This window comes from Macaca fascicularis, chromosome 19, assembly GCF_037993035.2.
Source record: "Macaca fascicularis isolate 582-1 chromosome 19, T2T-MFA8v1.1".
NCBI classification, from domain to species: Eukaryota; Metazoa; Chordata; class Mammalia; order Primates; family Cercopithecidae; genus Macaca; species Macaca fascicularis.
This window is the reverse complement of record NC_088393.1, coordinates 5,031,581-5,141,967: the sequence shown is the minus strand read 5'-3', so window position 1 is coordinate 5,141,967 and position 110,387 is coordinate 5,031,581. Positions and strand designations below refer to the sequence as shown.

Below are 110,387 nucleotides of genomic sequence, written 5' to 3'. Positions count from 1 at the left end.
TTCCACACCAATTTAATCTCAGAAGGAGAGGTGAGCAGAGAAGATTGGACTTTAGCCCAAGTTTGAAATTCTATTGAAGTAGATTGGATAATTAAGCCAGTAGTGTTTGTTGGGAAAAGTGTGGAGAAATAGAAAATTTGGGGACACAACTTTGGGCAAGTCATATCATTGCTAAATATTTCATTTTCCCTGTCTGAGCTATGAAGATGTTTTCAACCCCTTCTCTGACATTCTGGCATTTTTCATTGATTTACAGCGGTGGATCACAGTTAAGGGCATATGAACAAGCTCTTATCAGAGCTTATCAGAGCACATCAATAAGCTCTTTCAAAGTATTCCTAATAGCCTCATAAAAATCTTGGGAAGTGAGGTTAGGGTGTATATATTCTGAAATAACCCCCTGATTGACCTAGTCTATTACCTTTTTTTTTTTTTTTTGAGACAGAGTCTCGCTTTGTAGCCCAGGCTGGAGTGCAGTGGCGTGATCTCGGCTCACTGCAAGCTCCGCATCCCAGGTTCACGCCATTCTCCTGCCTCAGCCTCCCAAGTAGCTGGGACTACAGGTATCCACCACCACACCTGGCTAATTTTTGTATTTTTAGTAGAGACGGGGTTTCACTGTGTTAGCCAAGATGGTCTCGATCTCCTGACCTCGTGATCCGCCCGTTTTGGCCTCCCAAAGTGCTGGGATAACAGGCGTGAGCCACTGCGCCTGGCCTAGTCTACTACTTTCTTTTGAGGCTTTTGGAAACTTCCAGCAATCTTCTGCTTCAAAAAATCAACAAAATCTCTCAGCGATTTCAACACTTTTAAGTACCAAGCTTTTTAACTGTAGTCATTTTCTAGTTTCTCTTTTTTGATTCATTTAGTCATTCCAATTAATTATTTCCAATTCATTTTGTACATTTTTATCAATAACGGTTGATACAAAAATCCATATCAATAACCAGGTGTCAACCTGGGAAGTCTTCCTGGAAGAGGCGACACACCACACAGCGTCCTCTTTAGGTACAAAGGGTGGAGGAAAGACTCAGGAATAATGTAGAAGAGGGAAACGATGTTAGCAGAGTCTCATAGACAGCAAGGATTATGAATTATAGAAGAGGAAGAAAGAATAGTTGAGAAGAATCTATGGGGACTGGGAACGGCGGCTCACGCCTGTAATCCCAGCACTCTGGGAGGCTGAGACAGGCGGATCACGAGGTCAGAAGATCGAGACCATCCTGGCTAACATGGTGAAACCCCGTCTCTACTAAAAATACAAAAAAATTAGCCAGGCAAAGTGGCCGGCACCTGTAGTCCCAGCTACATTCTCCCAGAGGCAGGAGAATGGCATAAACCTGGGAGCTGGAGCTTGCAGTGAGCTGAGATTGTGCCACTGCACTCCAGCCTGGGCGACAGAGCAAGACTCCATCTCAAAAAAAAAAAAAAAAAGGAAAGAAAGAAAACAGAGACAGAGAGAGTTGATGGGGCCAAATTATGCAGGCTTTGTAAAATATGTTAGGAAGTCTGGAGTGTATCCTAAGGGTGGTAGGCCGAATTAAAACAGGGGACTGGTGTGATCTGAATTGCACTCTTTTTTTCTTTAGATGGAGTCTCACTCCATCGCCCACGCTGGAGTGCAGTGGTGCGATCTCTGCTCACCGCAGCCTCCGCCTCCCAGGTTCAAGCGATTCTCCTGCCTCAGCCTCCTGAGTAGCTAGGATTACAGGAGTGCGCCAACACGCCCAGCTAATTTGTGTGTGTATGTGTGTGTTTTGTTTTTTTTTTTTTTTTGTAGAAACGGGGTTTCACCATGTTGTCCAGGCTTGTCTTGAACTCCTGACCTCGTGATCCACCCGTCTCTGCCTCCCTCACTGCTGGGACTACAGGCGTGAGCCACTGCGCCCGACCCTGAATTGCATTCTAGAAGCATCTTTCTGGCCGCCATGCCAGGGCATGAAGCCAGACCTAGATGTCTCCATGTGTCACGTGGGCAACTGAATGGATGAACACAGGACAGAGAGAGAGGAAGAGAGGTGGCCAGGCACGGTGTCTCATACCTGTGATCCCAATACTTTGGGAGGCTAGGGGAGGAGAGGGTGGATCACCTGAGGTCAGGAGTTCGAGACCAGCGTGGCCAACGTGGCGAAACCCTGTCTCTACTAAAAATACAAAAATTAGCCGAGCGTGGTGGTGCTCGCCTGTAATCCCAGCTACTCGGGGGGCTGAGGCAGGAGAACCGCTTGAACTCGGGAGGCGGAGGTTGCAGTGAACCGAGATCACGCCACTGTACTCCAGCTTGGGCGACAAAGCAAGACTCCGTCTCAGAAAAAAAGCAAAAAAAAAAAAAAAAGAAAGAAGGGGAGGGAGCCTGAACACTTAGAGGAACTGGATTTAGATTTAGCTAAGATGAGCAAACAGGAATCTGGAGAATCGTAACCAGGCAGAGGCCCCTTCTACTTCCCAACCTCCCTGGCCAGGTTTAAACTAAGCGCCTTTCCCAAGACGTTAGGGTCACCTCCGGGACTCCAGAGGGCGCTGAACCTGCTACGGCCCCTCTAGGCTCCCCCCGCTCAACTCACTGACAGAGGCGGTGTCTCCCGCGGCAGACAACGTGCACGTGCGCTCTCCAGCCGGCAGAGGGCGCGCGTGCGCAGACGGGGCCGGGGGCGCGCGCGGGGGCCGGCACCGGAAGCGTGCGGTTGCCATGTAATATCCTGGCCGCGCGGGCGCGCGAGCGGCTGAGGCGGCGCCGGGGCGGGCGCGGAGCTGGCAAGCGGCTGGCGGAGGCGGCGCCGACGGGGGCTGCTGAGGCGCGCAGAGGGTCGGCGGCGCCCGGGAGCCTGTCGCTGGCGCGGTCCGGGCGGGAGGCTCGGCGGCAGGCGGCAGCATGTCGGTGGCGGGGCTGAAGAAGCAGTTCTACAAGGCGAGCCAGGTGAGCTCAGGCCCAGGCAGGGGCCGAGTCCTGGGCCCCAGGCTGCCCGGATGAGGGGGCCAGGCCCGACCTGGCTCGGGAGGGGGCCGGAGGGACCGAGGTAGGGACGTTGGTGCGTGTCCCCCGCCGGGTGGGAAGAGCAAGGCACGGACGGGGGCGATGAGGTGGCTCAGGCCCTGCCCGCCATGCGGGCTCCAGAAGCGGGGACAGAACCCCTGGGAGGAGGGGAGAGGCACCCAGGGGCTGCCCAGGGACGCGGACCTCACCCCTCCTCCCCTCCCCTGCAAAGGCGGGGTGCGGGGAGAGAAGGGGAAGAGAGGAGTCCCGAGGCTGTCGACACAGGATTCTTGCCAGATAACCCAGAGCCAGGGAAAATTGCTTCTAGAGCAGTTCTGTTCAAAATCCTCCGGATGGGCAAGGTACAAAGTTGAAAAGGTAGAGGGAGAAGTCAGTTTCCCCTCTCTGCTCCTCGGGCAGCCAGCCCCGTCTCTCTCCCCAGAGACAGGGACTGTCATCGACTCCGTATGTCCCTTTCGTAAGATACGTGTGTGCCTTTCCTTTAAAAACACGTACACTGATAGCATTTGCCACAGAATCCTGTGTGCTGTGGTTTTCATTACTTGGAGGTCACACTGGAGCGAGATTTCTACCCCTCCGTCAGCACTGTTGACATCTGGGGCCGGATTGTTCTCCGTGGTGGGGCCATCCTGGACACTGCGGGGTGCTGAGCAGCGCCCTGGCCTCCACCCTCTCCAGGCCGGGAGCACCCCCAAGTCGTGACAACCAAAAATATCTTGAGACATCACCCTGTGTCCCCTGAGGAATAGAATCAATCTCCTTCCCTCTCTACTTTCCTTCCTTCCTTCCTCCTTTCCTCCCTCCCTGTCTCTCTCCCTTCCTTCCTTCTCTTCTTTCCTTCCTCCCTTCCTTCCCTGTCCCCCAGGACTACTGCACTAGACCATACTCCACACTTGTTGGATTTTTTTTTTTTTTTTTTTTGAGACGGAGTCACTCTCTGTCGGCCCAGCTGGAGTGCAATGGTGCAATCTCAGCTTACTGCAAGCTCCACCTCCTGGGTTCAAGCAATTCTCCTGCCTCAGCCTCCCTGGTAGCTGGAACTACAGGCATGTGCCACCGCACCCGGCTACTTTTTGTAATTTTAGCAGAGACAGGGTTTCTCCATTTGGCCCAGGCTGGTCTCGAACTCCTGGCCTCAAGTGATCCGCCTGCCTCGGCCTCCCAACGTGCTGGGATTACAGGTGTGAGCGACTGTGCTTGGCCTACTTGGATCTTTTTAATGGGTACATTGTATTTCATTCCATTAGGTGTACCATAATTTATTTAACCAGTTGTCAGTTGATAGATATTTCTGTTTACCGGAATTTTCTGCTACCATTACTACAATGAATAGCCAGTGAATATCTTTGCTCACCAGTGGGATTCGTTTTATAGGATGAATTCCCGGAAGTAGAATGTTGCATCCCAGCCTAAGTGCATTTGATTTGGACAGATAAAGGGTTTTTTGGAAAGTCCAGGACCCATTGCCCATGAATGTGGTGAAAGCTGTGGATCCACTCTCCGTAAAACTGGGCACACTTAAAATTTTCACTTTGCAACTTCAAATCTAGCAAGCCTCAAATTTGTCTGGGCACGGTGGCTCACACCTGTAATCCCAGCACTTTTGGGAGGCCGAGGTGGGAGAATCACTTGAAGCCAGGAGTTTGAGAGCAGCCTGGGCAACATGGCAAAACCCCATCTCTACTAACAGTACAAAAATTTTGTATTTTTGCCTGTAACCCCGGCTACTAAGGAGGCTGAGACAGGAGAATCTCTTGAATCCAGGAGGTAGAGGTTGCAGTGAGCCAAGATTGCGCCACTGCACTCCAGTCTGGGTGACAGAGCGAGACTCCGTCTTGGAAAAAAAAAAAAAAAAGCCTCAGATTGTTGAATCCTATTGGTCCATGCACTGCAGGGTGAGGTTGTGTGGAATTTGTGTGGATAGAGTCCACCGAGGAATGAGCAATGATGTGTTTTTTTTTTTTTTTTTTTGAGATGGAGTCACTCTGTCGCTCAGGCTGGAGTGCAGTGGAGCAATCTTGGCTCACTGGAAGCTCTGTCTCCCGGGTACACACAATTCTCCTGCCTCAGCCTCCCTTGTAGCTGGGACTACAGGTGCCGGCTACCACACCTGGCTAATTTTTTGTATTTTTAGTAGAGACGGGGTTTCACCATATTAGCTAGGATGGTCTTGATCTCTTGACCTTGTGATCTGCCCGCCTCAGCCTCCAAAGTGCTGGGATTACAGGCAGGAGCCACTGCGCCCGGCCTGAGCAATGATCTTAGCAAATGCTTGGGCCGAGGTGGCAAACAGGGTTCTCTGCCCACAGTTTGGAGAGGCCCAGTGGGAGCAAAGAGAAACAAGTCCCCAGTAACACCCAGCTGGTACCTTTTGTCCCTGGAAAGAAAAAAGTAAGGACCCTGCCAGGTGCTGTGGTTCATGCCTGTAATCCCAGCACTTTGGAGGCTGAGGCAGGGGTTCCCTTGAGTTCAGGAGTTCAAGACCAGCCTGGGCAATATAGGGAGATCTCATCCCTACAAAATATCGAAAAGTTAGCCAGGTGTGGTGATGTGCACCTGTAGTCCCAGCTACTTGGGAGGCTGAGGGGGGAGGACCACTGGAGCCCAGCAGTGCAAGGCTACAGTGAACTATGATCGTGCTGCTGCACTCCAGCCTGGACAACAAAGTGAGACCCTGTCTCAAAAAATAAAGTAACAACCCTAGTGGTTGTCTAGGGATATAGATACTTAGGGTCTATCTCTAGACCCCAGGTGATGGTTAAACCCTGGAGAAAGATTTAATCCGGATGAATTTTAGGATTGTCGCTGAGAATAGCCCCACCCCCTTGCCCCAGCAGTTTGAAATCAGATGGCCTGGCCCTGGGTTAGACCTTGCCCAGCAGGCGTCAGACCCTCACCTGCGGATTAGAGCATCGTAGAGCGCTGCTTCCTAGCAGGAAAGATGTTCTCAGAGGTCTCAGAGGAATTCCTGGGCCACTTTGTTCCGTGCCATAGACAGGTTTCTGGAAGCCACCCCCTCCTCCACCCCCAGCGATCAGGGTCTGTGCCCATGTTGTCCTGAGCTGACACCCTCTTTGGAGGAACGAGCCAGGCCTCTCACGCCAGCCACCAGGACTTTGTCTCTCTCGAGGGAAGCAGGATGACCTGCATTCAGATCTGTGAATGGCGCCTTGAAGCCTGGAAAGCACAGTGTGGTGTTAGCTGGGCTTAGGATTGCCTGTTTCCACATCCTGAGGCCTAGTCCCAAAGCACGATGGCCACAGCCCACCGTCAGGGCTGTCGTCTTGGCCTCCTGGTCAATTCTGTCTCGAGTCATGCTCTTAGAAGTCGCCCTGACTGCGTTCCTTGCTCTTCTGCGATCATTGCCATGGTTCCCTCTGACATCTCAGCTGTTATCTGGACATATCCAACTATTTGTGTTTCTTTTTTTGTTTTTAGTATAATAACAACTCTTTCACCCTCTCCTGTGCCTGTTGAAAAGTGACATCTCTCGGGATGTCTCCTTACCTAGTGGTGTGAACATTTACTGCATTCTCACCATGTGAACGGGCGGTATGCTTTATACCAGTAGGTCTCAGCTGGTCTTGCTTATCCGGCCTAAGGGTAAAAACATTCCCCCTTTTACACAAAAGGATTTGGGGATGTTTATCTTTCTATAAAACAGGGTCACTTCTGTCTTCCAGGGGACATTGACAATGTCTGGGATCTTTTTGGTTGTCACAGCTTGGTGAGGTGCTGCTGGCTACTAGTAGGTAGAAGTCAGGGATGCTGCTCAACATCCTCCTGTGCCCAGGGCTCCCCACTGCCCCCCAAGAATTACCTGGCCCCAAATGTCAATAGTACCAAATTTGAGAAACCCTGCTTTAAGATTTTGAAAAAAAATGAGGATAATTATACCAAAACAAAGGAACAAAAAAATCCCCACTGAGCCATTCTTAAGATTTTCCTAGTTTGGCCGGGTGCGGTGGCTCACGCTTTTAATCCCAGCAGTTTGGGAGGCACTCCAGCCTGGGGGATGAGAGCCAGACTTCGTCTCCAAAAAAAAAAATAAAGTAAAAAATAAAATAAAGATTTTCCTAGTTTGTTAAACACAGATAGCCACATGCGTAGTTTGTTTTTTGTTTTTTGTTTTGTTTTGTTTTGTTTTTGAGACAGAGTTTCTCTCTTGTTGCCTAGGCTGGAGTACAATGGCACGATCTTGGCCCACTGCAACCTCCGCCTCCCCTGTTCAAGCAATTCTCCTGCCTCAGCCTCCCGAGTAGCTGGGATTGCAGGCATCCACCACCATGCTCGGCTAATTTTTTTTTATTTTTAGTAGAGACGGGGTTTCACCATGTTGGCCAGGCTGGTCTCAAACTCCTGACCTCAGGTGGTCTACCTGCCTCAGCCTCCCAAAGTGCTGAGATTACAGGCGTAAGCCATGGCGCCCCGCCCACAGGTAGATATTTACATAAAATTCAACATCCAGACCCCAAGGTCAAGCCTACCCCCAAGTCTTTAGAAACACTCACGTATCTTTCAGTGTCTGGGCCTCTTTTTTAGCGGGGAGCTAGGTCCATCATAAACGTTTTATGTGTATGTGTATACCGTTTATCATATATGTATTGTGACAACGTGTGTGTGTGTGTGTGTATATATATATATATATTTTTTTTTTTTTTGAGATGGAGTCTCGCTCTGTCGCCCAGGCTGGAGTGCAGTGGCACGATCTTGGCTCACTGCAACCAACCTCTGCCTCCCAGGTTCAAGCGATTCTCCTCCCTCAGCCTCCCGAATAGCTGGAATTACAGGCACACGCCACCATGCCCGGCTAAATTTTTGTTTTTTTGTGAGACGGAATCTCGCTCTGTAGCCCAGGCTAGAGTGCAGTGGCATGATCTCGGCCCACTGCAAGCTCTGCCTCCTAGGTTCACGCCATTCTCCTGCCTCAGCCTCCCAAGTAGCTGGGACTACAAGCGCCCGTAACCACGCCTGGCTAATTTTTTTTTTGTATTTTTAGTAAAGACGAGGTTTCACCATGTTGGTCAGGCTGGTGTTGAACTCCTGGACCTAGTGATCCGCCCGCCTCAGCCTCCCAAAGTGTTGGGATTACAGGCGTGAGCCAGCATGCCTGGCTTAAACAATTCGTATGTATATGTACACTGCTTATCACATACATGTATTGTGGCAACCATATGTATTAATAAGCCTTGAAAAGGTAAGCACCTGTATTTTCTCCTAATTAACAGTGTCAGTTTTGTCTGATATAGTCTCTATGGAATTTCCCTTATATTTGATGACAGAAACAAAGACTGAAAAATGGTTCACAGAGAAACACAGAACATATTACATGAATCTCAGAAGAACCATGTCTCCCGCTGTGTAGGGAACTATTTTAGAGGAAACACTTTCACTCCTGGCCCCAAATGCCACCATCCACTAATGTTCTTCAGTGTGAACCTTCCAACTGATCTTGAGGAACCTTTATCGCTCGGGCCTGGGGAGGTCAAGTCTGCAGGGAGCCTGATTATACCACTGCACTTCAGCCTGGGAGACAGAGCCAGACCCTGTCTCCCAAAAAAAAAAAACACCATTTACAGGGACTTAGAAAAGGGAGAGTTTCCAGTGCTACACACAATGGTTCTATACACAGCTTAAAGGTTTCCAGTTCTTTGCCAGAACTTGATCTGATAGTTGAGAGACACAGGCATCGGGGCTCCTGAAGGAGGTGCACACTCCCATCAGCGCTGTCAGCCGGGGACAGCGCAGACCCCGTCCTCATTCCTCCTCACTCCTCCGCTTGGCGATTGGGAGAGAGTGCTCATGGCATTGAGGGGATGGGGCCAGGGATGCTTGCCAAACATCCTACAATGCATAGGACAACTTCCCCCCGCTGCAAAGGAAGAATTCTCCAGCCCTATGTTAGTAGAGTTGAGCTTAAGAAACCCTGCTTTAAACCAGGCTCTAGACTTCCAAGGGTTCTCACAGTGCCCTTTCTAAATTGAGAAACAGAGGCCGGGAGGATCCGGGAGAGAGTGCTGGGAAAGATAAACTTACTTTCTAGCAGGCGAGGCTGTGTTGTTGGTTCCGAGTTTCTGATCTCATTGCTGGTAATGGTAAGAACCTTAGTGGATTCCAGGCTAGTTCATCTGCCTGCGAAACCTTTTGGGAACTTGTTCAAAATTGGTTTGGGCTTGAGTGGGCAGTTTGTGAGTTTTTACTTCTTATCATGAACTGGCCATAGACTGGTTGAAGGCCTGAGCTGGGGAAAGTTGAATCTTCTGGAAGAAAGCGGTAAAAGAAATAGCCATCCATCGTGGTCCCATCTCCCTGGTTCCCTTCTTTCTGCCTGTGTGACACCCACTCCCTCAAGAGCCTCCTGGCATCCGTTCGCAACTAAAATTGGGGGACTAAGGAGGGTTAAAGAACGCCACTAGTGAGAGCTGCTCTCAGAAGTTCCCTTGGTGTGCTGGGGGTTTGGGTGACGTTATTTCCAGGCCTAAGCTGCTAACTGGCTTCCTGATAAATCTTGTGGCCGGGCTGTGTGAGATTGAGAGTGTAACTAGGGATAGAGCTGGCAGCTGCCTGGAATGCTGGCTTTTTTTTTTTTTTTTTTTGGTGTGTGAAAGGAGGGAGAGGGTTTGAACGTTTGAACGGAAAGATTGCTTCAGACTGAGCTAGGAGGAACATTCACAAGTGTCACCTCCCGTAGCTTTGAAATCTGTCTGATGCTCCTTAGGCCCTGGGTTTGTGCCTAGGAGAAAAAGAGAGGCTGGGGGGTTGAGGGAGAACTGTCTGCTGGGGGATCCTGGGCCCCACCTATTGGGGGGCTGTAGGTCAGAGTAAGCAGTGTCTGGGACATGGCTGGTGTTTCAGAATGTCCACGATACTGCTTGTTCTGACCTATTTTTATTTTTATTTTATTTTATTTTTAAGACAGAGCCTAGCTCTGTCACCCAGGCTGGAGTACAGTGGCGCGATCTTGGCTCACCGCAACCTCCATCTCCTGGGTTCAAGCAATTATCCTGCCTTAGCCTCCTGAGTAGCTGGAATTACAGGCACATGCCACCACGCCCAACTCATTTTTGTATTTTTAGTAGAGACGGATTTCACATGTTGTTCAGGCTGGTCTCGAACTCCTGACCTCATGATCTACCTGCCTTGGCCTCCCAAAGTGCTGGGATTACAGGCGTAAGCCATTATGCTTGGCCTATTTTTATTTCTTTTTTAATTTTTTGTAGAGACAGAGTCTCACTAAGTTGCCTAGGCTGGAGGCTCCTTAAACCTCACCACTCCAGGTCTTGAACTCCTAGGCTCAAGTGATCCTATCTCCTCATTCTCTCAAAGTGCTGGGATTACAGGTGTGAGCCACCGTGCCCGGCCCTGACCTATTTTTAGTTTATTTATTGTGGTTTTTTTTGTTTTTTGTTTTTTGTTTTTTTTGAGACGGAGTCTCACACTGTTGCCCAGGCTGGAGTGCAGTGGCACAGTCTCAGCTCACTGTAACCTCTGCCTCCCGGGTTCAAGCAATTCTTTTGCCTCAGCCTCCCAAGTAGCTGGGATTACAAGCGCGTCACACCACATCCGGCTGATTTTTGTATCTTTAGTAGAGAAGGGGTATAACCGTGTTGACTAGGTTGGTCTCGAACTCCTGACCTCAGGTGGTGATCCTCCTGCCTCAACCTCTCAAAGTGCTGGGATTACAGGTGTGAGCCACCATGCCTGGGTTATTATGATTTTTTAAACATTTTATGTATTTGAGATGCAGTCTTGTTCTGTCTCCACTCCCAAGGTGGCGTGCAGTGGCACGATCTTGGCTTACTGCAACCTCTGCCGCCCAGTTCAAGCGATTCTTCTGCCCCAGCCTCCTGAGTAGCTGGGATTACAGGTGCCTGCCTAATTTTTGTATTTTTAGTAGAGACGGGGTTTTGCCTTGTTGGCCAGGCTGGTCTTGAACTCCTCAGGTGATCCGCCCTCCTTGGCCTCCCATTGTGCTGGGATTATGGGCGTGAGCCACCACGCCCAACCCTGACCTCTTTTTTAAAACCTCACTTTGTGGGGCCACTCTTGGTTTTCCTACCAAAGTGCTTGACTTGTTAAGCCATAAACATGGAATGATCTTTTTTTGTGTGTGTGTGACGGAGTCTTGCTCTGTCCCAGGCTGGAGTGCAGTGGGCCGATCTCAGGTCGCTGCAACCTCCGCCTCCTGGGTCCAAGCAGTTCTCCTGCCTCAGCCTCCTGAGTAGCTGGAATTATAGGTGTGCGCCACCACAGCTGGCCAATTTTTGTATTTTTAGTGGAGACGGGGTTTCATCATGTTGGCCAGGCTAGTGTTGAACTCCTGACCTTGTGATCCTCCTGCCTCAGCCTCCCAAAGTGTTGGGATTACAGGCGTGAGCCCCTGGGAATGATCTTAAGATACAAAAATATGGGGTTCATAACCCTTTAACCTTGGCACAGATAAAAACATATACCCTTGTGCTGGGAGTGACAGGTGATTCCGAGGCCCTTTTGTGTGGGCTGGTAAGGGGCGGTGTTGGTGATTCGGAGGCTGTGCCCGAGACAAGGCCGGTGAGTCCAGCAGCTGCAGGCTGACCTCCGGAAGCCCCGTCTCCCTCGGGGAGGTGCTGGCAACAGATGTAGGAACGGGCTTTGCTTTGTGATGTCCATGTATGATGGGAATGGGGTTAAGTCCACCCTTGCAGGAAACTCTGGTGACTGAGTCTGGAACATGCGGCATGTGCTGGTGTGTGCCTTGAGGCATTGGAGCCGGCGGTGTGGACCTTGGGCTCCCCCCAGGACGGGCAGGGCTCACTCTCCCCACTCCGCTGTGTTTCTGGCTTGCAGATGGGTGGAACCAGCAGCTGTGTGGAGGCCTGAGCTGTGTGCTGGCTGGGCTGTGTAGACACAGAGGTTTGAGACTGCCCTTCCCCGAAGGAAGCTGGAGGCTCCTTACACCCTGCTGCTCCTCAGGCCTGTCTGTGAAACCTGGCTCGCCTGGCCTGCAGGGTTGGCTGTTGGTGGTCACTGGGCACTTTGTAATCAAGCAGCATCCTGCGTTTTCCCGTCTAACAAACTCCGGTGTTTGCACCCGTGACTGCTGTACATCAGGCCCTGGAAATCAAGTCAAGGTCTGAAAGTTCGGCCAAAAGTTCATCTCTGACTCAGAATCCCGTGTTCACCAAAGACCCGTTGGGGCTCTGTGGGTGCCGATCACCCTGCTGATCTGGGTGTGTGTTAAAACCTAGCCCTGCAGTGCATAATTACATTCCGGGTGCCCCTAATAACAACCTGCGAGTGCAAGATGAGGTGTCTCACCTTATCCCGCTCAGCTGAAGACATTGGGGCCTGTCACATTTTGAGACCCCAGACCTATCAAGCACACAGAGAACGTGATACTGCTCACTCCGCCCCGGCTGCCCAGGGGTGGCCGCTGTCATGTGCGCAGTCCACCTGAGGTCTAAGCTGGCTGTTGGGCCCCTCAGGTGTCTCTGTGTGTTGCATTTTTTTCTCAGAGGAGAAATCTGCGGATTGGGGCCCGTCCTGCTCAGACCTGCCCGTGTCTCTGGTCCAGTGGACTTTGATCCAGGGGCCTAGGGTACAGCCAAGCCTTCACTGCTGCCTTGGCCCTTTTCCGCCTCTGTGATTGTCGCCAGTGTTTTGTAACTGATCTGATCTGGGGAAATGTCGTGTTGGAGTGTGCTGCCAACGTCCGCAGTAGGATTTCGGAGGCAGCTGCAGGTTTCGCCGCTGCCATGGGCATAGCTTAAAGGAGGAGCTCAGAGTGGCCTCCATGTTTCTCCTTTCCAAGCCCCTGAGGTCTCTAAGCTCCAGGAGGGTTGGATGGGGAAGCATTGCCCCGGGGTGGGGGTGGGGTGGGTGTCAGGAAGCTCAAGAGGCTCTGGAGGCATCTCAGCTGGACTTGAGCTCTCCAACTCTAATGGCTTTTTAATGTGTGAGCTGAAGTGTCAGGGGCGGTCTCTTCTGGTTCTTTTTCAAAGCTGTCCCCGGAGAGCGGAGAGCGTATGGAAGAATGTGGTGGCCAGGGCTACAGCGGGTTTCTCTCTCTCCCTTCTCTCCTGTCCTCTTCTTCCTCTCTCTCTCTCTCTCCCCCCTCTTCTTCCTCTCTCTCTCTGTTCTCACTCTTTCCTTGTCTTTCTCTCTGTCTCTCCCTTCTTTTGCCTTCTCACCCCTTCTTCCTCTCTCTCTCTCTCTTCTCCACGCCTTCTTCCTGTCTGTCTGTCTGCCTGCCTGTCTCTGTCTTTCTCTGTCTCTCGCCTTTTGCAGGGCTGGATTTGGCAAGCACTTTTTCTGAGCGCTGCAGCTTGGTGCATTTCTGCTCATTTCCTGTTAAGCAGTACCCAGGGCTCCCTGAACTCAGGCTCTGGGAGGACGGCCCTGTCTTCCTTTTCCTCTGCACTCCTAGAAAAACCTGCTGACCAGGCCCTGAGAGCGGGGTCATGGGGAGACTTCCTCACCACAGCAGGAAAATAGACCGACCGTTTCCTCCATTGGACCTGACTCAGCAGCGGCCCACTGACCGCCTGGGAGAGAGGGCTCCCGCCTGGCGGGCCGCAGTTCCACACGTGGGTAAGGGGACAAAGCACCCAGCAGGGGTCAGGCCGCGTGTCTGTAGGGGCGGTGGTCGTGGCAGATACCCAGGATCCAGACGGCCTCAGGCCAGCGAGGGCATGGGGTGAGTGGGCCCACTCCCCTCCCTGGGCCGGAAACGGGCGTATTCTCTGCCCTGGCCCGAGTGGACAGATCCCCACGTAGTTTCAGGCTGATGGGAGTGGTTATTCCATTGCCTTTGCCACTGGATTATGAGCCCATTGCCGTCAGAGCCAGGCATTTCTGCTCATTGCTGCATCCCTAGTGTTCGGTTTAATGGCTAGCCTGCCCCAGGAAGCCGGTAAATATCACATGGAAGGACGGATGGGCCACTGTGACCCCCACCCTACAGCGGATGGCTGTGTGTCAGGTTTATGTGAGCACGCCCTAGAGGAAGAGGAGAAGCATGTCCCCACCTGGCCTGGGGTACAGTTCAAGCTCTCAGCTGACTTTTGGGAGCTTCCGGAGCCCCTGCCTTGGTCCCAGCTTTAAATGCTACTCTTCCCCTGCATAGGAAACTCACACAGTCAATCCCTCCCGCCCATCCTGTGTGGGGCCCTGTGCTCTCCTGCCTCCTGTCCATGTCACTGGCCTCTTCTACCTCCCAACCCCACTCTCTCCCCACTTCCTGTCTGCCCTATAATGAATGCGTTTCTATCTCCCCTTATCCTTGGCATCTTCTGGGGCTGCATGTGGGAACTGAGTTCTCAGCCCTTGGAGAATCTGGCCTTGGAGTCCCCCACCCACACACCACACGCTGGTGTTTGTGTGAGGTGCTCTCCTCCTGTCGGATGGCAGCTCCTGAGGCTGGGTTGTGCCCGGGCATGTGTGATGGGCCATGTTCCGCTGGGCACTAGCCTGCTGATGAGGTCGCCAGAGACGCTCCCTGCAGAGGCTGAGCTGGGGGGCTCCTTCTCAGAGTGGGGGGCTGTCCTCCACGGGGCCCCTGCAGTGTCCCCGTGGTGGTGGCTCAGCAGCAGCCCTGGTCCGCCAGCCAGGCATCTGACCAGGCTGTGACAGAACACCAGGGGGGCAGGTGGCTGGCAAGGCCTCGGAGAACTCAGTTGGGAACAGGTCCAACTGCTCTGAAAAAATCAGCAGCTCGGAGAATGTTTCTTGTGGTTTAGGGTGTGTGTCCACCTCCAGGGCTGCAGCTGACAGTCACCTGAACTTGGCCAGGTCAGAGGGGCCTGACTGTGTCACAGGCAGTTTCTGACCCGGAGCCTGCCTGAGCAGGGTCCCGAGGAAGCCGAGCCCAGACGTCTGCTTCCCCCCTTGACTGAGGCCAGGCTGAAGTGTACCTGCTGCTGCCCGGCTGGGCCAGTCTGCTCAGAGTTGGTGGTTCCCTGGCTTGAATGCTTCCCCAAGCTAAACCATTCCCCCAGCCCTGTTTGCCAAGATTCTTAGGGCTTTCGCCATGGCTGGGCCTGGCTACTCGTTGTGCAGCTCCTTCCCTGGCCTCGGTGCCCAGGCGCTGCAGTGACTTCTCTCTGATTGCCACAGTCGGCCCTGCAGCTCCTCCCCATTCTTCCTGTGGACGGCCCCTTCTGTCTCTGAGCCTGCTGTCTCTTGTGCGTTCGCCACCTCTCTGTACCTGCCTTCTAAGCCTGCATCCCCTGTCCCGGCGTTCAGACGTGACACTCTCATGACTCGCAGACCACAGCATGCAGCTGGCTAGCGGTAATGCCCTGAACCGACAGCCAGGGTTCATCGCCTGTCCTTTAGCTTGAACCCATTGGTTGATTCGGCCTCTTTCCTCTTAAATTACTTTTATTTTATCACTTTTAAAATTTATTTTAAAGGGGATAGTGGTGTTTTCCTTGCTCAATAACAGTAACTGGAATAGGCCGGACACAATGGCTCATGCCTGTAATCGCAGCACTTTGGGAGGCCGAGTCAGGTGGATCACAAGGTCAGGAGTTTGAGACCAGCCTGGCCAATATGGTGAAAACCCCTCTCTACTAAAAATACAAAAGTTAGCTGGGCATGATGGCGTGTGGCTGTAGTCCCAGCTACTCAGGAGGCTGAGGCAGAAGAATTGCGTGAACCCAGGAGGCAGAGGTTGCAGTGAGCCGAGATCGCGCCAGTGCACTCCAGCCTGGCAACGGAGCGAGACTTCATCTCAAAAAAACAAAAACAAAACAAAATTCGCCGGGCGTGGTAGTGTGCATATCTGTAATCCCAGCTACTCGGGAGGCCGAGGCAGGGGAATCGCTAGAACCCTGGAGGTGAAGGTTGTAGTGAGCCGAGACAGCACCACTGCACTCCGTCTCAAAAACAAAACAAAACAAACAAAAAACCCACACAGTAAGTGGAATAACAAATACAACAGCAACAAAACAATGGAATAAAATCTTCCTGGATACCCCACCCCTGAGCCTGAGGTGTCCTTTCTTGTGAAAGAGCTGTTCAGGCTGGACGTGGTGATTCTTGCCTGTGATCCCAACACTTTGGGAGGCTGAGGCAGGAGGATTGCATTAGCCCAGTTGTTCAAGCTCAATTGGGCAATATGATGAAACCCCATCTGTACAAAAATTAAATTAGCCAGTCATAGTGGTGCACACCTGTAGCCCCAGCTACTTGGGAGGCTGAGGTGGGAGGATCACTTAAGTCCAGGAGTTCAAGGCTGCAGTGAGCTGTGATCGTGCCATCGCCCTCCAGCCTGGGCAACAGAGCAAGAACCTGCTTAAAAAAGAAAAAAAAATCTGTGCTATAGTAGTGCCCACCTAGAAGTTCCTTCTTGCCAGAATAAGAAATATGGAAGGGGAATTGCGGCAGTTGTGTTCTGACCACATGATTCGTGTGCCTTGTGCCTGTGTTAGCTGCCACACTGTGGGAAATGCCTCACAGAAGGCACGTTGCCTTTTCCCTTGGGGCCTGCTGCCATACCCTCTGCAGTCTCATCTCATAGGATCGAGGGATCCTGCACACTGGGATTCAAGCTCAGGAAAGAGGGCTGATGGCTTGGTAACAGCCAGGTCCTGAGTGCCTGGGGAAAGGCATGGAGGCTGGAGACCCTGCAGTCAGCATTCTTAGGGAGTTCCCAAGTATCTCTGGGCACGGTGGCTCACACCTGTAATCCTAGCTCTGAGGGAGGCAGAGGCAGGAGGAGCGCAGGAGGAGCGCTTGAGGCCGGGAGTTCGAGACCTGCCTGGGCAGTATAGCAAGACTGTGTTCTCCAGGAAAAAAAAAAAAAGGTAAAAAAAGAAATAAAAAGAGTTCCCAAACATCACCCAAGCAGTAATGCAAATATCTTCCTCCAGGACCCCCCCATCCAGCCCTGCCTGCTGGAAGCAGAACTGCTGACTGATTATTTTTCTGCTGTCACTTCGGGACTCTACCCCAGTATTAAGCAGAGACCCTTGTTCTCAGAAAGCCCCTGCGGAAGGAAGTTCTGGGAACTTTCTGCCCGCCCTCGCCGCAATCCCCTGCCACCCGCCTCTGTGGGATGAGGCCCCACGGCTGACTCAGGCAGGCATCCATCAGCCTAACAGCCTCACTCATCAGAGTCTCGATTGTTTGAAACAGACGGGCAGCCCTGGCCCTTCAAGACCAGCCTTTGTGGCTCAGAAGAGGGTAGCCCAGGGACCTGGATGGAATTTCTCCATCTGCCAGCCTTTACCCACCCCAGCATAAGATCGTCTTCATCCTCTCCTGAGGCCTCTGACGGTTTTCTCTGAGGTTGAGAATCACCGCTATTATTTTAGGAAGGAAGAACAACCCCCAGAACTGCAGAGCAAGTCTCTTGCTTCTTGCTTACTCTGGTCAAGTCAGTGTTCCACCCATGAGAAACCTTGGAGCTGCCGGCCCCCTGGCTGAGCATAGTGTGGGTGTCCAGGAGGTATGTACTGCCCACTGCAGAGGCCGACTCGGAGGCCGCTGGAACGCTGCCCTGTGGGTGGTTTTGCTCCCCCAGCTTTTACATTTTTATTTCATACTTGCAGAATCCTGTGTATTTTTCCAGTGTTCTCCCACGCCCAGCCTTCCCACAACAGCCTCCCCGGCTAGCCCCAGAGCACCCTGTGCCCGTCAGAAGAAGGCACTAGTGGGCCCCTCTGTTGAGTGGGGTCCTTGTGTCACCATCTAGACTGGCTGAGGGTTCCATAGTGGGCAGCTGCACAACCAGGGAGGGTCCTTGGGGCCCTGAGAGGGAGGGCAGGGGAAAGACCTTTGGTCCATCTGCTGCAATCACGTTTCTGGAGCCCAGGAGTCCACTCAGCTGTCAAGAGGAGCCGGTAGGGGGTCGCCGTCCTTCCAAGAAGGGTTGCTTCTTACTGCATTCAGAACACGTTCCCCGGGCCGCACGCTGGTCGGCACCAATATGTGGCACAGGACACCTCCCTTGTTCAGGCACCTCATAAAGGTTGTATCATAAAGGGTTTCAGATACAGAAAGACACCTAAGAATGACCAGTTGATGACCAGGTGCCCACCACGCCACCCAAATGAAGCCAGAGCAGGGCAGGCACACCTTTACTGCGCGTGGGGTCACTGCTCCAAAACGTGCGGGGTTGTGTGGCAGTCTACACGGCCTGTCAGCAGGATCATGTGCTTTCTTGCTTGGTTTCTTGTACCCTACTTTTTTTTTTTGAGATGGAGTTTCTTGTCACCCAAGGTGGAGTACAATGGAACGATCTCAGCTCACTGCAACCTCCCCCTCCCGGGCTCAAGCAATTCTCCTGCCTCAGACTCCCGAGTAGCTGGGATTACAGGCACCAACCACCACACCTGGATAATTTTCATATTTTTAGTAGAGACAGGGTTTTACCATGTTGGCCAGGCTGGTCTCGAACTCCTGAGCTCCATCGATCTGCGTGCCTCGGCCTCCCAAAGTGCTGGGATACAGGCATGAGCCACCGTACCTGGTGACCTGCTTTTTAGGCTGAGCACTGCTTGTGAGTACCATTCACACTGGCACACAAGGCTCTGCTCACATCCGCAGCTGTGTGGCTTTCCCTCGTGATTATTCCACAGCGTGTCTATCCATTCTCCGGCCAGTGGACATTTAGAGTCTCCAAGTTTCTGTATTTTCGCACAGCCTGGCAGTGAGCAGTCCTTTGCGACACATCTGAGAGCTTCTCCAGCGTGGTACCATACTTAATATGATCATGTACTGTAGTGCTTGATGACTGTGCCCGTGAATAGCCACTGCACTCCAGCCTGGACAACATAGCGAGACCCTGCCTTCAAAAAAAGAAAAATAGCCACATAGGTTTTCAACGGTCCTAGCCTGGAAAAAAACAGCCCGTTCAATTTGCATGACCCAAAGTCTTGGACCCGTGGCTAGCAATATCATGTGTTGCGCACTCGTAAAGTGTGTTATTTCAGCCCTCCTCCACTGTGCTGTATGTGCCTGGGGCCTTGGCCAGGAAGCCAAGTGGACGGGGAGGAGGCTCCCAGCTCAGGGTTAGCTCTGTGTGGTCCGGAGCGGGATGAACTGGGGTAGCTCCTGCGCCATCACTTCTGAGGACTCTGCTTCTGCCTGGCGCTCTCCTCACAGATGTAACATCCCTTCCAGCCTGTAAATTCCTCTGGAGTCCATGTTTTCAGTTTTGTTGTGCACAGTGAGGCCATGCTTACAGAAAGCACCTAGCACCCAGGCTCGTCACAGAGGGCAGCTCGGGCCAGGACGCACGAACCATCCCCATTCCTCACACGCTCCCCGTGCAAATTCACCTACTTGCTAAGATTTATTTGTAGCAGCCAGGCACAGTGGCTCACGCCTGTAATCCCAGCACTTTGGGAGGCCGAGGCGGGCAGATCACAAGGTCAGAAGATTGAGACCATCCTGGCTAACATGGTGAAACCCCATCTCTACTAAAAATACAAAAAAAAAAAAAAAAAAAAAAAAAAGGCCGGGCGCGGTGGCTCAAGCCTGTAATCCCAGCACTTTGGGAGGCTGAGACGGTGGATCACGAGGTCAGGAGATCGAGACCATCCTGGCTAACACGGTGAAACCCCGTCTCTACTAAAAATACAAAAAATTAGCCGGGCGAGGTGGCGGGCGCCTGTAGTCCCAGCTACTCAGGAGGCTGAGGCAGGAGAATGGCGTAAACCCGGGAGGCGGAGCTTGCAGTGAGCTGAGATCCGGCCACTGCACTCCAGCCCGGGCGACAGAGCAAGACTCCGTCTCAAAAAAAAAAAAAAAAAATTAGCTGGGCGTGGTGGTGGGTGCCTGTAGTCCCAGCTACTAGGGAGGCTGAGGCAGGAGAATGGCGTGAACCCAGGAGGCGAAACTGGCAGTGAGCCGAGATCGCGCCACTGCACTCCAGCCTGGGCAACAGAGCGAGACTCCATCTCAAAAAAAAAAAAATTTTTTTTTTTTTGTCACCCAGTGCGTATGTTCCTAGCCCAGGTCAAACAAAACCACACTGCCTTCTGCCGGCTCTTGCGCTGTGTTCTGGCATGGATTTGCAGGCTTTTTAGCGCCATGTTTCTCACATTTATGTGGATTTTGTTAGTGATTTCACTGTTGAGAACGGCCCCAGCATCATGCAGCAGCGCTATCTCGTGTTCTTCAGTGCGAGGAGACGGGGATGAGCCTCACAGAGAAACCATGTGTGAGAGCAGCTTGCTCAGGTAGGAGTGATAGCGCCGTGTCCTGGAGTTCAGTGTGGGTGAATCACGGTAGATATAGACTAAGGAAATACGCATAAAGACCAGGTGCAGCAGCTCACGCCTGTCACCCGGCACTTTGGAAGGCTGAGGCGGGAGGATCGCTTGAGCCTAGGAGTTCCAGACTAGCGTGGGCAACAAAGTGGAACCCTGTCTCTAGAAAAATACCAAAAAAAAAAGCTGGGTGTGGTGATGCATGCCTGTAGTCCCATCTACTTCGGAGACTGAGGCAGGAGGATTGCTTGAGCTTGGGAGGTCAAGGCTGCAGTGAGCCATGATCATGCCACTGCACTCCAGCCTGGGCGACTGAGCAAGACCTGGTCTCCAAAAAAAAAAAAAAAGGCCAGGCCCGGTGGCTCATGCCTGTAATCCCAGCATTTTGGGAGGCTAAGGCAGGTGGATCACTTGAGGTCAGGAGTTCGAGACCAGCCTGGCCTACGTGGTGAAACCCCTTCTCTACTAAAAATACGAAATTAGCCAGGCATGGTGGTATCATCGCAATTACTTGTAATCGCAATTACTCAGAAGACTGAGGCTGGAGACTCACTTGAACCCGGGAGGCAGAGGTTGCAGCGAGCCAAGATTGTGCCACTGCACTCCAGCCTGGGCGACAGAGTGAGACTCTGTCTCAAAAAGAAAAAAGAAAAAATGGAATGCACAGAACGGTTACGTAGTGATCATTTGGTGAACATGTTGTGACCAGAGGCTCACAGAAACCTAGCTGTGTGTTTCCCCTGTGAGCAGTGGCTCGGTACTGGCCAACTCTGTGCTTGAGGTAACTTTCTAGAACAGAGCTGCCACGAATAACGAGAAGTGACCAGCTCCTGTGGCAGGCAGGACAGCACTCCTCACAGCTGCCCCTCACCTCCACCCCTGGAACCATGGCTGTTCCCTCACATGGCAAAGGGGACTTTGCGGGTGGGACGAAGGGTAAAGACCTGGGGGTGGGAGGTTATCCTGGCTTATCCACGAGGGCCCAGTCCCATCAGAATGCCCTCAGAAAGCGGAGCACCTTCCCCGCTGTGGTCAGAGGGAGCTGAAACAAGAGAGAACAGAGGTAGCTGCTGAGGGGCCAGTGCCTGCTAGCTCTGACAATGGAGGGAGGAGGGGACTGTGAGCCAAGGGATGTGGGTGGCCTCTGGATGCTGGAAAAGGCAGGAAAGCCCCAGAACACCCAGAACAGAGTGCAGCTCATAGCATCTCAATCTTAGCCCGGGGAGATCCCTGTCAGGATCTAACTTAGTGAAGACTTTGTGTTGCTTTAGCGTGTTGTTGAAGACGTGTATGTGGCTCTAAGTCACTAGGTTTATGGCGATTTGTTATGGTGGCAACAAGAAACTCACACAGGTTCACACTGTCTTAAAGCCTTGTCCTGATTATGGTTTTCATCTCAATCCTTAAGAGGCATGTGGGGGGAGACAGAGAGAGGCAGGGGAAATGGAGAGAGGCAGGGGAGATGGAGAGAGGCAGGGGAGATGGAGAGAGGCAGGGGAGATGGAGAGAGGCAGGGGAGATGGAGAGAGGCAGGGGAGACGGAGAGAGGCAGGGGAGACGGAGAGAGGCAGGGGAAATGGAGAGAGGCAGGGGAAATGGAGAGAGGCAGGGGAAATGGAGAGAGGCAGGGGAGATGGAGAGAGGCAGGGGAGATGGAGAGAGGCAGGGGAGACGGAGAGAGGCAGGGGAGACGGAGAGAGGCAGGGGAAATGGAGAGAGGCAGGGGAGATGGAGAGAGGCAGGGGAAATGGAGAGAGGCAGGGGAAATGGAGAGAGGCAGGGGAAATGGAGAGAGGCAGGGGAAATGGAGAGAGGCAGGGGAGACAGCAAAAGGCAGGCAGACAGAGAGAGGCAGAGGGATCAGAGAGAGACAGGGAAGACAGACAGAGTCAGGGGGACAGAGGCAGGGGGACAGAGAGAGGCAGAGGGACAGAGGCAGGGGGACAGAGAGAGGCAGAGGGACAGAGGCAGGGGGACAGAGAGAGGCAGAGGAGGCCTGTGGAGAGAAAATTGTTTTGTCCTCTGTTAGCTCTCATCCCTGAAATCAACTGAAATCAAGAAAATAGGACCGGTTCACTTTGCTGTGTTGGCTTGAGGTGCCCTGCTAAGAGCTGGGGTTCCATCCAGCCTTCCTTGGCTGTGACGCTCTGTGGAGCTAATCTTCAGCTCCGCAGAAGTTGTTCCCTGGTCTCTGGAATCCCACCTTGGTGACTTAAAAGCTAGTGGACTGATAGGAAATTCAGTTCCTATAATTTAACTTGGATTTTGAAAACCGCCCACTCGTTCAGGTTTACACAGAACATGCTATTGCCTGTCTAAGCCTGAGGGCACCACGCACCCCGGAAACACCAGAGCAGATCATGTTCAAAACCACTGACTGTCCTGAAGACAGTTGACAGTTCCTGAGTTTGACGGCACGTTTTTTCCGATCCAGGAGCTGGAGCCCACACCAGATACCCACCCGTGATGCCCTCCCACATCTTCAAAACGGGCACTTCCGAACCTTGTCCTGGGCTTGTTTCCAAGCCAGCCTCACTGCTGCAGGCCCCGTGTCTCCCCTTCCTGCCTTTCCTCGTGTCGTGCCCCTCTCTCCTGCATACACCCAGATCCCACCCATCCTTCAAAGCCCACGGCCACAGCCACCTCCTTCCTGACTCACCCTGGCTCCCTCCCCGCTGGCCTCCTGTCTGTCATAAGGCCTTAGGTTCTTGTGTGTGTATGAGCCTGGGTTATACGTCTTTCCTTTTTCACTGTACCTGACACAGGTAAATACTCATTCAACCTGACTTGGACCTCAGTGATGGCTCCTGACCATGGCTTTGAAGGATAGTTAGAATTTGGATGTAGGAAGAAGCAAGGAAAGGAGGGAGAGTTTCTGGTGCAGGGAGAGAGCCCTGCCCTGGGCATCCCCTAGGCAGGTGTTGGAGGGAGGCCCCAGCAGCGTGGGTCTGCCTTGCTGTGTCCCTCCCCTCCATCCTGAGCCCAGGCAGCATCCATGGGGCCAGTCCTTCTAGGGGAGCGGAAGCCGCCCTGGGTGCTGGGAGGAGCCTGGCTAGCAGACTGTGATGGCAGGGTGGGAGAGATTTGAATATTCTTACTGCTCCTAGCTCAGGAAGTGGCAGCACTAGTCCCTTGTTCTCTGGGGCAATGACAACAGAGAAGCAAACCCTAGGGAGAAGGGCTGCGGGCCCGGGAGGCAGGGCTGCTTTCCCCCCAAAATACAAGTAAGCATAAGGCAGGGCTGCGGCATGCTTTGTGTTGGCGTCGCAGCAGCAGACATCCTGGCAGTGAGGGGTCACAGTCACGGCCACAGGCTCGCTCACGCACAGAGGCACGTTCTGGAAGGCAGGGAGAGCGTGGGTGTGCAGAGGTGGAGGAAGGGCGGGACATCCCCAGGGAAAGAGTTGTATTCACCACGGGCAAGGCGGGAAGTCAGGTGCTCAGGAGGTCAGGATGGGCAGCCGTGCCGTGTTGCCGGCTGGTAGGAAGACAGGAATGCAGGCTGATTGGGAAACAGGAGAAGGGGCACAGAGGCTGTGGCAGCTGCCTGGGGTGTGACACAGCAGCAGGTATGTGTCAGGGACGTGGGGAATTTTCTACCAACCTTCTTTAAGTCGAGTCATTTCTTTCTTGGTCCTTTGCTTCTTTATTTATTTTTTTTCCTTTGTTTGAGACAGTGTCTTGCTCTGTCACCCAGGCTGGAGTGCAGTGGTGCGATCTTGGCTCACAGCAACCTCCACCTGCTAGGTTCAAGAAATTCTCCTGCCTTAGCCTCCCAAGTAGCTGGGATTACAGACATGAGCCACCATGCCTGGGGTTTCACCATGTTGGCCAGGCTGACCTTGAACTCCCAATCTCAGGTGATCTGCTTCCTTGGTCTTCTAAAATGTTGGGATTACAGGCATGAGCCACCAAGCCCGGCAGTCCTTTGCTTCTTTCCTCCCGCCCTCGTCCCCCAATAGAACCTCAGAATTTGTGTCACGGCCATTGACAAATGTGTCCGGTGCCGTGAGTGTTTCGGAACCGGGACTTGACTCTGTGACTGATCTGGAGGCGCTCTGGGCGCAGCGTGAGAGTTCGTGCAGTCAGCCAGCTGTAGATGGTTTTTCCTGGTGTGTGTGGTCCTGTGAGTGCCTCACCAGGGTGCCCTGGAGATGGGTGTAACTCAGGGAAGGCGTGTTCCTTTTCTCCCTCTTCTTAAAGAAAGGCCTGCATGAAGCCTCTTGCTCCAGAAAAACTGGGCTCAGAGGTCATGTCACGGGGTGGAGGCGAAGTTCCTGGCCCCACACCCATCATTCCTCGGGACTCAGTTGCTCAGTGCACAGTAGCCTAGGATCGTAGGGTGGTATGTGGTTTCTAAAGCACATCCACGCCTGAGACAGTTGAGGAACCCAAGAGAGAGGGGTTTGCGTTCCTGCTCGGAGTCACTGCCCCGAATGGCAGAGCTGGAACCATATCCAGTCCTGGTGCCGCCCATCCAGGCACCCTCATCCCTCGTCAGCCTGCCTGCCTCGTGACCTCGTGGCACACCTTTGCTCTGATGTGTTACTGGCACACCTGAGCTCCCGAGGGCAGGGCCACTTCTTATTTGTTTGTTATCTCAACAAATAGTATTTATTATCTCAACATGTACTCAGTGACTGACTCCACCTGGATGCCAGGCCCTGTGCTGCCTCTGCTAGTCCTGTCCGCGTGCTCGGCTCTGCTGGCAGGAAGCTCGTGTTTGAGAACAGGGAACTTGGGATGGGTTGGTGACGAGAGCCTGTCCTGAGTGGTGTCCCTCCAAGGATGATGAGCCACAGCGGGGCAGAAGGGGCCCTGGGAAGCAGGCTGTACCCGCCAGCATCTCCCGGGCCTGGGACCCAAACACCAGTCTTCAGAGAGGAGAGGCTGCAGTCTTCTTGCTGCAGGGGAGATGGCGGGGGAACTCGGGCCATGTGCTTGCTTCCTCTGTGCTGAGGCCGTGGTCAGCAATCCTGAGATTCCCAGCCCGGGTTTCCACCACCGACGTCACTGTGTAAGGAGCAGGTGGTGCCTTTGAACGGCTGGGGGCACCCATGCACCAGAGCCAGTGCACGCGACCTGGCGATGGGCAGGGGTGGCCATTGCAAGGTGACAGCTGCTGGCACCTGACGCTCGTGGAGGGTCCCAGTGCACAGGCGCGGCTGGCTGTGTAGAGCTGCTGACCGCCTCTCACCACCACCTGCCCTGCCCCGTGCCGCCTGGGATGACTTCCAGCCTGGGTGCTTTTGGTAGCCACACCTCAGAAAACCAGCCTCTGTGACTGTGAGCCACCGTGGGCATGAGTCACCTGTCACCAGAGCCTGATGTCCCTGTGCAGGTGTGCCAGGTGGGCAGAGGAGACAGGTGAAGGCACATTCCTCAGAGCCTGCTCACAGCTCTGCCCACCGTGCATTGTGTAGAGAACCTTAGCACCCTCCTCCCTGCTGGCAGCCAGGCAGGGATTTAGGCGGTTTCTGTTTGGCCTCCGGTGCCTGCCTCTCCCATGTGCTATCCGCCCAGACCTCAGACCTGTCAGTGTTCTTGGGCATCCTCCTAGATAAGAAACTGCCCAACTGTGGGAACTGGGTCCCCAGGATGAGTCAGGATCAGCCTGCCTAGCTCACGTTTTATTCTTTCCAAGTTCTCCCAACCTTGCAGCTCTCTGGGGAGGGAGCCAGCTCGTCAGTATCAGCCCAGGTGAACTGTCCATGAGCCACAAAAAAGAAGGTGGTGGGAGGAGTATCATCTGGCTGCCTTCTGGGTCACTGCGGGGAGTTGCTGCCCCCAGAGCTTAGCCGCTATCAAGGGGTGGGATGCGGCAAGGACCCCCAAGAGGTTTCCTGGAGTCCTTCATTCTAGGGCGCTAAGCATTGGAGAGTGCTTCCTGTGTCTGAGACGGGACAGCAGGGGCCCCACAAGCAAGCAAGCAAGAGGATAGCAGGAGGGTGGGACGGGCGGGGTGGGCGGGGCAGCCTGGCAGCCATGGGGACCCATCTGGATGGACGACGGAGCCCTGGTGGCTAAGACCCAGCTTGGGAAGATCCAGGGAGGCACAGTGAAGGAGAAGGAACAGAGAGAGCAAAAGCTCTGAGGAGGGGTGGGGGAGCACCCAGGCAGATGGGGGTGTAAGATGAGGTGTGAAGGGGCAGGCGCACGAGAGATGAGGCATCAGTGGTGTGGTGGGAGAGGGTCAGGAGACCAGTGATGGGGATCAATCAGGAGGGCTTCCTGTGGGAGGCCTCTCATTAGTCCTTCAGAAGTGGAAGGGATCTTAGAGATAGTGAAGATGGTTTCTGTGTCTCAGGAAGGGCTCTGGGCTTTTGGGCCAGTCACCTCAGCTCTCAGGGAGTGAGGGAACTCACGGCCCCTCGTTGAGACCTGTGCACCTGCAGCCTCCCAGCGCTGTCACCATGCCCTGCGGCTCTCTCTCCAAGCCCCATTTCCAGTCTCTTCAAACTGCAGGGCTGTGCGTTGCCTCAGCTCTGCTGTTCAGAAAAGATCCATTTTTGCGAAAGTCTTGGCCAGGCGCGGTGGCTCAAGCCTGTAATCCCAGCACTTTGGGAGGCCGAGACGGGCAGATCATGAGGTCAGGAGATCGAGATCATCCTGGCTAACATGGTGAAACCCCGTCTCTACTAAAAAAAAAAAAAAAAAAAAAAAAAAAAAAAAATTAGCCAAGTGTGGTGGCGGGCGCCTGTAGTCCCAGCTTCTTGGGAGGCTGAGGCAGGAGAGTGGCGCAAACCCGGGAGGTGGCGGAGCTTGCAGTGAGCCGAGATCGCTCCACTGCACTCCAGCCTGGGCGACAGAGCAAGACTCCGTCTCAAAAAAAAAGAAAGAAAGCCTTATGGTTCCATTGCACGTGGGTGATGTCATCACACTTTGCCCCTTGGATGCAGATCCTCCACGCTGGGTGCTGCCCCCAGTGGGAACACCAGCCTGTGCTCAGTGCTGCAGAGCTGGTGTTTCCCCGCCAGGCGGAGTCTCAGGGGATTTAGCGCCTCATTTGTTTGTGGGTTGGCTTTTTCCTTTTATAAGTTTTCATCGGAAACTGATTTTACCAGTTGTATGTCACACGGCCCTCCTGCCTGGTCCCCAAGCTGAGAAATTACAATGCATGATGCACGAGGCTGATTTTCATGTAGATGTGTTCGCTTGGGCTAGAGTTCCGGGTGTGGCTTGGTCCTAGGAGAGGAGCCCCAAGCACTCACTGGCATCTCCATGTTTGGGTGAAACCCTGTGCACGGGCAAGGGCGGGAGCATGTGTCCCACATAGCTGAGCCCCCTGGTCAGCAGGCCTGTCCTCCCATCTCCTGGGAAGGTAGCATGAGCTCCTGGCTCCCACTCCACCTGCTCCCAGATTCCTCAGCCAGCCCTGGGGCTTTGCCCCTCCCCTTCCACCTGCCCGGACTGCATTCCAGGCACAGCCAGGGTTGGTGGGGCCTGCAGTGGGGATCCCTTGACCTCCCTAACCACCCCTGCCGTCTGGCCTTGGGCCAGGCTCATCCCTTCTAGGCCCTTAGCTGTCCTGTTTATCATGTGGAGACATCTGCCCAGAGGCGGCTGCTGGGCCTGTCTGGCTCTGTCCACTCCTCACGGGGTTGTCCTGGAGCTCTTTGGGGTCCTTCTCGCGCCACAGACAGTAGGTCCCAGCTTTCCACAGCAGAGGGCACCCCTCCTTCACCACGCATGGAGGGGTAGGTGGGTCTCTTAGGTGCCAGAGAGTAGCAGGTTGGGCTCAGTGCTGTTTCCTCCTGGGCAGACTGGTAGCGGTGATGGGAGCCCCAGGGCTGCTGGTCATTAGAGCCGAGCCCAGCTCACCACCCCGCCACCATGTGCTGGGAGAGTGTGTGACCCATGGCTTCTGCCAGATGGGCCGTGATGGAGCCCCCACCATTGGGCAGCGCTGGCCAGCCTGGGACCCATACGGCCGCCGGGCGCAGCCCGCAGCCTCCCCCACACCCATGTGGAGCTGGGCCAGGCAGGGTGCGTCCTCAGCAAGGGTTTCCAAGGACTGCTGAGTCACCTTGGGGAGGAGGCCCTTCCCTCAACCAGGGCCAAGGCACCTTCCCAGCCTTGTTGCAGCTGGAGCTGGATCTGCAAAGAAAGGCCCTGAGCGACCACCCGAGTCCACCTGACCCCTCACTCCCTGCTCCCAGCCTCGTGGTCAGATTCCGTAGCCCGCATCTCGGAGGCCTGTACCACAGCTCTGGGTCGTCTGGGAAGTGAAGGAGAGGCTGGGGTGTGGGACCCTGACCAAGAGCGTAACGTTCGTCGGTATCTCCTGAGTGCAAGGCACTGCCCAGGGTGTGGGGGCGATGAGAGGGCCAGTGAGGGCTGTCCCCAGGGCAACTTGATGTGGGGCGGGGAGTGGCCACGGGAGAGAGCAAGACGCAGCCCCATGCTCTGGGGACTGGCCTGCGACTTGGACTGAGGGGACAGACCCGGAGCCCCCATGCTCCCAAGCCCCTCACAGAAGAAACGCAGAGGTCGAGGCCCAGGGGCCAGGCCAGAGCCAAGGGGTCAGCACGGGAGAGGCCAGGCTGCAAGGCCGTGGCATGGGAAGGGCAGCATGTGGACCAGAGGCCGAGCCTCTCAATGCAGATGAGGGCCAGGAGGCCAGGGAGGAGGCTGTCCCGGGAGAAACGCTGATTGCCCCAGCTAGGGCGGACAGGTCAGGTTCGGGCTGGTGGAGGCCTTCTGGGATGCAGGCCCTGCACAGGGTTCCTTGGGGCTTAAAGTCAGCAGCCAGAGCTGGAGGCCTCATCAGAAAGGCAGTGTGGGCTGGACTCCCGCTGGTGACTTCGCTGTCAGCACAGGAGAGGTCCGTCTGGCCCTGGGGCTGCCCTCACAGAGCCTCCGGCCACCAGACCATCATAGATCAGGCCTGACTGTCCCCTTTGTCTCGGGGATGGTGACAGAGCTGCCCCGTGGCCATCACCACTTCGTCTGCGTGACTTCTTTCCGGTGGCTGATTTCCACTCTGCTTCCAGTTCCCCTGATGCGTCGGCCTCAGACTCTTGGATGGGGCCCCCAGGGCCCATCTGGAGGATTTATCTTGCCTAAGTTTTTTTCTCCCCCTCATTTTCATGTACCGGGCAAGAGAGCGGTGTCTGTGACTTCAAATGGTATTGGCTCGCTGCCGCACACACAGCAAAGCATTTATCTCTCTTTTGCCAACCTGAGAGTCCCTTCTCTAGCTCCAAGAGCCAGGAGCCAGGCAGGGCAGGGCCCAGACAACCTGAGAGATGGCGTGAATGGCCAGCACCACAGTTGGCAGAAATGCACTCCTGAGGCGATTTAGATTGTGGTGGCTGGGCCTGACCATGGCCCCCAGTGTCTGGCTCTCTTTCCCTACCATGGCACCTAGCCCCACCTCTGGCCAGGAAGTCTGCGGCAGGCCTGTCCCACAGGCTGGAGGCCATGGCGAACCCAGGCTCTCAGGGGGCCCTCTGTGGCCTGGTCTGAGGCAGAGCCCATTCTGGTTCCAGTCCAGAGCCAGTATCTCGGTTGCCAGCCCAGGCCCAAGGGACTGCCCCTTTGGCTAAGAGGATGCCTGGGGCTTCCAGAGCCACTGTCCTTTTGCTGCCAGAGCTTCGTTCCCAGAGGAGCCCCTGAACCACTACAGAGGTGGGTCTGTGGCTGTCCCCTGGTGCCCGATCTGGCCATGGTGGCGGCGTCTGGTTTGGGGTTTCCGTGGGAAAATGATTTCAGAAACTTTGTCCCGATTCATTGTTTTCAGTGCCCCCATTCCCAAAGACTGCTTTTTAAAAACCATTCAGCCTTGATGGACAGGAGAGGAGATCTCTGCTGAGAGGCTGCAGGCTTGAAGGACAGTGCAAATGCAGGGCTCTCAGAACTCCCAGATGCTGAGGGGAGCCCCGGCTGTCGGGACCCTTCCCTCCATGCATCACACACAGTGGGTGATGACCCAGTGGGCCCCGGGGCAGAGCCTCCCTCCATCTTCCCTTGGGCTGGGGAGTGGGTTTCTGCCATCTGACTCCTCACTGCCAGGCCATGAGGATCACCTGGCACCTGTGAGGGTCACTTGGCACCCGTGGTGTTCCTGTGGCCCCTCCCACTGCTCCTTTCCCTCCCGCTCCCGGCCTCGTCCCTGCACATGTTCAGGAATGACTACTACTGCTTTCCACCTGGGGATGCCCTGCAGGCTCCTGGACCAGGAGCCCCCGGCCACAACCCCACCCACGCCTGTGCTTACTGCCATGCGAAAGCTCAGAGCTGCTTGCAGCAGTGCAGCCCCTGTGGATAGGTGAGCTTTCATAGTCATCACACAAGGGCCTCAGGTCCGGAGAGTCCCCGTGCCACTGGGGCCACTGGAGGTTTCCAGCAAGGACAGACAGACACATCACCAAGCTAGGAGCCTGGGAGCACACATGGAAAAGGGGACACGAAGGCCAGTGGCTTCCTGTGCTGCCGGGCAGCAGGCCGCCTCCAGGCTGTGCGCGTCTTGGACTTTTTGACTCATGGGAAAGAAGCTGTGATGGACCTGAGGAGGTGGCCATGTGTGTTGGGCAATCAGGGAAGGGCATTGCAGTTGTAAAGGGATTTAGAGACACACGGATATGATACATCCTTATATCCTTTGCCTCTGCCCTCATCCCATGTCAGGGCTTTTTCTACGCTGCAGGGATCCTTGCGTCCCTCCCTGGGGCCTCCACCCCAACCCTGCATTCCAGTTGTTCTGCACACAGGTCTGATCAGGATTCTGCTGCTCCTGCAGGCCTTACCCTGACTTCGCCCCATTCCGTGGCCGACCAGGCCTTGAACACGGCTGCAGTGTTAGAACTGCGCCCACTGTGAGGAGGGGCTGAGCCCTCACCTCCTCCACGTCCCCTTCAGCTTTCTCCTCGTGGTGTCGGGCGCCGCGCACAGAGTACCTAGCATGGGGACTGTGAATAGTGGCTCTTGTTCCATGTGTCCTGCCTGCCCTGTCCCTGGTCCTGCAGGTGGCTGGGCCTGGACCCTTACTATGGTCCCCAGCTCCCCAACCCATGCCCTGTCCCAGAGCTGTTGTCCCCTAGTCCTGTAAATATATGGCCTTGGACAGGCACACAGTGTCACCCCTGTAGTCTTAGCACTTGGGAGGCTGAAGCAGGATTGCTTAAGGCCAAGAGTTCGAGACCAGCCTGGGCAACATAGTAAGACCCCTGCCTCTTTAAAAAAAAAAAAAAAAGATGAGGCTTTCTCACAGGTATTCGCTGTGGTTAACAGCTGTGCCCACCTGCCATTTCACCCTGTGTCTGGCACTGGGTGAGGCCCCTGTGGTCTGTGCGCTCACAGAGTCCGCTGAGGAAGACTGCAGGGAGGGATATGGAGGTGGCTCTGTGGCACAGTGTGGGCACCCCCACAGCACCACCAACGCCAATGGGCAGGTGGACACCAGCCAGAGACGCGCTTCCCAGCCGAGGGAGGACAGGTGACCTCTGCTGTGAACCTAGAAATTACCGAGCGCCCCAGCATGGCTGCCAGTGAGACCTGAGGACCCTGGGGCCGACCCCTCCGCAGGCAAATGTGGCGCATCCCTGCAGGCTGGGCCACAGCAGCCCTCCCCTGCCCTCCCCCATGCTGGCCTTCTCCTTTAAAAGAGAAAAAAAACACAACCCTGTTAATTCATCAGAGCAGATTGTCTGCTGGGGCACCAAGCCTGAGACGGGCGTTTGTATTCCGTGCCGTGTGGATCAGGTTTCGCGGCTGAGATGTTTAAATCAGCAGCCAGCTCCACTCGGCAGGATTCGGAATTTTCCTCCTGCTCCTGCCAAGAGGCCACCACAGCTGAGCCTGCCGGGCGCAGGGCAGCAGCCCACATCCCTCTGGGTAAAACCTGGGATTCTCCTGCCTGCGGCAGCCCTGCCCTGGCTCTCGGTCCACAGCATCTTCACAGTTCATTTCTGCGTTTTTCCACCATGTATTCTCTGTTCTTCTGTATGTCACATCCCTTGCTCCTCTCCAAAGAGAGCCAAAGGTCTAAACTCTAATGAATGCCAGGCTTCAAAGGAATAGCCCCCTTCTCCCAGGGGCACAGGAGTCCCATGCTCTGGGGCAAAACCCCTTCTTCGTGTCCAGCTCTGTCATTTCCCAGGCGCCTGGCTCACAGGTGACAAGTCAGGGTCAGGCAGAAAATGCATGAGGCGTGCAGGTGGTGGGTGCAGGTGGGATGCGTGAGCATGGAGTGGGCAGGTCTCCGCTGGGCGCCTCTGGGCAAAGATCTGAAAGACTACGAGCCAGTCTGGCCAAGCCCTGGGGAAGTGTCTGGCAGGCAACAGTGGGTTCCTTCCCAGAAGCCACTGCCAGGCTTGACTGAGCCGGGGCCTCTCCCATGGTGACTTCTCACCTGGCAGGGTTGGCCAAACATCACTTCCCCCTGCCCCAGGTGGGGACATGTCACAGCCTCTGTGGGAGGCCAGCATCTGAAGCAGGGGCAGAGTCTTCCCTCTTGGGCCTGGCCTATATTTGTTCCAGGACTGGTGAGAGGAGGCACTGGTGTCGCTCTGAGGATGGCAGCCCTTGTGGGGCCTGCGGCTCGTCACTTGGGGTTTGCAGCTGGTACTCTGACCCCGTCCAGGTGGGGCCCTTGGGGGAGTGGGGAGGGGTCCCCCACCCATCCTGCCACCCTGATACAGGCTCAGTCAGTGGAGGGTGGTCTTTGCAGTCTCCTTCGGCAGGGCTGGACTGCTGGGACCATGGCCTCGGTCTTCCCTCCCTACCGGCAGGGTCTCTGATGCAGGGGCATCGGGGCTGGGTGCCCCACAACAGGCAGCTCTTGCCGGGTAGATGGCACCAGGGTTAGGAACGCCCACTCCAGACAGCAAGCCCAGAGGCGCTCTCTGCTGAGCCTCCCTGTGGCGCCCAGCTCTGCCACAGACTCTCGGTCCCCTCCGTGCTCAGCAGTGCTGGTGCTGAGGCCGCAGTGAGTAGGGCTCTGACGGGCAGGAGCCCACGCTTGGTTTCCGCGCTTGCAGCTGGCGCTGCACTTGGCCTGGCTGCCTTGCTTTTCCCGTGTTTCCCTTGTGGCCATTCATCCCTGTGTCCATCTGTGCCGGTTTCTAGTTTGTGAGCCTTGGAGAGAAGGGACCTTACAGGGTCGTGTCCCCTGCCCAGTGCCTGGCCCGTGGGGGACTATCAGTCACCACAAGGGACTTAGCTGGAGCTGAGCAGAGGGACCTGGGTAGTTAGGACACAGCCTCCTGGGTGTCGGGTGCGAGGAGTCAGGTGGTTGTGGGGGTTCAAGAAGTCGTTCTGGGGCTCAGGAAGGCAGGGTCCTGGATTCCCAGGTGAGATGGGCAGGCGGGGCCAGAGCCAGAGGCCACCAGATGGGTCTTTGGTGCCATGGCGGGTCCCCAGCCCCTCCCCTCAGAGGCAGGATGTGGTCCCCGCCGGCAGGGCCTCTCCTCCTGCCCTATGTGAGGCAGGGGGCTGGGGAAGGGCCCTAACGGAGCCGCTCCCGCCAGCCTGCACACCAGGTCCTGCCTGGGCAGGTCATGGGGCCGGGGTGGCCTCAGCCCAGAAGATGTGGTTTCGCGGCCCGCTGGCTTCAGTTCTCCTCCCGGCTTCCCAGAAGAGTCCAGTCTCACATCAGCCACTCATTTCCCTCTCCGGCAGCCGCTGGCTCTGAGCACGCCCTCTCTCGCCACAATCACAAGAAGTGAAACTGTCCCAGGAAATAGAGTGGAACGCCCCAAAAACACCTAGGGAGGGCGGCTCCTTCCTCCTCCTGCCTTCAGCAGAAATGGAGGGCAGCCCCACTCTCCTGCCGTGCAAGGGCCATTTCCTGCCTTTCACCTGTGCCAGAGTCTAGCCCTCCCGCGGTGGGTGTGACGAGGGGGTTTTTAAGAAGCTTCCAAGGTGTTGTGTGGCTGAGTTGAGAACCACCAACTCACAGGCAGGGAAGGGACGGGTCAGAGGCGTGGGGCCTGGAGGTCGTGTGTTCACTGAATGCCCGGCGCACATGAAGGCAGGTGGACAGAAAGGGTCCCGATGCGTGGGTGAGGATAGTCCCGTGGTGTGGGGGCTTCCAGAGCCAAGCCTTGGAGGAGGGCCGGGAATTCCTTGGGAAAGGGGCGGCTGTCTTTTTGGGCAGGATGCCAGGACACAATACCAGCAGTGTACTCTGGGCAGGCTACCTTTTGCAGAGCTTGGGGTTGGGGGCATTTGCACTCGTGGTGCCCTGGGCTGTGACCTCCAGGCATGGGCTGGAGGGTACAGCAGGTGCCTGGCATGGGCAGAGCCCCAGGCTCAAGCTTCTCCCGCCCCCGCACTTCCTGCTCTTAGGTCCTGAACTCCTGACTGCCCTGCTGGACACCCCCCAGCCCCACACAGCCAACGCAATGTGGCACTGCAGGGACACTCATGACATCCCTTGGCGACATCTTGTGACAGCTCAGGGCAGGCAAGCACCAACCGGACCTGGAGAGCACCATGGTTGCCTGGTCCAGGGGTACAGGCCATGGCCCGTGTCAATAGTCACCAGCCCACGGCACACAACACCTTCCTCTCCTGCCCAGGCTGTGTGTGCACATCTTCACACAAGTGATCAGACCCGTGACGTTAAAGTTGCCGATGACTTCAGAGATGGCACACCCTGTGACACTTGGCCCCCAGAGGGCAGGGCCAAGCGTGTGACCTCAGGCAGCCTCCCTCTGGGAGCCTCCATTTCTGGCAGGGCCCGGCAGCCACTCGGCTCTTCATGAAGTGCTGTCTGCTGGGAAGGGCCTCACACTATCCCCCTCGCTCTGTTCGGCATCCCTTGGCGCCAGGCACACATGGAGTGCCTGGGGTGAAGAAAGCAGCGCCTGTGCACCGACAGCGGTGCTGGGGTTCAGGGGCTCCTGCTATGTTCCATGGGACATTTCAGGGCTATTCTTCGCATCCCAGGCGCTGTCAGAGGGAGTGGTTTGGGAGTTCAGTGCCTGCTTCTGCCTTCTCACTACACGAGGAAAGAGATGCTGTAAGTGCCTGTCATTGTCATCGCTTTCACTGTAGCTGAGAGCCATGAGGACTGAGGTGTGCCAGGCCTGTGTCGACTGCCTTGTGAAACTCAGTGTCCACATGGGGCAGGGGCCAGGCTGTCCCATCCTGAGACACGGGCACCAGAGCACAGGAGAGTGGTGGCCTCCCTGCCCAGCCGCCTGCACTTCTGCTCCTGTCGGCTCCTGCTGCCTCTCCCCACCGAGCTGGCAGGATTTTTTTTTTAAGTAGACCCCAAATACTCAAGGATGGGGGCAAATCCCCACATTGCTATCTGTGGGGATGTTTGTGTAGGCACTTCTGGAAGCAGTGTCTTCTGAGCCATGTGTTCCCAGGCTGAGGTTCTGGACTCCACCGTGGCCTAGATGGGGCCTACTGTGGCGGGGTCCCCAGTGGGCATGTGAGTGGCAGTCAGGACACACACAGGCGGGCAGGCTACCCCCACCCTCACCCTCCCTGTCCTGCAGGCCCGTCCTGCTCCACAGGCAGTGTGTGGCCCTGGGGTGCCCACGGCAGTGCCCGAGGTATGTGTCCTGATCACTTGGCCTACTGCCTCTGGCTGTGGATGCCATGTGGCTGGAAGGCCACCCAGGGCCTCCTGTGCTCTTCTTTCTCCTCCCCCTGGGCTCACAGCGTTTCACCTCTTCTGCCCTCTAGCTGGTCAGTGAGAAGGTCGGAGGGGCCGAGGGGACCAAGCTGGACGATGACTTCAAAGAGATGGAGAAGGTGAGGAATAAACTGCATGCTCTGTGTGGTGGCGGCGCTGCTGGGGCCTGACCTCTGCAGGGCATAGTGGAGGCGGCCAACGCTGATGGGCCTGGGTCTGGACTCCTGGGGCCCTGCAGGCGTGGAGAGCTGGGGTGGTGTGGGGGCCCCGTCAGCTGGACTTGACAGGCACCAGCTCTCTCCCCTGCCCTGGGCAGGCAGCTGTGGGGACATGGCTGAGCTGAAGACATGGAGAGGGGGTTGGGGGGTCCTGGTATGGGCTCCTACGGCAGGAGGTGGTGCAGCAGTGGGGGCCTTGTGTGCCTTGGGCCCTCAGTGGCTGTGGAGTCTTTTTTTTTTTTTTTTTTTTTTTTTGAGACGGAGTCTTGCTCTGTCGCCCAGGCTGGGGTGCAGTGGCCGGATCTCAGCTCACTGCAAGCTCCACCTCCCAGGTTTATTGCCATTCTCCTGCCTCAGCCTCCCGAGTAGCTGGGACTACAGGCACCCGCCACCTCGCCCGGCTAGTTTTTTGTATTTTTTAGTAGAGACGGGGTTTCACCGTGTTAGCCAGGATGGTCTCGATCTCCTGACCTTGTGATCCACCCGTCTCGGCCTCCCAAAGTGCTGGGATTACAGGCTTGAGCCACCGCACCCGGCCTGGCTGTGGAATCTTATATGCTGCTTCTCTCCACAGAAGGTGGATGTCACCAGCAAGGCGGTGACAGAAGTGCTGGCCAGGACCATCGAGTACCTGCAGCCCAACCCAGGTGGGTGCTCTAGCCACTGCCAGGGCCTGCCCCAGGCCCTCTGGCCTCTGTCAGTCAGAGGGAACGTAGGGGATGACAGAACCACCAGGCTCATGGGTGGCAGGCTTCAGGCACAGCTGGATTCAGGGGTGCAGAGACCATCCTTGGCGCCACATGCTGCCTTTCCACCTCAGCCAGCAGCTCAGTCCCCCTGTTGACTTCACTATCATGCCGACTGATTCCTCGAGGCTGTCCCAGCCTTAAACCCCTCTTCCAGCCAGCAGTCCTGGCAGGGAGCCTCTCCCTCAGCTCACTTGTGGGACCTATTTGTATTGGCCGCCCCCTCACCCAGTGCCCCTGGGATGGGTCTCCCTGGCCGAGAGACGGACCTTTCCCCAAGGAAAACCCAAACACTGGCTCCATAGGAGGCCAAGGACAGTGGGTAGACGCACACCCAGCAGCGTCCACTCAGGCCCTGCCAGGAGCAGGCAGCAGAAGGGACACGGCTCCTCACCACCCCCCACTGCATATCACTGCTGTGCCTCCTCCCTGGGACCCCCCAGATGAGAGGTATAGCCACATTCCAAGAGGAGCAGCCCTTGGAAGGAGGATGTGTTGCCCCCTGAGGAGCTTGGTCACCTCTCCACCCGCTGCCAGTTCCTTCGAGGCTAGCGGGGGAGCAGGGAAGGGACCCTCTAGGGATTCCACCGTGCTTTGTGTGGCCTGGACTGTCCACAGGCACGGGAGGCAAAGGTGGGGCAGGGGATGTGGGGGCTGCAGCCTGCCAGGGCGGAGGAGTGCAGGCCTCGCAGCCCACACCTACCTGGCCATCCTATCCCAGCCTCGCGGGCTAAGCTGACCATGCTCAACACGGTGTCCAAGATCCGGGGCCAGGTGAAGAACCCCGGCTACCCACAGTCGGAGGGGCTCCTGGGCGAGTGCATGATCCGCCACGGGAAGGAGCTGGGCGGCGAGTCCAACTTTGGTGAGTGGTGCTCTCTGGAAGCCACGCCCACCCTCCCTGGAGGCCACGCCTCAACACAGGCAGGGCAGGGCAGGTGCAGGTCCAGGTCCAGCCGATGGGGCCCCTTCCTGTAGCTCCAGACCTTCCCCAGCTCAAGCCAGCTGGTTCCCCAGAGTCTGGATGCGCCACCCCCGCCCCCCCCGCCAGCATCTATCCTTCCACCACCTTCAGCCTGTTAAGGGCAAACCTAGGCCCTTTTAGGAGCGTGGGGAGGGGGCTGGTTTAACATCCAGTATTGATTGGGATTTTAGGATCCTTTGTTTTGTTCTGAGTTCCAATTTCCAGGCCCTTGGCCTGGAGTGTGGGGGCTGTTAGAAGTTGGGATGGGGCTGAGTGCAGTGACTCATGCCTGTAATCCCAACACTCTGGGAGGCCAAGGCAGGTGGATCACCTGAGGTTGGGAATTCAAGACCAGCCTGACCAATATAGAGAAACCCCACCCTGCCTCTACTAAAAAAACATATATATATATATTAGCCGGGTGTGGTAGCGCATGCCTGTAACCCCAGCTACTCAGGAGGCTGAGGCAGGAGAATCACTTGAACCCAGGAGGTGGAGGTTGCAGTAGCCCAGATTGTACTATCGCACTCCAGCCTGGGCGACAAGAGCTAAACTCCATCTAAAAGAAAAAAAAAGGCTGGGCGCGGTGGCTCACACCTGTAATCCCAGAACTTTGGGAGGCCGAGGCGAGTGGATCACGAGGTCAGGAGTTGGAGCCCAGCCTGGTCAATATGGTGAAACCTCATCTCTACTAAAAATACAAAAATTAGCTGGGTGTGGTGGTGCACACCTGTAATCCCACCTACTCAGGAGGCTGAGACAGGAGAATCACTTGAACCTGGGAGGCAGAGGTTTGAGTGAGCAGAGATCGCGCCACTGCACTAAGTGGCGCGAGACTTCGTCTCAAAAAAAGACGTTGGAAAGGATCCGGGTGTGGTGGTGCACGCCTGTGGCCCCAGCTACTTGGGAGGCTGAGGTGCCAGCATGGCTTGAGCCCAGTTCGAGGCTGCAGTGAGCTGGGACAGCGCCACTGTGTTCCAGCCTGCGAAACCCTGTTTCAAAAACAAAGGCTGAGGAGTGTCTTAGTCCAGTGGTCTCAGGCCCGGCTTCTCCCCAGGCGACGCATTGCTGGATGCCGGCGAATCCATGAAGCGCCTGGCAGAGGTGAAGGACTCCCTGGACATAGAGGTCAAGCAAAACTTCATTGATCCCCTCCAGAACCTGTGTGAGAAAGACCTGAAGGAGATCCAGGTGCTGCTGCTGCGCCAGCCTGGGGCCTATCGCTTCCCCCTGCTGGATGGGGCAGCCCCATTCCTGCCACCCTTGGCACTGCCCTCTGGGTCGCGGGCAGGTGGGATCCCCAGTGGTGCATGGACAGTGGGTCAGGGCCATGCATCGGGCAGGTCTCTGGCCGCTGCTGGCCTGACCCATGTCCCCCACTATCTCCAGCACCACCTGAAGAAGCTGGAGGGCCGCCGCCTGGACTTTGACTACAAGAAGAAGCGGCAGGGCAAGATCCCTGATGAGGAGCTACGCCAGGCACTGGAGAAGTTCGAGGAGTCCAAGGAGGTGGCAGAAACCAGCATGCACAACCTCCTGGAGACCGACGTGAGTAGCTGGGGCTGCCACGTCCTGACAAGCCCCATGCCCTTGGGAGGCCGGAGGCGGCAGGGACCTGGCCTCTGCAGCAGGGGAGGTTGAGGGTACAGGCCCCAGTCCCCTGTCCCCTTTCGGCCCCCTTGCCGCCTGTGGCTTCACCTCGTGAGTCAGGGAAGGCACAGGACAGTGGTGCTGGCAGGAGCCCCTGAGCCCTGTTGTCCCCACAGATCGAGCAGGTGAGTCAGCTCTCGGCCCTGGTGGACGCACAGCTGGACTACCACCGGCAGGCCGTGCAGATCCTGGATGAGCTGGCCGAGAAGCTCAAGCGCAGGTGAGCCTGGGCTGCCATGGGCCTCTGCCAGCACGCGTGGGCAGCACACCTCACTCTGGGGTGAGCGCATGGCATGGCAGAGCAGCATCCTGGATTCTTCCTGGGGACCGAGTGGAATGGCCTGGGGGGCCACAAGGTTGGAGGAGGAGGAGCCCGGGCTGTGAGAACTCTGAGTCAACACACAGCCCTGCCCCAGATGCAGGCCCTGACGACTCCTAACCACGTGCCTGTTCCTTCCCTGGCTGCACTTTCTGCTGCCACAGGAACACCCAGGCTCCCTTCCCTGAACAGAGGCCAGACCTGCTTTGGGGGCCTAGGCATGTGTCGGGCACCAGCTGTGGTAGGGAATGGGGGTGGAGGTGGGGGGATGCGACTGGGGGCGTTGTAGGTAGAGGCCGTGGCAGGACCCAGCTGCTTGGCAGTCTCTGAGATGGCTCCAAGGTGGGGGTCCAGGCTGGAGGCCCTCTGGGTAGACATCCCAGTCTAGCTGTGTCCCAGGGTCCATGTGTCACGACCCCACTGACAGCCTCTTCCTGCAGTCCCAGGTTAGGTTACTAGGCAGCAGCATAAATACAAGGGTGGGGCTGCCTCAGCGGTGACACTCACGGGCTCGGGCCACTCACATCTCTCCCTTCACAGGATGCGGGAAGCTTCGTCACGCCCCAGGCGGGAGTATAAGCCCAAGCCCCGGGAGCCCTTTGACCTCGGAGAGCCTGAGCAGTCCAACGGGGGCTTCCCCTGCACCACAGCCCCCAAGATCGCAGGTAACCGGACATGGAGCCATCTTCTGGAGGCACATGCCAGCGGGTGGGAGTGGCCGAGGGCTGGCCTCGTCCTGGCTCTCTTGAGTGCCAGACCCCAGACCCCTGGCTGCAGCTCTCAGCCCTACTCCATCTGGACCACCAAGGCAGATGGGAAGGGCTGGTCCCGGTCCTCTGCAGAAGGGGCCCTGCCTGATGGTCTTAAGCCCACAACCTCCTCGTTTTGCTTGTTTTAGCTTCGTCGTCTTTCCGATCTTCCGACAAGCCCATCCGAACCCCTAGCCGGAGCATGCGTGAGTGTTCCCAGGCCTGCCTTGACCTCAGTGCTGCCTTCTCAGCCATTCGGGGAGGGTGTTTCTCCTCCTCCTCTGTCCTCTGTCCATCTCAAGCAGGGAGGAGCCAGGCTCAGACAGCAGCGGGGGGCACAGGCCCCACAGCCTGCGAGACGCCACCCCTCTGGGTCTCAGCCTCATTGTGTGAATGAGGGATTGCCAAAGGCACTAGCCCAGTTCTAGGCTATGTGGTGGCTGCAAGGGCTGAGGGCATCTGGTCATTTCTTGTCACCACAGCAGCACTGGGTGTCCCCAGCACCTCCCAGGAGTAGCTTTGGTGACCACTTACCAAGCTTCTCCCATTCTCCCTCCTGGGTGGCAGTAGAGGCCAGACCCCAGAAGAAATGGCAGGGGCAGGGGGTGGCCCAGGCAGGGTGGAGGGAGGCCTCTGCCCACCCACAGGCTCCAGGTCACAGCAGCTCTGAGACCCCAGACTGGGAGGGGTGAGGTGTAGCAGCCCCAGCCCTAGGCGCCATCCCCACAGCCTGCTTCCTTCCCCAGTGCCCCTGGACCAGCCAAGCTGCAAGGCGCTGTACGACTTCGAGCCGGAGAATGACGGGGAGCTGGGCTTCCGTGAGGGCGACGTCATCACACTGACCAACCAGATTGACGAGAACTGGTACGAGGGCATGCTGGACGGCCAGTCGGGCTTCTTTCCGCTCAGCTATGTGGAGGTGCTTGTGCCCCTGCCGCAGTGACTCGCCGGCGCCCCCGCCCCACCCCTCCGTCCACACTGGCTGGCACCCTTTGCTGGGTCTCCTGCATTCCACGGAGCCCCTGCTGCCAGGGCAGTGTCTGAGCCTGCTGGCGCCACTTGGGCCCCGGCCCTCGAGGTACTCCCTTAGCAGGGCCCCACACTTGGGTGAGGGGGTTTATCTGGGTGGGTGGGGATGCCTGTTTACACTAGCGCTGACCCCCAACCGTGACGGCTCCCTTCCCCACTCCATGGCGCCGGCCTCCTCCCCGCTCCCCAACTCCTCGCCCAGCTGGCCCAGGCGGGGCAACACTAAGGTGCTCTCAGAAACACTAATGTTCCTCCAGGGCAGCCCCCACCTCCATCCTGACCCCACAGGGGCCCGGCCCACTGCCTACCCTCGAGTCCCACAGCCTTAACGGGATGGGATCGAGCATCCCTGTGGGGTGGCTCAGAGACAGGACCCTGGTTTTAAATCCCCTCCCAGCCTGGTGCTGGCGATGGGCCCTGGCCCTTCTCCAGGGCCACTGCACTTCCGCCTCACACATGCACTCCTTCTCCCCAAGGCCAGGGCAGAGGGCCTCACCGCCTCCCCGGCCTGCTGTCAGCTTACAGCCTGGGGACAGAGGCCAGCTGGGATCTGCCAGAGGACAGAGAACATGGTCTCCTGCAGGGCCCTGCCTCCCAAGCCCCACCCTTACAAAGCCAAGTACCTTTTCAGCTTTTTAACTGCCCCCAGCCAGGCCCATGGAGGCCTGTGTCACTCTGGCACGAGCTGCCATCACCAGCCACCCACACACCCCCCCAGCACACCTTGCATGGGACCACAGCCCCAGCCGCAGCTGCGCTACCAAGGGCCAAGCACAAAGGCTCCAGTGAGCGAGTTCCAGTCCCTGGTGGCCAGGCCTCCCCTTGCCAAGCCACTGCCACCCCATCCTGTGGGAAGTGGCCCCGGCCATCTCCTCTAGACCAACACAGGCAGCCCCAGGGTCCCCAGACCCCTGCCCAGATCAGCAGGTCTGTAGCCCCAACATCTGCTTCCTGTTGCCCAATCCAAAATCGATGAAATGGGGGCTCCTCTGGGCTGGGCCACATTCACATTCCCCTCCCCCTGTGGCCCAGTGAAGCCTCTGGACCCCAGGCTCTGCCCTGCACCCCCCTCGTCAGAAGTACATGAGGGGCACAGACACCTGGCAGAGGTGAGCACACAGCCTTGGGCATGGTCCAGGGCAAACTGAAATGTACACCTGAATTTTGTAAACAGAAGTATTAAATGTCTTTCTACAGCCCCTTGCCTCATCTTGGTGCAGGGGTGGGCCTGCCACCCACCGCCTTCCCGAGGGGCAGGCTCCCCATGGCCACACACACCCCAGGAGGTCCCCCCGGCACCCCAGGTGCTCGAGGCAGGTGGGATAGGGCTTGAGGCTTTTGTGCCAGTTCCCAGGTGCAGGGGCTGAGGGGTGCCCTGGAGTTTAATGCCCTGCCCTGGAAGTGAGGAAGCTGGGGTGATGGTACCAGCCTGGGCACCCAGCCACCCTCACCCCAGCCTTGGGGAGACCAGCGTGGCTGGCTGCTGCTTCCATTTCTTTATTACCTGAGCCCATCCGGACCCTCCAGACAACTGGAGCCCACCCTGCCCTGGGAGGCTCAGCTCCCCTGCTTAAGGATGCCGCACACCTGCTCCAGAACGTGGCACAGGCTCTGGTCCTTGGGCGTCCTGCTGGCCAAGGAGATCTGAAACAAGGGGGCTGGGCCTCAGGCTGCACCCGGGGGTCCTAGCCAGCCCGGTACCTCACAGTCTACTGTCCAAGTCCAGCATCCTGAGTGACCCCCCCCCGAGACCAAGGCATAGGGCTGGGGTCCCGCAGCACAGCCTGCTGGTTGCCCAGTGGGGCGGTGTGTAACCGGAGGCCTGGCTCCTGGGGGCAGTGGTGCTGTGTGGAGGGGTGGGGCTTTCTTGCACGCCCCCGATCCTGCCCCCACCTCAGCCCCTCCCTGCCTGGGTCCCAGACACCCATGGGGATACCACAGCCTCCAGAGCTAGCCGAGAGCTGAGCAGAAGGAGCCCCTTTCTATGCCAGGTGGAGGGAGACCAGGAACTACTACCCTGAGACACTCAGGGGTGGCCAGGACCCTGGGCCCTCTGCAGGGGAAACACTCCCAAACCCGCTGCTGGGACCTCATCCAGCACTGCAGGAGCTTAAAGCTCCACAGTCCAATCAAACCTGGCCTGCACCCTGCTGGGGTGGCTGCGGGGTGACCAGGGTCAGGAGCACTCTGCCAGCTGGGCTGTCCCGGGCCGCTGAGGCCCACAGGGCTCACTGCTGCCACCTTTCAGGCTGCCCGGGGGCCCCTCCTGGAGCTTCGTTAGGAGGCCTGCAGGGACTTGGGGCTCACCTTAAGCTTGTCGAGGTAGGTGTGCTCCTGGCTCCAGGGTTCCTGGAGCCTCACGAGGTCAGGGGCACCCTTGTAGAACTCCACCAGCAGCATCTACAGGACAGGGGAGCATGGACTCCCAGACTCCCTCCCAGCCGGAGGTGCACCAGCCCCTCTCCTGGGGCTCCAGTCTCAGGCAGCCCCGAGACATGAGCCCAGTCACTAAGAAAGCAACCACAGAGATCGGGGAGGCAGCAGCGTTGCCCAGGTGGCTGCCACGAGAGGTCCACCTGGACCTGCACCTACTGAGCCCAGCTCTCCAGAACCACGCAGGCCTGACATGGCCCCCTGGTTCGGCCTCATCCCCAGCAGCGACACCTGTGAGGTCACAGGTTTGATGAACTAGTGTGGGTTTTGTTGGGTTTTTTCCTTGAGATGGAGTCTCACTCTGTGGCCCAGACAGGTACAGTGGTGCGATCTCGGCTCACTGCAACCTCCACCTCCCGGGGTCAAGCGATTCTCCTGCCTCAGCTTCCCAAGTAGCTGGGACTATAGGCACCCGCCACCACTCCTGGGCTAGTTTTTCTATCTTGGTAGAGACAGGGTTTCGCCATGTTGGCTAGACTAGTCTCTCCACCTCAGCCACCCAAAGTGCTGGGATTACAGCCGTGAGCCACTATGTCTGGCTTAGTTTAGTGTTTTTAAATGCACATTGAACACATAATTGTTAAGTGTTCATCCAGGTACCACCCAAAGTCCCTGGGGTTTCTCTACTGGACAGCCTGGCAGAAGAGGCCAGCGCCTTGGAGAATAGCAGGTGGGGAGGTGAGGGAGAGCAGAAGTTGGGGCCCTGGCAAGGGCCTGGGACTCTGTCCTGAGTGATGGAAGAAGCCCTGACCCAGGCCCCCAAGGCGCCACCAGCCATAGCTTCCCAAGCCCACCAGTGGGAAGCAGACCAGCCCATCTTGTGTGCCCAGCTGCGCACTGCCAGCCCCCGCCTGCCCACCCTGCAGCGAGCTCACCATCTCGTGAAGGATGTCATTGGTCAGGAAGCTGTCCTGGACGTAGGCCATCTCCACGTCCATGGGGATGCCATAGTCACTGGGCCTTTGCTGGCAGGGACACAGACCAGTCAGAGAAGCCTCACTAGCCCCCAGCCCATAGCAGCTGGGGACAACGGGTAGTGCCTGGGCTGGGAATGGGAGAGTGCACACCTCGGCCCAGCTCTGCACCGGGATCGGCACCTGGCGGTGGGACTAGGGAGGCGGGGTAGCATCTTCCCTCCGGGAGAGGCCCCGAAGAGAGCCAGCGCCCTGAAATGACTTCCCAGGGCTGACCTCTGACTTCAGGGCAGGCTTGGGGAGTGAAGCCAGGCTGGGTCAGGAAGGGAGCCCTCTTTGTGCCAAGCAGCCAGCTACCCATGGAGGTACCCTGCCCAAGCCCTCACCAAAGCCTCGGCAGGGCAGCAGTCATGTCCCCATTTCACAGACAGAGAAACTGGGGCCCCAACTCTCCAGTGGAGCCCGGAACCAGGGACCCCTGCCTAGTTGTGACCCAAATGCCCCAGTGTCCCTGGGCCCCCCAGGCTCTCCCAGCAGCCCCACCTACCTCGGGAGGAGGCATCACCCAGAAAGGTGAGATCTTGGACTCGGGGCCTGGGTTGCCAGAGTAGTAAGGGGCTGGCAGAGAAGAGGGAGAGAGGGGCTGGGCCTGGGAGGCTCGGCTGGCCCAGCATCCCCCCTCCTTGCTCCCCCCACCGCCCCATCCGGCATACAGCAGAGCAGGGCGAGGCAGGGCTGGAAGCCGTTGCTGGAGCCCTGCAGCCGCAGCTGGTAGTCCATCTGTGCATCGATGTCTTGCAGAGACGGCAGCGCCGGGCTGTGCGGGTGGCTGTGGTACCAGCCCACCAGGGACAGGCCCCGCAGGAACAGGCTCTGGTAGACCTGGGGACAGAGGCGCAGCTCAGGGGGCACAGGGACCTGAATGGCTCTAGTGAGCTCATGCAGCCAGCCAGCCCTGAATAAACTCCTGCTGTGTATCAGGCCTGGGGACACAGTGATGACCAAGACAGGCCCTGCCCCCATCACCACTGAGTCCAGTGGGAGCTGGAGAGACAGCCAACAAGTACATCTGTTAATATAAAAGGCGCACCCTGCCACAAAGCTGGGACATGGAAGTCGTTTTGTTAACTGCTGTAGCCCAGCTTACGGAATAATGGTCACCACACAGTAAGCACTCAACAAATAGTTAAAAATAGGCTGGGCGGGCCGGGCGCGGTGGCTCAAGCCTGTAATCCCAGCACTTTGGGAGGCCGAGGCGGGCGGATCACGAGGTCAGGAGATCGAGACCATCCTGGCTAACACGGTGAAACCCCGTCTCTACTAAAAATACAAAAAAAAAACTAGCCGGGCGCGGTGGCGGGCGCCTGTAGTCCCAGCTACTCAGGAGGCTGAGGCAGGAGAATGGCGTAAACCCGGGAGGCGGAGCTTGCAGTGAGCTGAGATCCGGCCACTGCACTCCAGCCTGGGTGACAGAGCAAGACTCCGTCTCAAAAAAAAAAAAAAAAAATAGGCTGGGCATGGTGGCTCACGCCTGTAACCCCAGCACTTTGGAAGGCTGAGGTAGGCAGATCACTTGAGGTCAGGAGTTTGAGACCAGCCTGGCAAACATGGAGAAACCCCTTCTCTACTAAAAATACAAAAATTAGCCAGGTGTGGTGGCACGTGTCTGTACTCCCAGCTACTGTGGAGGCTGAGGCAGGAGGATCTCTTGAACCTGGGCAGTTGGTGCTGCAGTGAGCCGTGATTACGCCACTGAAGTCCAGCCTGGGCAACAGAGCAAGATCGTGTCTCAAAAAAAGGAAAAGGCCGGACGCGGTGGCTCACGCCTGTAATCCCAGCACTTTGGGAGGCCGAGACGGGCGGATCACGAGGTCAGGAGATCGAGACCATCCTGGCTAACACAGTGAAACCCCATCTCTACTAAAAAATACAAAAAAACTAGCCGGGCGAGGTGGCGGGCGCCTGTAGTCCCAGCTACTCAAGAGGCTGAGGCAGGAGAATGGTGTAAACCTGGGAGGCGGAGCTTGCAGTGAGCCAACGCCACTGCACTCCAGCCTGGGTGACAAAGCGAGACTTCGTCTCAAAAAAAAAAAGAGAGAAAAAAAAAGAATAGCAGCTGGCACTTAAAGTAGCCTTGAATAGATGAGGCCTGGCACTGAGCATTCAATATTGGCAGCCCTTCACTTTTTATTTTTTTAGATATAGGGACTTGCTCTGTCACCCAGGCTGGAATGCAGTGGCACCATCTCAGCTCACTGCAGCCTCAACCTCCTGGACTCAGTCCATCCTCCTGCCTCAGCCTCTCAAATAGATGGAGCATACCACCATGCCTGGCTAATTTTTTTTATCTTTTGTAGAGACGGGGTCTTGCTGTGGCCCCAGGCTGGTGTCGAACTCCTGGGCTCCAGCAAACCTCCTGCCTCAGCCTCCCTAAGTGATGGGATGCCAGGTGTGAACGCCTGGATCCGATGACCTTTCATCGAAGCCACTCATTATACAGACAAGGAAACCAAGGCTCTGAGAGGGGAGGGGGCTGGCGAGGTTTCAGCACCAGGGCTAGGAGATCCAAAAGCAGTGCTCTTAGGCTGGGCGCGGTGGCTCACGCCTATAATCCCAGCACTTTGGGAGGCTGATGCAGGTGGATCACCAAAGGTCAGGAGTTCGAGACCAGCCTGGCTAACATGGTGATACCCTGTCTCAACTAAAAATACAAAAATTAGCTGGTCATGGTGGCGCACACCTGTAATCCTAGGTATTCAGGAGGCTGAAGCAGGAGAATCGCTTGAATCCAGAAGGTGGAGGTTGCAGTGAGCCAAGATCACACCCTACACTCCATCCTGGGCAACAGAGCGAGACTGTCTCAAGGAAAAAAAAAAAAAAAAGGCCGCGCGCAGTGGCTCACACCTTTAATCCCAGCACTTTGGGAGGCTGAGGTGGACAGATCACAAGGTCGAGAGATTGAGACCATCCTGGCCGGGAGCAGTGGCTCACACCTGTAATCCCAACACTTTGGGAGGCCAAGGTGGGTAGATCATGAGGTAAAGAGATCAAGACCATCCTGACCAACATGGTGAAACCCTGTCTCTACTAAAAATACAAAAAATTAGCCAAGTGTGGTGCCACGCGCCTGTAGTCCCAGCTACTTGGGAGGCTGAGGCAGGAGAATTGCCTGAGCCCAGGAGGTGCAGGTGGCAGTGAGCCGAGATCGCGCCACTGCACTCCAGCCTCAGTAACAGAGCAAGACTCCGTCTCAAACAACAAAACAACAAAAAAAAAGCAGTGTTCTTCACCCTTCACCGTGGGGTCCCAGGCTCAGAGGCAGGCATACTCACCTGCACACTTGCTGGGTGTTGACACTGCCAACCACTGGGCAGTTGCCAGGACAGCTATGTCCCTTCCCAACCCTCCCCAGAATGCCACCTCCCAGGCAGCCCCTCACCTCCTCTTCGATGGCAGCTGCAGTCTCTGCATCCCCAAGCCGACTCCGACAAGGGAAGGCTCTGAGCACCGTCAGCACTGTGGAGAGGGGCAGCTGTGACCCCGTGACCCCGGTCCCCCAACGCCCCCTGCCCACCTGGCCCTGGATACCCACTCTGGCTGTTGATGTCCCAGCGGCCCCCCAGGTAACCCACGACCTCACTCCGCGTCAGGTGGCTGTGGAAGTCCTGGGGAAGGGAGCAACAGCAGAAGACTGGCTCAGGCTGTGGCCCTGCCCCAATGCTGGAGCCAGCCTGTGCCCTCATTCTCCTTTTTTGAGACTTGAGTTTTGCTCTGTCACCCAGGTTGGAGGGCAGTGGCACGATCTCAGCTCACCACAAACTCCACCTCCCCAGTTCAAGCGATTCTCCTGTCTCAGCCTCCCAGGTAGCTGGGATTACAGGCATGCACCACCACGCCCAGCCAAGTTTTGTATGTTTAGTAGAGATGGGGTTTCAGTGTTGCTCAGGCTGGTCTCGAACTCCTGAGTTCAGGTGACCGGCTGCCTCAGCTTCCCAAAGTGCTGGGATTATAGGTGTGAGCCACCGCGCCTGGCCATGCACCCTCCTTCATGCATTTATTGAGCACCCACAGTGTACCAGTAGCAAACAAAGCAGACAAGGTCCCAGGTCTCATGGAGCTGATACGCAGGGGAGCCCTACCCGCTGCCCACTGACTGGGCTCCCCAGGCCCCTGCCCAGGCCTGGGAACCCCTTGCCCCTGGACAAGGTGGGCCACACACCAGCAGGAACAGCACGTTGCTGGAAACAGCCACATTGAACGGCTGGAACTTGTTGATGGCTGCAAAGGATGTTACTTCCACCAGGGTGTGGGGGTTCCTGTAGGGGCCAGGAGGGTCACATAGTCTCAGGAACCCCCAGGCTCTTCCCTCACCCCCACGCTGACTCCCCCCACCCCACAGCTCTGAGGATCTGAGGCTCTGTCCCACCCCCCATCCCTGCCCTTGCTACCCTCAGACCAGCAAGAGATCCAGGTGAGCTGGGGCACGGGCAGAGCTTGAGGTGAGTCTGACCTGGCCGAGTCGCGGCTGCCCAGCATGCAGTAGCGGACCGGGACCCGGATCTTGCTGTCCACCCGCTTCCCTGGGGTTGTGGCCTCTGGGAGGAGAAAAAGGCAGGGTCAGTCCCTCCCCAGCCCAAGTTGGAACAAACTAGGTGGCCACTGGGTGTGGTGGTGCATGCCTATAATCCCAGTGCTGAAGCAGGAGGATCGCTTGAGCATGGGAGGTTGAGGCTGCAGTGAGCTGTGATCACACCACTGCACTCCAGCCTGGGTTACAGAGTAAGACTCTTGTCTACAAAAAAGAAATTTTTTTTCACTTGAAAGCTGAGGTGGGAGGATTGCTCAAGTCCAGGAGTTCAAGACCAGCCTGGACAAGATGATGAGCTCTCTGAAAAAAAAAAATACAGGCTGGGCGTGTTGGCTCACGCCTGTAATCCCAGCACTTTAGGAGGCCGAGGAGGGCGGATCACGAGGTCAGGAGATGGATACCATCCTGGCTAACATGGTGAAACCCCATCTATACTAAAAATACAAAAAACTAGCCGGGCGTGGTGGCGGGCATCTGTAGTCCCAGCTATTCGGGAGGCTGAGGCAGGAGAATGGGGTGAACCCGGGAGGCTGAGCTTGCAGTGAGCCGAGATTGTGCCACTGCACTCCAGCCTGGGTGACAGAGTGAGACTCCATCTCAAAACAAAAAAAAATGGCCGGGCGCGGTGGCTCAAGCCTGTAATCTTGGCATATTGGGAGGCCGAGACGGGCGGATCACGAGGTCAGGAGATCGAGACCATCCTGGCTAACACAGTGAAACCCCGTCCCTACTAAAAAATACAAAAAAACTAGCCGGGCGAGGTAGCGGGCGCCTGTAGTCCCAGCTACTCGGGAGGCTGAGGCAGGAGAATGGCGTAAACCCGGGAAGCGGAGCTTGCAGTGAGCTGAGATCCGGCCACTGCACTCCAGCCTGGGCGACAGAGTGAGACTCCGTCTCAAAAAAAAAGAAAAAAAAAAAAAAAAAATTAGCCGGGTGTGGTGGCGCACGCCTGTGGTCCCAGTTACTCAGGAGGCTGAGGTGAAAGGATCACTTGAACCCAGGAGGTCGAGGCTGCAGTTAGCCATGATTGCATCATTGTACTCTGCCTGGGGGACAGCAAAACCCTGTCTCAAAAAAGAGAGGTACAGTGGCTCATGCCTGCAATCCCAGCACTCTGGGAGGTCGAGGCAGGTGGATCACCTGTGTTCAGGAGTTCAAGACCAGCCTGGACATCATTGTGAAACCCCGTCTCTACTAAAAATACAAAAGTTAGCCAGGCGTGGTGGCGTGCACCTATATAGTCCCGGCTACTTGGGAGACTAAGGCAGGAGAATCGCTTGAATCCGGGAGGTAGAGGTTGCAGTGAGCCGAGATTGCGCCACTGCACTCCAGCCTGGGCGACAGAGAGAGACTCCATCACAAAAAAAATAAATACATACATATAATAAAATAAAATAAAATCCAGCACTTGAGCTTGAGAAGTCAGGCAGCCAGTGAAATTGGGCAGTGGGACTGTCTCCAGCCCAGGCCTCGCCGGGTTCCAGACTCACGGCCCAGCTGCCTCTCCATGTCGCCATCTTGGGGGTCCTAGGGAAAGATCAAGGCCCAACCTCTCCCCAGCCTCCTCCCCAACCCGAGCTGTACCCGCCCCCCAGCCTGCTTCCCCTACCCACGCCTCTCACCCGGGTGGGCAGGCTCTGAAGGGTTCTTCCCTGGTGGTCTCCGACTCTTGTCCTCTGCTGAGACCCCCGCCAGAACGTCCTCCTCCTCCTCTTCCATCAGCAACTCCTCCTCCTCCCCTTCACTGGCTGGGCTCTGGAGGGGTTAGGGGTCAGGGACAGTTGTGGGACCCTTGGCTGGGTGCCCCCTACTCTCCCTACTAAGTCCCACCCCAGCCCTTCGGCCTAAGCCGTAGGTGCCATTGCCCCAGCTGACCACTAGAGGGAGGGAGGGAGCAGAGAAGGTCTTAAGCTAAGACCTCACATTTTACTCATTTATATATTTGTAATTTATGTATTTATTTTTGAGACGGAGTCTCACTCTGTCGCCCAGGCTGGAGTACAGTGGTGCGATCTCAGCTCACTGCAAGCTCCGCCTCCCGGGTTCACACCATTCTCCTGCCTCAGCCTCTGGAGTAGCTGGGATTACAGGCACTCGCCACCACGCCTGGCTAATTTTGTATGTAGAGATAGGATTTCTCCATGTTGGTCAGACGGGTCTCGAACTCCCGACCTCAAGTGATCCGCCCACCTCGGCCTCCCAAAGTGCTGGGACTACAGGCATGAGCCACCACACCCGGCTGACCGCGCATTTTTTTTTTTTTGAGACAGAGTCTCGCTCTGTCACCCAGGCTGGAGTGCAGTGGCGCGATCTCGGCTCACTGCAAGCTCCGCCTCCCGGGTTCACGCCATTCTCCTGCCTCAGCCTCCCGAGTAGCTGGGACCATAGGCGGCCGCCACCACGCCCGGCTAGTTTTTTTTTTTAGTTTTACTAGAGACGGGGTTTCACCATGTTAGCCAGGATGGTCTCGATCTCCTGACCTCGTGATTCGCCCGCCTCGGCCTCCCAAAGTGCTGGGATTACAGGCGTGAGCCACTGCGCCCGGCCTGACCTCGCATTTTATAATACAAGCCCTGCAACCTAGGGTGAGCACCGCATTTATGCCTAGTGTTCCATTATTGGAACGCCAAGCATATGGGAGCTATTTACATCTAACTGCTCAAAGTCTTCGCCAAGGTCTGATTGCAAAAATTCAAAGAATTGCAACCTCAGGCATAAATGGATTTAAACTCTCTGAACTCTTTCTTTCTTTCCTTTTTTTTTTTGAGACAGGGTCTCACTCTGTCACCCAGCCTGGAGTGCAGTGGCATGATCTTGGCCCACTGCAACCTCTGCCTCCCGGGCTCAAGCCATTCTCCTGCCTCAGCCTCCTGAGTAGCTGGGAGTACAGTTGTCCACCACCACGCCTGGCTAATTTTTGTCTTTTTAGTAGAGATGAGGTTTTGCCCTGTTGGCCAGGCTGGTCTCAAACTCCTGACCTCAAGTGACCCACCCGCCTCGGCCTCCCAAAGTGCTGGCATTACAGGTGTGAGCCCGGCCGCCAACTCTGTTCTTATCTGTAAAAGGGCATAATGACCTCTGACCCCATGAATGACCCCATGGGGTCATTTCATCAGGGTGAAATGAAATCATGCGCACAAATCATTTAGCATACACACAGATGCTCCGTTCACTGAGCGAGCTAGCACCATACATAGATGATTTTAATGTCTTTCAGTAACCTTTCCTCCCAGCCGGGCATGGTGGCTCACGTCTGTAATCCCAGCACTTTGGGAGGCTGAGGTTGGTGGATCACTTGAGGTCAGAAGTTCGAGACCAGCCTGGCCAACATGGTGAAGCCCTATCTCTATTAAAAATACAAAAATTAGTCAAGCGTGGTGGTGCACACCTGCAATCCCATCTACTCAGGAGGCTGAGGCAGGAGGATCACTTGAACCCAGGAGGCGGAGGTTGCAGTGAGCTCAGATCACACCATTGCACTCTAGCCTGGGTGATGGAGCGAGACTCTTGTCTAAAACAATAAAAATTAAAAATAACCTCTCCTCCGGTTCTGTCCTAAACCACCCTTGTGGAGGTGACCTCTCTGGGTCACATCTCAGTTCCTGTCCTCGTCACCTTCTCGGCAGCATCCGACCCAGCGCATCCTACTACCTACAGGGACATGGTCCTCACATGACCCCCGGATCCCATGCTCGCCTGGCTCCCTCTCACCTCCCCTCTCCCTGTTGCTGGCCCCAGGCTGGGTTTTCAGGCCTCCTCCCTCCACACCCCTCCCAGGTGGCCTCGTGCCCTCTCAGGGCTCCAAATCCTGTCTACACCCAATGTTGCCCAGGGTCCTGTCTCCAGCCCAGGCCTCGCCCGGCTCCAGACTCAGGGCCCAGCTGCCTCTCCATGTCTCCATGTGGGGCCTCACAGGGTCACACTCAACACAGCCATGCTGGGCCCCAGTTTGGCAGCTCCATCCACCCACTTGCTCAGGACTCCAGCATCTGATCTATCAGTAAACCTGGCGGATACACTTCCAAAAATACCTGGAACCTGCCCACTTTTTCCCTGCTTCATGGCTGGCCTGGGCCACTCCATCATCCCTTACCTGGACCAGCTCCCTCACCTCTGTCCTAGTCCCTAGATCCCACCCTCACCCCCGACAGTCTAGTCCCCGCAGCAGCCACCAGAGAACACCTGTGAGCACCTCAGTCAGATCCTGTCCTTCCTCTGCCTGCATCATTCCATGGCTCCCACCTTCCTCCAGGTCAAAGCCCAAGTTCTCCCCATGACCCACAAGGACCTGCATGACCGGCCCTGTCCCCTTCCCATCCTCCCCACCTCCTTCTCTCCCCCTTACTCACTCGGCTCCAGCCACACAAGGTCGTCACTGTTCCTCCAACACACCAGGCAGAGTCGTGACCCAGGGCCTTTGCAGGGGCTGTTTCCCAGAAGTCATCATAGCTCCCTCCCTCCCTCCCCACCTTCAGTTCTCTGTTCAAATGTCACCTTCTCAGTGAAGCCTCCCCTGACTACCTTCTTCCCCCACAACACCACCCAAAGAGGGGTTTTTTACTTCTTTGCCCTCTGCTTTATGTACAGTGCTTAAAACAGGGCTTGCGCACAGTTGGCGCTTACTGAATACATACTGAAAGAATAGTTTCCTGTGTCAACTTAGCTAGGCAACAGTGCCTGGTAATTTAATGGAACACTGATCTAGGCATTACTTCGATGGCATTTGTTACATGTGATTCACTTCTACAGTAAGGTGACTTTCAGAAAGGACATTGCTCTTGACCAGGCTCCACGGCTCACGCCTGCAATCCCAGCACTTTGGGAGGCAGAGGCGGGTGGATCACCTGAGGTCAGGAGTTTGAGACCAGCCTGGCCAACATGGTGAAACCCCATCTCTACTAAAGATACAAAAATTAGCTGGGTGTGGTAGTGGACATCTGTAATCCCAGCTACTCAGGAGGCTGACAGGAAATCGCTTGAACCCAGGAGGTGGAGGCTGCAGTGAGCCGAGATCACACCACTGCACTCCAGCCAGGGCAACAGAGTGAGACTGTCTCAAAAAAAAAAAAAATTTACGAAAACAGACCCAGCCGGTCTTGGCGGCTCACACCTGTAATCCCAGCACTTTGGGAGGCAGAGGTGGGCGGACCACCTGAGGTCAGGAGTTCAAGCCCAGCCTGACCAACATGGAGAAACCCCGTCTCTACTAAAAATACAAAATTAGCTGGGCATGGTGGTGGGAGCCTGTAATCCCAGCTACTCGGGAGGTTGAGGCAGAAGAATGGCCTAAACCCAAGAGGCAGAGGTTGCGATGAGCCAAGATCGCGCCATTGCACTCCAACCTGGGCAACGAGCGAAACTCCATCTCAAAAAAATAAAATAAAATAAAGAAAATAAAAGAAAAGTAAAGAAAAGAAAAGAGACCCAGTCACTGAGCCACTAAGGACTTTGCAGCTTCACCTTGAACACCCTCACTTCCCACTGCTCCATCCATACCACCCACCTTCTCCCACCACCAATGCCTTCCACAGGCCGTTCCCACCAAGGAAAAGGAATTGTGGCTGGTTGTGGTGGCTCATGCCTGTAATCCTTGCACTTTGGGATACCAAAGCGGGTGGATCACTTGAGGTCAGGAGTTCAAGCCCAGCCTGACCAACATGGTGAAACCCCATCTCTACTAAAAATACAAAAATTAGCTGGGTGTGGGGGCGCACGCTTGTAGTCCCAGTTACTGGGGAGGCTGAGGCAGAATTGTGTGAACCCGTGAATGGGAGGTTGCAGTGAGCCAAGACCACGGCACTGCACTCCAGCCTGGATGACAGAGCGAGACTCCATCTCAAAAACGGAATTGTATCTTTCGTCCACTATCCAGAACCTCCACTCTTTCGACCCCTTTGCTGATGCAAGTAACAGTGATGACCTGCTTCCTGCTGGCACTGAGGATTGTATCCATATAAGAATTCAACAGAGTCCAGGCACGGTGGCTCACGCCTGTAATCCCAGCAGTTTGGGAGGCTGAGGCAGGTGGATCACGAGGTCAGGAGTTCAAGACCAGCCTGGCCAAAATGGTGAAACCCCGTCTCTACAAAAAATAAAAAAATTAGCCAGGCGCGGTGGCTCAAGCCTGTAATCCCAGCACTTTGGGAGGCCGAGACGGGTGGATCACGAGGTCAGGAGATCGAGACCATCCTAGCTAACACGGTGAAACCCCGTCTCTACTAAAAAATACAAAAAAAAAACACTAGCTGGGCGAGGTGGCGGGCGCCTGTAGTCCCAGCTACTCGGGAGGCTGAGGCAGGAGAACGGCGTAAACCTGGGAGGCGGAGCTTGCAGTGAGCTGAGATCCGGCCACTGCACTCCAGTCTGGGCGACAGAGCGAGACTCCGTCTCAAAAATAAATAAATAAATAAATAAATAATAAAATAAAAATAAAAATAAAAAAATTAGCCAGGCCTGGTGGCGGGCACCTATAATTCCAGCTACTTGGGAGGCTGAGGTGGAGAATGGCATGAACCCAGGAGGCAGAAGCTGCAGTGAGCCAAGATCACGACACTGCACTCCAGCCTGGGTGACACAGCGAGACTCCATCTCAAAAAAAAAAAAAGAGAATTCAACAGAGAAACAGAAGGAAAACCCTTACTACTGTCCAAGAGATCAGAGACGATTATGATAAAAAGAAACTAGTGAAGGTGTTTAAGAAGAAATTTAGGTCGGGTGCGATGTCTCACGCCTATAATCCCAGCACTTTGGGAGGCTGAGGGGGGCGGATCACAAGGTCAGGAGTTTGGGAACAGCCAGACCAACATGGTGAAACCCCATCTCTACTAAAAATACAAAAAGTAGCCGGGCGTGGTGGTGGGTGCCTGTAATCCCAGCTACTCAAGAGGCTCAGGCAGGAGAATCACTTGAACCTGGGAGGCAGAGGTTGCAGTGAGCCAAGACTGCACCATTGCACTCCAGCCTGGGCAACAGAGCGAGACTCCGTCTCGAAAAAAAAAAAAAGAAAAGAAATTTGCAATTTGCCCGCCTGCAATGATGCTGTAATTGAGCATCCAGAATATGGATAAGTCAGCTGGGCTTGGTGGCTCACGCCTGTAATCCCAGCATTTTGGGAGGCCGAGGCGGGCGGATCCCCTGATGTCAGGAGTTCGATACCAGTCTGGCCAACATGGTGAAACCCTATCTCTACTAAAAATATAAAAATTTGGCCGGGCGCGATGGCTCAAGCCTGTAATCCCAGCACTTTGGGAGGCCGAGACAGGCAGATCATGAGGTCAGGAGATCGAGACCATCCTGGCTAACACGGTGAAACCCCGTCTCTACCAAAAAAATACAAAAAACTAGCCGGGCGAGGTGGCGGGCGCCTGTAGTCCCAGCTACTCGGGAGGCTGAGGCAGGAGAATGGCGTAAACCCGGGAGGCGGAGCTTGCAGTGAGCTGAGATCTGGCCACTGCACTCCAGCCTGGGCGACAGAGTGAGACTCCGTCTCAAAAAAAAAAAAAAAAAAAAAATTAACCGGGTGTGGTGGTGGGCACCTGTAATCCCAGCTACTCGGGAGACTGAGGCAGGAGAATCATTTGAACCAACCCGGGAGGCAGAGGTTGCAGTGAGCAGGATCATGTCGAGGGTCAGGGGTTTTTTGCCACTGCGCCGGGCAGGTTCATGGGTTTTAAGTGCTTGTGGCTCACTGAAGCTTAAGTGAGGATTGCCTTGCAATGAGTAGAATTTCCTTTCTGTCCTTTGTCACAAGTTTAAAAACCTCACAGCTTGTATAAGGTAAGCAGTTTTGGTCTGCTTTTTTTTGTTTGTTTTTTTGTTTTTTTTGAGACGGAGTCTTGCTCTGTCGCCCAGGCTGGAGTACAGTGGCGCGATCTCGGCTCACTGCAAGCTCCGCCTCCCGGGTTCACGCCATTCTCCTGCCTCAGTCTCCTGAGCAGCTGGGACTATAGGCGCCCGCCACCACGCCTGGCTAATTTTTTGTATTTTTAGTAGAGACGGGGTTTCACCGTGTTAGCCAGGATGGTCTCGATCTGCTGACCTTGTGATCCGCCCGCCTCAGCCTCCCAAAGTGCTGGGATTACAGGCGTGAGCCACCGCGCCCGGCTGTGGTCTGCTTTTAACGGGGACTAGTGTTAACGCCTTCATGCAATAAACTTCATACATAAAAAGTTTATAAAAGCATGTACGAAAAGAAGAAAGGACGTTACTCCTGATACTACGGGTGGGCTTCATCCAATCAGTTGAAAGCCATAAGAGCAAACACAGAAAAAGAAACAAGATTTTGCCACAAGACTACAGCATCTGCTCCTGCCTCAGTTTCCTGCCTGCCCTACAGATTTCACACATGGGCATTATTCACATCTCCATTTTGGGGTTTTGTTTATTTTTGAGATGGAGTCTCACTCTGTCGCCAGACTGGAATGCAGTGGCGTGATCTCGGCTCACTGCAACCTCCACCTAGCAAGTTCAAGCGATCCCTCTGCCTCAGCCTCCCAAGTAGCTGGGACTACAGGCGCGCACTACCACACCTGGCTAATTTTTGTATTTTTAGTAGAGATGAGGTTTCACCATGTTGGCCAGGATGGTCTCGATCTCTTCACCTTGTAATCTGCCTGCTTCGGCCTCCCAAAGTGCTGGGATTACAGGCGTGAGCCACTGCACCTGGCCTATCATCTCCATTTCACATAAGGAATAAAAAACATTGGCCAGTGCAGTAGCTCACGCCTATAATCCCAAGAGTTTGGGAAGCCCAGGTGGGAGGATCGCTGGAGGCCAGGAGTTTGAGACCAGCCTAGGCAAACTCCTAGGTGAAACCTCATCTCTGCTAAAAATCCAAAAATTAGCCAGGTGTGTTGGCGGATGTCTGTAGTCCAGCTACAAGGAAGGCTGAGGTGGGAGGATTGCGTGAGCCCAGGAGGTGAAGGCTGCAGTGAGCCGAGATGGGGGCGCTGCACTCCAGCCTGGGCCACAGAGTGAAGACCCTGTCTCAAAAAAAAAAAAAAAAAAAGAAAAAGAAAAAAACTAAGGTACACAAAGGGTTCTTGGCCAAGTTCACCCAGCTGGTGAACACTCAAAGAACATCTATTATTATAGCATTTGAAGTTCCCCAGGGCCCCTCTGGTCCCTGCCAACATTTCCAGCCCCCTCAGCCACCCACGACACCAGCATGTCTGTCTTCTTGCCTACGTGACTTTGCATATGCCATTCCATCCTTCTAGAAAGCTCTTCCCTAGCCGGGGGTGGTGGCGGGCGCCTATAGTCCCAGCTACTCAGGAGGCTGAGGCAGGAGAATGGCGTGAACCCAGGAGGCAGAGCTTGCAGTGAGGCAAGATCACGTCACTGCACTCCAGCCTGGGCAAGAGTGAGACTCAGTCTCAAAAAAAAAAAAAAAGAAAAGAAAAGAAAGCCCTTCCCTTCAAGTTGCTCTGAAAAACTCCTGCTCATCCCTCAAAGCCCAAGCTCCCATGTCCCCTCTCTCCACCCCAGTCTTGGAGGGATGGAAGAGGCATGTCACATGGTAAGGGCTCCATCCATGTTTGTATATATTACTATAATACCTCCTCCTGAGACAGCTGTGTCAGGCTGGGCACCCCTCATTCCACAGTGACCTGGGCGGCTTCCTGGAGGAGGCTGCAGCACATACCTCATCAGCAGCAGTGGCAGGCGTGTGCAGCTGGTGCAGCCGGAGCCAGGTGGCCTTGTACTTGTCCAGTTTCTGGCCTTTGTACTTGACAGAGGCCCAGCCACAGCCCGACTTCTTGGCAGGGTTCACCAGCTTCTTGCAGTGGGTGGCCCAGGCGCTGGGTGAGTTGAAGATCTGCCCAGTCTCCTGCCACATGATCCTTCCGTCCGGCTGCAGGTCGCCCAGGAACTTCTTCCCCTGCAGTGACAGTCAGCTGGCTGGGCCTGGGACCAACATCCACCATGCCCTCTCTCCCAGGGGTCCTCCCCAGCCCCACACTCCCTGAGGCATCCCTTTACAGGACTTTCAGGAACGCCTCCCAGGACGGCTGCAGGGCCTCCTCAGTGCCTGGGACTCCAGTTCCACACACCTGATCGGCCTGCACGAAGCTGCCAGCAGGTACCTGCACCCCGCCCACCAGGACCAACAAACCCCTAAGATCGGGGACAGGGTCTGTCTTGATCACTGCTGTGTCTCTAGGATGCAACACACTCAGCAGTTGCTCAATTCAGAAACTCCCATTCACAAGGTGAACAACGTGCTCCCATTCACAAACAATAATGATAGCAGTAATAGTAATAACACAGGGCCGGGCGCCATGGCTTACGCCTGTAATCCCAGCATTTTGGAAGGCTGAGGCGGGCAGATCACCTGAGGTCAGGAGTTTTGAGACCAGCCTGGCCAACATGGTGAAACCCCGTCTCAAGTAAAAATATAAAAATTAGCCAGGCGTGGTGGCAGGTGCCTGTAATCCCAGCTACTCAAGAGGCTAAGGCAGGAGAATTGCTTGAACTGGGAGGTGGAGGTTGCAGTGAGCCAAGATCATGCTACTGCACTCCAGGCTGGGCAACAGTCTGAGACTCCATCTCAAAAAAAAAAAAAAAAAAAAAAAAAAAAAGCCAGGTGTGGTGGCTCAAGCCTGTAATCCCAGCACTTTGGGAGGCTGAGGCGGGCGGACCACGAGGTCAGGAGTTCGAGACCAACCTGGCCAATATAGTGAAACCCTGTCTCTACTAAAACTACAAAAAAAAAAAAAGTGAGCCAGGCGTGGTGGCGCATACCTGTAGTCCCAGCTACTCGGGAGGCTGCGGCAGAAGAATCGCTTGAACTGGGAGGCAGAGCTTGCAGTGAGCCGCGATAGCGCCACTGCACTCCAGCCTGGGCCACAGAGCGAGACTCTGTCTCAAAAAAAAAAAAAAAAAAAAAAAAAAAAAAAAAAAAAAGTAATACCGACCACAAAGAAAGCGCTTAGCAGGTGGCAGGCGTCTGCTAAAGGCTTCATTCATTTAACCCTCCCCTAATTTTCCCATGGTGGGGAAATATTCCATTTTACGGCTGGGAAACTGCAAGAAGGCCGGGGGGTGTTGCCCATCTGACCCTGGGCGGGTGGCGGCTCCTTTCTGAGCCTCAGTTTCTCCTTTGTGGGATGGGGTGTTTGGAAATCTACGTCCTCCCAATCAGAAGGACCCATCTGTGCCTCAGATTCCCCTCGCCACATGGGGCTTGTCCTGCAACAAGAGCTCCGGGCCTCAGTGTCCCCTCCACAGGAGCTCCTCCTGCAGGAAAAGAGCTCCGGGCCTGTTTTCCCTCCCCACACTGGGGCTTGTCCTAAAGCAAGGGAGCTCCAGGCCTCAGTCTCCCCCTCCTCACACCGGGGCTCTTCCTGCAGCCAAGGGAGCTCTGGGCCTCAGTTTCCCCTCCCCACACCGGGGCTCGTCCCTCAGCAGGGACGCTCCGGGCCTCAGTTTCCCCTCCCTACACTGCGGCTTGTCCTGCAGCAAGGGAGCCCCGGGCCTCAGTTTCCTCTTCTTGCCCGAGCCGCGAAGGGACGAGGGAGGCGGGGTGCTCACCAGGTAGTAGATGGACAGCACCCCGGCGCCGGGCTCCAGCAGCGCGTCTTTGAGGAGAACCCGCAGCGTGACCGCGCGCCTGGTGAACGCGCCCCCCGGCCCGCCACAGCCCCCCGCCCCGGCCCCGCCGCCGCCTCCTCCGCTGCCGCTACTGCCGCCGCCACCGCCACTGCGTCCGCCGCCCGCTCCCGCATTCGGCCGCTCGGGGTCCTCGGCCTCCGCCTCGTCCTCGTCCTCCTCCGGCGCCTCCTCGCCCGCGCCGCCCGCCGGGGACAGCGGCTCCGGAGCTGCGGACAGCGAGAGGCTGCAGGGAGGCCGCGCGCCCCCAGCAGCTGCAGCCCCGCGCCCCGCGCCTCCGCCCCGCCGGGCCCGCCGTACCTGCCATGGCCGCGCCTCCCCGCGCCCGGAGCCCCAGACTCCGGCTTCCCGGCACGTGACGCGGCCCCGCCTCGGAGAGGGGAGGGGGGCCCCAACCATTGGCCGGCGCCGGGGTCGGGGGAAGGAGTCGGTGCGCTGGGGTGGGCGGGGAAACTGAGGCCTCCGGGCTGTCCACGCGGGAGAGACCGGGAACTCAGCCCTCCGGGAACATTCGGCAAACTGAGGCTTGAAGCACCGCTCCATGGGGACAGGGTGGTGACCGGGAGCTCATTGGTGCTAATGGGAAAACTGAGGCCTCGCTGTCCAGGGATAGAGGTTGCTTTGGGAGGCCGAGGCGGGCGGATCACAAGGTCAGGAGATCGAGACCACAGTGAAACCCCGTCTCTACTAAAAATACAAAAAATTAGCCGGGCGCGGTGGCGAGCGCCTGTAGTCCCAGCTACTCAGGAGGCTGAGGCAGGAGAATGGCGGGAACCCGGGAGGCGGAGCTTGCAGTGAGCCGAGATCGCGCCACTGCACTCCAGCCTGGGCAACAGCGTGAGACTCCGTCTCAAAAAAAAAAAAAAAAAAAAAAAAAAAAAAAAAAAAAAAAAAAAAAAAGAGGTTGCAAGGTGGAAGCCTGGGGCGGGTGCGCGAGTGGCCCAGCCTGCTGCAAGGAGAGGAGAAGCTGAGGCCTGCGGCCACCACACTTGAGAAACTCAGAGGCCTCGGTCTTTAGGGCCAGGGGAGAAACTGAGGTCCGTGGGAACAATGCGGACTCCAATAGGCAACAGCCTCGCGCAGACGCAGGTGGAGTCAAAATGCTCCAGCCGGCCTCAGTTGCTAAAGAATTAACTCCCACCCTCCTGGGCGGCCCTCGACTGATTCCGTGATTGGACCGTAGCGGAGCCGGCCAGCCAATGATAAGAGTCCCATTTATTTCACCCTCAACCAATCGATAACAAGCTGCTGCATTCCCGCACCAACCAATCCGTATTAACTTTCTGATTACACCAACTCGGATTTGACCAATGGGCAGACGTCCACATAAGCCAATCAGCAGAAACCCTTAGTTCAGAGCGCAAACCATCAGAGGCAGGGACCGGACTTACCAGCCAATCAGCTCCGGGTATAAGGCCAGCCAAGTCCAGCCCTCCATACCCTTGGGCGGAGCAGGGGGCGGGGCCGGGCTGGTTGCGCGCCGGATCAGTGTATCCCCGGCCTTTGTCACCTACCTTGTTTGGGGAAATTCGTCCTCGACCCTGTCCTGGGACCTTCGTCCCCAAGCCTGAGCGCTGGGATTTCCCTCAGTCCCTGGCAGGGCTGAAAGTCCAGGATGGGGACTTCCTAAAGCTCCGGGACGCCGTGGGATGGGCTCAAATACGGGTGGCTTTGCCCAGACCGCAGTCGGGAAGTGGGAACTGGACAGTAGGGGTGCTCGGGAGGCTCTCCAGGGTGCTCGGGAATGTTCTCAGGAAGAAGACTTAACATAGAGCAAGAGCTGGGTACATGTGAACTATTGTTATTATCATTATTATTGTTCAGCCCAGGCACCCTTTAGGGGCCCCACCCTGACTGTCCAGCCAACAACCGGCATCCCCAAGGCCTCCAGACGCAGCATGGCCCAAACCGGCCTCAGTTTATTTCCCCAAGTCCTTACACACATTCTCTTTGGCTTTTGCCCGTCCCCTGGCTTCCAAAACCCTGAGCCACACCTCCAGCCTCTTGCACCCGAATCCTGGCCGTCGCAATGGGTCTCAGGCCTCCAAACTCATGCCCCACCCTGTCGGTCTTCCACCGTTGCCCCAGAGGGCTCTTTCTAAGATGCACCTGTTACCAACGTTACCACCTCCCTCCCATATTATTATTTTTTCTTTTTTTTTCTTTTCTTTTTTTTTGGGACGGAGTCTTGCTCTGTTACCCAGACTGGAGTGCAATGGCAAGATCTTGGCTCACTGCAACCTCCACCTCCCAGGTTCAAGCGATTCTCCTGCCTCAGCCTCCCAAGTAGCTGGGACTACAGATGCACGCCACCACACCCAGCTAATTTTTGTAATTTTAGTAGAGAAGGGGTTTCACCATGTTTGCCAGGCTGGTCTCGAACTCCCAACCTTGGGTGATCCACCTGCTTCAGCCTCCCAAAATGCTGGGATTACAGGTGTGAGCCGTTGCGCCCAGCCTATTTTCTTTTCTTTTGGAGACACAGGGCCTTGCTCTGTCTCCCAGGCTGGAGTGCACTGGTGCAAGCATGACTCACTGCAGCCTTGGCCTCCTGGTTTCAAATGATCCTCTTGCCTCAGCCTCCAGAGTAGCTGAGACAACAGGTGTGACCACCATGCCTGGCTAATTTTTAATATTTTTATAAGAGAAGGGGATCTCACTATGTTACCCATGCTGGTCTCCAAGTCCTGGCCTTAAGCAATCTTCCCACTCAGGCTCCCAAAGTGTTTGGATTACAGGTGTGAGCCACCGCACCCTGCCCCCCTCCCATGCTCTAAATCCTCCTGTGGCTCCACATTGCCTTAGACAAATACAATGAAAACTAACGACCCTGGCTGGCTGCGTTGGCTCCCGCCTGTAATCCCAGCACTTTGGGATCACTTGAGGTCAGCAGTTTGAGACCAGCCTGACCAACATGGTGAAACCCCATCTCTACTAAAAATTTAAAAATTAGCTGGGGGGTGGTGGCGGGCACCTGTAATCCCAGCTACTCCAGATGCTGAGGCAGGAGAATCGCTTGAACCTGGGAGGTGGAGGTTGCAGTGAGCCGAGATCATGCCATTGCACTCAAGCCTGGGCAAAAGGAGCGAAACCCTGTCTGGAAAAAAAAAAAAAACAAAGATAAAACGAAACAAAAACGAACTCACTGACCTTACTTAGTATAGCTGATACTATCAACTTTAACAGACAGTTCAGTAGATGAACACATTGCCCATAGTCCCACGGCCTTTCTGTGGTTTCTAGAACACCTGTTCTGCTACGTATACAAAGTCTAGCCCTGGTAACTATTAAGGAAATTGAATTTGTAATTAAAAAACTCCCAACAAAGCAATCTCTAGGCCCAGATGGTTTCATTAAGGAATTCTGCCAAAGGTTCAAAGAAGAATTAACACCAGTTTCACATAGTCTCTTCCAGAAAATTGAAGGGGATATTTCCCTGTTCATTTTATGGAACTATGACCCTGATACCAAAACCAGGTTTTGGTATCCTTAACAAAATATTAGAAAGTAGAATTCAGCCGGGCGCGGTGGCTCAAGCCTGTAATCCCAGCACTTTGGGAGGCCGAGACGGGCGGATCACGAGGTCAGGAGATCGAGACCATCCTGGCAAACACGGTGAAACCCCGTCTCTATTAAATACAAAAAACTAGCCGGGCGAGGTGGCGGCGCCTGTAGTCCCAGCTACTTGGGAGGCTGAGGCCGGAGAATGGCGTAAACCCGGGAGGCGGAGCTTGCAGTGAGCTGAGATCCGGCCACTGCACTCCAGCCTGGGTGACAGAGCGAGATTCCGTCTCAAAAAAAAAAAAAAAAGAAAGTAGAATTCAACAATATATCAAATGAATGATACACCATGACAAGTGGGGTTTACTCCAGGGACCCAAGACTGGTTCAATATTCAAAAATTCATCAATTGTCCACCATCTTAAACAGGCTGTGGTAGGCAGAATAATGGTCTCTTAAAGATATCCATGTCCTAATTCCCAAAATCTGTGAATATGTTAGGATACGTGGCAAACGGGTTTGAAGATTAAAGATAGACGCCAGGCACAGTGGCACACACCTGTAACCCCAGCACTTTGGGAGGCCTAGACTGGAGGATCACTTGTGCCCAGGAGTTCAAGACCAGCCTGAGGGCCAGGCACACTGGCTCACGCCTGTAATCCCAGCAATTTGGGAGGTTGAAGCAGGTGGATCAGAAGTTCAGGAGATTGGGGCGATCCTAGCTAACACAGTGAAACCCCATCTCTACTAAAAAAAAAAAACAATGCAAAAAATTTGCTGGGCATGGTGGCTTGCACCTGTAATCCCAGCTACTCGGGAGGCTGAGGCAAGAGAATTGCTTGAACCCGGGAGGTAGAGGTTGCACTGAGCCAAGATGGCTCCACTGCACTCCAGCCTGGGCGACAGAGCAAGACTCCGCTCAAAAAAAAAAAAAAAAGACCAGACCAGCCTGGGCAACATAGCAAAAACCTGTCTCTACTAAGTGAAAAAAGTAGCTGGGTGTGGTGGCATGCAACTGTAGTACCACCTACTCTAGAGGTTGAGGCTGGAGGATCACTTGAGCCTGGAAGGTCGAGGCTACAGTGAGTTATGACTGCCCCCCTGTACTCCAGCCTAGGCAACATGGTGAGAACACATCCTTAAAAATGTAACATAAATGGCCGGGCACGGTGGCTCACGCCTGTAATCCCAGCACTTTGGGAGGTCGAGGCGGGCGGATTATGGGGTCAGGAGATAGAGACCATCCTGGCTAACACGGTGAAACCCTGTCTCAACTAAAAATACAAAAAAAAACAAAAATTAGCCAGGCGTGGTGGCAGGCGCCTGTAGTCCCAGCTACTCAGGAGGCTGAAGCAGGAGGATGGCATGAACCCGGGAGGCGGAGCTTGCAGTGAGCCGAGATCGCGCCACTGCACTCCACCCTGGGCGACAGAGCGAAACTCTGTGTCAGAAAAAAAAGTAAAATAAATTAGTTGGGTGTGGTGCTGCCACCCTATAGTCCCAGCTCTTCAGGTGGCTGAGGCAGGAGGACTACTTGAGATTGGGAGGTGAAGGCTACAGTGAACTATGATCATCTCACCGCACTCCAGCATCAACAACAGAACGAGACACCGTCAAAAAAAAAAAAATTGCAGATGAACTTAAAATTACTAGTCAGCTAACTTTAAAATAGGGAGATTAGTGTGGATGATCCAGGTGGGCCCAATGTAATCATTAGGGTCCATCAAAGTAAGAGAAAGGGCCAGGCGTGGTGGCTCATGCCTGTAATCCCAGCACTTTGGGAGACCAAGGCAGGCAGAAAACTTGGGGTCAGGAATTCGAGACCAGCCTGAGCCAACACGGTGAAACCTCGTCTCTACTACAAATATAAAAATTAGCCAGGCGTGGTGGCAAGCACCTGCAGTCCAAGCTAGTCAGGAGATTGACGCAGGAGAATCTCTTGAACCCGGGAGGCAAAGGTCACAGTGAGCCAAGATTGCACCACTGCAGTCTAGCCTGGGCAACAGAGTGAAACTCCGTCTCAGAATAGAATAAATAAATAAATAAATAAAGAGACAGACAATGTATCTCTCTTTGCAGATATAGCCAAGATTATTCTCCCATTCAAGTAAACTTACACATTCTTGGCTGGGCGCAGTGGCTCACGCCTGTAATCCCAGCACTTTGGGAGGTCAAGGCGCTTGGATCACGAAGTCAGGAGATCAACACCATCCTGGCTAACACAGCGAAACCCCACCTCTACTGAAAATACAAAAAATTAGCCAGGCATAGTGGTGGGCGCCTGTAGTCCCAGCTACTTGGGAGGCTGAGGCAGGAGAATGGTGTGAACCCAGGAGGCGGAGCTTGCAGTGAGCCGAGATTGTGCCACTGCACTTCAGTCTGGGCAACAGAGCGAGACTATCCCAAAAAAAAAAAAAAAAAGTAAACGTATACATTCTCTTTCTTCTTGGTTCCATGCCAGAGAGGCGGGGATTTCCCTAGGATCATGGACCTGCCCGGCTCAGCCTCTGCCCAGCCCTGGCAGGGGAGGGAGTTGACGGGCTGACACAGGAAACTCCCCTGGAACCTGTTTCTCAGCTTTCTGGCCCAGCTGGGGCACCCACTGGAAGGAGAGGCCAGGCGGAAGACCCTGGCCCTGCCATGGCCTCTGCCGTGAGGCCACCCCGGGTCCCCAAGCCTAAGGGTGTCCTGCCTTCACACTACTATGAGAGCTTTCTAGAGAAGAAGGGGTCCTGTGACCGGGTAAGGTAGGGAGGCGGGGGCTGGCCCTGTTGGGTCACCGCGGGGAGCTGCAGCACCTCTCTGAGCCCCAGTCTCCTCACTCGCCAAGAGGGGTGCAGTGGGTGCTGGATGGGGCAGGGCGCGTGCTGGGGGTTGGCATGGGTTCTGGCCATCTGCCTCTCTGTGCGTCATCTCTGTTTCCATGTGTCTTTGGTTTCTTTTTCTCTTTCTCTCTCCCTGGCCCTTCTGTCTCTCCCAATGTCCGTCTCAGTCTCTCTCTCTCTCGTCTCAATCTTTGCTTTTGTCTCTCATTCATTCTCCTGAATACAAACAAGATCCGGCACTTTCTCCAGGAAACGGGGAGCCCTCTGACTCCCGGGCTTCCTCCTGCTCCCAGCCCAGGACAAACTCCGGGAACCTCAGCTGCTGGGGTGAAGGCCGGGACAGGTGACATGTGAGGACAGTAAGAGCTGGTGGGGGCCACATTCCACAGGACAGATAGTGGCCATGGACAGTGCGTGCATGTGTGTGTGTATCCTTATGTCTCCCCCAGCCCCTCCGTTCTCCCTGAGGCCCCATCTCTCCTTCCCTATGCCCCATATTCATTTTTTTCTTTCTTTCTTTCTTTTAAAGACAGAGTTACTCTGTCACCCAGGCTGGAGTGCAGGGGCATGATCATGGCTCACTGTAACCTCAAACTCCTGGGCTCAAGTGAACCTCCTGCCCCAGCCTCCTGAGGAGCTGGGACTACAGGCGTGCACCGCCTCTTCTGGCTAATTTTTTGGCCTAATTTTTCTGGCCTAATTTTTTTTTTTTTTTTTAAAGATGGGGTCCTGCTGGCCAGGTGCAGTGGCTCACGCCTGTAATCCCAGCATTTAGGGAGGCCGAGGCAGGTGGATCACTTGAAGTCAGGAGTTCGAGACTGGCCTGGCCACCACAGTGAAACCCTGTCTCTACTAAAAATACAAAAATTAGCCATGTGTGGTGGTGCACACCTGTGATCCCAGTTACTCGGGAGGCTGAGGCAGGAGAATCGCTTGAACCCAGGAGGCAGAGGTTGCAGTGAGCCGAGACTGTGCCACTGCACTCCAGGCTGGCAACAGAGCTAGACTACGTCTAAAAAAATAAAAAATAAAAAATAAAAATTGGGGTCTTGCTATGTTGCCCAGGCTGGTCTCAAATTCCTGGCCTTAAGTGATCCTCCTGCCTCAGCCTCCAAAAGTGCTGGGATTAGAGGTGTGAGCCACTGTGCCTGCCTCATTTTCTGATACAGATCAAAACAAACACCTCAGCTCTTCCCTGCCCTGCCCATGTCCCCGCCTCTGCCCCTGAGGTTCCCTTACCTGTAGTGGAGTGGACTTCCCTTCTACCTCCATGCATCCAAATCCTCCCCAACCAGCAAACACTTTGGAGGCAGTGGATCACTGCGGTGAAGAAAGATAATGGGGGCCGGGCGCGGTGGCTCAAGCCTGTAATCCCAGCACTTTGGGAGGCCGAGAAGGGCGGATCACGAGGTCGGGAGATCGAGACCATCCTGGTTAACACGGTAAAACCCCGTCTCTACTAAAAAATACAAAAAACTAGCCGGGCGAGGTGGCGGGCGCCTGTAGTCCCAGCTACTCCGGAGGCTGAGGCAGGAGAATGGCGTAAACCTGGGAGGCGGAGCTTGCAGTGAGCTGAGATCCGGCCACTGTACTCCAGCCCGGGCTACAGAGTGAGACTCTGCCTCAAAAACAAAATAAAACAAAACAAAAAACCCAAAACAACAACAAAAAACAAACCAAAACAAAAAAGATCATGGACCCGAATTCAGAAGACCCAGGTTCTAATCCCGGCTCCACACTTTCCTTACTCCCAGGCCTTTTGCAAGTGACTTAATCTTTGAGTCTCAGTTTTTTGTCTTCGGAAATAGGGGAGTTAGGGCTGTAGTCACAGTTCACATGTTGAGGACTCAACTCAGCGCAGGCCCCGGTGCTTCCCATGTGGAAAGTCACCTAATTCTCGTGAGATCCTCCAGACTTGGCACCATTGTTATCACCATTTTACAGCTGGGGAAACAGAAAAAGATGGCTCAAATAACTTGCCCAACAGCACATCATGGGTACATAGTAAAGCAATATGGTAACTGGTAATACGGTGTTTAATCCCATATTGATCTAGTCCCAGTGCCCGGAGGAGGGCTAGCACATAAAAAGCCTTCAGCAAATGTTAGGTAAATGCCTGTGTGTACCTGTGCGTGTGTCTACGGATGGACAGGTGGATGAGTAGATGGGGGGATGAGTGGAGGCTTGGTGAATGGATAGATGCGGGCTGGATGGTGGCCGAGAGGATGTGTGGATGGATGGATGAGTGCATATACAAGTGGGTGGATGATGGATGGATGGACAAGTGCGTGGATGGATGATAGATGGATGAGTAGGTGGATGCATGATGGAGGGATGTATGGATGGATGAGTGGATGGTTGGCTGGCTGGCTGGATGGATGGATGAGTTGGGGGATGGATGGATGAACGGGCAGTTGGGTGGGTGGGTGGATGATGGATAGATGGACGAGTGCATAGATGGATGATGGAGGGATGAGTGGATGGATGGATGAGTAGGTGGATGCATGATGGAGGGATGTATGGACGGATGAGTGGATGGCTGGATGGATGGATGAGTTGCGGGATGGATGGATGAATGGGCAGATGGGTGGGTGGATGGATGATGGATAGATGGACGAGTGCATAGATGGATGATGGAGGGATGAGTGGATGGATGGATGAGTAGGTGGATGGATGATGGAGGGATGAGTAGATGGATGGATGAGTGAATGGATGGATGATGGAGGGATGCATGGATAGATGAGTAGATGCATGTATGGATGCATGGATGAGTGGGTGGATGGATGATGGACGGTGGGTGGATTGATAGATGGATGCATAGATGATGTAGGGATGGATGGATGGACGGATGGGTGGACAGATGGATAAGTGGGTGGATGGATGACTGGATGGATGGTGGGTGATGTATGTATGGATGAATGAGCGGATGGATGGATCATGAATGGTTGGATGATGGATAGATGGATGGGGTGATGGATGGATGAGTGGGTGGATGGTGGGTGGATGGACAGATGAATGGATGGGTGAATGGTAGGTGGATGGATGAATGGGTGGGCGGGTGGGTGGATGAGTAACTGGATGGATAGATGTGTGGATGGGTGGGTGGGTGGACGGATTGGTGGATGGATGGTGGGTGGATGGATAGATGAATGAATGGGTGAATGGTAGGTTGATGAGTAACTGTATGGATAGATGTGTGGATGAGTGGGTGGGTGGACGGATTGGTGGATGGATGGTGAGTGGATGCATGGATAGATGAATGGGTGAATGGTAGGTGGATGGATGAATGGGTGGGTGGACGGATGGATAGATGGATGATAGATAGATGGCTAGTGGGTAGCTGGATGATGGAAGATGGATGGGACACCATTAAACCAGTTAGTTCAACTCACCCCTAGAGCCCCCATCTCTATAGATTGGCGGGGGTTGCTCTGGGTCCTTCATCATGTCAAGGTTCCGTCTGGTCCTTTCTCAGAGGAAAACGGATACCCAGAAGCTGGGATGTGGGTGGGGTGGGTCTCCCCGAGAAGGCAACATTTGATCAGAAACTCAAGGCAGGAGGTGATCAAGATCTGGGGGCAGCGTGGGAGAGCACGATCAGTGCAAAGGCCCCGAGGCAGGACTGAGTACATGAGAGGTACTCAGCCTGGCCACCTCACCTCCTCTTTCTGCACCTCTGGTCCCCAGGATTACAAGAAGTTCTGGGCAGGCCTCCAGGGTCTCACCATTTATTTCTACAATAGCAATCGGGACTTCCAGGTAAGATGGGAATGGAGGCTCCAGAGCTGGCCTTCCCTTGACCCCAGAGACCAAGCAGACAATGAGGATGGTGTGGCCATGATGGCTGCTACATCATCCAGGGGGCCTGGAGGCCAAGGAACTGGTGCCCAGACCCCCTGCTTCTGTGCCCCCAGCACGTGGAGAAGCTCAACCTGGGAGCATTTGAGAAACTCACTGATGAGATTCCCTGGGGAAGCTCACGTGACCCTGGCACCCACTTCAGCCTGATTCTCCGGAATCAGGAGATCAAGTTCAAGGTAGGTCCCTCGGTGGAGGGGTGCTGAGGGGAGGTGCTGGCATGAGATGCTCAAATGCCCCTCCCTTCCACTGTGCCAACCACAAAGGGGCAAGTATTACAGGGCCCTGTGGGCCCTGGGTAAGACTTGGGTCTTGACCCCAAAGGAGCTGGTGCTGTGGGAGGGTTTATTTTATTTTATTTTATTTTATTTTATTTTATTTTATTTCTTTTTTTTTTTTTTTGAGACCAAGTCTCATCCCATCACCCAGGTTGGAGTGTGATGGCACGATCTTGGCTCACTGCAACCTCCGCCTCCCGGATTCAAGTGATTCTCTTGCCTCTGCCTCCCGAGTAGTTGGGATTACAGGTGTGTGCCACCACTCCTGGCTAATTTTTTGAATCTTTAGTAGAGACGGGGTTTCACCATGTTGGCCATGCTGGTCTCGAACTCCTGACCTCAGGTGATCCACCCACCTCGGCCTCCCAAACTGCTGGGATTACAGGCGTGAGCCACCGCACCCAGCCGAGGGTTTATTTTATTTTATTTTTTTTGAGACAGTTTCACTCTTATCGCCCAGGCTGGAGTGCAATGGCGCAATCTTGGCTCACTACAACCTCTGCCTCCCAGGTATAAGTGATCCTCCTTAGTAGCTGGGATTACAGGCGTGTGCCACCACATGCGGCTAATTTTTGTATTTTTGGTAGAGACAGGATTTCACCATGTTGGCCAGGCTGGTCTTGACCTCCTGACCTCAAGTGATCCGCCCACCTCGGCCTCCCAAAGTGCTGGGATTACAAGCGAGAGTCACTGTGCCTGGCCTATGGAAGGGTTTAGAGCATGACAGGTCTGCGAACTGATCTATGTTTTTCTATTATTTTATTTTATTTATGATTTTATTTTGAGACAGGGTCTTGCTCGTCGCCCAGGCTGGAGTGCAGTAATGAGATCATAGCTCACTGCAGCCTGGACCTCCCAGGCTCAAGCAATTCTCCCACCTCAGCCAAGCACACTCCACTATGCCTGGCTAAGACTTTATTTTTTGTAGAGACGGGGGCTCGCTATGTTACCCAGTCTGGTCTTGAACTCCTAGGCTCAAGTGATCCTCCCACCTTGACCTCCCAAAATGCTGGGATTATAGGGGTGAGCCACTGCATCCAGCCTGACCTATGTTTTTCAAATGTAGATATAATAACATCAAAAATTATAACATCAGCCAGGCATGGTGGCTCACACCTGTAATCTGAGCACTTTGGGAGGCCAAGGCAGAAGGATAGCTTGAGCCCAGGAGTTCAAGACTAGCCTGGGCAACAAAGTGAGACCCTCATGTCTAAGAGAAAAAAAAAAAAAAAGCTGGGCGAGGTGGTGCATGCCTGTAGTCCCAGCTACTCAGGAGGCTGAGGCAGGAGAATCACTTGAACCCGGGAGGTGGAGGTTGCACTTAGCTGAGATCACGCCACTGCACTCCAGCCTGGGAGACAGAATGAGACTCCATCTCAAAAAAAAAAAAGAAGAAGAAGAAGAAAAAGAAAAAAGAAAACAGCCCTTTGAAGCAGGGACTCTTCCCTAGTCCCATTTCATTGATGAGTAGACTGAGATTCACTGACATGGATTCTTTTCTTTCTTTTGTTCCCTAGGTAGAGACCTTGGAGTGTCGGGAAATGTGGAAAGGCTTCATCTTAACGGTGGTGGAGGTAAGAGCAGTGGCTCTCTGCGCCCTCTGTCCCATTCGCCAGATCTCCTCAAAAAGCCTCCTTTTGGCAGGGCGCGGTGGCTCAAGCCTGTAATCCCAGCACTTTGGGAGGCCGAGACGGGCGGATCATGAGCTCAGGAGATCGAGACCATCCTGGCTAACACGGTGAAACCCCGTCTCTACTAAAAAATACAAAAAACTAGCCGGGCGAGGTGGAGGGCGCCTGTAGTCCCAGCTACTCGGGAGGCTGAGGCAGGAGAATGGTGTAAACCCGGGAGGCGGAGCTTGCAGTGAGCTGAGATCCGGCCACTGCACTCCAGCCTGGGCGACCGAGCAAGACTCCGTCTCAAAAAAAAAAAAAAAAAAAAAAAAAAAAGCCTCCTTTTGGCGGGGCGCGGTGGCTCAAGCCTGTAATCCCAGCACTTTGGGAGGCCGAGACGGGCGGATCATGAGCTCAGGAGATCCAGACCATCCTGGCTAACCCGGTGAAACCCCATCTCTACTAAAAAATACAAAAAACTAGCCGGGCGAGGTGGCGGGCGCCTGTAGTCCCAGCTAATCGGGAGGCTGAGGCAGGAGAATGGCGTGAACCCGGGAGGCGGAGCTTGCAGTGAGCTGAGATCCGGCCACTGCACTCCAGCCTGGGCGACAGAGCGAGACTCCGTCTCAAAAAAAAAAAAAAAAAAAAGGCCTCCTTTTTCTTTCCATCTTTCATTCTCCAAACAAGCCTGCAGAGTATAGTACACTGGCCTCAAACCTTGGAGCAAATATACCCCATAAACATCCTTTGTTTTATCAACTGAGTGCTAAATTTTGTTTTATTTTTTTGAGACTAAGTCTTGCTCTGTTGCCCAGGCTGGAGTGCAGTGGTACGATCTCAGCTCACTGCAACCTCTGCCTCCCCGGTTCAAGCAATTCTCGTGCCTCAGCCTCCCGAGTAGCTGGGATTACAGGCGTCCGCCACCACGCCTGACTAATTTTTGTTTTTTTAGTATACATGGGGTTTCAACCTGTTGGCCAGGCTTGTCTCAAACTCCTAACCTCGAGTGATCGGCCCACCTCGGCCACCCAAAGTGCTGGGATTACAGGCGTGAGCCACAGCGACCAGCTGTATTTCTTATTTTATTTTATTATTATTATTATTATTATTTTTGAGATGGAGTCTGGCTCTGTTGCCCAGGCTGGAGTGCAGTGGTACAGTCTTGGCTCACTGCAAGCTCCACCTCCCGAGTTCACGCCTCAGCCTCCCCAGCAACTGGGACTACAGGCGTCCGCCACCACGCCGGGCTAATTTTTTTTTGTATTTTAGTAGAGACGGGGTTTCACTGTGTCAGCTCGATCTCCTGACCTCGTGATCCACCCACCTCAGCCTCCCAAAGTGCTGGGATTACAGGTATGAGCCACCGCGCCCGGTCTCTTATTTTATTTTTTTGAGACAGGGTCTCTCTCTGTTGCCGAGGCTGGAGTGCAGTGGTGTGATCATAGCTCACTGCAGCCTCCAACTCCCAGGCTCAAGCAGTCCTCCTGCCTCAGCCTCCCAAGTAGCTGGGACTACAGGCACACACTACCACATCTCATTAATTTTTAAAATTTTTTGTAGAGCAGGGTCTCACTATGTTGCCCAGGCTGGTCTCCAACTTCTGTGCTCAAGCGATCCACCCTCCTTGGCCTCCCGAAGTGATGGGATTATAGACGTGAGCCACCATGCCTCGCCACAGAGTGTTAAATTTTAAAAAATTAGCTGACATCATTTATCAACAGGGAATTTTAGTCTACCTTCCCATTTTCCCTCTGATTTGACTGTTTCCTGCCTCGCCCTGGCAGGCCATTGAGTTTGAGACCAGACTGGCCCCTGAAGACTTTAGTTTGAGATTCCAGCACCTACTTTTTTTTTTTTTTTTTTTGGTGGGTGAGGGGAGCGGGGAACGGAGTCTCACTCTGTCACCCAGGCTGGAGTGCAATGGCGTGATCTCGGCTCACTGCAGCCTCCGCCTTCCCGGGTTCAAGTGATTCTCCTGCCCCAGCCTCCGGAGTAGCTGGGATTACAGGTGTCTGCCACCACGCCCGGCTAATTTTTTGTATTTTTAGTACAAACGGGGTTTCGCCATGTTGCCCAGGGTGGTCTCAAACTCCTGACCTCAGGTGATCTGCCCGCCTCGGCCTCCCAAAGTGCTGGAATGACAGGCGTGAGCCACCGCGCCTAGCCCCAGCATCTACTTTCACTCAACTCCTCTGCACCCTCTCGATGCCCTCTTTGCCCTCTGAGGTGTCAGAGTTCATGGCTCTGAGCTCTGGCCTCAGTTTGCCACTCTGTGACTTGGGTACAGCCGTCCATTCCCGGCCGGCCGGGTGCAGTCACTGTCCCTCGATCGCCCCTCAGCTCCGTGTCCCGTCCAACCTGACCCTGCTTCCTGGGCACCTATACATGATGGCTGAAGTCTTGGCCAAAGAGGAGGCGCGCCGTGCACTGGAGACACCCTCGTGAGTGCCCCGCCTGTCCCGAGGGGCTTCAGAATGGGGACGGGAGGTGGGTGTGTGGCTGAGGGTGGGCCGTGAGCTGAGTCCCCTGGAGTTGGGTCTTGGATTTTGCAAGACGATGGCATTGGGGCTGGGGGGTGGGGAAGGGGGAGGGGGAGTTAAGGCACATGCTGGGAGGCGGAGGCAGGAGAATCGCTTGAACCCGGGAGGCGGAGGTTGCGGTGAGCCGAGATCGCTCCATTGCACTCCAGCCTGGGCAACAAGAGCAAAACTCTGTCTCAAAAAAAAAAAAAAAAAAAAAAGCCACAAAAACTAGGAGCCTGGAAGGCCAGACTGTGCCTCCATGGAAGGGGCCTGGGTCTGGAGAGCAGGGCAGGGTCTCCTGGGCCTAGGGGATGGGGACGGGGCTGGGTCTCAGAGGAGGCGGGGTTTACGTGCGGAAGAGCGGACTTGGTCTCCGGGGTCCCGAGTGGGTGACGCGGCCCTCCACAGGTGCTTCCTGAAGGTGAGCCGGCTGGAGGCACAACTGCTCCTGGAGCGCTACCCCGAGTGCGGGAACCTGCTGCTGCGGCCCAGCGGGGACGGTGCTGACGGCGTGTCGGTCACCACGCGGCAGATGCACAATGGGTGCGCATGCGCGTCTCGGGAGCCCTGGGTGGGGAGGAGGGTAGGCGGGGGGGCGTGGTTAGAAGCAGGGGCGGAGCCCTACCCGAGCCAGAGCTGAGAAGGGCGAACTGGGGGCGGAGTCAGAGCTGAGCTGGGCGGATTGGGGGAGGAGTCAGAGCTGGGCTGGGCGGGCTGGGGGTGGAGTCAGAGCTGAGCATGGGAGACTGGGGGCGGAGTCAGACCTCAGCAGGGGAGACTGGGGACCGAGCCAGAGCTGAGCAGAGCACACTGCGGGCGGAGTCAGAGCTGGGGTGGGCGGGATGGGGGTGCAGTCAGAGCTAAGCAGGAGAGGCTGGGGGCGGAGTCAGAGCTCCGGGGTCGTGGGATCCTGAGGTTGGCCTTGCCCCAAGTACGGGGTCAATGCCTGGGGAAGAAGGTAGAGCCCAGGCAGGAGGAGTCAGGTCTTGGGTTAGGAGCTGGGACTCCCTGCAGGTGGAGTCAGACCCCTCGGTTAGGGTCGGCTCCTCCGGAACGTCAGGTACGCAAGGGCCAGGTCTGGGCCACTGGAGGGGATGAAGTCAAATCCAAGGGTGGGAATGGGCTCTTTGGGCAGAGTCCGGATCTATGGGTGGAGTCACGGCCATGACCCTTTGGAAGTTGAATAGGGCTATGGAGGCGGGGCCACCCTAGGGGCGGAGTTAGAGCCTTTTGCCAAATCCTCAAGCCCAGTCCAGGGTTGGGCAAGGCGATGTAGAAGGTGGAGTCGGGGCCGGGGGGTGGAGCCACTACAGGGGGAGGGGCCTACCTGGGGCGGAGTCTTTAGGGCCTGGTTCGCCCTAGGCGCGGTGCCAGAATTAGGGGCTGACCTTTCCCAGACTGTTGTCAGTCTGGCCTGGTCCCTCCCTAGAGGTGGTGCCAAAACTAGGGGTGGGGTCTTCTGTGGGGGTGGGTCGGTTCAGTCAATGCTGCGGGAGGATAGAGGGGCTTAGGTCCTTCACAGGGTGGAGCCAGTCAGTGGCTGGACCTTCTGTGAGGACAGAGCCAGTATGGACCTGTTTCTATTGGGGGAGGAGCCTGGAGTCGGAGCGGGGCCTTCCCTGGGGGGCGGTGTGGGAGCCTGGGCTGAGCCACTCACTCGCTTTCTGCTGGTGCAGGACGCACGTGGTCCGGCATTACAAGGTGAAGCGGGAGGGCCCCAAGTACGTGATCGACGTGGAAGAGCCGGTGAGCGTTGGGCCGGGGTCCCTAGAAGTGCCTTTGTGGGATCCGCGTCCCTTCCCCAGCAGCCTGACCCCTCCCCCATCTGCCCCCAGTTCTCTTGCACCTCCCTGGACGCCGTGGTCAACTATTTCGTGTCGCACACCAAAAAGGCGCTGGTGCCATTCCTGTTGGACGAGGACTACGAGAAGGTGCTAGGTGGGTGCGCCTTCGGGGAGTTTGGGGGCCCAGTTCTCACCTCTCCCGCCCCCGCTTGGACGGACGGAGCAGCCCCTGGCCGCCGCGCTTCCTCCAGGACGCCTTCTCTGTTCCAGGCTACGTGGAAGCCGATAAGGAGAATGGCGAGAGTGTGTGGGTGGCGCCCTCCGCCCTGGGCCCAGGTGACGCCCCCTCCCCGCGGGCCGAGGTGGGAGGGATCGAGGACCCCGCGTTCAGCCACGCCCCCTCACTCAGCTTGGTGGCTGCACCGCCTGTGTCTGATGTTGTTCCCAAAGTTGCAAGGACAGAAATGACTCAGACCCTGCCATCGGGATGTGTGCTGGGGGAGAGGGCGGGAGTCCCAGCTTGGGACAGAACTAAACACAGACACTCTCATCCTGTAGGGTCGAATTTGGAGGAAAAACCTGGGCTTGGGGGAGGCGCCTGGAGTTCGGGAGAAGATGGGGGCAGAGCAAGGAGAGCTTCCTAGAAGAGTGGGTCTTTGTAGATGGTCCCAAAGGATCTTCTTAGGTAGAAATGGGCATTGAGGGGGTCAGAAGGTGCATCCAGAGCAGCAGTAGCCCCCCAGGGACCGGGAATCAGGGTGGGTGTTGGGAAAGAGGTGGGAATTGGTCCTGTTTATGGAGTGAGAGGAGGAGGCAGAGAACACACTAGAAAGGAACGTAGCGTGGGTAGTCTGGTCTTCCCTGGGCTGGGCGTATGCAAGGACCCCCAAGTGCCACATCCACACACACATGCATGATTCATGAACTATGGCCACCTGCCTAGCCAGAAGTTGACATACACTTGTGTGGCCACAACAGATCCACACATGCATGAATACACATGTCCCCCAATTCCAGTCACACACACTATGTAGCACAGATACACCTGTCTCATCCCACAATCACGTGTGTACACATAAATGCAGACGCATCCATGCACAGGCACAAAATCAGACATGTTTAGATACATGGGCATAACACATTCATCTAGACAAGGACTAAAGCAGCTACCTTAGCAGGCGTGCAGAGTCACACATGTATACACACAACAGGCATGTTTGTACAAACTTAGTACTTTAACTTATCCAGATTCAATTAGTGTACATGCATATGCCATACAAAGACATACAGACCTTTTTTTTTTCTTGAGTCGGAATCTCGCTCTATCACCCAGGCTGGAGTGCAGTGGCGCGATCTCAGCTCACTGCAACCTCTCCCTCCTGGGTTCAAGCGATTCTCCTGCCTGGGATTACAGGAGCCTGCTGCCATGCCAGGCTAATTTTTTTTTTTTTTTTTTTTTTTTGAGGCGGAGTCTGGCTCTCTTGCCCAGGCTGGAGTGCAGTGGCCCGATCTCAGCTCAGTGCAAGCTCCGCCTCCTGGGTTCACGCCATTCTCCTGCCTCAGCCTCCCGAGTAGCTGGGACTACAGGCGCCCGCCACCTCACCCGGCTAGTTTTTTGTATTTTTTTTAGTAGAGACGGGGTTTCACTGTGTTAGCCAGGATGGTCTCGATCTCCTGACCTCATGATCCGCCCGTCTCGGCCTCCCAAAGTGCTGGGATTACAGGCTTGAGCCACTGCGCCCGGCCAAGGCTAATTTTTATATTTTTAGTAGAGACAGGGTTTCACCATATTGGCTAGACTGGTCTTGAACCCCTGACTTCAGGTGATCTGCCCACCTCGGCCTCCCAAAGTGCTGGGATTACAGGTGTGAGCCACTGCGCCCAGCCCAGACAGACAGACTTATACATGGGGGCACACAGACACACAGGGACATATGCATGTCTCCAGGCACGCACACAGACCCCCCACCAAGGTGTCCCTGTATGATGTGGGTCTTGACAGTGACCACCTTTCCCCATCAGGTCCTGCACCCTGCACAGGTGGCCCCAAGCCGCTGCCACCTGCATCTGTGCCCGTGTCCAGCCAGGACAAGCTGCCCCTGTTGCCCCCACTGCCCCCACTACCGAACCAGGAAGAGAACTACGTGACCCCCATTGGAGATGCCCCAGTTGTTGACTATGAGAACCAAGATGGTGGGTGGGGAGAGCTGCTGAGAGCTGGGGGCTGGGGAAGCAGGTTAACAGCTGATGTGACATTACACTTTTGTCCACGCAGTGGCTTCCTCTAGTCGGCCGGTCATTGTGAAGCCAAAGAAGTTGCCAAAGCCTCCTGCAAAGCTTCCAAAGCCTTCCATTGGACCCAAGCCAGGTAGGGGTCCCCCCACAAATCCTGCCCTCACCTGATGGCACGCCAGCCTCAGCCCGCATCTGTCTTTGTTGTTTATTTTTGAGATGGAACCTCACTCTGTCGCCCCAGGCAGCGGTGCGATCTCGGCTGACTGTAACCTGTCTCCCAGGTTCAAGCGATTCTCCTGCCTCAGCCTCTCAAGTAGCTGGGATTACAGGCACCTGCCACCACATCCATCTAATTTTTGTATTTTTAGTAGAGAAGGGGTTTCACCATGTGGTCCAGGCTGGTATTGAACTCCTGACCTCAAGGGATCCACCCACCTCAGCCTCCCAAAGTGCTGGGATTACCAGCGTAAGCCACCGCACCTGGCCTCATCTGTCTTCTCTTCCAGAGCCCAGAGTCTTTAATGGTGGCTTGGCCAGGAAGCTGCCAGCCAGCTCAGCCCAGCCTCTCTTCCCCGCAGCTGGTAAGGGGTCTGTGGGTTCAGTGCGGGGCGGGCTTCCCAGGCGTGTGACCATGCAGTCACACAGGGCCTCACACTCCTAAGCACCCTGTCTTTTAAGGCTCTGCTGTTTCTGTCTTGAAATTCCTAATGCCTTTGAGCGCACTGTCATGTTGCATGGGGCCCTGCAAATCTGTAGCTGGTCATGGGTGGCTGTCAGTGGGCAGGACATGGACTGGGGATCCCTGGGCCAGCTGCAGCTCCCGGTCCTGAACCCCCAGGGCTGGCGGACATGACGGCAGAGCTACAGAAGAAGCTGGAGAAGAGGCGGGCACTGGAGCACTGATTCGGACACGCTGGGGACCAGTGGGCCAGTCCCAGGGCATGGCCCAGTGGCCAGATCCTTTCTCCCAGGATTAAAACTCTGACCCCAGGACCCATGTGTCTGGTTTGGCTTCGGGGAGTAGGGGACGAGGGGTCCGTCAGATGTCTGCCTACAGATGGCCCCATTTACTCCCAGTGACCCTCAGCTCAGTGAAATCTACCAGCGTATCCTGTGAGAAAAGCCCATTTTACAGCCAGGAAGGCTGAGGTCCCAGTGCCACACAGCAGAGAGGACCACCCAGGCCCGAAGAACCAGTACCGCGGCCTGGCCTGGCCAGTGTTTGACCTTTATTAAGAGGTGAGGTGGGGAGGAGGGCCCGCCAGGGTGCCCGCTCCCTCTTGGTGACCCCCCATCCAGAGTTAAGGCTCCAAGCAGCAAATGACAGAGTAGGGTGCCTGGCTCCAGCAGCCTGGGCCTGGCAGCGGCTCCCCCAAGAACACCCCAGCTGGGTGGGTGCCTGGGGGCCTAGGTGAGGCTGGTGTTGGAGCTGCTGGTAGCACTGCCTCGCTTTTGCAGGCAGCGCACAGAACTGGGGACCTGCAGGCCTGTCGTCACCTGGAAGCTGCCACACCATACCTGAGGGAGAGCAGGGGGAGGTGGGAGGGGCTCCGCTTCGAACCCCAGCGCCCGTACCACCCTCTCTTCCCCCTGGGCCGCGGAGGGCAGCTCACCGTGAAAGCAGGCAGCAGGGGCTGTGTGAACCTGGTCTTGAAAGTGTGCAACACTTGTTTGGTGCGGGCGTTGTAAAAGGACAGGAGGCCTGGGGTGGGGGGGCAGAGTGACAGTGGGAACGGTCAGAAGTGGGATGGGGGAAGAGGGAGGGGACTCAGGCAGGGGCAGCCAGAGACGGCAGCTGGGGCTTGGGGTCACCTTGGTGGAAGTCACAGTGCACACCCAGGCAGTCGGGCACGGGGGCGTCCAGCACCTTGACCTTGTTGGCATGCTTGGCCGTGAAGCTGACCTGCAGCCAGTTGTTGACATGCAGGCACCAGGAGGCGGCCGTCTTGCCCAGTTGTTCGAAGCGGCCCAGGCTGCGGTAGGCCACGCCCACACCGAATGCCTTGCTGTCCGGCTCGTAGCGCACCTCCCAGTAATGCTCCCCGCCGTCGATCAGCGTGTCCCCTGTGGCGCAGGGCAGGAGGGGTGAACAGGGGAACTGGATAGAACCGGGTCACAGATGCCCTTCCACAAAGGGCCAGCCCCCAAGGTGCTCCCTACACCACAGCTGCTCCCTTCAGATACCCCTCAGGTTCCTAGCTGTACCCCCCAGATACTCCTCAAGTTCCCATCTATTCCCCCCAGACACTCCTTTGGCCCCAGCTATTCCCTCCAGATACTCCTTGGGCTCCAGTTTTCCCTCCAGATACTCCTTAGGCTCCAGCTATTCCCCCCAGATACTCCTTGGGCTCCAGCTATTCCCTTCAGATACTCCACTGTCCCTGCTATTCCCTCCAAATATCCTCAGACCCCAGTTATTCCCCCCAGATACTCCTTGGGATCCCAGGTATTACCCCCAGATATGCCTGAGAGTCCGAGCTATTTCCCCCAAATACTCCTCGAGTCCAGCTATTTCCCCCAGATACTCTTCAGGGTCCCAGCTATTTCCCCCAGATACTCCTCGGTCCCAGCGATTCCCCTCCAGATACTCCTCGGTCCCAGCGATTCCCCTCTAGATGCTCCTCAAGTCCCAGCTATTCCCCTCCAGATTCGCCTCAGTCCCAGCTACTTCCCCCAGATACGCCTCAGTCCCAGCTATTTCCCCCAGATATGCCTCAGTCCCAGCTATTTCCCCCAGATACGCCTCAGTCCCAGCTATTTCTCCCAGATACTCCTCAGTCCCAGCTATTTCCCCCAGATACTCCTCAGTCCCAGCTATTTCCCCCAGATGCTCCTCAGTCCCAGCTATTTCCCCCAGATACTCCTCAGTCCCAGCTATTTCCCCAGATACTCCTCAGTCCCAGCTATTCCCCCCAGATACTCCTCAGTCCCAGCTATTCCCCCCAGATACTCCTCAGTCCCAGTGATTCCACTCCAGATGCTCCTCAAGTCCCATCTATTCCCTCCTAATATTCCTTGATTCCTGGGTATTCCCCCCAGATACTCCTAAGCTTTATCAACTTCCTCCAGAAATTTAGTAGGCCCAGACACTCCCCAAGCTTCAGTTACTCCTTTCAGATTCTCTACAAGCCCAAGCTACTCCTTCCAGACTCCTCCAGGCCATAGAAACTTCCTTCAGTTCCTCCCCATGTCCAAATGCCCTTCAGTTCTTCCCAGAAACTAGATCATCCTCAAACCCTTGTTCCTGGAAGACTCATAGTGTTCCCACAGCCCTCAAGTCCTCCTCGAGTCCAGATGCTCCCCCCAGTTCCCAGCTCTGGCAGGGTCCAGATGCTCCCCCTACTTCTTGGCTCTGGCAGAGTCTAGAAGCTCCCTCTAGCTCCTGGCTGTGACAGAGTTCAGATACTCCTCAGGACTCAAGACTCCCTCCTCCTGCTCTCTGAATCCAGATTCTATCCAGACCCCAACTCCGCGTGGAAGGCAGGTTCTCCCAGGCCTCAGCTACTGCTGAGGCCAGAAGTTCCCCCAAGGCATTCCTCAAGCCAGATACTCTCCAGGCCTCAGCTCCTCCTGGAATCCAGGTGTTCCTCAAACCTCCATTACACTCTCCAGGAACCCTCTGAATTGGGATACCCCTTGGCTTCAGCTCTGTACACAGTCCAGATTCTCTCCAGAGCTGAGATCCTCTCCAGGCCCCAGATCCAGGTTCTTGCCATCTCAGCTACTCCTTCACCCAGTGCAGGTATTCCACGAGCTTCAGCTTCTCCTCATACTCTTGCCCCTCCCAGATCACAGTTGATCTTTGTATCATATCTCAGCTCCTCTCCAGATACAAAATGAACCTCTGTATACATGTCTTCTCCAGGTCTGCTCCTCCCTGATCTCAGCTACTCCCCAAATCACAAATTATCCAGGCCCTTTCCCAAGGGTTATGTCTCTCTCTTTCTCTCTGTTTCTCTCTCACAAATCTCAGCAACTCCAGTGACAACTCCCTGTATCTTCTGCTTCTCCCTAAACCAAACTCTCACCAATCCCTGGTGCTCCCAAGAAAATCTAGATCCCCACAGAACCATAACTTCCCCTCAGGCCCTAGCTTATCCTCATGACCCCAGCTACCCCCTAATTTCCTTCTCCCTAGATATTCCTGACCACACTGACTTCCTCATACTTTAGCCTCTTTCTCCAGCTCTATTCTGAACAGTAGCAGTTCCCCTAAACTCCAGTTCCTCCACTAACTCCAGCTTCTTCTTCACAGGATCCAATCATTCCTATGCTGCTATTGACTTCTCTTCAGGCTGCTCTCTCTGGCTCCTCCACATACCCTCAGACAATCCCCCAAAACTCCTGCCTGGCTTCAGCTTCCCCACAAACCCAGCTGCTCTACAGGCAACCATTCTTTCCAGCTACTCCTCAAATCCCAGCTACTCCTCAAATCCCAGCTACTCCCCAAGTCCCAGATACTCCACGGAGTTCAGACAATTGCCCCCAAGCTCCTGCCCAGGCACCATCTGATCCACAGTCTCTTTCCTTCACTCCATAAATTCTGGCTTTCCCCAGCAATCCCTTATCCCCAAATATTTCCTTTTCGGCAGTGACAGAACAACCTATTATTCCGGGAGCAGATTTGCTGATGGCTGCCTGTTTCCGCAGCCAAAGGCAAAGCTTCTCCCTCAACCCCCACCATTAGGCCCCTGCCCAAAACTCCCCTCTCCCCTTTTTTCTCCCCTTCCTTACCCAGCACTGTGTAGGACTCAGCGGTGAAGCGGTCCCGACCCCCACGACCTGAGGGCATCCTCTTGGGAGATGGAGTACCTCTGTGGTGGGCAGGGAGTAGGCAGTCTCAGGAGACTCAGTTTAACACTCATCTCTCCCAGGGTATGGCTCCCCTAGTCCACCCCAGCCACTGTGGATGTTGGGTCAATCTCTGGCAGTATTTGGCTCTTTCTATATATCTAGCATCTCATGTTTATGTCGGAATATGCCTGTGCCCTCTGTCATCTGGGAAACTCCTATTTACCCATCAAAACCCCACTCAAAATCTCCTCTCCCCTCATTCCCTCTCTAGGTTCCCCCAGCCCTGGGTCCCCTCTCCACCCCAGCTGTGACCACACTGGGCTCTGTGTCCATGTCCAGATTGATCTTCTCCACCAGAGACTTAGGGAGGGGAGGGGGCAGGCTACCTGGCCGGGGAATTGATGGGAGACGCCGTCCGCCCCTTGCCGTCTTTCTCGCGAGCCTTGATATCCTGCACCTTCCCGCCCATAGCGTCCCACTCCACGGAGAGATCATCCACCCGCAGGTTCTGGTGGGATGTGGACGCATCCAGGCGGAACATGAACGCTGGGGCCGGGCAGACGTGGGAGTCACAGAGATGGGAAACCCGGAGAGACACAGAGAGAGACAGAGAGACAGACAGTGACCAAGACAGACCAAGACAGGGACAGAGAATCAGAGAGCCGAGGAGACAAGGGTCCAAGACGGAGACAGAGAGACCAACAAAGGCTCAGAGAGAGACAGATATAGAGAGACCAGCAGAAAGACAACAAGAGAGACGATATGGCAAAGGGCAGAGGGGACAGAACATGGAGCCAGAGGCGCGAAGGCCGAGGGTTGTGGCCTAAAGGCCTCCCTCCCAGGTCTGAAGGCATTTTCTTTTTTTTTGTTTGGAGACGGAGTCTCGCTCTGTTACTCAGGCTGGAGTGCAGTGGCACAATCTTGGCTCACTGCAACCTCCGCCTCCTGGGTTCAAGCAGTTCTCCTGCCTCAGCCTCCCAAGTAGCTGGGACTACAGGTGCCCACCACCACACCCAGCTAATGTTTTTTTTTTGTTTTGTTTTGTTTTGTTTTCTTTTTTTTTTTTTGAGACGGAGTCTCGCTCTGTCACCCAGGCTGGAGTGCAGTGGCCGGATCTCAGCTCACTGCAAGCTCCGTCTCCCGGGTTCACGCCATTCTCCTGCCTCAGCCTCCCGAGTAGCTGGGACTACAGGCGCCTGCCACCTCGCCCGGCTAAGTTTTTTTTGTATTTTTTTAGTAGAGACGGGGTTTCACTGTGTTAGCCAGGATGGTCTCGATCTCCTGACCTTGTGATCCGCCCATCTCGGCCTCCCAAAGTGCTGGGATTACAGGCTTGAGCCACCGCGCCCAGCCACACCCAGCTAATGTTTGTATTTTCAGTAGAGACGGGGTTTCACCATATTGGCCAGGCTGGTTTCGAACTCCTGACCTTGTGATCCGCCCACCTCAGCCTCCCAAAGTGCTGGGATCACAGGCGTGAGCCACTGCGCCCGACCTCTGGAGGCATTTTCAAGCCAACTGCACGACCCTGTGCTTCCATGGAGGGCTAATCCCAAGAAAGGGGCTGGGCTACAGCACGAGGGAGTTAGGCTAGATTTCAGAGGGACTTCCTAGCAGGGCATGCGAAGGTGTCACTGTGAAAGGTTCTGGAATCGGTCTTCACTACTCAAATCTCATCCCCAGCTCTACAGAAGACTTATCTATTTTTGGGCAAAGAGAGGGTGTGTGTGGCTGTATATAAAAACCATCGAGATACACTGGGGTAAACCTCAGAAGCAAAGGACAAAAACAGGGTTATAGCAGATACTCAGGCTAAGGAAGCCACTGTGGACGGAGCTTTGAGCTTCCTGGCAGCCAGGGCAACAAAGTTGCCCTGCTTTGAGGATTCTCATGGTCTCTGGGGGCCGTGGGAGGAAAGGGCCATGGAGTCAAAGGTAGGGCAAGGGTAGAAGCCAGTCACCTGGTGTCTCCAGAGTCACCGGCTCAGAGAACTCTCCTGCAACTGCCTTGTTACAGGCCTTCACGCGGAAATTCATGTATTTCATGTCAAACTTGAGACCTGGGAGGCAAGAGAGGCATTTCAACACCGTGTATTCCCTGAGACTCTGAGTCATGGGTTAAAGCTGTCATGTCCCACTGTGATTCCCAACGCCATTCAAAGAACCACCTTATAAACACCTTACCTGGCCACACGCAGTGGCTCACGCCTGTAATCCCAGCGCTCTGGGAGGCCGAGGCACGCGGATCACCTGAGGTTGGGAGTTCAAGACCAGCCTGACCAACATGATGAAACCCCATCTCTACTAAAAATACAAAATTAGCCGGGCATGGTGGCGCATGCCTGTAATCCCAGCTACTCAGGAGACTGAGACAGGAGAATTGCTTGAACCCGGGAGGCAGAGGTTGCGGTGAGCCATGATCATGCCATTGAACTCCAGCCTGGGCAACAAGAGCAAAACTCCGTCTCAAGAAAAAATAAAAAATAAAAAATAAACATCCTATCCCTGAGAAACCATCCTTGCCCTCCTCTCCCTGAGGGGCTATGAATTACTTGACTCTACCTCCAACTCACATAGACCAATCAGGATGCTTTCAGATCCTGTCACAAAATACAGAGATTTGTACTGCACCACTGCACTCCAGCCTGGGCGACACATTTATTTGAGATTCTGTCTCAAATAAATAAATAATAAAACATAAAAAATTAGTCTGGGTGCGGTGGCTCACGCCTGTAATGTCAGCACTTTGGAAGGCCAAGGTGGGCAGACCACTTGAGGTCAGGAGTTCAAGACCAGCCTGGCCAACATGATGAAACCCCATCTCTACTAAAAATATGAAAATGGGCGGCTGGGGGGTGGGTGGTGCCTGTAATCACAGCTACTCAGGAGGCTGCAGCAGGAGAATCGCTTGAACCCGGAGGCAGAGGTTGCAGTGAGCCAAGATCACGCCACTGCACTCCAGCCTGGGTGACAGAGTAAAACTCCATCCCCCCACAAAAAAAGTTAGCCAGGTGTGGTGGGTGCACACCTGTAGTCCCGGTTAATCAGAAGGCTGAGGGAGGAGGAGCATGTGAGCCCAAGAGGTTGAAGCTGCAGTGAGCTATGATTGCATCACTGCAGTCCAGCATGTGCTACCTAGCAAGAACCTGTCTTTAAAAAACAAAGGTCGAGCGCGGTGGCTCACGCCTGTAATCCCAGCTACTAGGGAGGCTGAGACAGGAGAATTGCTTGAACCCAGGAGGCAGAGGTTGCAGTGAGCTGAGATCACGCCACTGCACTCCAGCCTGGGCAACAGAGCGAGACTCAGGTGTCTCAAAAAAAAACAAACAAAAAACAAAACAAAACACAAAAAACTGGTGGCCGGGCGCGGTGGCTCACGCCTGTAATCCCAGCACTTTGGGAGGCCGAGGCAGGTGGATCACGAGGTCAGGAGATCGAGACCATCCTGGTTAACACGGTGAAACCCCGTCTCTACTAAAAATACAAAAAATTAGCCGGGCGTGGTGGCGGGCGCCTGTAGTCCCAGCTACTCAGGAGGCTGAGGCAGGAGAATGGCGGGAATCCCGGAGGCAGAGCTTACAGTGAGCCGAGATTGCACCACTGTACTCCAGCCTGGGTGACAGAGCAAGACTCCATCTCAAAAAAAAAAAAAAAAAAACTGGTAAGATGTGAGTCCACTGCACCCGCGTCCATTTCCCGGGTTTTATGCTAACTACATGGGTCCTCTCTGTACTTTTTGTATTAGTTGTTTTGGCAACTCCCTGTGAATCTATATTTATTTCAAAATACAAAGTTACCAGAAAACAAAACCAAAAGGCGGGGACGCTTGGAGGAGGGATTTGAGGAATCCTATTTACAACAAATAAAAGGGGTGTGTTTATTTTGATTCTCAAGAGAAGGATAAGCCAATAGCTGTTCGCAAGCTCTCCTGCGGCTGGTGACTTTTTCCCCTGCAATTAGCGAGCTCATGATTAACCTTGTATGCTAATTACAGATAACCAGCCGGCTGATTACAGCCCAAAAGCAGCTAGAGAATGTGGACAGTTAACCCTTCAGCCAGCTTCTCCCCGCCCCTGAGGGTTTCCCCGATCAGGATGGCTTTTTTTTTTTTTTTTTTTTGAGACGGAGTCTCCCTCTGTTGCCCAAGCTGGAGTGTAGTGGCGCGATCTCTGCTCACTGCAGCCTCCCCTCCCAGGTTCAAGTGATTCTCACTCCTCAGCCTCCTGAGTCGCTGGGATTACAGGCATCCGCCACCACACCCGGCTAATGTTTTTGCATTTTTAGTAGAGACAGGGTTTTACCACGCTGGCCAGGCTGGTCTTGAGCTCCTGACTTCAAGGGATCCACCCGCCTCAGCCTCCCAAAGTGCTGGGATTACAGCGTGAGCCACCGCACCCGGCCAGGATGGCTTTTTAATCTCATGAGGCTTTCTCCCTTCAGACCCTACCTCCAACAGCTGAGTGGATTCCTTGGGTTTCCCTCCCTCCCTTCCTTCCTTTTCTCTCTCTCTCTCTCTCTCTGTTTTGTAGAGACAGGGTCTCTCGCCCTGTTGTTCAGGCTGGAGTGTGGTGGTGCAGTCATGGCTCACGGTAGTCTACAACTGTTGCGCTCAAACAATCCTCCCACTTTAGCCTCCCTTGGTAGCTGGGACCACCATGCTCAGATAACTTTAAAAAAAAAAATTTTTTTATAGATGGGCTCTCGCTTTGTTACCCAAGCTAGTCTCCAGCTCCCGGCCTCAAGCAATCTTCTTGCCTCAGCCTCCCAAAGTGCTGTATTACAGGATTGAGCCACCATGCCTGGTCAGCTTTCAGTTTCTTTAACTGCCAGGGAGGACCCCAAATACTTGGAGGGTGAATCCAGAATGCTAGCTCCAGGAGGGAAAAGATTACTGTCTGCGTTGTGCCCTGCTCCGAGGACAGTACCCAGCTATTTGGGAGGCTGAGGCAGGACTGCTTGAGGCCAGGAGTTGGAGACCAGCCTAGGGAAATGGCAAGATCCCATGTCTAGAAAAATATATTCATTATTATTATTATTATTATTTCTGAGATGAGTTTCGCTCTTGTTGCCCAGGCTGGAGGGCATCTCGTGCGAGGGCATAGCGTGATCTTGGCTCAGTGCCACCTCTGCCTTCCTGGTTCAAGCGATTCTCCCGTCTCAGCCTCCCGAGTAGCTGGGATTCCAGGTGCCTGATACCATGCCCAGTTAATTTTTTTTGTATTTTTAGTAGAGACGGGGTTTCACCATATTGGCCAGGCTGGTTTGAACTCCTGACCTCAGGCGATCCGCCCACTTCAGCCTCCCAAAGTGCTGGGATTACAGGCGTGAGCCACCGCGCCCGGCCACTGTCTCATACTTCTGATCCGCCTCCTCAGGCTGCTTCCAGACTCCGTGAGTCTTGGGGATCGTGCCCAAGGCCCCCAGTGACTGATGGCGAGACGGCAGCCTGGAAGGCGTTGCTGTTCACAGCTGGGCAGAGCTGGCGCACGCTGCCCTTACCTGTCAGAGTGTACTCTGTCTGCCGGATTCCCTCGATGACCATCCAGGGCTGGTCCTCCTTGAGACGGGGCGGGCCCTCGAAGTTGGTGCGCCGGTACTCCAGCACGTAGTGGTCAATCTTGCTGTCCTCATCCGGCATGCGCCACACCAGGGTCACACAGTTATCTGCCACCAGGGACTCGGCCAGGTCGATCACCGGCGCGCTGGGCACTGCCCCGGACGGAAGGGAGAGGGGGTCAGGGTTCTGTGCCTGGTGCAGGGGGCAGGGGGCTTGCTGCAGCGCCGCCCAACTACATGAGGGACACTTTTGGGGGCATGGCCCCCAATTTTGGGGGGGTTCCACGCTTGCGGGGGTGGAGACTTTTTGTTTTTTGGAGACAGAGTCTTTCTTTTGTCACCCAGGCTGGAGTCCAGTGGCACGATCTTGGCTCACTGCAACCTCTGACTCCCTGGTTCAAGCGATTCTCCTCCCTCAGCCTCCCGAGTAGCTGGGATTACAGGCATGCGCCACCACACTCGGCTAATTTTTTGTATTTTTAGTAGAGTCAGGGTTTCACCATGTTGGCCAGGCTGGTCTTGAACTCCTGACCTCAGGTGATCTACCCGCCTCGACCTCCCAAAGTGTTGGGATTACAGGCGTGAGCCACCATGCCCAGCCATGGAGACTCTAAGGTTCCATCAGCGGGTGGGGGGAGGGCTGAGCTTTCTCGGGATTCCATCATTTAGGGGCAGAATTATTCCAAATTCTCTGCCAATGAGGGATGTGACTTTCTTTGAGGCTGCATCATAGACAGGTTGGGTTCTCAGCCCATTTCTCCTCGGGCGCATGGCCTTCTCAGGGCTCCACCCCTGCGGACAGGGTTTTCCCAGGAGCTACCATGTGGTGGGTGTGCCATTCTCATGGCTGTATCCAGGGAGGAGGTCTCGGGAGGACTCCACTCCCTCAAGCACATGGTATCCTCAGGGCTCCACCCTCGGGGGACAAAGTTTTCCCAGGACTGCACCCCTTGGTGGGTGTGGCTTCCTGATGGCTCCACCCATGGGCGGGACTTCATGAGACCCCCCCCCCCCAACAGGGTGTGGTGTTCTTATGGCTCCTCCCCTGGGGACAGAGTGAGTTTTCCCAGGACCTCACCCCCTGGTGGGTGGGGCTTTCTGATAGCTCCACCCATGGGCGGGGCTTGATGAATACTTCCCCCCCATCCCGGACGTGGTATTCCCAGGGCTCCATTCCTGAGGACAGAGTTTTCCCAGGATGCCACTACCCAGTGGGTGGGGTCTTCCCATGACTCCACCCAGGGGTGGGGCTTCATGAGGACTCCACCCCCCACAGGGCGTGGAATTATTAGGGCTCCACCTCCCCCAGGTATAATTCAGACACCTGGCCGTCCACCTTACTCCAGGTCCTGTTTCAGGGCCTCACAGCCTCCCAGGTCATTCCCCGGAAGTCCTGGCCCTCCAGTGCGTGCCCCTCTCACCAGGCAGAAACTTGAGTGCCTGTAGCATCTGCCGCTCTTGTGCGAAGTCCACCATGAGGTGACTCATGTTGTCACTGACCTTCGCTTTCAGTGATAGCCGGAAGGCAGGGGCCATGGTCACTCTGCGGGAAGGAGGTGGCAGACGTTGCGCGGGGGCCCAGACCTGGTCATCTGTGGTGCAAGCGGGCCCCTCCCCAGGGCTCCCGTCTGGGGCTCTGGGCTGAGACACCCTCACCAGGCAGCCCCTGTCTTCACACCAGGGGCAGGGAAGTGGGGTGGGGGCCAGACCCCAGCGTCTTACCCATCTTTGATTTGCTTGGCAGCCTAGAGAGAGGAACAGAACAACATTCAAAGATTTTTTTTTTTTTTTTTTTTTTTTTGAGACGGAGTCTTGCTGTCGCCCAGGCTGGAGTGCAATGGGGTGATCTCAGCTCACTGCAACCTCCACCTTCCGGGTTCACACCATCCTCCTGCCTCAGCTTCCCGAGTAGCTGGGACCTCAGGTGCCCACCACCATGCTCGGCTAACTTTTTGCATATTTAGTAGAGACGGGGTTTCACCGTGTTAACCAAGATGGTCTCGATCTCTTGACCTCGTGATCCGCCTGCCTCAGCCTCCCAAAGTGCTGGGATTATAGGCGTGAGCCACCGCACCCAGCCAATAACTTTATTTTTTGTAGAGATGGGGTTTCACTATGTTGCCCATGTTGGTCTGAAACTTCTGGCCTCAAGCAATCCTCCTGCCTTGGCCTCCCAAACTGCAGGTATTACAGGCATGAGCCACTGCACCCAGCCTGAACGCTTTCTTTCTTTTCTTTTCTTTTTTTTGTTTTGAGATGAAGTCTCGCTCTGTTGCCCAGTCTGGAATACAGTGGCACAGTCTCAGCTCACGGCAACCTCTGCCTCCCAGGTTCAAGTGATTCTCCCACCTCAGCCTCCCAAGTAGCTGGGATTACAGGCGCCCACCACCACATCTAGCTAATTTTTGTATTTTTAGTAGAGACGGGGCTTCGCCGTGTTGGCCAGGCTGGTCTTTAACTCGTGACCTCAGCTGATCCACCCGCCTTGGTCTCCCAAAGTGCTGGGATTACAGGTGTATCCACTGCGCCCAGCCTGGACACTTTCTTGGTATCAGTATGTGCTTTGGCTAAGTGTCGCATGGGTGGGCTACACTTACACTAAAAATGTGCTTGTTCACCTGAAATGCGAACGTGACCGGGCGCATCGTTCTTTGCCTGGCAGCATCACAGGCACCCACCTGAGGAAAATCCTCGCGGTCCATGGCCTGGAGAGTCTGGTTGGCTGTCTCCAGAAGCTCCTCGGAGCTCTCCAGGGCCCGCGTGCAGGCAGCCAGCTGGTTCTGTGGACACCAGGCACCAAAGGAGGGGACAACTCACCCCACTGCCTCAGGCCCCCCGAGGGCTCCCCACCCCATTCAGAATCCAGGGTACCACGCCCTTCTCGAACTCCAGGTGAGAGACGGAGATTGGAGCCTCAAGCGCCCCACCAAATGGGGCTGGGCTCCGGGAGCAGAACAGAATCCATGGGGAATTCCTTCCTTAAAAACTCACATAAGGCTGGGTGCGGTGGCTCATGCCTGTAATCCCAGCACTCTGGGTGGCTGAGGCAGGAGGATCACCTGAGGTCAGGAGTTCAAGACAAGCCTGGCCAACACAGTGAAATCCCATCTCTACTAAATGTAGAAAAAATTAACTGGGTGTGGTGGTGTGCACCTGTAATCCCAGCTACTCAGGAAGCTGAGGCAGGAGAATCGCTTGAACCTGGGAGGCAGAGGTTGCAGTGAGCTAAGATTGTGCCACTGATCCAGCCTGGATGACAGAACGACACTCCATCTCAAAAAAAAAAAAAAACAAAAAAACAAAAAACAGAACAAAAAAAACTCACATGAGCCAGGTGCAGTGGCTCATACCCGTAATCCCAGCAATTTGGGAGGACAAGGCAGAAAGATCGCTTGAGCCCAGGAGTTCAAGACGAGTCTAGGCAACATGGTGAAAACCAGTCTCCACCAAAAAATACAAAAATTAGCTGGGAGTAGTGGCACCTTCCTGTGGTCCCAGCTACTTGGGAGGCTGAGGTGGGAGGATCGCTTGAGCCTGGGAGGCGGAGGCTGCAGTGAGGCATGATTGCGCCACTGTACTCCAGCCTGGATGACAGGACAAGACTCTGTCTCAAAACACAAACAAACCAAAAACTCACATGCCCAGGCCACACCCAGGCTCCAGGGCGCCAGATTGCCTGGGGACAGGAATCTGGGATGTCAGGAAGTTGCCCAGGAGGTCTGGATGCAGCCTGTGTGACCCCAGCTTGGAGTCTGAGTGAGAGCCCACGGGAGCCATGGGTGGTGTATAAGTGGAGGTGATACCTTCAGATCTGGGGGGCCAGTGGGAAGGGCTGAGAAACCGGAGGCACTGAGTGAAGACAGAAGGGGAAGATCTGAGCCAGACGCGGGGACACCATGATGGAGAAGGGATTCAGAGAAAGCACAGGCAGGCTGGGCACAGGGGCTCACGCCTGTCATCCCAGCAGTTTGGGAGGCTGAGGCGGGAGGATCACCTGAGGTCAGGAGTTCGAGACCAGCTTGGCCAACACAGTGAAACCCCATCTCTATTAAAATTACGAAAATTATCCCAGTATGGTGGCGGGTGCCTGTAATCCCAGCTACTTGGGAGGCTGAGGCAGGAGTATCACTTGAACCCAGGAGGTGGAGGTTGCAGTGAGCCGAGATCTTGCCACTGCACTCCAGCCTGGGTGACAGAGCGAGACCTCCATCTCAAAAAAAAAAACAACAAAAAAAGAGAGAGTACAGGTGGATGGAGCATTGATGGGGCCATGGACAGGGAGGGGTCAGGGGAGAGATCAGAAACTCAAGAAGCACCCAGTTTTGGGAAGAAGATGAGAGCCAGCTACGTTCTGTTGAGTAGGGGGGTGGGCGGGGAGAGGAAGATGCCCCCAGCCCTCACCTGCAGCTCGTAGGTGCGGCTGGCACGGTCCTGTTTTATCTTCATAAGCATGCCTTCTTTCAGCTCCTCCAGGACGGAGAAGAGGGACTGGAACTCTGCTTCGAGGTCCTCCTGCACCTTCGTCGAGTTCGCCTGGGTCGGAACAGCCAGGATTGGCCAAAGCCCGTGTTCAGAGGGGGAAACTGAGACCTCCCACAGGCATTAACAGCAAGAGGCCAGTTCCTATGGCTGCACCCTCCAGGCTCCTCCCCTCCCCCCACCTGCCCAGGACTCCCCCACCACCTTCACCTCCACATTCAGCAGCATCTGTTTCAGGGAATAGATAAAGCTCTGAATTTCTTCATTCTTCATAGCCAGTGTTGTGATGATCTTCCTCAGGGCCTCCTGCACCACCAGAAGTGTGGACAGACACAGGTGCACACACACGTACACACAGGTGTGCAAACAGGTACACACACGTGCACACACGTATACGCACACGTGTACACGTGCACACATATGCACACACATACACAAATGCACACACGCGTGCACACACACACGGCAGGCAGGTGAGTCCCTCAGCCTGGCCGGGCTCCCTGACCCATGCTCCCCTCCAGGGATCCAGAGAGGACATGTGGGGGCTGCCACGTTCTCGAACTTGGGCACCAGCCAGGAGGTGAAGCTCCGGACTGATACAACTCACCTATAGCAGCTGGGCGCCCTAAGCTACCCCATATTACAGGAGAGGAAACTGACGCTCACAGAGAACCTCTCAGGAAGGGACAGACCCCGGCCCGAACCAGGTGTGCTTGAGCACAAAGGCTACAACCCGATACCTACATCCTGAAGGTGGGGCACGAGGGGCTAGCCTGGGGACAGAAAACCCCAGAGGAAAAGGTTGCCTGCTGGAAAATGGGCTAACCTGGGGAAAGGGTTCTCGGTGGAAGAAAAATCCCAGGGAGGTGGGATAGCCTGGGATAGGGGCTAGCCTCAGAACAGGGGTGGGGCCTACCTGGGGGACAAGGACAAGCAAGGAGAAAGAAATTACCTGGGCAAAGGTGGAACCTGCGGGCCAGGGATGCAGGGGCGCCAGGTAAGTGGGGAGGGGCAGGGAGGTCTTGGGGAAGGGCAGGGTATTCTGGGAGGGAGGATCCTGCTCAGGAGCCTCTTGCTCTGACCCAGGCTTCCGACTGGCTCTTTTCCCCGGGGCAGGGTCGGTGGGGTCCGCACTGCGGAGCTGGCGGGGCGTCCTCCGAGGGTGGGGCGGGGGGCCGGGATGCCTGGTCCGCAGCCAGGAAGGAGGGCGTGGGGGATGGGGGTCAGGGATGGGACTGGGATACTGGGCAGGGTGGGGGGCTTAGAAGGCACGTGCCTGGCCCCAAGCCAAGATGTCGGGGGGACTGCGTCCCAAACTGGGGTGGGGGGCTAGATCCGGGCGGGGTCGCGACGGGGTGGGGCCTCGGCCGCAGAGCAGCTGGGGCGGAGGCGGGGAGGGAGTGGGGGCGCTGCGGCAACACCTGGTCCCCTCCCCCGCCCCCGACGCCCCGGAGGGCCCGCCCCGCCCCACCCCGTCCTACCCTCTGTTCTTCCATGGCTGCAGCCCAGGTCACCCCGGCCCGGCCCGCGGGCCCCGCGCACGCTGAGTCCCCAAGCTGCCTGTGCCGCGGCCGGTAGCCAATGGCCCGCCGAGCCCTCGCTGCCGCCGCGCCCCCGGTTAGCGCTCCATCACCGCGCGCACTGCGCAGGCGCGCCCGCCGCGGCCGTCTGGGAAATGTAGTTCCGCGCTGGCGTCGCCGAGAGCCCTCACGTCCAGCGCCTGGGGCTCACCGGGCTGTGTCGGTGGTGATATGTGAGCTGGAGAGAGCCTTGGCTCAGAAGACAGGGGGCTCGACCCCCGGCCCTGCCGTGGGACGTCAGAATCATCTCTAGTGCTCCCGTGCCTCAGTTTCCTCACTTGTTCACTCACACAGGTTATCCGTTGCTACTCAAATTGTCTAGCCCGCCTTCTCACGTCTTGCATTTACTGAAAATCTAAGGCTTTTGCCCAAGAGGGTGTTCAGCCTCCAATGCCTTCTTTCCATTTGTCCCTATGTCACAACTAAACTCCTATACACCCCACAAAGCCCCAGGTTCCAACAGCTCCTCCAGAAGTCTCCGTGCCAGCCCAGGCGCGAAGCTAAGAATGTCTGTGTCCAGCTTTGGAAGGACCTGGGACCTAATCTATCCAGGGTCCCTCCGCAGACGGTGGGGGGAAGGGTGGAGCTTCAGAATGTTCTGACTACGGGAAGGAGTGGGCAGGGGAGGCTGGGAGGGTGTGTGTGTCTGCAGGGGAGGTGCAGGCACAGGCACCGCAGAACCTCACTGTGGTGGAGAGGAACGCTGCGTACGATGCAGGCCTTCTCCGTCCGAGTGAGAAAGGAGGTCACTCTGCAGTTGGCTCTGAGACATTGAGGTCTGTGGGTTCACCACCTCCTCCCAGAAGGCACTACAGAATCAGGGGTGAGGGGTGCAGGGCTGGGAGGAACTCCAGAGCCCATGAACCTCCTCCACGGGACCCCCAAGCTTCTCCAGGCCATGTAATAGGACCCAAAGTTATCAACAGAAATCTATTTCTCTGAACCTCAAAGGAAGACTTTTCTTTTTTTTCTTTTTTTTTTTTTTGAGATGGAGTCTCACTCTGTTGCCCAGAGTGCAGTGGCACGATCTCGACTCACTGCAAGCTCTGCCTCCTGGGTTCACGCCATTCTCCTGCCTCAGCCTCCCCAGTAGCTGGGACTACAGGTGCCCGCCACCACGCCCGGCTAATTTTTTTTTGTATTTTTAGTAGAGATGGGGTTTCACTGTGTTAGCCAGGATGGTCTCGATTTCCTGACCTCACAATCCACCCACCTCGGCCTTCCAAAGTGCTGGAATTACAGGCGTGAGCCACCGCACCCAGCCTATTATTCTTTTTTTAGAGACAGGAACGGTTTTGTATCTTTTTTTTTTTTTTTTTGAGACAGGGTCTCACTCTGTCGTTCAGGCTAGAGTGCAGTGGCAGGATCTCGGCTCCCTGTAATCTCCATCTCCCCAGTTCAAGCAATTCTCCTGCCTCAACCCCACTGAGTAGCTGGGACTACAGGCACCCACCACTAGGCCTAGCTAATTTTTGTATTTTTAGTAGAGACTGAGTTTTGCTATGTTGGCTAGGCTGGTCTCAAACTCCTGACCTCAGGTGATCCACCTGCCTTGGCCTCCCAAAGTGCTGGGATTACAGGCCTGGGCCAGCATGCTCGGCCTGTATCTTTTTTTTTTTTTTTTTTTTAATAGAGATGGGATCTCGCTGTGTTACCTAGGATGATCTTAAACTTGGCTAAAGTGATCCTCCCACCTCAGCCTCACAAAGTACTGGGATTACAGGTGTGAGCTACAGCGCCCAGCAAAAGAAAGACATTTTGGGAGCAAAATAATTGAGGTAGGGACCCTGTCATTTAACTCACTGCTCAGGCTTAGGCTGCCTGCCCCTCCCCCACGGAGCCACCTGCTCTCACACTGTCTTCCTGTACCCAAATGTGTTTATGTAGAGCCTTCCAGAAAGCTCACAGGGGTGCATTCCCCCAACTCACTTACGTACACTGCCTTTCTTTTCTTTTTTTCTGAGACAGAGTTTCGCTCTTGTCACCCAGGCTGGAGTGCAGTGGTGTGATCTCGACTCACTGCAACCTCCACCTCCCGGGTTTAAGCCATTCTCCTGCCTCAGCCTCTCAAGTAGCTGGGATTACAGGCATCCGTCACCATGTCCAGCTAATTTCTGTATTTTTAGCAGAGATGGGGTTTCATCATGTTGGCCAAGCTGGTCTCAAACTCCTGACCTCAGGTGATCCACCTGCCTCAGCCTCCCAAAATGCTGGGATTACAGACATGAGCCATGTCACCTGGTCTGTACGCTGCCTTTCAGATAGGAAATGCATTGGGGAAACTGAGGCACGAGGTGGCAGGAAGTGGAGCCCCCAGCAGCCTGGAACACCGGACGTCTGCTGTCTGGCCCTGGGTGTCACATCTGTCTCTGCAGCGGGAGGCGGAGATTGTGGCAGGAAGTCTGTCAACTGGGAGGGGGAGAGGGGTCTGATGGGCCAGGAATGGGGTCCCCAGGTATGGTGCTGGGCCTCCTGGTGCAGTTCTGGGGTGAGTATCTGGGTCTCCCTCCCCTCCGAACCCACCTCTTGCTGTCATCCCCGGCTGCCTGCCCCCCCAGCTCAGGGCCCCTCTAAACTTAAGTCTCTCTACTCTGTCAGATAAGGCTCATCTCCCTCCGAGACTCAGAACATGATGGGGGCTGGAGGGTTAAGGAAGGATCTTCTGAGGGCCCCTAGGATACAATCTAAACCTTGCCCTACATACCAGCCTGGCCTGACCTCTCTCATCTTCACCCTCCGCGATGCCTTTGCTCCCTCCCCCTTGCTCCAGCCTGGAAGCTTTTCTTTCTCTGTTTCCCCAGTGGGAAGGTTGGATCTGGCCCTCAAGCCTTTGCACCTGCTGTTCCAGCTGCCTAATACCCTTCTCCAGATCTCATGTTTGTACCCTCCTCTGCAATTGCATCTCAAATGCCGGGAACTTCACATAACCTCACCTTCTCCGGGACTCTAACAGACACGCCAGACTTCTCACAGCTAAAAGCAAACTTTCTACTCCGGCAGCAGCTCCCTCTGTGTTTCAAATTAAGGACAAAAGCTACTGCCCTTCACACATTTCCTCCGGCGAAACCCTCCATTCCTCTTTCCCTCTCTTCCAATTCCAGCCGCTTGCACTTTTTTTGTTGTTTGTTTGTTTCGTATTTTTTTGGTTTGTTTGTTTTTTGAGAAGGAGTCTTGCTCTGTCACCCAGGTCGGAGTGCAGTGACGTGATCTCGGTTCACTGCAACCTCCACCCTCCAGGTTCAAGCGATTCTCCTGCCTTAGCCTCCCGAGTAGCTGGGATTACAGGCGCAGGCCACCGCTCCTGGCTAATTTTTTTTGTATTTTTAGTAAAGACGGGGTTTCGCCATCTTTGCCAGGCTCGTCTAGAACTCCTGACCTCATAATCCACCCGCCTCGGCCTCCCAAAGTGCTGGGATTACAGGCGTGAGCCACTGTGCCCAGCCGTTTTTGTTTTTTAGAGATGGGTTTCACTATGTTGCCCAGGCTAGTCTTGAACTCCTGGCCTCTAGCGATCATCCAGTCTTGAGTACCCAAAGTGCTGGGATAACAGGCATGAGCCACCACGCCCAACCAAGGTCTTTTTTATTAAAACTTAAATTGGAGACTGAGGCAGGTAGATCACTTGAGGTCAGGAGTTCCAGACCAGCCTGGCCATGTTGGTGAAACTCCATCTCCACTAAAAATACAAAAATTAGCCAGGCATGGTAGCGAGTGCCTGTAGTCCCAGCTACTCAAGAGGCTGAGCCACAAGAATCACTTGAACCCAGGAGGCAGAGGTTGCAGTGAACCAAGATCATGTCACTGCACTCCAACCTGGGCAACAGTGAGACCCCGTCTCAAAAAAACAAAACAAACAAACAAACAAAAACTTAAATTGGACTATTTCTACCCTGCTGTCTGATTTTCCATCACACTTAGATTATAATGTAAACTGCTTAATTTTCCAATTTTCCTCATCTCTCCACACCACCCCAAGGCTCACAGGCCCTGATCAACCCTTCCTCCTTCCCTCCTCCCTCTCTCCCCTTCCTCACTCTGCTCCAGCCACACCGACCTCCTCACTGTTCCTCCAACACGTCAGACACAGTCCTGCCCCAGGGCTTTTGCATGGACTGTGCACTGTCTGGAATGCTCTTACCCTCCAATACCTTCCTTCTCACACTGGTTACCCCTTTCCATTAAGATCTGTGGTCAGGCTGGACACAGTGGCATGTGCATGTAATCCCAGCAATTTGGGAGGCTGAGGTGGGAGGATCACATGAACCCAGGAGTGTTTTATTTTGTTTTTTTGTTTTGAGACAGAGTCTCACTCTGTTGCCCAGGCTGGAGTGCAGTGGCACCACCTCAGCTCACTGCAACCTCCGCCTCCTGGGTTCAAGCGATTCTCCTGCCTCAGCCTCCCAAGTAGCTGGGACTACAGGTGTGTGCCACCACGACCGGCTAATTTTTGTATTTTTAGTAGAGGCAGGGTTTCACCATGTTGGGAAGAATGGTCTTGATCTACTGACCTTGGGATCCGCCCGCCTTGGCCTCTCAAAGTGCTGGGATTGGAGACATGAGCCACCGCACCCGGCCTTGTTTTGTTTTGTTTGAGACAGAGTCTCGCTCTGTCACCCAGGCTGGAGTACACCAGCACGATCTCAGGTCACTGCAACCTCCACCTCCCAGGTTCAAGTGATTCTCCTGCCTCAGCCTCCTAAGTAGCTGGGATTATAGGTGCCTGCCACCATGCCCAGCTAATTTTTGTATTTTAAGTAGAGACAGGGTTTCACCATGTTGGCCAGGCTGGTCTTGAACTCCTGACCCCAGGTGATCCACCCACCTCGGCCTCCCATAGTGCTGGGATTACAGGCGTGAGCCACTGTGCCCAGCCCATAAGCCCAGGAGGTTGATCCTGCAGTGAGCTATGATGGTGCCACTGCACTCCAGACTGGGCAGCAGAATGAGATGGAGTCTTTTACTCTTTGATATGGAGTCTTGCTCTGTTGCCCAGGCTAGAGTGCAGTGGCATGGTCTCAGCTCACTGCAACCTTTGCCTCTCAGATTCAAGTAATTCTCCTGCCTCAGCCTCCCATGTAGCTGGGATTCCAGGCGCCCGCCACCACAATGGCTAATTTTTGTATTTTTAGTAGAAACAGGGTTTCACCACGTTGGCCAGGCTGGTCTCGAACTCCTGACCTCAGGTGATCCACCAGCCTCGACTTCCCAAAGTGCAGGGATTACAGGCATGAGTCATGGCACCCAGCCCATGAGCCCAGGAGGTTGAGGCTGCAGTGAGCTTTAATGGTGCCATTGCACTCCAGACTGGGCAACAGAGTGAGACGGAGTCGTTTTTTTCTTATATATGGAGTCTCGCTCTGTTGCCCAGGCTAGAGTGCAGTGGCGTGGTCTTAAGAAAAAAAAAGGCTGGTCATAGTGGCTCACATCTACAATCCCAGCACTTTGGGAGGTGTAGGTGGGAGGATCACTTGAGCCCAGGAGTTCAAGACCAGCCTGGGCAACATAATGAGACCCCCAACCTCTACAAAACCAAAAAAATCAGCCAGGCATAGTGATACATGCCTGTAGTCCCAGCTACTTGGGAGGCTGAGGTAGGAGGATCACTTGAGCCCAGGAGTTCAGGGATGCTGTGAGCTGTGATGGTGCCACTGTACTCCAGCCTGGACCTTAGAGCCAGACCCCAACTCTAAAAACATAAAAAAATAAAAAAGTCACCACCTCAAGGAGGCCTTCCTTGATTACTCTCAATGAATAGATGTTCCCTGACCTCACTGGTGTCTTCTGTGGCCACTGCCATTCCTTTCCCCCATTGCAGTTCTCATTTCATGACTTCCTGTGTCTCTTTTACCCTAGATTGTCAGCTTCTGAAGGGCAGGGATTTTCATCTGCTTTGGTCGCCCCTGTGTCTGTGTCCCCCACACCCAGCATAGGGCCTGGCACATGCTAGGCGGTATTTGTGTAGTGGAGTACTGGAGACTATCTCAGAATTCCACAAGCTCTGAGCGACTTATACCCATTTTACAGGTGGGGTTGTTGAGCCTCAGCAAGTCATGACCTTCCAAAGGTCATACAGACAGTGAGGTTCTTTGGGTTTTTTTTTTTTTAGTTTAAATTTTTTTTTTTTTTTTTGAAACGGAGTCTCACACTCTGTCCCCCAGGCTGGAGTGCAGTGGCACCTGATCTCAGCTTACTGCAACCTCCACCTCCCGGGTTCAGGCCATTCTCCTGCCTCAGCCTCCTGAGTAGCTGGGACTATAGGCGTGCGCCACCACGCTGGCTAATGTTTTGTATTTTTAGTAGAGATGGGGTTTCACCTTGTTAGCCAGGATAGTCTTGATCTCCTGACCTCATAATCCGCCTGCCTTGGCCTCCCAAAGTGCTGGGATTACAGGCGTGAGCCACCGCGGGGCCTTTATGTTTAATTTTTAGAGACAGGGTATTGCTTTGTTACCCAGGCTGGAGTGCAATGGTGTGATCATAGCTCACCGCAGCCTCAAATGCCTGGGCTCAAGCGATCCCCTCACTTCAGTCTCTTAAATAGCTGGGACCCCAGGTGCACACCACCAAACCCAGCTACTTTTTAAATATTTATTGTAGAGATGAGGTCTTGCTATGTCCTCAGGCTAGTCTGGAACTCCTGGGCTCAAGCAATCCTCCCACCTCAGGCTTCCAAAGTGCTGGGACTACAGGCGTGAGCCACGGCACCCGGCTTAGGCAAGTGAGGTTTCAAACCCAGACTGCCGGCTCACTAGGGGAGTGAGTTACACAGCCTCACATGCACACCGTCAGAAAGGTTGCCTCTACCTCTGTCTTCCAGCCCTGCAAGGAGCCTCAAGCCTGAGTGTGCAGCAGGGGCCCAACTCCCTGCAGGTGAGGCAGGGCAGTCAGGCCACCCTGGTCTGCCAGGTGGACCAGGCGCCGGCCTGGGAACGGCTCCGTGTTAGGTGGACCAAGGATGGGGCCATCCTGTGCCAACCATACATCACCAACGGCAGCCTCAGCCTGGGGGTCTGCGGGCCCCAGGGACAGCTCTCCTGGCAGGCACCCAGCCATCTCATCCTGAAGCTGGACCCTGTGAGCCTCAACCACAGCGGGGCGTATGTGTGCTCAGCGGCCATAGAGATTCCTGATCTGGAGGAGGCTGAGGGCAACGTAACAAGGCTCTTAGTGGACCCAGGTACTGAAGCCAGTGGGGAGAGGGAAGGGCGGTGGGGAGGATCCTAAAATCTTAAGACTTTTGAGTCTGGCGGGGCGCGGTGGCTCAAGCCTGTAATCCCAGCACTTTGGGAGGCCGAGACGGGCGGATCACGAGGTCAGGAGATCGAGACCATCCTGGCTAACACGGTGAAACCCTGCCTCTACTAAAAAATACAAAAAACTAGCCGGGCGAGGTGGCGGGCGCCTGTAGTCCCAGCTACTCGGGAGGCTGAGGCAGGAGAATGGCGTGAACCCGGGAGGCGGAGCTTGCAGTGAGCTGAGATCCGGCCACTGCACTCCAGCCTGGGCGACAGAGCGAGACTCCGTCTCAAAAAAAAAAAAAAAAGACTTTTGAGTCTCAAACTCTGAGAAATAAAAAGCTCTAAATTCTTCATATCAAACTTTTTTTTTTTTTCTCTGAGGCAGAGTTTCACTCTTGTTGCCCGGGCTGGAGTGCAATGGTGGTGATCTCGGTTCACGGCAACCTCCACTTCCCGGGTCCCGGGACAAGCAGTTCTCCTACCTCAGCCTCCTGATTAGCTGGGATTACAGGCACGTGCCACCACACCCAGCTAATTTTTGTATTTTTAGTAGAGACGGGGTTTCACCATGTTGGCCAGGCTGGTCTCGAACTCCTGAACTCATGATCCGCCTGCCTCGGCCTCCCAAAGTGCTGGGATTACAGGCGTGAGCCACCATGCCTAGCCCATAATCCAAGAATTCTAGAATACAGAATTGAAAGTCATCAGCCAAGCATAGTGGTTGATGCTTCTAATCCCAGCATTTTGGGAGGCTAAGGTGAGAGGATCACTTGAGCCCAGGAGTTGGAGGCTGCAGTGAGTTATGAGTGCACCACTGCACTCCAGCCTGGGCGACAGAGCCAGACCCTGTCTCTGAATAAAATAAAGCCATCAGCTGGGCATGGTAACTCATCCCTGTAATCCCAGCACTTTGGAAGGCCTAGGTGAGTAGATCACCTGAGGTCGGGGGTTCGAGACCAGCCTGGCCAACCTGATGAAAACCGCTTCTCTACTAAAAATACAAAAATTAGCTGGTCATGGTGGCATCAGCCTGTAATTCCAGCTACTCAGGAGGCTGAGGCAGGAGAATCCAGGAGAGGGAGGTTGCAGTGAGCTCAGATCACACCCGCACCACTGCACTCCAGCCTGGGCTACAGAGCAAGACTCCGTCTCAAAATAAAAAAATAAATAAATAAAGCCATAGACTCTCAAAGTTGGGAGAAACCCTCCAGATAGCTCTCCAGACCAGCAACACCAGCTGCCTCATTTTACAGAGGAGACAGGGGAGGCCAGAGAGGGCCAAGACATGTCTAGCGTTACGCACTAGGTAGGGGTGCTCCCCGTGCACTGTCCCCTTTGCCATGTCCCCCACTTATGGACCCACCCTGGGCAGAATCGGGAAACCCAAGGGGATCCAGGCTTTGCCTCCTGCTCTGTGAGAGGTGCCTGTGGGCCCTGGGCCTCTGACCAGCCCCCTCTGGCAGAATGAAGCACCCAGCTCTCAGCCCCTCGAGATGCTCATTCCTCTCCAGCTGGTAGGACCAGCCTGCTGGCGGGGACACGTGCCTGCCTCAAGGGAGGGGCGTGTTATGGTGCGTTGCCCACCTCTCCCCACCCCTCCAATGTCAAAGGGGCCAATTAGCAATTAGAGGAGGCGGGGTGGTGGAGGCACCAGGCTGTGCGTTGGCAGCTGCGAGAATGGGCGCGGGTCCAGCCCCACACAGCTGGCTTCCCCACCCCCCCACCAACCCTGAACAGCAGCTTGGCAGCCTCCAGGGATCGCCTGCCAACCTCAGAGGCTGCAAGAGGAGGGAGTTGGGGTGCTGGACCTTATCTTAATTGTGGCATTCACAGCCTTTAGCTGGGGTTCCTGTAAATTATACAAACCTGGATTCAAGCCTGTTTCATTTACTTGCTGTGTGATTTTGAGCAACTGACTTGACCTCTCTGTGCCAGTTCTCTTAGCTGTCAAAATACATACAGTGTTTCCTCATCAGGTCAGGTGACTTTAGAGCAGTTATCGCTAAAGTGCTTCCTATCATCCAAGTGCAGTGGCTCACGCCTGATATCTCAGCACTTTGGGAGGCCGAGGCAGGAGGATTGCTTGAGGCCAGGAGTTCGAGACCAGCTTGGCCAACACAGCAAGACCCCATCTCTACAAAAAATTCTAAAATTAGCCGGGCATGGTGGCACATACCCATAGTCCCAGCTATGTGAGAGGCTGAGGTGGGAGGATCACTTGAGCCCAGGAGTTGGAGGCTGCAGTAAGCTATGATCACGCCACTGCCTTCCAGCTGGGGCAACACAGAGCAACCCTGTCTCCAGAAAAACAAACAACAACAACAACAAAACAATGCTTAGCACAGGGCCTGAGACATAGTAAGTGCTCAAGGAAACTGTTAGGATCTCTGAGCTGACGTGAGGCAGGGCTTTGTTCAAAGCTGGTCCCTGCTGCCGTCTGGGTAGGGGACCCTAGACAAGTGACTTAGGTTCTCTGAGCCTCGGTTTCCCAGTCTATAAAATGGGCATGGCATGGAGTAGAGGCTCAAACAAAAACAAAAACAAAAACAACCAAACAGGATCCGGAGAGTGATAAATCCCAGGATAAAGATGGAGGAATACGGAGTCTTGCTCTGTCGCCCAGGCTGCAGTGCAGTGGCACGATCTTGGCTCACTGCAAGCTCCGCCTCATGGGTTCACACCATTCTCCTGCCGCAACCTCCCGAGTAGCTGGGACTACAGGAACCCGTCACCTCGCCCGGCTAATTTTTTTGTATTTTTAGTAGAGATGGGGTTTCACCGTGTTAGCCAGGATGGTCTTGATCTCCTGACCTCATAATCCGCCCGCCTTGGCCTCCCAAAGTGCTGGGATTACAGATGTGAACCACTACGCCCGGGCTTCTTCTTTTTTTTTTTTTTTTTCGTCTTTTTTGAGACGGAGTCTTACTCTGTCGCCCAGGCTGGAGTGCAGTGGCACGATCTCAGCTCACTGCAGCCTCCCCCTCCTGGATTCAAGCGATTCTCCTGTCTCGGCCTCTTGAGTAGCTGGGATTACAGACGTCCGCCACCATGTCCGGCTTTTTTTTTTTTTTTTGAGACGGAGTCTCACGCTGTTGCCCAGGCTGGAGTGCAGTGGCGTGATCTCGGCTCACTGCAAGCTCCGCCTCCCAGGTTCCCGCCATTCTCCTGCCTCAGCCTCCTGAGTAGCTGGGACTACAGGCGCCCGCCACCGCGCCCGGCTAATTTTTTGTATTTTTAGTAGAGACGGGGTTTCACTGTGGTCTCGATCTCCTGACCTTGTGATCCGCCCGCCTCGGCCTCCCAAAGTGCTGGGATTACAGGCTTGAGCCACCGCGCCCGGCCTAATTTTTATATTTTTTGTAGAGATGGGGTTTCATCATATTGGCCAGGCTGGTCTCGAACTCCTGACCTCAAGTGATTCTCCTGCCTCAGCCTCCCATAGTGCTCGGATTACAGCCCTGAGCCACCGCATCCTGCCGAGCCTCATTTTTCAGAAGAGGAAACTGAGGTTCAGAGTGAACACCTGCCCAAAACCACAAGACCTGGCAGGAGGAGGAACACTTAGGTCCCCCCACGTGAGCTCTGTTCTTGGAGGGTGCAGAAGCCTGGCACCCCCCATGACATAGATTTCTTCTCTGCAGATGACCCCACACAGAACAGAAACCCGACCCCAAGCTTCCCAGGTGAGCCCTGCCCTGTGTTCCTCCCCCAGCATCTTCCTCCCCCACCACCACCCCTTCCCCTCCTGCTCAGACCATCTCTTCGCCCCGGCACAGGACTCCTCTTCGTGCTGCTGGGGGCGGGAAGCGTGGGTGTGGCGATCGTGCTGGGCGCCTGGTTCAGGGGCCGCCGCTGCTGCCAGCAAACGGATTCAGGTAACAACCCAGGTAAGGGAGGGTGGGGCGGAGGAGGTGGAGGTGGGAACTGCAGCTGCTTGACAAAGACCCATTGCATCTGTGCTCCCACCCAGGGGAAGGAGGGAGGAGGGATGGAAGAGAAGCCTGGCTCCTGTATCCTATACTCATGTTTTTCAGAAATAGAGACAAAGCCCCTAGCCTGGGCAACCTAGCAAGATCCCATCTCTACAAAAAAAATTAAAAATTGCTGGGCGTGGTGGCTCATGCCTGTAATCCGAGCACTTTGGGACGCCGAGGTGGGTGGATCACCTGAGGTCAGCCTGGACAACATGGTGAAACCTTGTCTCTACTAAAAATACAAAAAATTAGCCAGGCATGGTGGCGGACGTCTGTAATACCAGCTACTTGGGAGACCGAGGCAGGAGAATCGCTTGAACCCAGGAGGCAGAGGTTGCATTGAGCCAAGATCGCGCCACAGCACTCTAGCCTGGGTGACAGAGCAAGACTTGGTCTCAAAAAAAAAAAAAGAAAAAAAAAGAAAAATTAGGCTGTGCATGGTGTCTCATGCCTGTTATCCCAGCATTTCGGGAGGTCGAGGCAGGTTAGGAGTTTGAGACCAGCCTGGGCAACATGGTAAAACCCAGTCTCTACTAAAAATACAAAAATTAGCCAGGCTTGGTGGCCTGTGCCTGTAGTCCCAGCTGCTTAGGAGGTTGAGGCAGGAGAATCACTGGAACCCAGAAAGCGGAGATTGCAGTGAGCCGAGACTGCCTCACTGCACTCCAGCCTGGGCGACACAGCAAGCTCCATCTCAACAACAACAAAAAAATTAGCCAGGCTTGGTGGCACACGCCTGTGGTCCCAGCTGCTCAGGAGGCTGAGGTGTGAGGATTGCTTGAATCTGGGAGGCAGAGGCTGCAGTGAGCTATAGTTTCCCCACTGCACTCCAGCCTGGGTGACAGAGAGAGATCCTGTCTCAAAAAACAAACAACCAACCAAAGTTTGAAAAAAAAAAAAAAAATGGCCGGGCGCAGTGGCTCATGCCTGTAATCCCAGCACTTTGGGAGGCCAAGGTGGGAGAATCACGAGGTCAGGAGTTCAAGACAAGCCTGGCCAACACGGTGAAACCTCATCTCTACTAAAAATACAAAAAATTAGCCAGACATAGTGGCAGGGGCTTGTAATCCCAGCTACTAGGGAGACTGAGGCAGGAGAATCACTTGAACCTGGGAGGCGGAGCTTGCAGTGAGCTGAGATCACGCCTCTGAACTCCAGCCCGGGTGACAGAGTAAGACTCTGTCTCAAAAAAAAAAAAAAAAGGCCAGGCGCAGTGGCTCACACCCGTAATCCCAGCACTTTGGGAGACCAAGTAGGGTGGATCATGAGGTCAGGAGATCAACACCATCCTGGCTAACACGGTGAAACCCCATCTCCACTAAAAATACAGAAAATTAGCCGGGCGTGGTGGTGGGCGCCTGTGGTCCCAGCTACTCAGGAGGCTGAGGCAGGAGAATGGCGTGAACCCGGGAGGCAGAGCTTGCAGTGAGCGGAGATCGCGCCACTGCACTCCAGCCTGGGCGACAGAGCAAGACTCTGTCTCACACATACACAAAGAAAAGAGAGATAAATCCCCCTGAGATTAGCCGGAGAGGGCTGGGCTGTCTTTAGTGACTGTTCCCTCTCGATCTGTGTTATCCATCCTAGGAAATGCATTCTATAGCAATGTCCTATACCGGCCCCGGGGGGCTCCAAAGAAGACTGAGGACTGCTCTGGAGAGGCGAAGGACCAGAGAGGCCAGAGCATTTATTCAACCTCGTTCCCGCAGCCGGTCACCTGCCAGCCGCACCTGGCTCCCAGACCCTGCCCCAGCCCCAGGCCCGGCCACCCCATTTCTATGGTCAGGGTCTTTCCTAGCCCAGGCCCCACCCAGCAGCCGAGGCCAAGAGGGTTCCCCAAAGTGGGAGAGGAGTAAGAGATCCCAGGCGACCTCGACGGGACCCCACCCATAGGTACACACAAAAAAGGGGGATCGAGGCCAGGCACGGTGGCTCACGCCTGTAATCCCAGCAGTTTGGGAAGCTGAGGCGGGTGGAACAGTTGAGGTCAGGGGTTTGAGACCAGCCTGGCTTGAACCTGGGAGGCAGAAGTTGCAGTGAGCTGAGATTGCACTACTGCACTCCAGCTTGGGCCACAGAGTGAGACTCCATCTCAAAAAAAAAAAAGACGCGGGAGGATTGGGAGCCCGACAGCCCCATCCTGAGACCCCGTCCTCATTTCTATGATGATGGATCTCGCTCCCACTTTCCCCCCCAAGAACGCTTAATAAAGACTTGTGAAGAAAAAGCAAAGCTGGTGTGTTTGTGGTGATTTGGGAGTGCTAAAAAGATCTGAAGAAATCAGGTGCGGTGGCTCATGCCTGTAATCCCAACGCTTTGGGGGCCGAGGTGGGCGGATCACCTGAGGTCGGGAGTTCGAGACCAGCCAACATGGAGAAACCCCATCTCTACTAAAAATACAAAAGTTAGCCAGGCATAGTGGTGCAGCTGATGTCTGTGGTCTCAGCTATTTGGGAGGCTGAGGGGGGAGGATCACTTGAGCCTCAGAGGTTGAAGTTGCAGTGAGTTATAATTATATCACTGTCCTCCAGCCTGGGTGGTAGAGTCCCTGTCACATACATGCACCAAAAAGATTTAAGGGGTCATGTGGGGGTCCCAGAGCTCCCAGGGGTGGCTGGAGAGGCCCACTGTGGCCAAGGGACTTGGTGACAACTCAAAGCCCCCCTCCCACCTTATACTTGTAGGGACAAATCCAAGGAGCAGGAAGTGGTGCTCTGGCTTCCAAACGGTCCCCTGCCCTGGAAGACCCCGTCCTCAGCTGGCATCACCCCCAGGCAGGCCTGGAGGTAGGGGGAGGAGCGGGCAGGGCAGGGGATTCGTGGTGTTTACCAGCTCCCCGGGTCTTCTGCCTGACTGTCACCTTGAAGTGACACCAGCTAGGCCCAGCTCCCCTCCCCTACTTCTGCTGTTTCCATGGGGACAGATGTCCTTTCTGCAGATCAAGCCCCTGCTGCCGGGAGGAGGGAGCGGGGCTGGTCCGAGAGCCTGGCCCCCTCGGTTTCTCCATCTTTGTGTGTCGGTTTCTATGGAGTGCGGTTTTCATCTTCTGTCTTTCTTCAGCAGTGAGAGACTGCTCTGTCTCCTACTCTCTGAGTTCTGATCCCTCCCTATGGGAGATTCAGGTTCCAATCCCAACTCTGCCCCCA

At 55.2% G+C, this 110,387-nt stretch overlaps 5 protein-coding genes across 20 annotated transcripts; 3 read left to right on the top strand and 2 right to left on the bottom strand.

Annotated features, from left to right (window-relative positions):
- The first annotated feature begins 2,725 nt into the window (after nucleotides 1–2,725).
- On the top strand, nucleotides 2,726–42,656 carry SH3GL1 (SH3 domain containing GRB2 like 1, endophilin A2). Of its 2 annotated transcripts, none has more exons than XM_045380482.2 (10): nucleotides 2,726–2,917; nucleotides 35,836–35,904; nucleotides 36,578–36,650; nucleotides 37,471–37,614; nucleotides 38,771–38,904; nucleotides 39,103–39,261; nucleotides 39,480–39,583; nucleotides 40,223–40,347; nucleotides 40,581–40,637; nucleotides 41,178–42,656. In XM_045380482.2, exons 1-10 carry the CDS (start codon nucleotides 2,873–2,875, stop codon nucleotides 41,372–41,374), a joined length of 1,107 nt encoding a protein of 368 aa, XP_045236417.1. In that variant the 5' UTR covers nucleotides 2,726–2,872; the 3' UTR covers nucleotides 41,375–42,656. The 2 variants fall into 2 exon arrangements, with proteins under 2 accessions (XP_045236417.1, XP_065392155.1); XM_065536083.2 differs by lacking the exon at nucleotides 2,726–2,917 and adding an exon at nucleotides 13,313–13,564.
- Nucleotides 42,657–42,941: 285 nt separating this feature from the next.
- Nucleotides 42,942–61,344, bottom strand: MPND (MPN domain containing). 3 transcript variants are annotated; one of them, XM_005587562.4, is made up of 13 exons: nucleotides 61,306–61,344; nucleotides 60,928–61,214; nucleotides 59,039–59,275; nucleotides 51,018–51,150; nucleotides 49,318–49,402; nucleotides 49,027–49,123; nucleotides 48,400–48,472; nucleotides 48,247–48,323; nucleotides 45,521–45,689; nucleotides 45,355–45,425; nucleotides 44,769–44,858; nucleotides 43,768–43,860; nucleotides 42,942–43,104 (listed from the first exon to the last, which is right to left on the bottom strand). In XM_005587562.4, exons 1-13 carry the CDS (start codon nucleotides 61,310–61,312, stop codon nucleotides 43,018–43,020), a joined length of 1,506 nt encoding a protein of 501 aa, XP_005587619.4. In that variant the 5' UTR covers nucleotides 61,313–61,344; the 3' UTR covers nucleotides 42,942–43,017. The 3 variants fall into 3 exon arrangements, with proteins under 3 accessions (XP_005587619.4, XP_005587620.3, XP_065392154.1); XM_005587563.4 differs by lacking the exons at nucleotides 48,247–48,323; nucleotides 48,400–48,472; XM_065536082.1 differs by lacking the exons at nucleotides 42,942–43,104; nucleotides 43,768–43,860; nucleotides 44,769–44,858 and adding an exon at nucleotides 44,905–45,101.
- Nucleotides 61,345–67,074: 5,730 nt separating this feature from the next.
- Nucleotides 67,075–80,614, top strand: STAP2 (signal transducing adaptor family member 2). Of its 10 annotated transcripts, none has more exons than XM_065536081.1 (13): nucleotides 67,075–67,248; nucleotides 71,019–71,090; nucleotides 71,246–71,372; nucleotides 72,989–73,041; nucleotides 75,421–75,521; nucleotides 76,011–76,145; nucleotides 77,279–77,348; nucleotides 77,438–77,540; nucleotides 77,657–77,722; nucleotides 79,409–79,579; nucleotides 79,662–79,754; nucleotides 80,128–80,202; nucleotides 80,460–80,614. In XM_065536081.1, exons 1-13 carry the CDS (start codon nucleotides 67,147–67,149, stop codon nucleotides 80,522–80,524), a joined length of 1,233 nt encoding a protein of 410 aa, XP_065392153.1. In that variant the 5' UTR covers nucleotides 67,075–67,146; the 3' UTR covers nucleotides 80,525–80,614. The 10 variants fall into 10 exon arrangements, with proteins under 10 accessions (XP_065392153.1, XP_065392150.1, XP_073881527.1 ...); XM_065536078.1 differs by having other exon boundaries at nucleotides 79,990–80,202; XM_065536074.2 differs by lacking the exon at nucleotides 67,075–67,248 and having other exon boundaries at nucleotides 70,539–71,090; nucleotides 79,990–80,202.
- A 214-nt stretch (nucleotides 80,615–80,828) lies between these two features.
- Nucleotides 80,829–96,094, bottom strand: FSD1 (fibronectin type III and SPRY domain containing 1). 2 transcript variants are annotated; one of them, XM_045380474.3, is made up of 13 exons: nucleotides 95,931–96,094; nucleotides 94,660–94,755; nucleotides 94,372–94,503; nucleotides 92,649–92,750; nucleotides 91,693–91,715; nucleotides 91,392–91,513; nucleotides 89,914–90,123; nucleotides 86,376–86,474; nucleotides 84,802–84,961; nucleotides 84,356–84,435; nucleotides 81,434–81,685; nucleotides 81,235–81,323; nucleotides 80,829–81,139 (listed from the first exon to the last, which is right to left on the bottom strand). In XM_045380474.3, the coding sequence occupies exons 1-13, from the start codon at nucleotides 95,943–95,945 to the stop codon at nucleotides 81,029–81,031; spliced, it is 1,491 nt and encodes a 496-aa protein (XP_045236409.1). In that variant the 5' UTR covers nucleotides 95,946–96,094; the 3' UTR covers nucleotides 80,829–81,028. The 2 variants fall into 2 exon arrangements, with proteins under 2 accessions (XP_045236409.1, XP_045236411.1); XM_045380476.3 differs by having other exon boundaries at nucleotides 81,525–81,685.
- Nucleotides 96,095–98,448: 2,354 nt separating this feature from the next.
- Nucleotides 98,449–109,473, top strand: TMIGD2 (transmembrane and immunoglobulin domain containing 2). 3 transcript variants are annotated; one of them, XM_045380463.3, is made up of 5 exons: nucleotides 98,449–98,517; nucleotides 102,847–103,206; nucleotides 106,909–106,950; nucleotides 107,044–107,142; nucleotides 108,829–109,473. In XM_045380463.3, exons 1-5 carry the CDS (start codon nucleotides 98,472–98,474, stop codon nucleotides 109,095–109,097), a joined length of 816 nt encoding a protein of 271 aa, XP_045236398.2. In that variant the 5' UTR covers nucleotides 98,449–98,471; the 3' UTR covers nucleotides 109,098–109,473. The 3 variants fall into 3 exon arrangements, with proteins under 3 accessions (XP_045236398.2, XP_045236397.2, XP_045236399.2); XM_045380462.3 differs by having other exon boundaries at nucleotides 107,044–107,154; XM_045380464.3 differs by lacking the exon at nucleotides 102,847–103,206 and having other exon boundaries at nucleotides 107,044–107,154.
- The last annotated feature ends 914 nt before the right edge of the window (nucleotides 109,474–110,387 follow it).

Bases quoted from the DNA above. Each gene is read 5' to 3' on its own strand.
- FSD1 (XM_045380474.3), bottom strand. The intron at 94,504-94,659 runs GTGAAGGTGGTG...GTTCCGACCCAG, and splicing joins AGATGCTGCTGAATGTGGAG to GCGAACTCGACGAAGGTGCA. The intron at 81,324-81,433 runs GTGACCCCAAGC...CCCCCACCCCAG, and splicing joins GCACTGTGACTTCCACCAAG to GCCTCCTGTCCTTTTACAAC.
- SH3GL1 (XM_045380482.2), top strand. From the start codon at position 2,873: ATGTCGGTGGCGGGGCTGAAGAAGCAGTTCTACAAGGCGAGCCAG. The intron at 35,905-36,577 runs GTGAGGAATAAA...TTCTCTCCACAG, and splicing joins ACTTCAAAGAGATGGAGAAG to AAGGTGGATGTCACCAGCAA. The intron at 36,651-37,470 runs GTGGGTGCTCTA...ATCCTATCCCAG, and splicing joins GTACCTGCAGCCCAACCCAG to CCTCGCGGGCTAAGCTGACC.
- STAP2 (XM_065536074.2), top strand. From the start codon at position 70,686: ATGGATGGGACACCATTAAACCAGTTAGTTCAACTCACCCCTAGAGCC. The intron at 75,522-76,010 runs GTGAGTGCCCCG...GGCCCTCCACAG, and splicing joins CGTGCACTGGAGACACCCTC to GTGCTTCCTGAAGGTGAGCC. The intron at 79,580-79,661 runs GTGGGTGGGGAG...TTGTCCACGCAG, and splicing joins TGACTATGAGAACCAAGATG to TGGCTTCCTCTAGTCGGCCG.
- MPND (XM_005587562.4), bottom strand. The intron at 49,403-51,017 runs GTGAGAGGCGTG...TTCTCCTCCCAG, and splicing joins TTCAGAGCCTGCCCACCCGG to AGGCCACAACCCCAGGGAAG. The intron at 48,324-48,399 runs GTGGGTATCCAG...CCCTCTCCACAG, and splicing joins CTGGGACATCAACAGCCAGA to TGCTGACGGTGCTCAGAGCC.
- TMIGD2 (XM_045380462.3), top strand. From the start codon at position 98,472: ATGGGGTCCCCAGGTATGGTGCTGGGCCTCCTGGTGCAGTTCTGGG. The intron at 103,207-106,908 runs GTACTGAAGCCA...TCTTCTCTGCAG, and splicing joins AAGGCTCTTAGTGGACCCAG to ATGACCCCACACAGAACAGA. The intron at 106,951-107,043 runs GTGAGCCCTGCC...GCCCCGGCACAG, and splicing joins CCCGACCCCAAGCTTCCCAG to GACTCCTCTTCGTGCTGCTG.